General features: G+C 46.9%; 2 protein-coding genes across 6 annotated transcripts in view; both read left to right on the top strand.

Moving 5' to 3' along the window:
* PHKA1 (phosphorylase kinase regulatory subunit alpha 1) overlaps nt 1–19,024 on the top strand; it is a 234,468-nt gene extending 215,444 nt beyond the window's left edge. For 3 of the 4 annotated variants that reach the window (XM_075324056.1, XM_075324055.1, XM_075324057.1), the window contains 5 exons: nt 241–270; nt 3,446–3,619; nt 3,700–3,753; nt 14,375–14,575; nt 18,314–19,024. In XM_075324056.1, the coding sequence (XP_075180171.1) occupies nt 241–270; nt 3,446–3,619; nt 3,700–3,753; nt 14,375–14,575; nt 18,314–18,487 (633 nt within the window). In that variant the 3' untranslated portion in view covers nt 18,488–19,024. The remainder of the gene's footprint in view (nt 1–240; nt 271–3,445; nt 3,620–3,699; nt 3,754–14,374; nt 14,576–18,313) is intronic. The other variant, XM_075324058.1, reaches the window with a different exon arrangement.
* Nucleotides 19,025–32,383: 13,359 nt separating this feature from the next.
* Nucleotides 32,384–123,358, top strand: HDAC8 (histone deacetylase 8). Of its 2 annotated transcripts, XM_075324054.1 has the most exons (11): nt 32,436–32,604; nt 47,313–47,365; nt 53,156–53,286; nt 70,349–70,490; nt 71,937–72,049; nt 87,651–87,728; nt 98,200–98,308; nt 115,495–115,667; nt 116,953–117,047; nt 117,611–117,716; nt 123,141–123,358. In XM_075324054.1, exons 1-11 carry the CDS (start codon nt 32,518–32,520, stop codon nt 123,161–123,163), a joined length of 1,110 nt encoding a protein of 369 aa, XP_075180169.1. In that variant the 5' UTR covers nt 32,436–32,517; the 3' UTR covers nt 123,164–123,358. The 2 variants fall into 2 exon arrangements, with proteins under 2 accessions (XP_075180168.1, XP_075180169.1); XM_075324053.1 differs by lacking the exon at nt 47,313–47,365 and having other exon boundaries at nt 32,384–32,604.
* The last annotated feature ends 20,821 nt before the right edge of the window (nt 123,359–144,179 follow it).

The raw sequence follows: 144,179 nt of genomic DNA, 5'->3' as shown, positions 1-144,179 counted from the left end.
TTTTCCATTACTGATTTTCACTGACAAATAAAATAAAGTATAAAATGTCGCCATAATTGCTTGTGCATATCTCAATAGATTATAATTTATGAAAAAACTGATGCCTGAATGAGGCCCAAGGGTAAAATCGGGAGCTGTGTCCTAGTGGGACCTAACTGCATATCCGCTCTACTAGCTACCTGGGCTTTCATTCTGGAATTGTACATTCTGATTAATTTTATTTTTTGTTTCTCGATACAGGATATGGATTTATTTTCAGCAGTATCACTGGTAAATATCACTTTTATACATTTCCCATTGGCTATATCTGCGTAAACAACTGAAGAAAACACATTTATAAGAATGTCCCTAAAGTAGTTTTATGCTTTTGGCATTTTCATATTTTGTTTCGCGTGATGAAAATATCAGAGATATCTACAAATTGTCTCTCCAGTATAGGAGAAAAACTCTAGCACAGCGCCACCTATTGGAAGTAGTGATCCTAAAAGTCACAAGTGGATTTTTAACAATCCTTTGCAATATGACTCAGGATATATAAGCCAGATCAGAATCCCAATTTGCAGACACGGTGTTTCGGGGTGCTTGCCCCTCGTCAGTGCAAAGTATGGGGGTGTCTGATCTGGCTCATGAGAAAGCTATGTGGGGACCACGGGGGAACACTATTCTCCTTAAGGAGACTTTGCAAGCCAGTCTGGCTGCCAAGTAAGGGGACTTATAGCTGCCACGCCCCTCTAAGAAATATTCAAATTGTATCTCCAGTAAAGGAGACAAACTCTAGCACAGCGCCACCTATTGGAAGTAGTGATCCTAAAAGTCACAAGTGGATTTTTAACAATCCTTTGCAATATGACTCAGGATATATAAGCCAGATCAGAATCCCAATTTGCAGACCTGGTGTTTCGGGGTGCATGCCCCTTGTCAGTGCAAAGTATGGGGGTGTCTGATCTGGGATATATAGAAATTTAAGATACATCACTTCTAATTATTGATTAAATGCATAAATAATTAAAATATATATATTACTTTAAAGGAGTTTTTTTTCGGGCATTGTGCTTAGAAAAACAAACCGCTTTGGACAAGGAAGGGCACTAAACAGAATCTCCACCTCTGTTCCTAATGTCCGTTATTGTCTGCAGCAATGATGTCACATTAAAGTGGCAACAGAGCCGTGATTTCTGCGCTGCAGACAATAACAGACATCAGGAGCAGCGGTGTAGGCTCAGTGCTGCAGACAAGAACAGACACCGGGAGCAGTGGTGTAGTGTCAGCGCTGCAGACAAGAACAGACACCGGGAGAAGCAGTGTAGGCTCAGCTCTGCAGACAATAATAGACACCGGGAGCAGGGTTGTAGGGTCAGCGCTGCAGAGAGTAACAGACACCGGGATTAGTGGTGTTGGGTCAGCGCTGCAGGCAATAACAGACACCGGGAGCAGCAGTATAGGCTCAGTGCTAATGAGAATAACAGACACCAGGAGCAGTGGTGTAGGCTCAGCACTGCAGACAATAACAGACACTGGAAGCAGTGGTGTAGGCTCAGCGTTGCAGACAATAACAGACATCAGGAGCAGCGGTGTAGGGTCAGCACTGCAGACAATAACAGACACCGGGAGCAGTGCTGTAGGGTCAGTACTGGAAACAGTAACACACTGGGAGTGTGACTGGGAGTAGCAGTGCAGGGTCAGCACAGGAGACAGTAACAGACACCGGAAACAGCAGTGTAGGCTCAGCGCTGTAGACAATAACAGATACCAGAAGCAGAGGTGTAGACAATAACAGACACTGGGAGCAGCAGTGCAGGCTCAGTGCTGGAGACAATAACCGATACCAGAAGCAGCGGTGTAGGCTCAGTGCTGGACCCAGGGAGAGCAGGTAAAGCACATCTATTCATGGACAGTATCTTTAACCCCATAAGGATGCAGCCAATTTGCGTTAATGTGTTTTTTTAATTTTTTTTTTTTTTAATATAAAAAGAGCCATAACTTTGATTTTTAGATTCCATTTACCTACACAGAGGTTTAGTGTGGGTTGACGTAAAGGTACTTTACATGCTGCGACATCGCTAGCGATGTGAAATTATAGATCGCAAGTGCGATCTTTTGAGATCGCACATGCGTAAAATGACCTATGTGCGATCTCGAAAGATCGCACTTGCGATCTAGAATTTCACATCACTAACGAGATTGCTAGCGATGTCGCAGCATGTAAAGTACCCTTTAGTCTTCATTTTAATGAAAAAAGGGGGAAAAAATCCAATTCAGTTTTAGTATTTTGGGTTTCATTTTTAGATTTTTGTGCAGTAAAATGACCCTGCAACATTATTTCAGGTCAGTGACGCTACCGAACAGACAGTTGTTTTTGTGGGTTTTTTTGTTTTTGCGGTTTTTTTTTTCTCTTTCAGTTTTGTTTGCTTAAAAAAATGCAGAACTTTTTAAGTTACTGTTTTTATAATTTGTCTTTATCCCCATTTCTAAAACTCTTCATTTTATTTTCGTCAGTGGCTCTTTCTGAGGGTTTTTGTTTGTATTTTTGGGTTTTTTTGTGTGGTGAGCGATCATTTTTTATTCACTTAATTTTTGGGTACAGACTGCATTTTGATTTTTATTTATTACTCTTTAATGCGAGAAATGCGGAGACACAATCTGACAACTTTGTCATTTATATATTTTTTTTTTGTATCACATACACTGTACGGTTTAATAATATATTTCAGAAACTAGTCAAGGTACATATAAGTTTTATTCTAGTAAATTGTGTTAAAAAGAAATTAAATGTCCCAACAATTGGAAAAGTGTCCAAGGTTCAGTATAAAGAAAGTACATAGAATATAAAAAGGTAGCACACAAAAAACCGGGAACATAGAAAACTATAACTTTTATTCATTACATAAGATGAGGGACATAAATTAAAATAAGTTGAGTCCGCCAGTAAATGTCATTACAGTATAAATAGAGAATTTATAGTATGGTAGTATGGCTGGTTATATTTGTAGAGTAAAGCAGAAGTAAAGATATGAAACCCAAATAAAATAATAATGCTTGTGGCTTAACATCACAGGAGAATGAACATGGCAATGACTGCAGGCATCCAGCTGCCATGGCTAAACCATAAGCATGCCACAACTGCGTCGTGGTGGGGTTGATTGGCCTACAGACTAGTGCCTTGGCCGAATCGTTGTGTTTAAATGCTGCTGTAAGGGATTGACAGAAGCATTTAAGGGGTTAACAGCAAGTGGCTATTAGATGCAGATGCTGGCTATGTGGCACGACCGGCATCTGCCCTGTGTGGAGCAGGATCCGCTTCCAAGCCCACCCCACACAGCCTGTGACACACTCCATAACAGATCAGTCATGGACCATTATAGGGTTAAAGAGAACAGTGTGTGCAGATATACCTGTATCGTTAGATATCTGAAATGTATTTCTCATGTCCCATACTCTTAAACAGAAGCCTGGAGATACGCTGTCCTCCTCTGGGGATCTCTCTACGTCCACCATCTCGGACAGTGACAGCGGTTATGACAGCCGGCAAGGCCAGTGGCTCAGAAGACGACGTCTGGATGGGGCGTTGAATAGAGTTCCTATAGGATTTTATCAGAAAGTCTGGGCAATCCTACAAAAGGTGAAACTGTTTTATGAAAAAAATGGAAAAAAAAAATCTATTTCTTCTTATGTATTTATTATATTTTTTATTTTGTTTAGTGCCATGGATTGTCTATAGAGGGCTTTGTTCTGCCCTCCTCCAGCACTCGTGAGGTAAGGAATGTCCATCTTAGAGAAACACTCCAGCTATATGTTTTGTTTATGTAATGCATAATATGCTATTAAACAACAATGTAGATATATGAATTGCGAGTAGCTTTCATGTATAATGATAAACCATTCGACAGAGACTTATATTATTCAATGAAAAAAATCTATCCCTTAAAAATGGTATTAATTATTAAAATATATCCCTAAGTCGAGGCACTATATAAACCACAGTATGGGAGAGAAATGGAGGTATTAAGTATACTAGGATATGTCTAGATATCCCTGAATGGATTCCGTACTAGTGATGAGAAAGCACTACCATGGTAGGGAGCTTAGTGTTCTTAATTAGTGATGAGTGGGCACTACCATGCTCGGGTGCTCAGTCCCCGTAACTAGTGATGAACGAGCACTTCCATGCTCGGGTGCTTGTAACTAGTGGTGAGCGAGCACTACCATGGTAGGGAGCTTAGTGTTCTTAATTAGTGATGAGCGGGCACTACCGTGCTCGGTACTCATAACTAGTGATGAGGGAGCACTACCAAGCTCAGGTGCTCAGTACTCGTAACTAGTGATGAGCGGGCACTTCCATGCTCGGGTGCTTGTAACTACTGGTGAGCGAGCACTACCATGCTCGGGTGCTCAGTACTCGTAACTAGTGATGAGTGAGCACGAACATGCTTAGGTGCTTGTAACTAGTGATGAGCGGACACTACCATGCTCGGGTGCTCAGTACTCGTAACTAGTGATGAGTGAGCATGAACATGCTTAGGTGCTTGTAACTAGTGATGAGCGGACACTACCATGCTCGGGTGCTCGGTACTCGTAACTAGTGATGAGTGAGCATGAACATGCTTAGGTGCTTGTAACTAGTGATGAGCGGACACTACCATGCTCGGGTGCTCAGTACTCGTAACTAGTGATGAGTGAGCACTAACATGCTTAGGTGCTTGTAGCTAGTGATGAGCGGGCACTACCATGCTCGGGTGCTCGGTACTCGTAACTAGTGATGAGTGAGCACTAACATGCTTAGGTGCTTGTAGCTAGTGATGAGCGGGCACTACCATGCTCGGGTGCTCGGTACTCGTAACTAGTGATGAGTGAGCACTAACATGCTTAGGTGCTTGTAGCTAGTGATGAGCGGGCACTACCATGCTCGGGTGCTCGGTACTCATAATGAGCAGATGGACACTCAGATGGGCACGACTTGTGTACCGAGATGATGGAAGTCATTGGTGAACTCGAGCTTTTTTTTCTAGAAGATCTGCAAGGAGTTTGTACATTCTCCCCTTGTTTGTGTGGGTTTCCTCCTGTTTCTTCAGTTTCCTAGCACATTCCTTAGGAAGACTGAAAAATACATAAAAAAAAAAATAGAAAACAACAAAGTTTAAACTGTCCCCCTTTCTCCAATTTTAAAGTCTAGAAATAAAAGCTGAAGATTTGTGTCACTGCGTTCAAAAAATATTCATTTATTGAAAATATACATTTATTGAAAACATGCGTTGAATGACGAAAATGCCAGATTTGCAGCTTTAGTCCCCACAATTCCTCAAAAATAGCTAAAAGTTTCATATATACCCCAAAATGGTATAAAATAAAACTAACTGCTGGCAAGCAAAAAACTCCAAACCCTTACAGAGCGCATATTTTTATATATATATATATATATATATATATATATATATATATATATATATATATATATATATATATATATATATATATATATATATATATATATATATATATATATATATATATATATATATGGATGTTGTTGTGTGTAGTTACCAAGTGTTTGTGTAGGGCGCTGTACATGTTCTGGGTGTTGTCTGGGTGTGGCGGGGGGTGAGAGCGGTGTTGTATGTGTGTTGCGTTGTTTGTGGAGCGCTGTGTGTCTGTCGCATTGTGTGTGTGTGTGTTGCGCGGTTTGTGTGGGTGTGGTGTGTTTTGGGGGGAGGTATGTTTTGTGCAATGTGTGTGTTGTGCGGTATGTGCGTATATTTATGTATGCCGCGGTGTTTGGGTGTTGTGTGTGTGTGTGCAGCGTTGTCTGTGGGTGTGGGCGGTGTTTGTGGTTCCCTGTGTGTGTGTTGGGGGGAGGTGTGCACCTCCCATCGTGCTCCATCCCCCATGCTGCGCACCCCCCATCATGCCCCATCCCCTATGCTGCGCATTCCCCATCGTGCTCCATCCCCCATGCTGCGCACCCCCCATCGTGCTCCATCCCCCATGCTGCGCACTCCCCATCGTGCTCCATCCTCCATGCTGCGCACTCCCCATCGTGCTCCATCCTCCATGCTGCGCACTCCCCATCATGCTCCATCCCCCATGCTGCGCACCCCCCATCGTGCTACATCCCCCATGCTGCGCACTCCCCATCGTGCTACATCCCCCATGTTGCGCACTCCCCATCGTGCTACATCCCCCATGTTGCGCACTCCCCATCGTGCTACATCCCCCATGCTGCGCACCCCCCATCGTGCTACATCCCCCATCGTGCTACATCCCCCATCGTGCTACATCCCCCATGCTGCGCACTCCCCATCGTGCTACATCCCCCATGCTGCGCACCCGCCATCGTGCTACATCCGCCATGCTGCGCACTCCCCATCGTGCTACATCCCCCATGCTGCGCACTCCCTATCGTGCTACATCCCCCATGCTGCGCACTCCCCATCGTGCTACATCCCCAATGCTGCGCACTCCCCATCGTGCTACATCCCCCATGCTGCGCACCCCCCATCGTGCTACATCCCCCATCGTGCTACATCCCCCATCGTGCTACATCCCCAATGCTGCGCACTCCCCATCGTGCTACATCCCCCATGCTGCGCACTCCCCATCGTGCTACATCCCCCATGCTGCGCACTCCCCATCGTGCTACATCCCCCATGCTGCGCACTCCCCATCGTGCTACATCCCCCATGCTGCACACTCCCCATCGTGCTACATCCCCCATGCTGCGCACTCCCCATCGTGCTACATCCCCCATGCTGCGCACTCCCCATCGTGCTACATCCCCCATGCTGCGCACTCCCCATCGTGCTACATCCCCCATGCTGCGCACCCCCCATCGTGCTACATCCCCCATGCTGCGCACTCCCCATCGTGCTACATCCCCCATGCTGCGCACCCCCCATCGTGCTCCATCCCCCATGCTGCGCACCCCCCCATCGTGCTACATCCCCCATGCTGCGCACTCCCCATCGTGCTACATCCCCCATGCTGCGCACTCCCCATCGTGCTACATCCCCCATGCTGCGCACCCCATCGTGCTACATCCCCCATGCTGCGCACCCCCCATCGTGCTACATCCCCCATGCTATAATAGTTCTCCTATTATACTCAGAGAGGAGTATAATAGGAGGACTGTAATAGGAGGAGTAGTCCTGGGGGGAGAGGAGTATAATGCCGGCTCCATGCACATGTGTACCGGGAGCCGGTGTACACTGGTAACTATGATACACATCGGGTAACTAAGGGACCTTAGTTACCCGATGTGTATAATGGTTACCAGCGTTCACGGGCTCCGTCAAGATCCCAGCATCGCAAGGTTATGTCTGGCGCTGCTGGGATCGTGACGGAGCCGGTGTACACTGGTAACTATGATACACATCGGGTAACCAAGGGACCTTAGTTACCCGATGTGTATAATGGTTACCAGCGTTCACAGGCTCCGTCAAGATCCCAGCATCGCAAGGTTATGTCTGGCGCTGCTGGGATCGTGACGGAGCCGGTGTAGAAGCAAGCGATATCCCAGGATGTTGTGAGTGTGTGGATGTGATGTGTGAGGTGTGTGTGAGAGTGAGTGTGATCTGATGTGTGTGTGTACTCACCTGGGAGTCGGAGCTCCGTGTCAGTTGGGCCAGAGCGAGCGTGCATTGCGTGAGGGGGGCGGGGCCTGCAGAGAGCCAGGGCGAGAGGCCAATCCGTGTGGGGGGGCGGGGCCATGGCGAGCCCAGCAGCCAATCAGCTTTGTGTCACCGTAAGGACACAATTTTGGAGCATGACAGACAGACAGACAGACAGACAGACAGACAGACAGACAGACAGACAGACAGACAGACAGACAGACAGACAGACAGACAGACAGACTAAGGCAATTATATATATAGATGTGTGTATATCAGGGTGACCGCAAAAAATTGATGTCGGAATTTTGTCCGTCTGGACCCCACAAAACGATTCCCCTTTCCAGATATTGAGAGAGCCAAAATTTGGGCTCGATCAAACGACGTTAACCCGTGCCACTCATCGCTCAAAGTTTGAATAAAGCCAAATTTTTGGCCAAAAAGCTGACATATGGAGCCATAACTCCAGAACGGTAAATAATAAAAACACGCTTAATATCTCAAAAGAAAGCTAATGTTGTTCTTCAAAATTTATATTTTATACATAATTGTTATTTTAAGTCAAACTGAGTTACAACAGCTTTTAGCCCCAAGAACGTGACCTGGTACCACTAGGAGCATACTTCGTATATTTTGTTATTAAGTAATACATTTTGGGGTTTTTTTTGGTATATTTTTGAGTTTAAAGTAGAAATATAACAAAAAAACAAGTAATACTGATAAGTCTAATGACATTTTTTCTTTTAAAATATAAAAATGAGGTATATAATACATACAAAACAGACACAGAAAAGATACAGACGCAGTACCTACATGAGTTGATAATTTTACATAGTTATCTAATCTATTCTAGAGCTTTTGTTAAAGTAGTTTTTGAAACGTCAGAATATAATGCTCGGCATTTGCTTACAACTTGCAGGACATATTGCGTTTGTTCTTCATCTTTTGTCAGAAGGTCGTTAAAGTCGGTTATTAATTTAACACCACGCTCAGCCATATCATTAACTACTTTTAATGTTTTGACAATTTTCAATCCTTCTTGGAAGTCATTATTTTGAGGCCAGGTGTTTGGATTTTGTCTTGGGAAATCTGTTTTTATATTAAATCGGTCAAAGAATGTAAATGTTTCTTTGGTAAGTAAATTTACCAATCCTCCATCAACTACCTCTTTTAATTTTTCTTTCCTAAAGGCTACTTTACACACTGCGATATCGGTCCCGATATCGCTAGTGTGGGTACCCGCCCCCATGTGTTGCGCGACACGGGCAAATCGCTGCCCGTGCCGCACAACAGCCGTCACACATACATACCTGTCCGGCGACGTCGCTGTGACGGGCGAACCGCCTCCTTTCTAAGGGGGCGGTTTGTGCGGCGTCACAGCGACGTCACTGAACCGCCGCCCAATAGCAGCGGAGGGGCGGAGCTGAGCGGGACGTAACATCCCGCCCACCTCCTTCCTTCCTCATAGCGGCCGGGAGGCAGGTAAGGGGAGCTTCCTCGTTCCTGCGGCGTCACACGCAGCGATGTGTGCTGCCGCAGGAACGAGGAACAACCTCGTTACTGCTGCAGTAACGAGATTTGAGAATGGACCCCCGTGTCGCCGATTAGCGATTTTGCACGTTTTTGCAACGATGCAAAATCGCTTATCGGTGTCACACGCAACGGCATCGCTAATGCGGCCGGATGTGCGTCACGAATTCCGTGACCCCAACGACTCCGCATTAGCGATGTCGCAGCGTGTAAAGCCCGCTTTTACTTTTGGATTTACAACCCTAGCGTGCTCTGATGGTTCATCTGTGCTACTGAGCAATTTATTAGCCATTAACAACTTTTCATCGTCTGTAATGGTGGGATCAAAAAACGATAATCCCACCAACTCTGCATTCAAATACCACAAATGGTTCGAAAATTTGGTCAGGGCTATTTCTGCAATGTCGTTGTCACATTCTTTATAGTCTAACAGACTATGCAAAATACCTAAATCTTGCTTTGGCGCAAGATGAGCTTTTGGAGCATTGAACCAAGCTTTACAATAAATTATAACTAGGAAAACAGAAATGGCACGCACAGAACTTTCTTCTTCTTTAGACATCTTAAATTGACAACGAAAAATGAACATTTTTAAGCAGTAAATAGCCTTTGCCATCCACCTAGCGTGATGAATGGCTCCTGGAGTTCTAAAACCCACAACATTGCCGTCTAGTGATCCAACAAATACGAAAACCAACTGCAACAGCTCCTTGTAGTCATCTCTGGGGTGGCTCTCAGTTAATTTGGTCTCGAATTCAGCAGTAACATTTGCAATTACTTCTGGAGTTAGCTGCTTTTGTATTAGATTGTCACTGATACCCGTGTCGTATTTTCCTTTGTCTATCTTGGGCCAATATTTATTAATTTCAATAAAATATTTTCAAATATCTTTTAAAATAATACTATAATAGCTATAAAAACAATAACACACACACTTGGAAAATTAAAAAAAAAAACGTTAAAATATCTTTACTGGATAATTGTTCGATCTAACCAGCTCAAAGGCACTTTAGAAACTAAACTGAATAAATAAAAGGTCGGTTGTACGCTGAAGTAAAATCACCATCCCTAAAATAGAAATTACATGCACCCTGTGTTTAACATATAAATTTTGAAGAACAACATTAGCTTTCTTTTGAGATATTACGCGTGTTTTTATTATTTACCGTTCTGGAGTTATGGCTCCATATGTCAGCTTTTTGGCCAAAAATTTGGATTTTTTCAAACTTTGAGCAACGAGCGGCATGGGTTAACGTCGTTTGATCGAGCTCAAATTTTGGCTATCTCAATATCTGGAAAGGGGAATCATTTTGTGGGGTCCAGACGAACAAGATTCCGACACTTTTCCCCCCCCCTATGAGATCCGGTCACCCTATATATGTGTATGTATATATACACACACATATAATATATAATATAAATAAATAAATATATATATATATAATATATATATATATATATATATATATACTGGATACAGACTTATTAGGCAAATTGTATTGTAGCTGATTTTTTTTATTATTGATCAACTATGTTCTCATTCAACCTAAAAGACTCATAAATATCAAAGCTTAATATTTTTGGAAGTTGGAGTGGTTTTTTTTTAGATGTGGCTATCTTAGGAGGATATCTGTTTGTGCAGGTAACTATTGCTGTGCAGAATTATTAGGCAACTTAATAAAAACCAAATATATTCCCATCTCACTTGTTTATTTTCACCAGGCAAACCAATATAACTGCACTAAATTTAGAAATAAACATTTCTGACATGCAAAAACAAAACCCCAAAAATTAGTGACCAATATAGCCACCTTTCTTTATGATGACACTCAACAGCCTACTATCCATAGATTGTCAGTTGCTTGATCTGTTTACGACCATTGCGTGCAGCAGCCACCACAGCCTCCCAGACACTGTTCCGAGAGGTGTAGTGTTTTCCCTCCCTGTAGATCTCACATTTTATGAGGGACCACAGGTTCTCTATGGGGTTCAGATCAGGTGAACAAGGGGGCCATGTTATTATTTTTTCATCTTTTAGACCTTTACTGGCCAGCCATGCTGTGGAGTAGTTGGATGCATGTGATGGAGCATTGTCCTGCATGAAAATCATGTTTTTCTGGAACGATACAGACTTCTTCCTGTACCACTGCTTGAAGTTGTCTTCCAGAAACTGGCAGTAGGTCTGGGAGTTGAGCTTCACTCCATCTTCAACCCGAAAAGGTCCCACAAGTTCATCTTTAATGATACCAGCCGATACCAGTACCCCACCTCCACCTTGCTGGCATCTGAGTTATAGTGGAGCTCTCTACCCTTTTACTGATCCATCTGGCCCATCAAGAGTCACTCTCATTTCATCAGTCAATAAAACCTTTGAAAAATCATTCTTAAGATATTTCTTGGCCCAGTCTTGTCGTTTTATCTTATGTTTCTTGTTCAAAGGTGGTCATTTTTCAGCCTTCCTTACCTTGGCCATGTCCCTGAGTATGGCACACCTTGTGCTTTTTTTTTTCAAAAAGTTTTTTATTGATTTTTCAAATTTGGAAAAACATGACAAATATCATTGCAAAAAAAGAATATTTGTCTGACAAAATATGACATAGCTATCTTTATATGGCAAATGTCAGTTGTACCATGTTTGAAATTGTTAATAAAACGAAGTTAAAAAAAAAAAATGACATAGAGGTGGGTGATACCCCAATTTGGAGTTCCATGCTGCTGTTCGATTTAAGATAGTATACAGTAACATTAAACCAAAACAGAGGTAATGAAATATAATATAACATATGCAATACCACCTTGTGCTTTTTGATACTCCAGTAACGTTGCAGCTCTGAAATATGGCCAAACTGGTGGCAAAAGGTATTTTGGCAGCTTCACGCTTCATTTTCCTCAATTCATGGGCAGTTATTTTGCGCCTTTTTTTGCCCAAAACACTTCTTGCGACCCTGTTGGCTATTTGCCATGAAACGCTTGATTGTTCGGTGATCTTGCTTCAAACGTTTTGCAATTTCAAGACTGCTGCATCCCTCTGCAAGACATCTCACAAGTTTGGACTTTTCAGAGCCCGTCAAATCTCTCTTCTGACCCATTTTGCCAAAGGAAAGGAAATTGCCTAATAATTAAGCACACCTTATATAGGGTGTTGAAGTCATTACACCGCACCCCTCCTTATTACAGAGATGCACATCCCCTGATTTACTTAATTGGTAGTTGGCTCTCAAGCCTATACAGCTTGGAGTAGGACAACATGTATAACAAGTATTATTTGATCAAAATACTCATTTGCCTAATAATTCTGCAAACAGTGTATATATAATATTTATATTTGTTTGTTTTTGTTTCAAACTTCATAATTTTTGTCAATCCTAAAATATAAAATAAAGACCATATAAATCTTAAAGGGGATAATCATCCAAAAACCAAGAACACAACTCTCTAAAAACAAATATTCAATAATTTTAAAAATAGATATGTAGTATTAAAACCATATAGAATAATACCCATACAGTCATGTAACAGACAGATGTCATATGAAGGTGACCAAACTAAGTGAAATACTAGGTTGGATAGTGAGGGATAACATGGTGTATAAATATCGTAGTGCCACAGCTAGTACAGTAGCAATAATTACGAAGCCAGAATGTTATAGGGCATGAGCCAAATACTCCCCTAGGCTTATTCCTGCCTGACAGCGGAAGTTAATACACTTTACTGTTTTGGGTGTCCCCGCTCCGCGTCGGCTGACCCTGGTTGTTCGTATTACTATCCATTACTAATTACTAACACCAACACCTATAAAGTGAAAGCCGTCATATAGTCAGAGAATAGATAAATTGTTTAAATAGATATGGTCGTAAAACTATGTTCCCTTATCCGTATAATCACAAGACCTATATGACAAATCGGAGAAATTCCCATTTAGCTTTTCTGCTGATGTAAACAATTTTTTTACGATATCTATGGTCATATAATTATAATTCCCAGAACTGTGCAATGATGCGGCTATATAACAAGATGGAAAAAAACAGTTTACTTATCTGTTGGGGTAATCAACCATCCCAATGCGTTTTCCCCTTTGAAGTTCTCAGGGTTCATCAGGGGATGTTAGCAAGACTTGAAAATGTCATCGCATGCGCTCTAGTGTTGGTATTCCTACCGGAAGCTTAAGTTAATAATACATGAGTGCAAAAGTCAAATGATACAGCACATGTGCTCCCTACTAACCAGAATCCCACATTGTCGGTCTGCTATTTCATCCTTTTTCTCTGCTCGATTCATAAAACTGAACATGGACAAAACAGAATTCATCATCTTTCCTCCTCCTCACTCAACCCACCCACCTGACATATCCATCAATGTCAATGACTGCTCACTTTTCTCAGTCCCATGTGCTCTCTGCCAGGGAGTAACTCTAGACTCTGATCTCTCTTTCAAGCCAGACATGCAAGCCCCCTTTACCTCCTGCCGCCTCCATATCAAAAATATTTCCCGGATGCGTACATTCCTTTCCCAAGAAACTGCAAAACCCCTAGTGCATGCCCTTATCTCCCGCCTGGATTATTGCAACCTCCTGCTCTGTGGCCTCCCTTCTAACACTCTCGTACCCCTACAATGTATTCTAAACTATACTGCCCGACTAATCCACCTGTCCCCCCGCTACTCCCCGACCTCTCCTCTTTGCCAATCGCTTCACTGGCTTCCCATTGCCCAACGACTTCAGTTCAAAACCCTAACCATGCCCTACAAAGCCATCCACAGCCTGTCTCCTCCCTACATCTGTGACTTAGTCTCCCGGTACTTACCTGCACGTAACCTTCTCTACTCCCCTCTCATCTCCTCCTCCCACCATCGCATCCAAGATTTCTCCCGTGCCTCCCCCATACTCTGGAATGTTCTGCCACAACATATCAGACTCTCACCTACCTTGACAACCTTCAAAAGGAACCTGAAGACCCACCTCTTCCGACAAGCCTACAACCTGCCGTAACCCTCCCTCACCCATCCCCTGTAGACTGTGAGCCCTCGCGGGCAGGGTCCTCTATCCTCCTGTACCAGTCTGTGACTTGTATTGTTTATGATTATTGTACTTATCCCTATTATGTATACCCCTGTCACATGTACAGCACCATGGAATAAATGGCGCTATAATAATAATGTGCCAAAATGTCGCATTGACAATGTGCCGGGGTCTGTTCTGACTAAAGATATTAGAATTCTTTCTTTTTTGTTTTTTTATCATCCAGATGACCCCAGGAGAATTGAAATTTTCTGCCCATGTGGAGTCTGTTCTGAATCGTGTGCCACAGCCAGAGTATCGTCAGCTCCTTGTGGAAGCCATATTGGTGTTAACCATCCTCGCAGATGTAGAAATCAAGAGTGTGGGTGGCATCATCCATGTGGAGAGAATAGTGCACACTGCCAACGACTTGTTCTGTCAGGAGCAGGTATGGCACTTCTTTTAAGTTTGTTTTATTGCTTGATTAAAATATTACATAGTTACATAGTTACTTAGGTTGAAAAAAGACCTAGGTCCATCTAGTTCAACCTTCCTCCACCAGTTCTACATTTTGTCCCTAAGTCAATTATAACCAACAATTGTTTGTGTACTGAGGAAATCATCCAGCCCTGATATAAAAGCTGTTATAGTATCTGCCATTACTACCTCTTGTGGTAGGGCATTCCACAGTCTGACTGCTCTAACTGTAAAGAACCCTTTCTTATTTAGCTGTTCGGAATCGCTTTTCTTCCACTCGCAGTGAGTGCCCCCTGGTCCTTAGTATTGTCTTTGTAAGAAATAAGTCATGTGCCAGTCCTTTGTATTGCCCACCCATGTATTTATACATATGAGATCTCACGTCTTTTTTTAAGCTAAACATATCTAACTTTTGCAACCTGTCATCATATGGGAGGCCGCCATTCCTTGTAGTAGTCTAGTTAGCCACCTTTGAACTGACTCTAACTTCTGAATGTCCTTTTTACGTAAAATCTGGAGCCCAAAACTGGATCACATATTCTCGATGTGGCCTTACAAGTGACTTATAGCAGAGTAACAATACGGGATCACGGGATCTAATCTTTTTGTACACCCTAAAATCTTGTTTGCTTTTGCAGCTGCTGCAGGACTACATTGAGTGCTGCTGCTCGATTTCTTTTACAGAAATCCTAACTAGTATTTGTCTGAGTTAGAGGACAATTTTGCATTTTATTCAGATTGGTATTCATAGATTGTTATTGCCACAAACTATTCCAGTTTTCTTTAGTAAAAGATACAAATACAATCCACTATTTCTATGTCGTGATCTCAAGGAAATCTGATAATAATGTAGGTACAACTTTGTTTTCTAAACCTACTGATTGTAATAACACTCTGAAATTTGATAGTCCTCATGCCCCCCAGACATGTAAAGGTATTTCTAAAGGGGCAGTTTACTAGAACAGTAGGCGTATCTGTAGTTCAGATGAGGAATATCAAACACAGAAGGAGTGTCTTATTCGTCGTTTTGAATAAGGACGTTATTCTAAAAAAGGGTTAAAATAATTGAGGATGAAATAGGACAACAAAATAGAGAACAATTCATCACAGCTAAAAATAATAAATACCTATATATATATATATATATATATATATATATATATATATATATATAGATATATATATATATATATATATATATATATATATATAATATAATTTATACCATTATATAAATACCAATATTTTTCGGATTATAAGATGCACTTTTCCTCCCAAAAATTTGGGAGGAAAATGAGGGATGCGACTTAAAATCCAAATATAGCTTACTGGGAGGTGGAGAATAGCTGTCTGTGCGGGTGACCAGGTGCCTGTCGGTGTGTGCGGCCGGCTGCTTCTGTGCCTGCTACCTCTGTGCGGGTGGGTGGGGGCAGCCTGCTGGCTGCCACACTGGCTGTTGGGACTGCGGTGGCTGTTCAGCGGGTGCCCAGATTTTCTGCCTGCGGTCCAGGCTTCAAATGATGGCGCCTGGAATTAGCACATGCGCACATTGAGCTCTTGGATGAGAGCGCCATCTGTGCATGCGCCACTCCAGGTGCCATTTCTTTGAAGTCCGGCCCGCTGACAGAGCATATGAAACACCCGTCGCACCTGCCTGCTCCACCACACAACCACCGCAGCTTCCGCTGCCAGTACTGACCCGCCACCTCTGCCAATACTGACCCGCCGCAAGCACAGACCTGCCGTCACTGCCAGCACAGCCTCTGCCTCCTGTGACCCCCCCTCCGGTAAGACCACACTGGAGTATAAGACAGACCCCATTTGTTTGTTGTTTTTTTTTTGTTTTGTTTTTTTTTACCTTTTTTATCTCTAAATTTGGGGTGTGTCTTATAATCAGGTGTGTCTTATGAAACGAAAAATACAGTATATTAAAATTAAATCATGTTTTTATTTTTATCAACATATGATTGTCATTCATTACTAAATATTGGGATATTTTGAAACCTGATCAAAAAGTATGCAACCTTTTTTTAAGAGTGACCCAAATTCATATGTAAAAAAATGTAAACCCATCGCCCAGGAATTGGTTAGGGCCCATATAAAACTTCTCAGGAGATCTAAACAAACCTTTCTTAACCTTAGCAGGCATAGGACATTTCCATGCCTATGCTGTCAAAACTGTTCCCCCGAAATTAAAAGGACATGATATTAACCATCCTACTAAAGGCCATAAAATAGAACTTCATGGATACCATACCTGTAACCACCAAAACATTATATGTTAAAATGCCTGCGTGGGCTGGTTTTTATCGGTTAAACCAGTCGAATTATAAAAGACCATAAGATATGTATATATGTAAATTTAAATTTAACGATGATTAAGTATTTATACTTGTGGTACGTTGCAAGTCCATGTGCTTGAGAAATAGGATGTGTCCCCGAAATGTAGCTTGTCAGTGTATTTGGAACTTACTGTTCCGGTGATTAGAGATGAGCGAACCTCCCGTGGTTCGATGAGCAAGGGGTGTGCTTGTGAACCTTTTATAGAGCCGCACTTTGAACCTTTATCGAACGTTTCCGAACCCGATTGGATTCAATGGGAAGCCAAACATAAGGCACAGAAAACACCTTTGGGGGGTTGAAGAGCTTCCAAAACAGCAAAAATATGTTTTACAGTGTAGCGCCACTATTTTGGCATTGCTATTAGCTTCCTAGGCTATTGAGAAATATAGAGGTGAATGAGAGACAGGTGTAGGGCTGGTGCTCCCATACCCTGCCAGTATAGACAAGACACAACTTGGAGACCTACGTAGTAGTCTGGACATTCAAAATCCTTCGAGGGACAAAGCAGTACAATAACCTCAATTGCCCCCTCTACATGCTACAGTGACCGGTCTAGGCCACAGTATCCTGGCACTACCCACAAGACATAAGTTTCACCTCCATTTTGTAGTCTGGACAGTAAACATCCTTCCAGGGACACAGCGGTTACAATACCATTAATTGCCCCTCTCCCCATAGGGCGTTAAAACACCAGGGAGTTACAGTCCATGCGACACAGGTTGTGGGCCGGTATTCGATTATATTTATGGTCCTTTGGTCTGCTGTCCTGATGAAGAGGGCTGCGTCCTTCAAAACGTGTTGACCTGTGCCTACAAAGAATAAAAAGACGAATTTATAACTAGACTACGTGGTGGGAGCGCGGCATAAATCTTTCTTCAGAACACACACACTATTATTTTAGCTTTGGTTTACTCCTATAGTTGGTTATTTTGAAATGAAAACTAGTTAAAGGGAATCTCTCACCAGGTTTTTGCCACCTAATTTGAGACCAGCATAACTTAGGGGTAGAGATCCTGATTTCAGCATTATTTTATTTACCGGGCTGCTTAGTGTAGTTTTGATAAAATCCCTGTTTAATCAGCAGTAGATTATCATTACAGGACTACTTGGAGTTCTACCAGATAGTCCAGCATATTCATGAGCTCTGTAGAACTGCTAGATCTGCAGCAGAGAAAACGTTGATTTTATCAAAATGACAGCGAACAGCCCAGTAAGTGACACATCGTTGGAATCAGGGTCTCTGTCTCTACATTATCCTGCTCTCAGATGGGGGAGCAAAACCTGGTGACAGATTCTCTTTAATTGATAAAATCTAAAATTGTTCTACTTGTTATAGACTTTACATTTTTGCTCTTTTTGTTTGCAGAAAGTGCTTGGTGCGGATGATGCCATGTTGAAAGTTGATCCTGAAACTGGAATTTGTGCCTTGCTTTATGACAGTGCTCCCAGCGGACGTTTTGGCACAATGACGTACCTCTCCAAATCAGTGGCAATAACACTACAAGATTCGCTCCCACATGGGGGTTGCACCATGCAGTGACCTCACGTCGGGACATTACTGGGCGGGTGAACCTGCCGTAGACTGTGAGCGCTCCGATGCCGTGTCATGGTGATTACTTCTCGAAGAGTTACCGCACACATGACATGACAATTGTGATTTTTTTTTTTTCTTAACTTAAGAAGACGCATGTTTCTGAAGCACAAGTCCTAATAAATGTTTACAGATTATGTAAGATAGGTGTGTAGATGGCTTTTAAAATTCTAGTTTAAGCTTTGTTTAGGCTTTTTTTGTCTCACGAGGCGTAACCGAACTGGTCCAATGACCTCCAGTGACATTATGGTGTTTTTTGTTGTTCTGTTGGATAGAGTACTCCAGCAGGTCATGCCGACAATGAATCCGGACAGCAATAAGCAAACAAGTGTGACCACAGCCTTGCCAACACTGCAAATGCAGTAACATGTGCCTTTATGATTTCACTGCTTTGTGTGAAGACGTCTCCCAACAACAAAAAATAGAGGCTTAATAATAAATTACAATGTTATAAGACCCAGAATAGGTTTTGTAGGTCGTTTAAAACATTTGCATGGTACTATTTTTATTTTTTGTTTAATCATTGATATATCAAGAGATTGCAATAACATTTATTAAAATCCTTATAATCCAGCTGTGATAGGCTAGTTTCACACTTGCGTTGAACGGTATCCGTTGCATTGCGTTGTGTGACGGATGCAACGGATGTGTTGCATATAGTGGCGCAACGGATGCTGCAAAACAACGGAATCCGTTTTGATTTTTTTTTTTTTGTTACAGTTTTACCGGCGGCAGACTATTGTGAACGATCAGCTGATCGCCTCTGCAGCCGGCCGCCGGGTGATCAGCTGATCGCTCCCAGTAGCCGGCCGCCGGGTGATCAGCTGATCGCTCCCTGCAGCCGGCCGCCGGGTGATCAGCTGATCGCTCCCAGTAGCCGGCCGCCGGGTGATCAGCTGATCGCTTCCTGCAGCCGGCCGCCGGTCACTCAGCTGAGCGCTGTCACTTGTCGACGGCCGGGCGCTCAGCTGAACGTTCGGCCACCGCAAGCCAAAATAAAGTTTGTGATTTAAAAAAAAAAAAAAAGAAAAAAGAAATGAACATGCGCAGTGAAATCCAGAGGATTCCGCTGCTCAAAACAACGTTACATGCTGCGTTCCTCCCGCTGGGCGGAAGCAACGGAGCGTCGCCCAGCGGAAGCAACGCAGGTCCTTTTGGTACAATCCGTCATCCATACAGGTCTATGGGAAACGGCGGAATCCGTTAACGGATTCCGCTGTTTTCTAAAAGGGCGGATTGTAACGGAAGGAAAACGCAAGTGTGAAAGTACCCTTAGTCGCTGGAAGTGGCATCTGAACATTCTCCTACAAGTTAAAGAGCTCGTCCCATGAACAAATTACATTTCAATCAATAGATCTTGAAATAGTTTCCACATTTGGATGTGTTTAAAAAAAAAAATAATGTTCCTGTGCTGAGATAATCTTATATATGTGCCCTTGGTGTGTACTGTGTAATGGCCGTGTCTGACCGTACATGGATATGGTCTGATCACACCACATCTCCTGTGCTGAGATAATCTTATATATATCTCTGCTATTTGCTGTGTAATGGCTATGTCTGACCATACAGGAACATGGTCTGATTATACCACATCTCCTGTGCTGAGATAATCCTATATATGTGCCCCTCCTATGTGCTGTGTAATGGCTGTGTCTGACCATACAGGGACATGATCTGATTATACCACATCTCCTGTACTGAGACCTTATATATGTGTCCCCTGCTGTGTATAGTGTAATGGCTGTGTCTGACTATACAGAAACATGATCTGATCATACTAAATCTCCTGTGCTGAGATAATCCTATATATGTGCCCCTGCTATTTGCTGTGTAATGGCTGTGTCTGACCGTACAGGGACATGGTCTGATTATACCACATCTCCTGTGCTGAGATAATCGTATATATGTGCCCCTGCTATATGCTGTGTAATGGCCGTGTCTGACCATACAGGGGCATGCTCTGATTATACCACATCTCCTGTGCTGGGGAGGACACAAAAGAGAGTATATAGACATAACAGCACAAGTTCATTACTGATTCTTTCTATGAGGTAAACAATTTCTCTGCCTGTCTGTTTAAACATGTTTTACCTCACCGAAAAAATCTACTGCAATCCCAAGCTTTGCTATCTGTATACTTTCATTTACGTCCTCTCTGGTCCAGGAGCTGTGGTATGATCAGTCCATGTCCCTGTATAGTCAGACACCTCCATTACACAGTACATATCAGGGACACATATAGAACATTATCTCAGCCCAGGAACATCTTTTTTCATTGCATACAATTGTGGAAATTTTTATTCCTAGATCTACAGATTAAAATCTACCTTGTGTATTTTTCTTGTAAATAGTTGCTGAGCGTTCAGTACATTACAGGGTTTCATAAATGTTAATGATCATAATGTCTGTAAAGTCATGTGGAATTTGGCGGCGCTGCATAAGGAAAATAATAAAATGGCTTTGATAATAGATTCCCAGGTTTATTAATTAATGCATTGTTCCTATTTTTTATTTTTTTTTATCGTGCAATTAATAACATACTAACTTCATTTTCTATAATATTACCCTTGCAAATAAATGTCCTAGAGCTCTGCAGGTTTTTTGGGGGCCTAAAGTCTTTTTTTTTTTTTTAATTTTATTTTAATTTAGACTTTTAAGCAAGATCTTAATGCAGTATATTTGTATATCCTCATCATTGCACCATGGTGATAATGAGTTTGTGACTCAGTGGTTACCACTCAAGTCTTGCAGCGCAGAGATCCTTGGCTCAAATCCCACCAATGACAATATCTATTAGTAGTCTATGTTCTTCCCGGGATTGTGTAGGTTTCTTCCCGCTCTCCTACCAATAGGGAAATTGTTTTTTGAGCCACAATGGGGACAGTGATATGATCATGCCTGTAAAGCGCTGTGGAATTAATAGCGCTGTATAAGTGAGTTAAATAAAATATATTAGTTTAAAAGGAATCGATCAGCAGGTTTTTACTATTTAATGTGAAAACCGCATGATGTCAAGACAGTCCACTATTTCAATAATGTCACTTGCTCAGCAGCTTGCTGTAGTTTCAATACAATCACTTTATCAGCAGGTGATTATCAACAGAGGACTAGTTGTCACTCTAAAGATACACCTACACCAGCTAATCTGTGTAACCCCACCTGCATCACTGATTGGCAGCTTGCTGATAATGCACAGTGTACACTGCAAGTTGCAATCAGCATTCTGATCACTGCATGTACAGCAGAAAAGACAGGTATTCTATCAAAACTGCACCAAGCAGTCCAGTAAGTGATACATCTATGGAATCAGGCTCTATGACCCTACATTATACAGCTCTCAGATTCCATAGCAAAACCCTGCTGACAGATTACTTTTTGGTAGAAAGGGCTAGGGGGCTGCAAAGCAGGAGAATACTTAGTCTCGCACTGCTCCTGGGTCCACTCATTAGCTTTCATGATTATTCACTGCTTCACCCAACCAGCCTCTGTCTCTGGTTGTGGAGTGTAAAAATAAATACCGTATTTTTCGGATTATAAGACGAACCGGACCATAAGATGCACCCTGGTTTTAGAGGAGGAAAATGGGAAAATAAAATTTTTAAGCAAAAAATGTGGTCATGACACTGTTATGGGGCGAGGATCTGCTCCTGATACTGTATGGGGGTAATTTAAAAAAAAAAAAATGGTGTGCGATTCCCCCAATTTTGATAACCAGCCAAGATAGTCTCACAGCTGGGGGCTGGTATTCTCAGGCTGGGGAGACTCACATTATTGGGAGCCCCCCAACCCCAAGCCTAAAAATATCAGCCAGCAGCCGCCCAGAATTGCCGCATCCATTAGATGCGACAGTCCTGGGACTTTTCCCAGCTCATCCCGATTGCCCTAATGCAGTGGCAATCGGGGGTAATAAGGAGTTAATGACAGCAGCCCATAGCTGCCGCGAAGTCCTAGCTTAGTGATGGCAGGCGTCTGAGACACCTCCCCCGCATCACTAAGCTGTAAGTGAAAGTAAATAAAGACAAACACATAAAAATCCTTTATTTGACATAAAAGACAAAAAAATACCCTCTTTCACCACTTTATTAAACCCTAAAACACCCAGGTCCGATGTAATCCACATGATGTCCCACGACGCATCCAGCTCTGCTACATCTGACAATCACAGAGAGCAGCCATAGAACACGACCACTCTCTGTGAGGGTCAGGCCGCAAGTGAAGAGCGGAAGGATTAGCGGTGACTTCAGCTGTCACCGCACATCACCTGACATCCACTCCTGAGAATCCTCAGATAGATGAGGGGAAATGTGTCGGGTGGTCTTTTCGGGACAACTCTGTAAACTTGTTTCTTTGTTTGGGGCATTATACCCCAATATTCTCCCAATCTAATCATATTGGTTGAACTGTATCTTTATCATCTATGTTAGATTCTGCTGTTGGTTTATTGTGGATTACATAATCCTTAAGCACAGTCAATACATAACTTGGTAGGGCCTTGTCAGGGCTAAAAGGGAAAGTCGACGGTGAGCGGGGGGCACCAACTGCGCAGGCTATAGGGTGCCAACCTCCGTGGCAAGGAAGGGGCAAGGACTAAGGTCATATGAGGGACAGCCCCCTTGCATTGTTTTGTATTTTTGAATTTATTTTTGAAATAGGTGTTGGATTTTCTCCCCCTTTTAACATAATTATAAAATTATAAATTTTAGGAGTTTTTGCTTTAGTTTTTTTTTAATGATATTTGGCCACTAGATGTCCTTGGATGTTCAAATATTTATTTATTTTAAATTTTTTAGTTTTTATTGAATTATATAAAGTTTAACAGATTATATCATGTAACATAAGCCCAATGCAATCGTATGCTATATATTAAAAAGTATATAAATGCAAGAAGAAAACATTGAAGCTTATCCATATAACTTTAGACCCTCTAGCGGCTCCTGAACTACCGTAGCTGCATATCATTGTAGGAATTATAGACTTGTGAAGCTAAATGACTACAGGGCCTTAATACTTCTTTCTCTTTTATCAATTTTTTGTTTGATATCTAAGGTTAATAGTTTAAGAAAGACAGAGGACTGACACACTAGGGATAAAGAAAAGAGGCGAGGACAAAGGCCCGAATCCTACTCCACACTGATGAGGGGCAATACCCCGAAACAGCTGTCTGTGGATGGATACCTGGCCTTGGTACTTCCCTTGTCATATCTTTAAACTTGTCAAAGAGCTGGATATTGACTAAAAGCGCCACTTAATATGGTGGTTTTGTTGGTCTCCTAAAAAGAGCCACTCCTTGGCTAGGTCCTTCCCGGAGGGATATCTGGCTAGTTTCTTTGTTGAGACTCCTAACAGAGGCTCCATGGACCTTTTTGATCTGCATATTTCGAAGGGGGCAATGCACCTAGGATTTCACTGTGTTGAGCGCTCTTGGCTGCCGGCAGTGTTTTCTCTGGCTGGTCTCCCTGAGATCAGTGATTGTTTTGTCTTAATAGTTTAAGAAAGACAGAGGACTGACACACTAGGGATAAAGAAAATAGGAGAGGACAAAGGCCCAAAAATAATCCCAGGGAGCCCAGATACATTCAAAACAATCATCTGTAGCATTTAGCAGTGCCGACAAATATTCCATTCTGCAAATGTCAGAAATTCTGGTTAGTATGTCCCGATAGGGCGGGGGATTGGACATTTTTCCAATGGAGAGCAATCATGCATCTGGTTGCTGTTAGAAGATGTAGTAATAGTTTAGCTGAATTCTTCCCCAACCCTCTAGGGGTGACATTAAGAAGGTAGATTGCCGGATCCAGCCCCACCTCCACAAAAAGAACCTCTTCTATCAGCCTCTTCACTGAAGTCCAAAACTCAGACCGCCTCGGGCAGGTCCAAAATATGTGAAATTGTGACCCAACCGCCAAACCACAACACCAGCATACACTCGGGAGTTGAGGATTTAATGAGATACCAAAACATCATGATCTTCTATTGATTATATGAGGGACATATGGAGGTTTTAGCTGCTTTAACCCAAATGTATTGCCATCTCTGGGGGGGGGAAGCTCCTTCCCCAGGAAAGACTCCCACCTAGCCACACACAGTTTTTTTTAAGAGGATCGGCTTGAGTGGAATTAATTAACCTATAGATATCCGATATTAAACCGTTTCTTGACAGGCCTCTCCTACAAAGCTTTTCAAATTCAGTGGACTGAGTAACTCCCGATGAACCATAAAGCAATAGTGCAGATGTTAACCCCTTAACGACCACGGGCAGTAATATTACGTCCTAGCGGTCAGTGTTAATGCCCGCGGTCTCCTGCAAGCAGCTTGCAGTGATCAGCGCACATCTCAGCTAATTTCTACAGCTGACGTGTGCCTGCTAGACACGAGCGGAATCTCTATCCGTCCGTGCCTTTTAACACCTTAAATGGCGCTGTCAAGAAGTGAGCGCCATTTTGATCGCAATCGCACTGGAACTTTACTCACCGCCCGATACTGGAAGTCACGTAACGTGATCACGTGGATCCGGTGTTTGTCATATTAGCACAGGGTCATGTGATAACTCCTGTGCTCACATGACTAAGGTCCTATAAGAACCAGCCGAGTACTGGCTGTTATAAGAGATGAGCATTTCTCCCAATCTGATCGAGAGAAATATGAGCGATCAGACAGCTGACTAGGGGGTCTAGTAAAATGAAAAAAAAGTTTTGAAAAATTACAAAGAAATAAAACCTAAAAGTTCAAATCACCCCCCCATTCGCCCAATTGAAAATGAAAGGATTAAAAAACATACATATTTGGTATCACCGCATTCAGAAATGCCCGATCTATCAAAATATAAAATCAATTAATCTGATCGGTAAACTGCGTAGCAGCAAAACAATTCCAAAAACCAAAATTACGTTACAATAACAGGCGATTAAAACGGCTCATCTGCGCAAAAATTGTATCATTAAAACCGTCAGCTCAAGACAAAAGAAATAAGCAGTCACTGAGCCATAGATCCCAAAAAATGAGAACGCTACAGATTGTGGAAAATGGCACAAAACGTACGCCACTTTTTCCAGACAAATGATTTTTTTTAACCCCTTAGATAAAAGTAAACCTAAACATGTTTGGTGTCTATGAACCCGCACCAACCTCAGACATCACAGCAGTTTTACCATATAGTGAACACTGTGAGTAAAATATCTCAAAAACAATAGTGCAGTCGCACTTTTTTTTGCAATTGTTCCGCATTTGGAATTTGTTTGCGTTTTTCCAGTACACTTTATGGTAAAACTTGTAGTTTCATTTAAAAGTACAACTCGTTCCGCAAAAATTGAGCCCTCACATGACCATATTGACTGAACAATAAAAAAGTTAAGTCTCTTGGAAAGATAATGGCGAAAAAAAACCACGACCAGCCGATTTTGCGCTTTCCGGAAGTGGTTAAAATAAATTTAAAGTCCATAGTAGTGGCAATCTTTGGCCATGACATGTCGTCGGTTGGTCAGATAGTTATTGTCCGTAATACTAATGACAACATGTATTGCTGGCTGCAGGAGATGGTAAGGCGGTGAGCAGGAATGGACCCATTGGACCACAGGGGGATGCGGGCATATCCTTTAGTGGGAGGGGCTTGAATAAGGGTCTACCATGACAGACACCAGGTACTAGTCCCAGGGCAGTGACTGGGACTGTGGCAACTGACCCCCAGGGCAAGGACGGACACAGGTGCGGACAGTTTCTAGGACAGACAGGTGCAGTCTGGGCATCTGAGGCAGGTGGCATGGCCAGGATGGGCACGCAGTCACTAGTACAGCAGGAACAACCAGGACAGCCGAGGCAGTTCGCAAGGCCAAAATAAACAGTCATGCAGCAGGACCACTGGGACAGCTGAGGCTGAAAGCACGGCCAGGATGGATGGGCAACGGGGGTACCAACGGGACCAGGAAACAGAGAGGAATGCTATACACTGACACGGGGATGCACAGTAGACTGGGACCTCACAACTAGCTGGCTAGGGCACAAACCGCTAATGGACAAGTGGGAGAGTGCTTTAAGTACCCAGTGCCTCTCAGCTGTATGTTGAGAGGCACTTCCAGGAAAAGATGTGGTGGCTCTTTAAGAAAAGGGCAGCAGTGCTCACGCAGTTCCGGAGGACCTTTGCGAGTGCAGAGGGCATGGAAGGAGGAAGCAGAGGATGCCCACGTGGAGGACTTCGGGGATGCCAGGCAGCGTAGCTCTGACTGGCCGCAGAGGTGAGTTGGTGTCCCTGCAGGGATGGGAGCAAGCGGTGCAGGTGCGCCGGCACTTTAGTACTATCCCCCTTACATTCCCTCTTCAGCATTCCAGCAGTCCATCTCTTCTTCAGAATGATGTCCTCAGAGTTGATAGAAGAAGAGAGAGTTAGGCTATGTTCACACACTGCGTTTTTCACCTGCGTTTTTGGTCCGTTTTTGGTCCGTTTTTGCTGCAGAAATTTCTTGAGAAATTCTTGTAACCTTTCTGCAGACATTCCCCAGCAAAACCTATGGCAAAAAAAATTAGCTGTGCGCACACTGCGTTTTTTTCTTAAGAAAATTCTTTCAGTAGATTTTCTTAAGAAAAAGAATGAGCATGTCACTTCTTTTCTGCAGCTAACTGCGTTTTTTGCCATATATAATTGGCACAATAACGCAGGGAGCAACCAGCTGTAAAAACGCACCAAAAACGCACCGAAAACGCACCAAAAACGCACCGAAAACGCGGCAAAAACGCAGGTGCGTTTTTGGTGCGTTTTTTAACACAGGTGCACTCTTAAGAAATTTCTTAAGAAAAATCATTTTTCTAGTGTGAACATAGCCTTAGAAGTAGGGGTATGCTGGATCCCCTTTGTTTAGAAGACTTTCTTTGGGACACTGATACAGTAACTGGAATAGATATCACAGAGGATTCAGGGACAACTTGAGATTCCGCTTTCCCTTCGACAAAGTCAATGGTAGCTGGCAGGACCGGATAGCGAGATGGTACCTCGGATGACTGGGATGATTGGTCATTAACCAAAGACTTGGCATCTCTGCCCCTAATGAAGCACCTCACTGGATTTCCCGTTGACAACAGTCTCGTGAGCACAGCACAAAGGCAAACCTAGACGAAACAGACAAGACAAATTTGGAAGAACAGGGAAGATCTTTTCTGAATGCATATCTCCCACTCGTAGTTCCACAATCTCAAAAACAAAACCTAGGTGTTCTCACGGGAAAGTTCACAGACGACACCAACAAAGGCTTCAGAAGGCATCGGATGGGGATCTGGTAATGATCCACCACAGCTCGCTGAACAAAACTTCCAACAGAACAGGAGTCCAGATGAGCCGGCTCAGAGAACTGAACTCCTCCATACGATACAGACACAGACAAAACCAACGAAGAAAAATAACTACTTTTGTTGAGGGATACTCCTCCTACTGAGCAAAGGTCAGAGAGTTCCAGTCTCAAAGGACAGGTCTTGGATAGTTCTGCTCTGCTCCTCCACAGTAGAAGCACAACCACAAGGCTCAGCGATGTTCTCAACATTGATCACACAACTTGATATCATCCACCTGCATGGTTTCAGGAACCATCAGTCTCTGGCAGACTGGAGCCTGTCACATAGGTTTCCTTTCATAGGGAATTTCCTTGGGATTGTTCCTGAAACCTGTGATAGACCCATGTGGTTAAGGAGATAAGATCAGCCAGAGTAACTGGAATATCACCAAGAGCCAGTTCGTACTTGATTCTCCCAGATAAACCGTTCTAAAAGGTGGACACCAGTGCCTGATTATGCCATCCAAGTTCAGAAAGAGAGCAGAAATGAACTGCATATTGGCGCAACTGCAGAAGACAGGACGCAGCAGACACGGAACGACATGACTCGGCTCATGAAAAACCTTCCGGAAGGCCTGCAGAAATTTTAGCATGTCAGTGATAATTGGGTCATTTTTCTCTCACGGGATTGACCCAAGCCAGAGCTTCCCCACCGAAGTGCAATCAAGAACTCCACTTTGGACCAGTCTGAAGAAAACTGGTGGGGCAGCAGTTCAAAGTCCAGGGTGCACTGGTTGATGAAACCTCGACATTGCTTGGGGTCGCCGTAAAGTCAAAGTGGGTCAGACAGATGCGATCCGGATAAAGGCGGAACTGGAGCATTCAAGCGGACATTCACTGACCGTATATGGGACAAAATTTGATTTTGCTGTTCCTGCATCTGTGACATCTCATGGCATAGTTCTGGCAAAGGCGGAGAGCTGGAGTCAGCGGAGTCCATGGCCCGATCAAACTGTAACACTTACTGCAGGAGTTGGTAAGGTGGCGAGCAGGAGTAGACTCACGGGACCACAAAGGGGACCCGTGCTTAATTTTTAGTGTGAGGGGCTTGACTAAGCTCCTGCTGCAAGGCAGACACCAGGTACTACTACCAGGGCAGTGACCTGGACTGTGGCAGCTGACCCTCAGAGCAAAGACAGACACGTGCGGACAGACAGTCTCTAGGACAGACCGCTGGTGCAGCCAGGGTTGCTGAAGCAGGTGGCATGGCCAGAACAAGCAGGCAGTCACTTGTGCAGCAGGACCCACCAGTATAGCCGAGACAGAGCACATGGTCAGGATGGACAGACAGAGACACTAGAGCAGCAGGGACCACCGAGACAGCTGAGGCTGAAAACACAGCCAGGATAGAGAGGGACTGGGGTACCGACAGGACCGGGAAACAAGAGAGGAACACTAAACACTGAAACAGGAATGCACAGTGGACAGGGGCACCTGACAACTAGCTGGCTAAGGCACAAATCACTAACCAATCATGTTGATCAGGCATCTCCCCTAGTGGGAGAGTACGTGTAGTTTCCAGTGCCTCTCAACAAAAGGCTGAGAGGCACTTCCAGGAATTAACACACTGGTCCTTTTAGAGAAGGGCAGTCGTACACGCACACAACCTATTAGCACTCCCAGAGGCATGGACCGACCATGATGGTGAAGGAGTTGGTCTCCCTGCAGGGAGGGAAGTGGGCGGGGCAGGTGCGCCAGCACTGCACAACATTTGACCACTAGCTGTCCTTGGTTGACCAAATTTAAATTTTATAATATTAATAATTTTCGGCTGCTAGATGTTCTTGGTTGATGAGATAAATTTAAAGTTGATGATAACATTTGGCCACTAGATGTCCTCGGTTGATTAGATAACGTTAAAGGGAACCAGTCACCAGATTTGGGCCTATAAGCTGCGGCCACCACCAGTAGGCTCTTATATACAGTATTCTAACATGCTGTATATAGGAGCCCAGGCCGCTGTGTAGAACGTAAAAATCACTTTAAAATACTTAGTCGCTGCGGTGGAGTTAGGCCATATGGGCGTCTCCGGTGCTGGCGCCTCCTCTTTTCGGCCATCTGCGTCCTCCTTCTGAAGCCTGTGTGCATGACACGTCCTACATCATACACACTCGCCGGTCCCTTGCATGCGCACTACAATACTTTGATCTGCCCTGCTCAGGGCTGATCAAAGTGCGCCTGCGCAGGACCTCAATGGCAGCGAGTGTGGATAACGTAGGACATGTCATGCACCCTGGCTTCAGAATAAGGATGACAAAGATGGCCGAAAGAGGAGGTTCCGGCACCAGAGAATGAAGACGCCCATATGACCCAACTCCACCGTAGCGACCGTCTAGGTCAGTATTATAAAGTGTTTTTTATGTTCTACACAGCGGCCTGGGCTCTTATATACAGCATGTTAGAATTCTGTATATAAGAGCCCACTGGTGGTGGCCGCAGCTTATAGACCCCTGGTGACAGGTTCCTTTTAAACTCGATAATAGTAATGATAGTCTTTGGCCCCTAGATGTCCTCGGTTGATCAGACACATTTTAAATTCATAGTAGTAATGACAACATTTGGCCACTACATGTCCTCATTGGCCAGATTTAGGTAATGTCCATAATAGTAATGAAAACGTTTGGTCACTAGATGTCCTCAGATGATCAGACAAATTTAAAGTCGATAATAATGACAACATTTGGCCACAAGTTTCCTACGTTGGCCATATAAAGTTAATTGTCCATAATATTAATGACAATCTTTGGCCACTAATGTCCTCATTGATCAGGACAATAATAGTAATGATAATATGTGACCACTAGATATCTTTGGATGTCCAGATAAAATTAACGTCCTTAATAGTAATGGCAACCTTTGGCCACTAGATGTCACTTGGGTTGGCCTAATAAATTTAAAGTCAATAATTGTAATGATATTTGGCCATTGATATCCTCAGTTCGTCAGATAAATTTAAAACCGATACTAATTATAATATTTGGCCACCTAGATGTCCTCGGTTGATCAGATAAAGTTGAAGTCCTTAATAGATTATATTTGGTTACAAAACGTCCTCAGTTGATCAGGGGGGAGCGGGTGGGGCAGAGGCAACACTGGGTGTATGTGGGGGTGGAGAGAAGGGGCGCAGTGGTAGCCCTAGCGGGGCGCAGTGGCAGCCCCGTGGTGATGGGGGGGCAGTGACAGCCCCGTGGGGATGGGGGGGCAGTGGCAGCCCTGTGGAAGTGGGGTGCAGTTGCAGCCCTGTGGAGGGGGGGGGGGGGTGCAGTGGCAGCCCTGTGGAGGGGGGGTGCAGTGGCAGCCCTGTGGAGGGGGGGGGAATGCAGTGGCAGCCCTGTGGATGGGGGGGTGCAGTGGCAGCCCTGTGGAGGGGGGGTGCAGTGGCAGCCCTGTGGAGGGGGGGGATGCGGTGGCAGCCCTGTGGAGGGGGGGGAATGCAGTGGCAGCCCTGTGGATGGAGGGGTGCAGTGGCAGCCCTGTGGAGGGGGGGTGCAGTGGCAGCCCTGTGTGTGGGGGTGGGTGCAGTGGCAGCCCTGTGTGTGTGCGGGGGAGGGGTGCTGTGTCAGCCCTGATGGGATGGGCGGGCAGTGGCAACCTTGTGGGGAGGGCGCAGTGGCAAACCTGTGGAGGTGGGTGTAGTGGCAGCCCTGTGGGGAGGACTCGGTGACAGCTCTGTGGATAGGGCGCAGTGGTAGCTCTGTGGATAGGGCGCAGCGGCAGCTCTGTGGACAGGGCGCAGCGGCAGCTCTGTGGACAGGGCGCAGCGGCAGCTCTGTGGACAGGGCGCAGCGGCAGCTCTGTGGACAGGGCGCAGCGGCAGCTCTGTGGACAGGGCGCAGCGGCAGCTCTGTGGACAGGGCGCAGCGGCAGCTCTGTGGACAGGGCGCAGCGGCAGCTCTGTGGATAGGGCGCAGCGGCAGCTCTGTGGATAGGGCGCAGCGGCAGCTCTGTGGATAGGGCGCAGCGGCAGCTCTGTGGATAGGGTGCAGCGGAAGCTCTGTGGGGAGGGCGCAGCGGCAGCTCTGTGGGGAGGGTGCAGCGGAAGCTCTGTGGGGAGGGCGCAGCGGAAGCTCTGTGGGGAGGGTGCAGCGGCAGCTCTGTGGATAGGGCGCAGCGGCAGCCTTGTGGATAGGGCGCAGCGGCAGCTCTGTGGATAGGGCGCAGCGGCAGCTCTGTGGATAGGGCGCAGCGGCAGCTCTGTGGATAGGGCGCAGCGGCAGCTCTGTGGATAGGGCGCAGCGGCAGCTCTGTGGGGAGGGCGCAGCGGCAGCTCTGTGGGGAGGGCGCAGCGGCAGCTCTGTGGATAGGGCGCAGCGGCAGCCTTGTGGATAGGGCGCAGCGGCAGCTCTGTGGATAGGGCGCAGCGGCAGCTCTGTGGATAGGGCGCAGCGGCAGCTCTGTGGATAGGGCGCAGCGGCAGCTCTGTGGATAGGGCGCAGCGGCAGCTCTGTGGGGAGGGCGCAGCGGCAGCTCTGTGGGGAGGGCGCAGCGGCAGCTCTGTGGGGAGGGCGCAGCGGCAGCATTGTGGGGGACAGCCCTGCAGCCGGCCATGTGTTATCCACTGTGGAATATTAGGAGCAGGAGGCGGAACCTTTCGTCTGCTGCACTGTTGTGCGGGGAAGCGTTGGCTGAGCGCACGTCTCTAGTGCTGCGCGCCCTGTGGACGCCATGGAGGAGGCCTCCCGTCCTGTCTACATCTACAGCCCGGAGTACACGCAGCTCTGTGACACTGTGCACACCAAGGTGCCGCGCCGGGTGAGAGCGGGTGCTTTGTGGGTTATCGATCACATTTTGGAGGAAGCAATAATCCCGATCTATCAGTGACGCCAGAAGGAGCAGTGATCAGGGACGGACAGTGGGGACCTCCATAGTAATGGCCCCCAGCGGTGTGTCCTGCAGTGCGATCACCTCCGACTGGACTCATCTGCCTAGAAGTCTCCATTTCTTCTGTCTCTGGATCTCATGCTAGAAGTCATTAAAGGAAGTCCGTCTGTGTGTGTATATATATATATGTATATATGTGTGTGTGTGTGTGTGTGTATATGTGTATATATGTGTGTGTGTGTGTGTGTATATATATGTATATATGTGTGTGTGTGTGTGTGTATATATATGTATATATGTGTGTGTGTGTGTGTGTGTGTGTGTGTATATATATGTGTGTGTGTGTGTGTGTGTGTATATATATGTGTGTGTGTGTGTGTGTATATATATGTATATATGTGTGTGTGTGTGTATATATGTATATATATGTGTGTGTGTGTATGTATATATATGTGTATATATATATATATATATATACACTGAATTGTGCAAAAGTTTCAGGCTATATTCACATGCTGCATCTTTTGCTGCGTTTTTGAGGTCACAAAGATGCGCCTAAATACGTGCATTTCCTTGTCCAGCAAAGTCTGAGATTTCTGTTTTGCTGTCCACACTGGGCATCTTTTTTTTTCTTTTGCTGCGTTTTTGAAGCTGCAGCATGTCCATTATTTTTGCATCTTTTCCCTGCTTTTCGGAGGACTGGCAGATCAATCCTTTGCTGACTCTGGGTCTGCGGGGATTGATCCTTGGTATCTGGCCAGATGCAGGTTCCAATAGCAATAGTAAGGATGACAGCGTTCCTCTGGGTGCAAAAACATGCAATTCTTTATTCCATCAGTTGTGTAACAGTAACATTTCAACCTGGTGGTCTTTGGTCTTTGACAAAGACCACCAGGTCGAAACGTTGCTGTTACACAACTGATAGAATAAAGAATTGCATGTTTTCTCACCCGGAGGAACGCTGTCATCCTTAATTATTGGTATGTTATTTCAAGTGATCCCTTGATCGTGGACGTGCGCTCCTGAGGTGCAGATGGGGGCTATTGCACAGGCACATACGTTTTTTAACCAAGGTGCTGTGGACTTTTATTTTTTGGATATGCCGGTTCCAATAGCGTCAATGGGGACCAGAATCTGGCGCAACGGGGTAGGAGCAAGCGCTTATACTTACCGAATCACCGGCGCGGCTGTCACACTGCTCCCGCGGCCAGTAATTCACTTCCCGAGCCGCTCATTACCTTAATTGAATATGCACTGCTTCCTCTGCCCACCGGTGGCTGTGATTGATTGCAGTCAGACGTGCCCCCATGCTGAGGGTCAGCTGTCTGACTGCAATTAATCACAGCTGCCGGTGGGCGGGTCTATATCGTGCAGTACAATAAATACATAAAAATAAATGTTTCCCCCCCCCCCATTTTGATACCCAGCCAAGATAAAGCCTCACTGCTGGGGGCTGGTATTCCCAGGCTGGGGAGCGTCATTGGGAGCCCCCTAGCCTAAAAATATCAGCAGCCACCTGGAATTGCCGCATCCAATAGATGCGACAGTCCCGGGACTTTACCCGCCTCATCCCGATTTCCCTCAAGTGGTGGCAATAAGGAGTTAATGGCAGCCCATAGCTGCTACTAAGTCCTAGATTAGTAATGGCAGGCGACTACCTGAGACACCCCCTCATCACTAATCTGTAAGTCTGTAAGTAAAATGAAATAAACACAAACACTGATAAAATCCCTTATTTGGAATAAAAGATAAAAAAAAGCCCCCTCTTTCACCACTTTTTATTAACCCCAACACAACCCTCCAGGTCCAACGTAATCCACACGAGGTCCCACGATGCTTCCAGCACTGCTACATATCTGAAGCTCACAGCAAGCGCCATATAACAAGGCTGCCCTCTGTGAAGTTCAGGTCTCAACTGAACTGAGCCGCACACTCAGTCAGCGGTGATGTCACTCAGGTTAGCCACGGCCTCCACCTGTGACAGCAAATCACCAAGTTACGTCCCGCTGATCGCGCGGTTCACTTCAGTCACTTGGATGATTTGTTGTCACAGGTGGAGGACTCCAGCTGTGGCCGTGAGTAACCTGAGTGATGCCACCGCTTATCGTGCGTCTCACATCAGTTGCGGCGTGGCGCTCACAGGATCATAGACGCAGTGGTCGGCCAAGGAGCCTTAGTGCAGCAGATGAGACACATCATACTTCACATTGGAATTTGATGTCCAGCAGTGCCATCAGCTCAGAACTAGTACCAACCCATGGGACCCACCTACACCTATCTCTTTTTTGGAGACATGGTCAGCTTTTATGGAAATTTTGTGGCAACAAAGCTTATACGTTCAACATGGAAACAAGGCCAGGTACGAACATCTAGTAATGGCAGTGGAATTTCTGGACTGGTGAGCCCAGGCAGATTGTTGGCTGAAAGGCTGGAGAGAAGCACAATGAGTGTCTGTAGGCCGCAGTGAGCCCCGGTGGAGGGTCTTTGTGAATTTGGGGCTGCGTTTCAGCCAATACAGTTGTGGATTTGGTCAGGATTATTAGTGTCCTCAATCCTGAGAAATCCAGGCAGATAGTTATCCATCATGTATACCATCAGAGAGGGATCCCATCGGCCTTAAATTTATTCTGCAACAGGAAATGTACCCTATGTCATTAAAGAGTGGTTCACCCATATTCATTATTGGCCACCTCAATATTATATTGAGAAAGAAGGTTTCTCTCAACACTATTGTTTTGCCAATAGTGCCTGTTAGCGGTCGTATTGCGGACCGCTCTTCTCCATCGCTTGACCCCCGGGCTCCGTGACCTCGGGGATCCGGTGATGTCACGTCAACTTCCCGCTCACCTGACATCACCGCGGCCGGCGCCAGTCTTCCTGAGTGACTGACTGTGGGTGGAGTTTCACCGCTCGTCACAGCCCAGCGTGTCTCCTGCTTGTGCACTTTGCAGTGAGGGAGGAAGGAGCAGGGAGGTGCTGGGCTGTGATGAGCGGTGAAACTCCACCCACAGTCAGTCACTCAGGAAGACTGGTGTCGGCCGCGGTGATGTCAGGTGAGCGGGAAGTTGACGTGACATCACCGGATCCCCAAAGTTATGGATATATACATATTTACAGCAATATTGGAGTTTGTGTGTTCATTAATCGCAGTGCACTACCGCACCGTGTTTGTATGTGTCTGGATATTGGACACAGTGGATTCATGCACCTGTATATGGTTAGCACTAAAGTTGCGCAGACACTATTTTATTTTTTGCAACATTGTCAAGTCTGTCTGGGATTACATGAAATGACAAAATAATTTGTGCAGTCTACATCCGCAGAAGACCTGAGGGCAGTTCTCCAAAGATGTTTGGAACAACGTCCCTGCCGAGTTTCTTAATAAGCCGTGTGATGGTGTACCTAGAATAATAATGCAGCGTTCAAGGCGGGCGGGCGCACCAAATTGTGCTTTTAGATTTCTCTTTTGTAATAAGTTAATTGATAGAAATAAACTATTTAATACTTCTATTATTGAAGGTATTCTTACAGCGGTTTTTCCCGCCCTTGCCTGAACGTTTTGCATAGTACTGTGTGTGTGCGCGACTAAAGGCCGATGGGTGCCACGGTTTGTCATCCTACAAAGGTACCCGTTACACTCGGACTGTACAATTACTTTGGGCACACATTCATATTCCTTAATTACAATGCGGTGAAGCGGTGACTACATTGCAATTATTTGATACGAACGTGGTCACATTGTCGTGTCATAGCTGTGACATGACAATTGTCAGAAATCTAGCAGGTTCGAAGTAAATACTGTACTTGTAGGTATGGTCCACACAGGGTATACATACTAGAGGGTTTGGAGTGTTAAAAAGCCTACCAATAGTTAATAGATTGTATTACGAATAAGCATCAGCACCCTGCAGGAAACCACATAGCGCACACCACGTAGGGAAAGTAGATGCCCCCGCGTGTGTATGGAGAGTAGAGTGCCCCCGCGTGTGTATGGAGAGTAGAGTGCCCCCGCGTGTGTATGGAGAGTAGAGTGCCCCCGCGTGTGTATGGAGAGTAGAGTGCCCCCGCGTGTGTATGGAGAGTAGAGTGCCCCCGCGTGTGTATGGAGAGTAGAGTGCCCCCGCGTGTGTATGGAGAGTAGAGTGCCCCCGCGTGTGTATGGAGAGTAGAGTGCCCCCGCGTGTATATGGAGAGTAGAGTGCCCCCGCGTGTGTATGGAGAGTAGAGTGCCCCCGCGTGTGTATGGAGAGTAGAGTGCCCCCGCGTGTGTATGGAGAGGGCTGTGGAGTCGGTAAGCCAAACCTTCGACTCCGACTCCTCAATTTCCCTTGCTCCGACTCCGACATATATTGCTCATAGTTAAGTGAAAAATGTATTGTAGTACAATGTGAACATCAGACATTTAATAATTTTTATGATACAATAATCAAGATATTTAGATAGAACATAAAATATATTTATTGTATTCCAGGAAATATATTTTATTTTATACAACTTCAGAACACAAAAAACTGTAAGAAATTGTAAATGTTATACAATATGTAATATACAGTAGAATATATATATATATATATATATATATATATATATATATATAATATATATAATTTATTAGTTTTTTGTGTTCTAAAGTTGTATAAAATAAAATATATTTACTGGAATACAATAAATATATTTTATGTTCTATCTAAATATCTTGTTTATTGTATCATAAATGTCCTGGCGTACAGGACTCAATCTCAGAAGGATTTATGACTCATTACAAAATCTGAGAGGTCAGCTCCAGAGACTACAAGGGCACCAGGCCTCTGATCCTACATGGATATTGGGACAATAAGGCTATGTGCACACAGTGCGTTTTTCCCGCTGCATTTTTGCGCGTTTTTCGGGTGCGTTTTTGGCCTCAAAACTGCATGACTTTGCTTCCCCAGCAAAGTCTGAGTTTTCATTTTTGCTGTCCACACACAACTTTTTTTTTTTAAGGTGCGTTTTTGAGCTTAAAAAAAAAATGGACATGTCAATTCCTTCCTGCGTTTTTCTGCGTTTTCCCCCCATGCAATGCATTGGAAAAACGCAGAGATCAAAAACACAGCAAAAAATGCACCAAATCAAGCAGCATACGATGACTTAGGTCCACATAAACAGCTGCCAGAAGAATTTTATTTTCCAATAGCTGTGTCTCTCTCCGTTTTATTGAAGCAGAAATGCCATCTGCGATTAAACATCTTTGGGACAGGCAAAATAGCAAGTTCTTCCACTCCCTAATGAAAATGCCAGGAGTTAAATCCTCAGCTTGTAATTTTTTAGTCACGGTAAATGGATGATTAAGCAATTCCTTCAATTCAGCCACCTGTGTCCATTGACCTTCATTTAAGGTTATTTGAGGGTTCACCATATCTATAAGAAACAATTTTAGTTCAAGCAATCGCTCAGTCATTAAATAAGTGCTGCCTCACCGAGTGGCTTGATCAACAATTGCCCCTTTCCCAGCACGTCTCTTCAAGATGGAATCAATTTTAGGGGTTCTGGCGGCAATAACCAACTTCCTCACTTTTCCAATCAGATTTCCAGCATGTCTGCCCAGTTTCACACATTCGGCTTTTCGCCGGTTTGGCGGATGTGGCGCACGCCAGTACAGTACGATACAGTACAGTGGCAGCGCCACAACTTCTGGGTCACTTGCTCCGGTCACATGAATGCATGTGACCGTCGTTTGTCGTGCTGCCACTGTACTGTACACACTGTACTGGAGTGCACCGCATCCGCCAAACCGGCGAAAAGACGTGTGAAACCGGGGTCCCTCTTGCAGACTCTCTCATTGCCAGCTGCAGCGTGTGCACAACACAGCGCATGTGATAAATATGAAAGTGTTTTGAAGCAGCTTCAACAAGATCATCTAATCCTAAAGTATCATTTTGCTGTTCTTCTGTTGTAATATCTGTTTGTTCCTCAGTTACATGAACAGCGCTGTGGCCTTCCATCTCACACATACTAAATCCGAAATTTTCTTCATTACTCTCATTCATCAGTGAATTGTACTTCTGTTTGAAGCATTGTCCGTTACAATGGCAAGAACCTGTTCTTTTTGCGTTCCTAGTCTTGCAGAACTTTTTCCACTAAGGCCTGGAGAAACTGGCTGCTGTGATGAGCTTCAGTATCTTTTACTGCCAATGTCTAACAATTTCTTTCTTGTCACAAACATATCGAACATTGATGGTAAAATAATTCAGTGAAATGCAGTGACTCTGGCATCCCAGCAAAGGCAATGGGTGAAAAGATAGGACATTCAGACACAGCGTTTTGTGAGGATCCTCACAAAGAATGAGCAGTCAGTTTGTGGTGTTTTCTAATCTGCTTTTGCTGTTGAAAGCATTATTTATAAGCTCAGAAACCTTTCAGGTGATGCGGTTTTTTAAAAAGCTGATCTGCTTTTCCAGCTGAAAAACGTATCCTCAAAAAACGCAGCAAAAACGCTGTGTGTGAATGTAGCCTTAGATCAGGAATAGAACAGCCATTTATAGGACATTTCATAACTTTTCCAAATTCTTATGAAAAAACATTCAGCATATTCTGCATTGCACTACTGTCCCCAATTTATTATATATTGTCGGAGTCGGTGCATTTTATACCGACTCCACCAAAATGAGCTCAGACTCCGACTCCACAGCCCTGGTGCCCCCGCATGTGTATGGAGAGTAGAAACAGGAAGCAAAGTGTACCCTTGTCAATGGTGCAAAGATTAGAAAAATAGTTATACAAAAAGGCTTCTGTGCTTACTCTCCTAAAACACAGTGGATTACCAGGACCAATTAAGAGTGTGGTCAGCAAGAGGAACCAATGTATAGTAACCAATATATGTAACTGGTGCCACCAGATATATGGATATAATAGTCTTTTCTTTGTCGCTCCATTGGGAGACCCAGACAATTGAGACAATTGGTGTATAGCTTCTGCCTCCGGAGGCCACACAAAGTATTACACTTTAAAAAGTGTAACCCCTCCCCTCTGCCTATACACCCCCCCGTGCATCACGGGCTCCTCAGTTTTATGCTTTGTGTTGAAGGAGGCACACATGCACTCATGCTCCCATTTTAGTCAGCAGCAGCTGCTGATTATATCGGATGGAAGAAAAGAGGGCCCTAACAGGGCTCCCGGCATGCTCCCTTCTCACCCCACTAAGTCGGCGGTGTTGTTAAGGTTGAGGTACCCATTGCGGGTACACAGGCCGGAGCCACATGCCGTTTTCCTTCCCCATCCCTTAGGGGCTCTGGGAGAAGTGGGATCCTATCCGGTCATCCAGGCACTGGGACCGGGCTCCCTCCGCAGCCCCTGTGGGATTCTGACGGACAGGAGACTGAGTATCATCAGGGACAGGGCCCTTCATCTACAGGTACTCTGTGTCCCCTTGGGGACGGTGCATGGAGCACCTTGACCTCAGACGCTGCAGCGACTGCGGTGTCGGTATGAGACCGGGACTACCGCGCCGACCGCGCCTGCTTGCCGGCCGCGGTTTTAACTTTAGTCCCCGGCTTTTGCGGCCTAGTGCCTTAAACTCCCGCCCCCGGGCCTGCCAGTCAGGGGGAAGGGCGGGACGGTCGGTCTGACGCCGACAGTGAGGGCTGGAGCACACTTGGCTGTCCTCCGCCCCCCTCACTAATCACTCTAGGGCACCAGATTCCCGCACAGGTACTCTGTGTCCCCTTGGGGACGGTGCATGGAGCACCTTGGCCTCAGACGCTGCAGCGACTGCGGTGTTGATATGAGACCGGGACTACCGCGCCGACCGCGCCTGCTTGCCGGCTGCGGTTTTAACTTTAGTCCCCGACTTTTGCGGCCTAGTGCCTTAAACTCCCGCCCCCGGGCCTGCCAGTCAGGGGGAAGGGCGGGACGGTCGGTCTGACGCCGACAGTGAGGGCTGGAGCAGACTGGGCTGTCCTCCGCCCCCTCACTATTCACTCTGGGGCACCAGATTCCCGCACTTTTTGTAGTTACGCCCACGGCTCCCTCCTCCCCTGTGAACGCCGACAGCCATGTTTTAAGCACATTCTGCCGGCTGAGGACTTCTGGCAGCATAAGCCAGGTGGCTTCTTCCCACCGGTGCTGGGCCCCCTAGAGTGCTGAACTGTATATATATATATATATATTATATTTGTATACATTTTCTCAATTCGGCTGTACTGTTAGCTTGTGGCTATATATCCCTCAGTGATCACTCTCCTGGGAGACTACAGCATGTCGGTCACAAGGAGCAAGGGTGCCAAGACACAGGGTTATTTTGCAACCTGTACCTCTTGTGCGGCTATGCTACCTGCAGGTTCCACCTACCCTCACTGTGAGCAATGCTCGGGCCATGTGGCACTCGCTCAGCCGGAGCCTGGGGCACTGGTGGGACCCTCGGCCCAGGTAGAACCGCCGGCTTCCCCGGTCCAGGCGGCAGGGACAGAGTTTGCAGCTTTTGCTGAGAAACTCTCTGAGTCACTTTCACAATCCATGGCTCAGTCTATGGACAAATGGTCTGCTAAGATACTAGAAGCTTTGCAGCCCAAACCGGCCCTTACACAGGCCCCGGGTACTGCGGGATCGCCCCCAGGCCCCTCTCGGTCTGCGACGAAGCGTGCTCCTGGGGTGGCCTCTAGTTATTACGTGGAGGACTCCGGCACGGACCGCAGTCCCAGACCGGCTAAGCGGGCTCGCTTAGAATCTTCCCCGACTTCATCACGCTGTTCGGGGTCTCAGCTTGAGGACTCTCTAGAGGATGAGGCGGAGGTCGCAGCTCAGGGCTCTGACCCTGACGTTGCTCTCAATCTTGATACACCTGAAGGGGACGCCATAGTAAATGACCTTAAGGCGTCCATCAACCAGGTGCTAGATCTTTCTCCCCCAACTCTACCTATAGAGGAGTCGGCAGCACAGCAGGAGAAGCACCAATTTAGGTTTCCCAAACGTACTCGGAGTGTTTTCTTCGATCACTCGAACTTCAGAGATACTGTCCAGAAGCACAGGGCTTTCCCGGACAAGCGCTTTACTAAACGCCTTAATGACACACGTTACCCCTTCCCCTCTGACGTTGTTAAGGGTTGGGCTCAGTGTCCCAAGGTGGATCCTCCAGTCTCTAGACTGGCGGCTAGATCCGTAGTAGCAGTGGCTGACGGTTCAACGCTCAAGGATGCCACGGACAGGCAGATAGAGCTCCTAATGAAATCCATCTATGAAGCCATAGGCGCGTCCTTTGCCCCAGCCTTTGCAGCAGTGTGGGCACTCCAGGCTATCTCAGCTTGTCTGTCTGAGATTAATGCGGTCACCCGTACCTCTGCTCCGCAAGTAGCGTCTTTGACGTCTCAGGCGTCGGTATTTTCATCCTACGCCATGAATGCTGTCCTGGACTCGGCTAGCCGTACAGCGGTAGCATCCGCCAATTCGGTGGCAGTCCGCAGAGCCATGTGGCTACGCGAATGGAAGGCAGACTCTGCTTCCAAGAAGTTCTTGACCGCTTTGCCCTTTTCTGGCGACCGATTGTTTGGCGAACAATTGGATGAAATTATTAAGCAAATCCAAGGGAAAGGACTCGTCCTTACCCCAGCCCAAACCAAAGAGACCTCAGCAACGAAAAATTCAAGCGAGGTTTCGGTCCTTTCGGCCCTCAGCCAGGTCCCAGTCCTCATCGTCCAACAGGCCACAGAAGAGCCAGAGAAACTCTTCTGCATGGCGGTCTAAGTCACGTCCTCCAAAGACCGCCGGAGGCACCGTCTCCAAGGCGGCCTCCTCATGACTTTCGGCCTCCCCAAACCGCATCCTCGGTCGGTGGCAGGCTCTCCCGCTTTTGCGACGCCTGGTGGCCACATGTCCAAGACCGATGGGTGAGGGACATTCTGTCTCACGGTTACAGGATAGAGTTCAGCTCTCGTCCTCCGACTCGTTTTTTTCAGAACATCTCCGCCCCCCGAGCGAACCAAGGTCACGGCATCCGTGGTGGCGGTCCTACACTCTCAGAGCCACTCGGTGATCCCTTACTTAGACGATCTCCTAGTCTAGGCACCCTCCCGGGTGGCATGTCAACACAGTCTGACCGTGGCTCTGGAGACTCTCCAGAGGTTCGGGTGGATCATCAATTTCCCAAAGTTAAAAATTGACTCCGACCCAATCACTGACTTACCTCGGGATGGAGTTTCATACTCTCTCAGCGATAGTCAAGCTACCGCTGGACAAACAGCGTTCGCTGCAAACAGGGGTGCAATCTCTCCTTCGGGCCCAGTCACACCCCTTGAGGCGCCTCATGCACTTCCTGGGGAAGATGATGGCAGCAATGGAGGCAGTTCCCTTTGCGCAGTTTCATCTGCGTCCACTCCAATGGGACATTCTCCGCAAAGGGGACAAGAGGTCGACGTCCTTAGACAGGGACGTCTCTCTTTCTCTGGCAACCAAGACCTCTCTTCAGTGGTGGCTTCTTCCCACTTCCCTGTCGAAGGGAAAATCTTTCCTGCCCCCATCCTGGGCTGTGGTCACGACGGACGCGAGTCTGTCAGGGTGGGGAGCGGTTTTTCTCCACCACAAGGCTCAGGGAACCTGGTCTCCGACAGAGTCTTCCCTTCAGATCAATGTTCTGGAGATAAGGGCAGTGTATCTAGCCCTAAAAGCGTTCCACCATCTCCGCGGTTCACATCCCAGGCGTAGAAAACTGGGAAGCAGACTTTCTCAGTCGCCAGGGCATGAACGCAGGGGAATGGTCTCTTCACCCGGACGTGTTTCAAGAGATCTGTTGCCGCTGGGGAACGCCGGACGTCGATCTCATGGCGTCTCGGCACAACAACAAAGTCCCGGCATTCATGGCACGGTCTCAGGATCACAGAGCTCTGGCGGCGAACGCCTTAGTTCAGGATTGGTCGCAGTTTCGACTGCCTTATGTATTCCCTCCTCTGGCAATGCTGCCCAGAGTGTTGCGCAAGATCAGGTCCGACTGCCGCCGCGCCATCCTCGTCGCTCCAGACTGGCCGAGGAGGTCGTGGTACCCGGACCTGTGGCACCTCACGGTGGGTCAACCGTGGGCGCTCCCAGACCGACCAGACTTGCTGTCTCAAGGGCCATTTTTCCATCTGAATTCTGCGGCCCTCAACCTGACTGTGTGGCCATTGAGTCCTGGCTCCTAGCGTCCTCAGGGTTATCTCAAGAGGTCATTGCCACTATGAGACAGGCCAGGAAACCAACGTCAGCCAAGATCTATCACAGGGCTTGGAGGATCTTCTTAGCCTGGTGCTCTGATAAGGGGTTTACCCCCTGGCCGTTTGCCTTACCCACGTTTCTTTCCTTCCTTCAATCCGGAATGGACAAGGGTTTGTCTCTCGGCTCTCTCAAGGGACAAGTCTCGGCGCTTTCCGTGTTTTTCAAAAGCGTCTAGCCAGGCTTCCGCAGGTCCGCACGTTCTTGCAGGGAGCTTGCCACATAGTTCCACCTTACAAGCGTCCGCTGGAACCCTGGGATCTCAACAGGGTTCTACGGGCTCTTCAGAAACCGCCTTTTGAGCCGCTGCGGGATGTCTCTCTATCACGTCTTTCGCAGAAGGTGGCATTTCTAGTGGCAGTCACATCACTCCGAAGAGTGTCAGAGCTTGCAGCGCTGTCATGCAAAGCCCCCTTCCTGGTATTTCACCAGGATAAGGTGGTTCTGCGTCCGGTCCCGGACTTTCTCCCCAAAGTGGTGTCCCCGTTTCATCTCAATCAGGATATCTCCTTACCTTCATTTTGCCCTCATCCAATTCACCAATGTGAAAAGGATTTGCATTTGTTAGATCTAGTGAGAGCACTCCGGATCTACGTGTCTTGCACGGCGCCACTGCGCCGTTCTGATGCGCTCTTTGTCCTTGTCGCTGGCCAGCGTAAGGGGTCGCAGGCTTCCAAGTCAACCTTGGCTCGGTGGATCAAGGAACCGATTTTTGAAGCCTACCGTTCTTCCGGGCTTCCGATTCCTTCAGGGCTGAAAGCTCATTCTACCAGAGCCGTGGGTGCGTCCTGGGCATTGCGGCACCGGGCGACGGCTCAGCAGGTGTGTCAGGCAGCTACCTGGTCTAGTCTGCACACTTTCACAAAACACTATCAGGTGCATACCTATGCTTCGGCAGATGCCAGTCTAGGTAGGCTAGTCCTTCAGGCGGCGGTTGCCCACCTGTAAGAGGAGGGCCGTTGTTGGCTCTTTTTATCAGGGTATTCTTTTACCCACCCAGGGACTGCTTTTGGACGTCCCAATTGTCTGGGTCTCCCAATGGAGCGACAAAGAAGAAGGGAATTTTGTTTACTTACCGTAAATTCCTTTTCTTCTAGCTCCTATTGGGAGACCCAGCACCCGCCCCTGTTCCCTTCGGGCTGTTGTTCTTTTGTGTACACATGTTGTTCATGTTGAATTGTTCTTTTGGTTCATGGTTTTAAGTTCTCCGAACATCCTTCGGATTGAATTTACCTTAGACCAATTTATAAGTTTCCTCCTTCCTGCTTTTGCACCAAAACTGAGGAGCCCGTGATGCACGGGGGGGTGTATAGGCAGAGGGGAGGGGTTACACTTTTTAAAGTGTAATACTTTGTGTGGCCTCCGGAGGCAGAAGCTATACACCAATTGTCTCAATTGTCTGGGTCTCCCAATAGGAGCTAGAAGAAAAGGAATTTACGGTAAGTAAACAAAATTCCCTTCTTTCAAGAAGTGGCAATAAACATACAGAAACTCAAACCTATTAAAACATCTATATATATAATTGCCTTATTCTGTCTGTCTTGCTTCAAAACGACGTCATTACAGTGACAACCGTCGCCACACCGCGCGCTAAAGAGCCTGCGACCAACGGCTCCGCTAACTGAACAGCCCGAACTACGGGCCCACAGGACGACGCCCGACACTTTTCTCCGCACCCACAGAGAGCCTCGACTTCCCGGTGAGTGCTGCACCCTCGGGAGCCCACACCGGGAACCCAGCCAACACATACCCACCGCTCGCCTCCGCCCCCCACATAAGCATGCATTACCCCACTCTGCTCCACCCTCCCGCACTCCGCCCTCCGCATGTATACACTGAACACACACATACACACACACACACACGAATAGTCACCTGTCCCCAGCCACGCAGTCCCTAGCACTGACGTCCTCAGCGCCACGGCCCCGCTCGGCTCCACCCGCCCCGCACTCCGCCCCCCGCACACATTACCACACTCGGCTCCGCCCCCCGCACTCCGCCCTTCGCATGTATACACTGAACACACACACACACACGAATAGTCACCTGTCCCCAGCTATGCAGTCCCCAGCACTGACGTCCTCAGTGCCACGGCCCCGCTCGGCTCCACCCACCCCGCACTCCGCCCCCAGCACACATTACCACACTTGGCTCCGCACTCCGCCCTTCGCATGTATACACTGAACACACACACACACGAATAGTCACCTGTCCCCAGCCATGCAGTCCCTAGCACTGACGTCCTCAGCGCCATGGCCCCGCTCGGCTCCACCCTCCCCGCACTCCGACCCCCGCACACATTACCACGCTCGGCTCCACCCCCCCCCCCCCCCCGCACTCCACCCTCCGCACGTATACACTGAACACACACACCTGGATAGTCACCTGTCCCCGGCACTGATGTCTCCAGCGCCATGGCCCTGCTCGGCTCCGCCCCACCCGCAAACATGGCCCTGCTTGGCTCCACCCCCGCACACACATGGCCCCCGCCCGGCTCCGCCATCGCTGTCCCTCTGTCTGCCGCCCCCGACTCCTTTCTTCACATACAACTGGCAAAAATTATAATATTAAAATTTTCAGCAGTTGTGACACTAGCCATTACATTATTATTCAATCTACTAACCTACATACGCATTCTAGACTACCCGATACGTTAGAATCGGGCCACCTTCTAGTAAATCCATAAACATACAAATGGATGCAAATACCAGCTAAACCATATCAGAACAGAAAAGCAAGACACCGATTTACATTGTATTCTACCCAATAATGGTCCTTAACCCCTCCGATGAACAGCAGAGTAACTGTTCAGTAACAACCAGGGGGGATGAGCATGACATTGGGTGTATCTTACTGTGATCTGTTAGTGGTTTCAGCAGGCTTGAATCAGTGGGCAGATAGACAGACCACGTCCACAGGTGTGAGCTGGCGGGGAAAATGCCACAAAAGAGGGGAAGTACTGTGCAGGTCTATCCCACGTTGTGCTTAGTTTGAGCACCCCACATTGCCGCTGCTATGACGGTATTGGCGCTCACAGAAAAGCAGGCAAGCTGTGGAGACATGCTTCCCAGACGAAGAAGCCCGGAGAGCTTCAAAACACGTAGGAATGTGAACCTTCACAGCCACCGTACTCACCGTACTTTGACTTTTCTGCGGCTTCCAATTTTTTCTAATGGCATTGTGTTTTACATAGCCATCTCCTGTGACAACATGTTATTGCTGGAGGCCAGGAGACAGACCACCAGAATCCACTGCGGCAAAAGATCATAGTGGGTTTTTGTATTTTAAACTTAGTCTATATAAGTGGAAAAGATATAAAAATCAAGATTAAAATTATGTTTTGGCAAAATCCCCCAGCCCTAATGATAACTATGAGGGGGTGTGAGTTGCATTAATATTCATAGTGTGCTGTCACTTTCTCCCAGGCCAGCATGGTGCACTCCTTGATAGAAGCCTATGGACTCCTCACGGAAATGAGGTAAGGTTCAAGTCATGGGTTAGGTCTATGGGACTTGTATGTACAGTATAGGTGGCCAAATATATTAGTAAGTCAGCCAAATAACCAAAAACTGTTGTGAGCCTGTGTAATTTGCGTTACTGTTCTGCTGTAGTGGAGCTAAGGCTTGGAGAACTCCTCAGCAGGTGGCCATATTGGTGCTGTAATATTGCGGTGAAGAAATCCATTTTGAGGCTTAAGTTTAATCAATGCTTGAAGTTTTCCTGTATTCATATTCCCCCGATATGAGGCCTGTGGGCAGGGTCTTCGTTCTCTGCCTCCTTTGTTTGAATGATGGCTCTGATCTGTCAGTGACCTGCCTCCTATTATAAATCTTGCGCCGATGCATTTATTTCTGTGGTCTCCGGTAAAACAGTAGATCTCCAATAAAATGGCACTGTTGGCGCTGCATGCTTAGTTGCATTTACAAGCCATCGCTCCAAGTTCATAATTTGCGAATCTGCCACCCACCAGTCCCGGGCCTGGCTATCCACTTTAGGCCTAAGACACACGGCATGAAAATCGGAGCGAGTGCAATGCGATAAAACATCGCATTCCACTCGGACCAATATTAGCCTATGTGTCAGCGCACATGAGCGATTATTTTCTGAGCCCTAATCGGACCGAGAAAACAATCACAGCATGCTGCAGGTGTAATGCGATCCTGTTTTCTCTCGCACCCATTCAAGTGTATGGGGCGAGAGAAAGATTACACAGCATTCACATTACACCGGTGTACCGCGAGTGCAGGGCGAGAATGGCAATAGCCGGCAACGAAGGAGAGAGGGAAATAAAATCCCTCCCGCCCCTCCTCAGCGCCGGCCCGCCCCTCCTCAGCACTGGCCCTTCCCTCCTCAGCGCCGGCCCGCCCCTCCTCAGCACTGGCCCTCCCCTCCTCAGTGTCGGCCCGCCACCTGCAGCTAAGGTCCACTCGCATGATTGGACCTCAGTCACAGTGACACTCGCATGACACTCAGCTCCTGCTGTGCTCCCAGCGTGAGCCAAATGTCATGCGAGGATCGCAGTAGTGCTCAATGTGGCCCTGGCCTTACTGGACAGATTCCCACTGGGCTGCTTGGGCCGTTCATGTTAAGTCCAGCAGCCGCCAGCGCTCATCATCTGGAAGCTTCGGTAATTACCATAGTATTTAATGCACATCCAGGTGTGTGTAGTGTATATATACTGGTGTGTGTGTGTATAGTGTATAATTGATTTGTATATGTGTATGTAGGATGCAGTGTATGTGTGTGTGTATATGGTATACAGTGTACGTTATATTGCATTTTTAGTAAATAGTGTATGTTATATTGAATGAAATATAGTATATATTAATGGCCCAATTTATCAAGATTGAAATTGTTCATGCAGGTCCTGATGAGGGCTGTGCTGGAGTCAGATGCTCCTGATTAAGGAGTGTGGATGCATGGCTTGCACCTCATAACAAGTCTTACTCTAGTCCCTGCTGGAGTAAGATTTGTGTTGTAGTGAACACTACTGCTCGTCATGAACACTAAAAGTAAAACGTTAGCCTCTAGTAGCGCCAAAATGAAGCGACTTTTTAAACCTTCAAAACTCCAAAAATGGGTCCTACAAAATTGTGGATAATCTACTTTGTATCAAGCATGGGATGCTCATTCACACTCACCTGTGGCAAGTAACCACTAACTACTCTGTAGGAGCAAAGCCAAATTCTCTGTGCAGCTATGGCCTAGTTTACAGCCGGCTGTCACCATTTCTCCATTTCTCTTAGTAAGGTCGACCTCTGTGTAGTGTTAGTCTTTTCATACAGGAATGATAACACCCAGTTGTCATGTTTGCACTTACCTATAAGGACACATGGACAATAGACATACACTGTGTGCAGAATTATTAGGCAAATGAGTATTTTGATCACATGATAATTTTTATACATGTTGTCCTACTCCAAGCTGTTTAGGCTGAGAGCCAACTACCAATTAAGTAAATCAGGTGATGTGCATCTCTGTAATGAGGAGGGGTGTGGTGTAATGACATCAGCACCCTATATAAGGTGTGCTTAATTATTAGGCAACTTCCTTTCCTTTGGCAAAATGGGTCAGAAGAGAGATTTGACGGGCTCTGAAAAGTCCAAAATTGTGAGATGTCTTGCAGAGGGATGCAGCAGTCTGGAAATTGCCAAACTTTTGAAGCGTGATCACCGAACAATCAAGCGTTTTATGGCAAATATCCAACAGGGTCGCAAGAAGCGTGTTGGGCAAAAAAGGGGCAAAATAACTACCCATGAATTGAGGAACATCAAGCGTGAAGCTGCCAAGATGCCATTTTTCACCAGTTTGGCCATATTTCAGAGCTGCAACGTTACTGGAATATCAAAAGCACAATGTGTGCCATACTCAGGGACATGGCTAGAAAACAGAAGCGCTGATAGGGTCTTACCAGATAAACAATGAGGTAATATATAATATAATACACTCACCAATTGTGGTTGTGAAGGGTCACAACCACCATAGATAGCATAAGATAATGGCGGCTGCCGCGGCCCCACGTGCAAATATCTTCAAAGTAGGAGGAGAAAAAGTGGTTAATCACGTGCAATCCGCCAGAATGAGATGTAGAAATGTTGATAAATTAATAACTTTTCCTCAGGACCAGAATATCAACAGTGCATGAACAGAGAGACATGACACACTTATATACATATGGTATATAGCAAAGACCGCCTACTGACAATTTGAAAAAAATCGGCGGGTAAAGAAAAAAACACATCTGTTTACATGACAAAGCACTTCCCAGCAACATTAAAAAACTTTGTCAAATATTCATACAGTGATATATACTTCTAATTGCATCAAAATTGAGGAAAAAAGGAGTGAAAATTAAAAGAGGAAAAAAAGCAGAAAAAGGAAATATATATGTGTACATGTCCTTGAGGAGGCTAGGATGGTAGGTTATAAAGAAAGGTGGCTATATTGGTCACTATTTTTGGGGGGTTTTGTTTTTGCTTGTCAGAAATGTTTATTTCTACATTTTGTGCAGTTATATTGGTTTACCTTGGAAAATATACAAGTGAGATGGGAATATATTTGGTTTTTATTAAGTTGCCTAATAATTCTGCACAGTAATAGTTACCTGCACAAACAGATATCCTCCTAAGATAGCCAAATCTAAAAAAAAAACCCACTCCAACTTCCAAAAATATTAAGCTTTGATATGTATGAGTCTTTTGGGTTGATTGATAACATAGTTGTTGATCAAAAAAAAAATCTCCTACAATACAACTTGCCTAATAAGTCTGCATCCAGTGTATTTTAGGTAAACTATAGACTCCGAATGTGCACACTTACCTCCCAATTCAGAAGTGCTATACAACCGCTTATGGCTGCTTTTTAGTCGGTCTGGCCCTGTCACCCACTTTGTGCAGATGACCAGTGCGGGAGCAATTGCTTCTGAATAGCTTGCTTGCTAGAGAAGGCTGCTTTCACACATCAGTTTTTTGGCATCAGGCACAATCCTGCTTGTGCCTGATGAAATGGATCCGTCGCAGATTGTGTAAAAACCGATGCGACGGATCCAGCAAAAAACAGAATTGTTGTTTTTTGTTTTCTTTTTCATGCCGAGAGAGCGCGATCCCATCATCACCGCAAACACGCAGGCACTACCGCCCCCATCATCACCGCACACACACTGGCACTACAGCCCCCTTCATCACCACACACACCTGCACTACCGCCCCCATCATCACCGCACACACACTGGCACTACAGCCCCCTTCATCACCACACACATCGGCACTACCGCCCCCATCATCACCGATCACACGCAAACACTTCCACACCCATCATCACCATACACACACCGGCACTACCTGAGTGACGTCACCGCTGACAACGCGACTCACTTCAGATGCTGCGTGGAGCTGACAGAGAGCGGTTGTGTTCTGTTGCTGCTCCTTTCAGCTTCCGATGTAGCAGAGCTGAAAGCGTTGTAGTACCTGGTGTGGATTATTTCAGACCTGGAGGGGTATTTGGGGTTAATAAAGTGGTGAAAGAAGGTGTTTTTTGTCTTTTATTTTAAATAAAGGATTTTTCGGGTGTATGTGTTTATTTACTTTCACTTACAGGTTAATCATTGCGGGTGTCTCATAGACGCCTGCCATGATTAACCTAGAGCTTAGTGGCAGCTATGGGCTGCCGTTAACTCTTTATTACCCCGATTGCCACCGCACCAGGGAAATTCAGGATGAGCCGGGTAGAGTCCCGGGACTGGCGCATCTAATGGATGCGGCAATTCCGGGCGGCTGCTGGCTGATACTTTTAGGCTGGGGGGCTCTCCATAACGTGGGGCTCCCCATCCTGAGAATACCGGCCTTCAGCCATTTGGCTTTACTTTGGCTATATGAAAATTGGGGGGAAACCGCACATAGTTTTTTAAATTATTTATTTTACTGCACTATATAGACCCACCCACCGGCAGCTGTAATTGGTTGCAGTGAGATAGCTGTCACTCAGCATGGGGGCATGTCTGACTGCAACCAATCCTAGGCGCCGGTGGGCGAGAAAAGCAGCGAATAATGAGCGGCCGGCATTTTCAAGAGAGGAAAAGCCGCCAGAGCAGTGTGACAGTCATGCAGCGCCGACTGGTGATCGGTGAGTATCCGGCACAATCCGTTTTTTCGCCGGAGACAAAAAACGTTCCCTTCAACATTCCATCTGGCCGCCGGACAAGCAAATTTTGCCAGATCCGGCGAACGCTGGATGGAACGCAAGGCCTTGCGGCACAATCCTTCGCTAAAAACTCTTTGGGGGAAAAAAAATCTGTTGCCACCGGATGCGTTTTTTCATGTTTTTGCTGGATTGTGCCTGATTGCAAAAAACTGATGTGTGAAAGCAGCCGAAGGCACAGTGGGCGGCAAATGTGCAGATTGAGCACTCGGACCGATGACTTGTATATGCAACCGCGCATGTGCTGCTGAAAGCACCATTTAATTGGATACTGTTTTATCGGAAAATGCAAAAATTACCTTTAAAATCGGAGGCAGACAACGACGAAGAGACCCTGACTACAGGCCCGCCCCGATGTACAGAGATATGGCTACAGGAAAACCTCAAGCATCAAAAACCACGATGGATTTCTTCACCGCAGGCGTCATTTTGCCATGTTTGCACTTTACTTAGCAAAATCCTGCTAAAATTCTATTTAAAGGGGTATCCCAAGATCATATCCCAATATGTAGTGTGTAATAATAATAGTATTAACCTAAACCTCCAATTAGAAATGTAGTATAGTTCTCCTCATTAGCTGTGTTACTTACCTTTATGGTTACGACCACTAGCAACTACGGCCAGTTTCACACATCCGGCATTTCGCCACTTTGCCGTATCCGTCACACTCCAGTACAGTGTAATACTGTACAATGGCATCACAGCAAGCTCCGGTCACATGACAGCATGTGACCGGAGCTTGCCGCGATGCCATTGTACTGTATTGCACTGTACTGGAGTGTGACGGATCCGGCAAAGCGCCGGATGTGTGAAACTGGCCTAACTGTCACCATATGAGTAGTTGTAACCATGGATACCTAAGCTACAGTAATGCCCTGCACATGAGGTAAGTGACTTGGCTAATCAGGAGAACTATATTACATTTCTTATTGGAAGTAGTTGCTAATATTATTACATCATTTAGGATCTTGGAGAAGGGAATACCCCTTTAATATACTAATAACTATAGTCTTTGACTATAGTATACTTTTTGCTGCACTCCTTTTTAATTATCTCCCTTGTTTTTTTGAAGGGTTGTCAAACCTAAAGTTGCTACCATGGAGGAAATGGCCTCATTCCATACTGACGCCTACTTAAAGCACCTCCGCAAGGTGAGCGAAGAAGGGGACAATGATGACCCTGAAACTGTAGAGTATGGACTAGGTGAGTGGTGGAGCTGTAATGTGATCAGATGAGTGAGATGTTACAGGGACATCAAGTACACATTTTGTGTTTTTACTATTGGCATTGTGTAATGGACTGAGTCTGTGCATAAGTGCAATATTTGGTCTCGTTTAACCCCTTACGACCAAAGCCTGTTTGGACCCTCCTGACGTGTTACTTTTGGAATCCTTGACGTGTTACTTCATATGGTAATAACCAATTACAGTGATACTGAGATTTGTTTGTGACACTTTGTGTCCGGGCTCGCGTTCCTGGGGCTCGTGTGAGGTTGTGACGTCACACCAGCCTGCACCCAGTCACCGCCCGCTTCTCTCCACCGCCTTCGGAGGTATGAGTAAATAATGAAGAGAGCGGCCAGCTGCAACTCTCACTCCTTGTTGAGTACTCATACGTCCAAAGGCGGGGAAGAAAGAAGCTGGCGGTAATTGGGTTCATGTGACGTCACAACTAGAGATGAGCAAACCTAAATAGAAGGCGTAATTGGGTAATTCGTGTCTCCACCCACATGCTGGCAGCCATAAGCAGACCTCTTCTGGGAGAGGGTGAGTGGGGTTTTCCCATTTTTTTTTTTGTTTGTGTGTTCACACTGCATCTGAATCACCCTTATTTTACCACAAATGTGAGCCGATCAAACGCTGCACGCAGCTCGCACAGGGCTGAGCATCACTCATACCCAAGCACAATGCTGCTCGCTTGAATGGTTTGCACTCGTAACTCACTCGAACTCCTATAATGCCTGCCTGGATCCACAGACTCAGACTGGCTGTAATGGACAGACTAGAGAGAAGCCACTCACAAAGCAGGACCCCGAGAACCTGAAACCCTTTAACCCCTATACAGGGATTTGGAATTACACAGGGCCCCGGTGATCACTACCTGTGGAAAGCTGCAGTCCAAGAGAGTAGTAGTCAGGCAGGGTCAAAGCAGGAAATGCAAAACAGGGACAGAATCACGCAGGCAAAGACGTAATCAGAAAACAAAGCAGAGGTCAAATCCGGATCGGACAGCGAGGTACAAAAACAGCAGGCAGGAGGGTAGTCAGGAAACACGCAGAAGTCAGCACACAGGAATCACTAAACAGAACAGGGCGGGACAGGAAGCAGGAATACAGAACTATCTCTGGCAGTGGTCAGCAGACAGGAGGGGAAATGAGAAGGGTGTGGTGTCTTCCCATTGGTTGAAGCTGAATGATGGTAACTTCAGCTGGAAGACACACGCCACCTACAGTGAGCCAGAAGTACTGCAGATCCCAAGGAAACCCAGCCCAGTGGATGAGCAGAGCCTTCGCCCACCGGCGCTCCTGGCATCGACTCCTCTCCCATCACCAGCAGTATTCACGGCAGGAAACTGCGTCGCCTGGTGATTGAAGCAGAAGTCTCTGGAGTGAACTCCGGTGGGTACGTAACAACTCCGAACCCAAACTTTGATTTTTTTTTTTTTAAAGTCGATTTCCGAGCCCGAACTTGCAGAGCACCTGAGGTATTAGAAAAAAAAACAAAGAACCCCATTTTGGAAACTACACATCTCAAGGAATGACAATTTTACACCACATTTCTTTCACCAATTTCTTTACCATTGAGCTCTGTGGAAATGACAAATTTTATTTGTTATCGTAATTAGTAGATTTAGCTGAAAATGTTTAAATTTCACAATGGCTAGTGATCCTCGTAAATTATTCTATTTCTCCCATGTACAGTAATACCCTTTATATGTCCATACTCTACTATGGGAGTACACAGCAGGATTCAAGAGAATGAGTGTCATTTGGCTGTAGGTGATGGCGGGTTTGTGGTTGCCACTTGCAGATCCCCCTAAGGTGTCAAGATAGCAAAAATAGTGACCCTATTTTGCAAATTAGTCTACACTGGCATTTTCTACAAGTTAGTGATAACCAGTATGAGTTGGTTAAAGAAGGACTTGTTCATGCAGTCGTTTCCCTTGGAATGTGCACATTGTAATTTCAGACTGAAGGCAGCAAAACCATGAAGGCACACACATGGAAACTGGGACTAAAAAATATGGGGCAAACAGACCAGTATGTGTCTTATTCCGTAGCTTCCTCAAGGTACCTGCCAGCTTTACATACTGTTGGCATTATCTCAAGAAGCTGCATCATGTAGTTACCTGGAATGGCTTTCTAAGGCTATGTGTCCACGGTAGAATGTACCTGCGGATTTTTCTGCCTGAAAATCCGCAACTTTCGCAGCAAATCCGCACCTGCGGATTTGCCGCGGATTTACCGCGGATTTTGATGCGGATTTTCTTTTTTTTTTTTTTCCCCATTCAAAACCAAAAATCCGCACCAAATCTGCACCAAACAATTGACATGCTGCAGATTTTTCCGGATCAAAATCCGCGGCAAATCCGCAGCGGAAAAATCCGCAGCATGGACACAGCATTTCCAAAATGCCATTGAAATGGCTTGGAAGTGCCGCTGCTGCAGATTTTCGGGAAATCCGCGGCAAAATCCGCGCAAAATCCGCAGCGTGGGCACATAGCCTTATGGTCAGGTATGACTTGTGAGGAGTTCATTGTGGCATCATCAGCCTTTATAGAGTGTTAAAGTGTATTTCACAGAGGCAATGTTGTCACGCCTCACTGCACCCTCATCACGCAACAGCTCCTTCCATTTTGGCTTAACCTGAAGAAACTGACATAAAAATGGACAACTCCAAGTTGTGCCAAAATGTAATGATTCATCAAACGCAATTTACATACTATATCTGACCAAATTACATTGCTGAATCAGGGCTTTTCTTTCCATATGTAGCAAGAAGAGAATGGCACTTCCTATATATGCGTCTAGGAGATATTGGGGTGCACTTCAGGTTCCAAGGCCAAACAGTGAGAAGTATACAAGGCACTCCCAAGATGATTTGAAGAAATATTTATTCCTGTGCGTAACAAAAACGTTTTCGGTCCTATGTGGACCTTCCTCAGTAGCACATATGTGAGGGAAAACGCTGTGTGGGCTGTCAGACGCGGAATCCACCGCTGTATGGGGGCAGCACCCATACAGCGGTGGATTCCGCGTCTGACAGCCCACACAGCGTTTTCCCTCACATATGTGCTACTGAGGAAGGTCCACATAGGACCGAAAACGTTTTTGTTACTCACATGAATAAATATTTCTTCAAATCATCTTGGGAGTGTCTTGTATACTTCTCACTTTTTTCTTTCCATATGTGTCCGTGGTTTTGTTGCCTTTAGTCTGAATTTACAATGTTCACATTCCAATAAGAACATAGAAATCCATTGCATGAACAGGCGTGTCCAAACTTTTCAACTGCACTGTATGATCTGAACTTACAGGCACAGGTGTTAAAATCAAAATCAGTAATTATTATTATAGCGCCATTTATTCCATGGCGCTTTACATGTGAAAGGGGTACACATAATAGGGAGAAGTACAATAATCATAAACAATATAAGGCAAAGACTGCTACAGGAGGAGAGAGGACCCTGCCCGCGAGGGCTCACAGTCTACATGGGATGGGTGAGGATACAGTAGGTTTGGGTAGAGCTGGTTGTGCGGCGCTGTATCAGACTGAGGGTTACGGCAGGGTGGGTGTTCAGGTTCATTTTGATGCTTGTCAAGGTGGGCAAGAGTCTGATATGTTGTGGCAGAGCATTCCAGAGTATGGGGGAGGCATGGGAGCAATCTCGGATGCGATGGTGGGAAGAGGAGATTAGAGGGGAGCAGAGAAGGAGATCTTGTGAGGATCGAAGATTATGTGCAGGTAAGTACCGGGAGACTAGGTCACAGATGTAGGGAGGAGACAGGTTGTGGATGGCTTTGAAGGTCATGGTTAGGGTTTTGAACTGGAGTCATTGGGCAATGGGAAGCCAGTGAAGGGATTGGCAGAGAGGAGAGGTCGGGGAGTAGCAGGGGAAAGAGGTGGATTAGTCAGGTAGCATAGTTTAGAATAGATTGTAGGGGTGCAAGACTGTTAGAAGGGGTGGGTCAGAGAGCAGGAGGTTGCAATAATCCAGGCAGGAGATAATAAGGGCATGTACTAAGGGTTTTGCAGCTTCTTGGGAAAGTAATGTATGGATCAAGAAAATTTTTGGAGTTGGAGGTTGGTTTTTGAAATGTCTGAATGGTGTGTGATGGATGTAATCTCTCTGTTATTGGCAAGGTAAGATTATCCACTCCACCAAGTTTCCAATATCAGAAGAGGAGTTTGATTGAATTTAAAGAGGCTTCTCTTCTTACGGAGGGTCCCATCATTAGATGCACGGTGATCCTCGCGATATGCTACCAATGATACTTTTCTGGTAACAACCCCTTGCTGTGTGTAATCAGAAAATGATCTATTGTTTAAATCTGGTTGTTGTTTTAAATATATGTGTAAAACTTTTGTGGGCCTCGTTTGAACCAAGTTGTGCCCACTTTTCAAAATATAGGTGGAGCTGACCAGGACTAGTGTAAAAGCATCAAAAGTTAAAAAAAAATGTATTTGCACAATTACAATTTGTCAATTTTGCAACACATCAAACAACTGGGAAAAACTGCCTGATGAATGGGGCATAGCTCCGTCTGTTTCATGAAATCTGCAGGAATATTAGCATAAAGTTACTGTAAATTATGTATCAAATTGAGTTTTCAGTGAAAACTACCTATTGTTTTTATTTAATCAGATAATTTTTTATTTTTCACCAAGTATACAAAACGTGTTATATTTTCAGCAATAACGAGCAGAACTATAAACTTTCCCTCCCCAACATCCCCTCCCCCTCCCCCCTCAGCGTACATATTACCCATATCATTATCAAAGATCTTACATTTTAACCCATCAATAGCATATATTGGAATGTATAGAACTAACTATCTCTGCCCATAGTCCAACATCTCCCAACTCTAAAATGTATCCATATTGCAACCACGGATTCCACAATCTATCAAAAAGTGCAAGTTGTTTCCTTTTCCCATATATGCTTCTCTCCATTCGAACAATATGATTAACATATGTGACAAATTCCCCTCTAGTCGGAGGGCCCCCTGCATCCAGTGTTTGGCCATTACTTTCCTTGCCGCATACACCAGTCTGGCTATCACTATTTTAAAATTTATGTCTACTCTAATTTCTTCCACGTAACCTAGAAGACATACCAGGGGTTGTCTGGGAAGTTTACATCTATAAGCTCCTTCTATTCTATTAAGAACAGTTATCCAAAAGGGTGCCAACCTGGGGCACGTCCACATCATGTGGAAAATGCCGGCACCTTCTCCATTACATCTAGGACAGTCGGAGTTACTCCTCAATCCCATCTTACACATAATTAGCGGGGATCTATATGCCCTATGCACCACGTAGAGGTGGGATAATCTTGCTGGTTCACTCATTGATAATTTCGATAAGTATTCCAAAACACCATCCCATACCTCATCAGTGATCCCGTCTATCTCTGCCTCCCATTTATTCCTAGTGTTTACAGGGTGATCAAGCAAATATGTATGCAGTAGATCCCTATATATAGTAGATATGATTCCTCTTGTGGGTCCACTACTACACACATATTTCAGTACTAGGACTGCCTGTACCAGCAATGATTGCTTAACCCCCTGAGCCACCACTGCATGCGCCAACCGTTTGTACTGGTACCACCCAAGTGGGGATATCCCAAACTCATCCTGTATTTGTGTAAACGATTTCAGACGTCCCTGGCTAAGAATTTGCCCCATATACCTTTACGTGCCCATTCCTTAATTTTGCCTATCTTGTATATCTCAGAACAGTTTTCATTGTCCCACAACGGAGAGAATTCAGTTATTGCTGTAATCCCTCTTATTTGCTTGATCTTCCTCCAGATTCTATTCATCAGGCTAAGTGTGGGGCTCGTTTTTCCTATTCTCCCAAATGATCAGTCCTCCAGTCCGAACACTAATGGCTTCCGATGCAGAACATGCCCTAACAGTCTGGATGTTGGGTCTACCACCCCTGAATCTGCCCATCCCCTGAAATGTTGCCTCTGAGCTGCCAGATAATATATTCCCGGATTTGGTAGTGCTAGCCCCCCTCATCCTTCGGTCTCTGTAGCGTCTCGAGTTTAAGGCTGTGTGCGCACTAGAAATGTGAAGTTTCTCAAGAAAATTTCTTGAGAAACTTCTGCCAGTGAAAGATTTCTGGACCTGCGGAAAAAATCCGCACCAAATCCGCATGCGGTTTTGCCGCGGATTTACCGCGGATTTACCGCAGGTTTGTCCCTGCAACAAATAATAAAGATAATCGATAGACAGATAATGGATAGAGGGAAAGATGGATAGATGAATAGATAGATAGATAGAGGGATAGATAGATAGATGAATAGATAGATAGATAGAGGGATAGATAGATAGATGAATAGATAGATAGATGATAGATAGATAGAGGGATAGATGGATAGATAGATAGAGGGATAGATAGATAGAGGGATAGATAGATAGATAGATGAGAAAAACCTATATAATGTTCCACCTCCCTGCATTTTCTAAGCTGGCACCCTTTCGTGACTTTCATGTGGCACTAAAGGGTGCTTAGCCTTGCATTTAGCCATAAAATAAATAAATAATTAAAAAAAAACGACGTGAGGTCCCCCCATTTTTTGTAGCCAGCTAGGGTAAAGCAGACGGCTGCAGCCTGCAGACCACCGCTGGCAGCTTCACCTTGGCTGATAATCCAAAACAGTGGGCACCCCACGCTGTTATTTTAAATTATATAAATAATTTAAAACAAAAAACGTGCGGTCCCCCCCATATTGGATCACCAGCCAAGGTAAAGCGGACAGCTGGGGTCTGATATTCTCAGACTAGGGAGGTCCACTGTTATTGGACACTCCCCAGCCTAAAAATAGCAGGCCGCAGCCGCCCCAGAAGTGGCGCATCCATTAGACGTGCCAATCCTGGCGCTTTGCCCCAGCTCATCCCGCGCCCTGGTGCGTTGGCAAACGGGGTAATATATGGAGTTGATGCCAGATGTGTAATGTCACCTGGCATCAAGCCCTGGGGTTGGTGAGGTCAGGCGTCTATCAGATACCCGACATCACCAACCCAGTCAGTAATAATTAAAAAATAGACAACAAAAAATGTTTTATTTGAAAAAACACTCCCCACATAGCCTCTTTAACCAATTTATTGAAAAGAACAATCAATCCACGTCCGGCGTAATCCAATAAGGGGGGGGGGGGGGTCCCACGGCGATCCATACCATAGTCGCTGTCCCAGTCAATGAAGAACAGAATGTTCCCCATTGGCTGGGAGAGCTGTGGAGTGACCTGAGCTAACATCAATAGGTCAGCTCAGGTCACTGCAGGGGATGACGAGCGCTGCCATCAGGAGCATAGATGAGATCATTACCTTCTGTGATCATCTCCTGTACTGCTGACGTCAGCGCTGTCACTGACTTCTATGCCCGCCGCGTTGTCAGAAGTATCGCGAGAGCCCGTGACGTCACCGCTAGTGACAGTCTCGGGCCGCTCGCGAGACGGGCATAGACAGCAGTGACCGCGGTGACGTCAGGAGGCAGGAGATCGTCACAGCAGGTAATGATCTCACCTCCTGACAGCAGCGATCGTCATCCCCGCGGCTCCCAGCACTGCAGGGTGTCAGTGTCTGCCTGCGCTGCAGCGTGACAAGCTGCTGACACTGCGGGCAGACACTGACACCCTGCAGTGCAGTGTCAGTGTGTGCCTGTGTCAGTGTCTGCCTGCGCTGCAGCGTGACAGGCTGCTGACACTGCGGGCAGACACTGACTCACAGCAGTGCAGTGTCAGTGTGTGCCTGTGTCAGTGTCTGCCTGCGCTGCCGCGTGACAGGCTGCTGACACTGCGGGCAGACACTGACACCCTGCAGTGCAGGCAGCCGCGAGGCCGGAGCAGGACACAGACTGCACGGGCACCTGGAGGTCGCACGGAAGTGCTTCTGTGCGGCGTCCAGGGAGTGTGACGTGTGTTTACTCTGCTCCGCCTCCTCTTCCTGGCATAATGACATCGCTTCCTGCAAAACCGCAGGCAGCGATGAGCATTCCCGCAGGTAATTCGCGGCTATTCCGGTGGTATACCGCACATCATTGCTACCTGCGGAATACCCCCGGAATACCGCAGGTACCTGCGGAAATTAATGGACATGCACATTTTCTCAAGAAAGTTTCTCGAGAAAATTTACTCAAGAAATTTTCTTGAGAAAAATCCGCACAGTGCGCACAGCTATTTTTTTTTCTCATTGAATTTCATGGGAAATGTCTGCACAAAGATTGCAGACATTTCTCAAGAAATTTCCGGGGCAAATCCGCGGGTAAATCCGCAGGTAAAAAGCTCTAGTGCGCACATAGCCTAAGTCTGGCTTGTTTGTTCTTCCATGTTAGAGCACGGAACATGGAATCAATCTCCTTAAAGTGAGTCTGAGGGATCCAAACAGGAGAATTGTGCAACACAGAGTATCTTCTGCATAAGCACCATTTTAATAAGATTAATCCGTCCTATTACTGATAAATAAAGCTTATTCCAAGCAGTTATCTTACTTCGCAGTTGCTTCAGCAAAGGGACTAGATTAATAGTAATGTAATTCCCAATTGGCATGGATACCTGAATGCCCAAATATCTAAACTGGTCCACAACCCGCAGTCTGTTGACCTCATCACCCAGGATCGACCTATCCTCTCCTGTGTCCACCTGAAACAGATTCGATTTGGTCCAATTGATAGTCAGTCCAGAGATCCCCCCGTACCGCTCGATCACCTGCATGGCACAGCTCAACGATGCCCCTGGGTCTCCCAGAAACAATAGAATGTCGTCTGCATAGAGGGCTATCTTCTCTTCTAGATGGCCATATACAAATCCCTTTGTCTCTGTTCTGCTGTATAGCAGCTGCCATTGGTTCCACTGCCACAGCAGAAAGGAGAGGAGAGAGAGCGGACATCCTTGGCGAGTACCCCTTTGTAGATCCACCGTGTGTGACAACGTTCCATTAATCCTCACTTTAGCTACTGGTCTAGTATATAACAGCTGTAGCCAGGATATAAAATTAGGGCCAAATCCCATATGTCTTAGCACTCCCCACAGATATCACCATTCCACACTGTCAAATGCTTTATGAGCATCTAATGAAGCTATTACTCTCTGTCCCGGATTGTCCACCGACCGTTGCATGTTAAGGTATAATCGTCGTATATTTGTTGCCGTGGATCTATTAGACATAAAACCCGACTTATCCTGGTGGATTAGGGTAGATATCACTTCTGTTAATTGATTAGAGAGTACTTTAGCCAAAATTTTTACATCCGTCGTTAACAGTGAGATGGGCCTGTATGATTCGGGGAGTTTTGGATCCTTATCCTCTTTAGGTATTACTTTTATTATCGCCTCCCTCATAGACTCTGGCAGTGTCCCCCTCTCCCTTGCCTCCTCCAAGACACTCAGCAAATTGGATAAGAGTATTTCTTCCAGAGATTTGTATACCTCCTCCGGTAGACCATCTACCCCTGGGGCTTTTTCATTTGCCATGCCATGCAAAGCTCTGTCTATCTCCTCAAGTGTGATAGGGCCCTCTAGACTGTGTTTCTCTGCCTGTAATTTTTGGTAATGTCATTGTACCTAAGAAAGCCTCTAGGTCGCTCTGTCTCGTCTCCCCTCTAGTGGAATATAATTCCTCATAAAAGGCTGTGAACATGTCCAGAATATCTACCCCCTCCGTAACCAAATCTCCCGTTGTGGTGCGAATGCAATGCACAAAGGATGATTGTCTCTGAGTTGCCGTCACCACCGACAGAAAACTACCTATTGTACTTCAAAAAACAAGCCATCATAGGCTATGACGATGGAAAAATAAAATTATTAGGTCTTGGTAGAAGGGGAGGAAAAAATAAAAGTGCAAACATTTTTAAAATGGCCTTATTCATAAGGGGTTAAACATACATTAACCCCTTCCTGACATATCATGTACTGATATGTCAGGTCCCTGTGTATGATGCTGGTTCAGGAGCTGAGTCTGTAGCTCCTTTAGTGTTGCTGTAGGCCATAAAACGGAGGCTATAAGTGTGTTCTTTCTGCCTCCTTATTGTAAGTGTGTGCTTCCATACATTTTAACTGTATAGGAAAATTCCACAGACTGCACTTTACTATCCAGAGGATTACTGCAAAGAAACCTACCATATGGTATACGTCTCGATAGTGGATGGTTGCCTCAACCTCCTGAGCGTATGCCCTCAACAGGGGCCACAGATATAATCTGTATGCAGCCTTACACGGCCAGCATCTGCCTCTGACCCACTGTGAAGCTCTTAAATGCCACAGTCAATCTTAGATGGGGCATTTAAAGGGCTTAGTCCAGGGGATGCACCGTTCCATCACCCATTCTTGATGAAATCAGGAGTGTGTCGGGGGGGGGGGGGTTTCTTAAAGTTTTCCATGGGAGCAGATTCAAGTCTCCTAATGGGACTAAAAAAGAAAAGAAAAAAGAAGGGAATTTTGTTTACTTACCGTAAATTCCTTTTCTTCTAGCTCCAATTGGGAGACCCAGACAGTGGGTGTATAGCTACTGCCTCTGGAGGCCGCACAAAGAACTACACTTAAAAGTGTAAGGCCCCTCCCCTTCTGGCTATACACCCTCCCGTAGGAGTACAGATTCCTCAGTTTTAGTACCAAAGCAAGAAGGAGGAAAGCCAATAACAGTTTCAAAAACAAATTCAATCCGATAACTAGATCGGAGAACTTAAGAAACAACGTGAACAACATGTGCACCCGAAAGAACGAAACCCTAAAAACAGATAGGGCGGGTGCTGGGTCTCCCAATTGGAGCTAGAAGAAAAGGAATTTACGGTAAGTAAACAAAATTCCCTTCTTCTTTTTCGCTCCTAATTGGGAGACCCAGACAGTGGGACGTCCAAAAGCAGTCCCTGGGTGGGTAAAAAGATACCACATGAACGGGCTGTCATACAGCCTCTTCCTACAGGTGGGCCACCGCCGCCTGAAGGACCTGTCTACCTAGGCTGGCGTCTGCCGAAGCGTAGGTATGCACTTGATAGTGTTTGGTAAACGTGTGCAGACTCGACCAGGTAGCCGCCTGGCACACTTGCTGAGCCGTAGCCTGATGCCTCAACGCCCAGGACGCACCAACGGCTCTGGTAGAATGGGCCTTCAGTCCAGATGGAATCTGAAGCCCAGCAGAACGGTATGTGTGAAGAATTGGTTCCTTGATCCACCGCGCCAGGGTGGATTTGGAAGCTTGCGATCCCTTATGCTGACCAGCGACTAGGACAAAGAGCGCATCCGAACGGCGTAGGGGCGCCGTGCGAGAAATGTAAATCCTGAGTGCTCTCACCAGGTCCAACAGATGTAAACCCTTTTCAAATTGGTGAACTGGATGCGGACACAAAGATGGCAAAGTGATATCCTGATTGAGATGAAAGGAAGAAACCACCTTGGGAGAAAACTCTGGAATTGGACGCAGTACCACCTTGTCTTGGTGAAATACCAGGAAGGGAGATTTGCAAGATAACGCCGCCAGCTCGGACACTCTTCGAAGAGACGTGACCGCTACAAGAAAAACTACCTTTTGTGAAAGCCGAGAAAGGGGAACCTCTTTCAAAGGCTCGAAAGGCGGCTTTTGAAGAGCAAGGAGAACCTTGTTCAGATCCCAGGGTTCCAATGGCCGTCTGTAAGGAGGAACGATATGACAAACTCCTTGGAGAAACGTGCGTACTTTAGAAAGCTGTGCCAAGCGCTTCTGAAAGAATACGGATAACGCGGAGACTTGACCCTTAAGCGAGCTAAGGGACAAACCTTTTTCCAACCCAGACTGCAGGAAGGAAAGAAAAATTGGCAATGCAAATGGCCAGGGAGAAAACCCTTGAGCCAAGCACCACGCTAAGAATATCTTCCACGTCCTGTGATAGATCTTAGCTGAGGATGGTTTTCTAGCCTGTCTCATTGTGGCAACAACTCCCTGAGATAAACCTGAGGCCGCTAGGATCCAGGACTCAATGGCCACACAGTCAGGTTCAGGGCCGCAGAATTCAGATGGAAAAACGGCCCTTGAGACAGCAGATCTGGACGGTCTGGTAGTGCCCACGGTTGGCCTACCGTGAGATGCCACAGATCCGGGTACCACGACCTTCTTGGCCAATTTGGAGCGACGAGTATGGCTCGCTGGCAGTCGGACTTGATTTTCCGGAGAACTCTGGGTAACAATGCTAGAGGTGGGAACACATAGGGGAGTCGGAATTGCGACCAATCCTGAACCAAGGCGTCTGCCGCCAGCGCTCGGTGATCGTGAGACCGTGCCATGAAAACTGGGACCTTGTTGTTGTGCCGTGACGCCATCAGATCGACGTCCGGCGACCCCCAGCGGCAACAGATCTGTTGAAACACGTCCGGGTGAAGGGACCATTCTCCTGCGTCCATGCCCTGGCGACTGAGAAAGTCTGCTTCCCAGTTTTCCACGCCTGGGATGTGAACTGCAGATATGGTGGACGCTCTGCTTTCCACCCACGTCAAAATCCGCTGGACTTCTTGAAAAGCTTGGCGACTGCGTGTTCCCCCTTGGTGGTTGATGTACGCCACCGCCGTGGAATTGTCCGACTGAATCCGAATCTGCTTGCCTTCCAGCCATTGTTGGAAGGCTCGCAGGGCAAGGTAGATTGCTCTGATTTCCAGAACATTGATCTGCAAGGTGGACTCTTCCTGAGTCCACGTCCCCTGAGCCCTGTGGTGGAGAAACACCGCTCCCCACCCTGATAGGCTCGCATCTGTCGTGACCACTGCCCAGGACGGGGGAAGGAACGACTTTCCCTGTGACAATGAGTTGGGGAGAAGCCACCAACGTAGAGAATCCGTGGCAGTCTGAGAGAGGGAGACAGTCCTGTCGAGGGACGTCGATTTCCCATCCCATTGGCGTAGAATGTCCCATTGTAGAGGGCGCAGATGAAACTGCGCGAACGGGACTGCCTCCATTGCTGCTACCATCTTTCCTAGGAAATGCATGAGGCGCCTCAGTGAGTGCGACTGGCTCTGAAGGAGAGATTGCACTCCGGTCCGTAGCGAGCACTGCTTGTCCAGTGGAAGCCTCACTATCGCTGATAGAGTATGAAACTCCATGCCAAGATAAGTCAGAGATTGGGTCGGGGTTAGATGAGACTTTGGAAAGTTGATAATCCACCCGAAAGTCTGGAGAGTGTCTAGCGCCACCTTCAGACTGTGTTGGCATGCTTCTTGAGAGGATGCCTTTATAAGCAGGTCGTCTAGGTACGGGATGACCGAGTGACCCTGCGAGTGCAGAACAGCTACTACTGCTGCCATGACTTTGGTGAAGACCCGGGGGGCTGTTGCCAGACCGAAGGGTAACGCTACGAACTGTAGGTGCTCGTCGTGTATGACGAAACGTAGGAAACGCTGATGCTCTGGTGCAATCGGCACGTGGAGATACGCATCTTTGATGTCTATTGATGCTAGAAAATCTCCCTGAGACATTGAGGCTATGACGGAGCGTAGGGATTCCATCCGGAACCTCCTGACTTTTACGTGTCTGTTGAGCAACTTCAGATCCAGGACGGGACGATACGATCCGTCCTTTTTTGGGACCACAAACAGATTGGAGTAAAAACCGTGACCCTGTTCCTGAAGAGGGACGGAGGTCACCACTCCTTCCGCCTTTAGAGCGGCCACCGCCTGCAACAGAGCATCGGCTCGGTCTGGTGGTGGAGAAGTTCTGAAGAAACGAGTTGGCGGACGAGAACCGAACTCTATCCTGTACCCGTGAGATAGAATATCTCTCACCCAACGGTCTTTGACATTTGCTAGCCAAATGTCGCCAAAGTGGGACAGCCTCCCACCGACCGCGGGTGTGGGCATCGGAGACCGCAAGTCAGGAGGACGTCGTTTTGGCAACGGTTCCTCCGGCTGGTCTTTTTGGGCGTGACTGAGACCTCCAAGAATTTGAACGTCTCTGGTCCTTTTGAGTCTTTTTTGACGAGGCGAATTGGGACCTGCCCTGTCCTCGAAAGGACCGATAACCAGACTGACCCCTCCTCTGTTGGGGCTTGTTTTGTCTGTGTTGCGGTAAGGAAGAGTCCTTACCCTTGGAGTGTTTGATGATTTCATCCAAACGCTCTCCAAACAATCGGTCACGAGAAAAAGGCAAATTGGTTAAGCACTTCTTGGAATGAGAATCTGCTTTCCAATGTCTCAACCACAGAGCCCTACGCAAAACAACTGAGTTGGCTGACGCCACTGCCGTGCGGCTTGTAGCGTCAAGAACAGCATTAATCGCGTACGACGCGAATGCCGCCATTTGCGAGGTCAATGGTGCTACCTGCGGGGCAAATGCACGTGTGACAGAGTCGACTCGCGCAAGCCCGGCCGTGATAGCTTGGAGTGCCCATACGGCCGCAAAAGAAGGCGCTAATGACGCTCCAATCGCTTCATAGATGGATTTCAGCCAGAGCTCCATCTGCCTGTCAGTGGCATCTTTAAGTGCCGCTCCATCTTCAACAGCAACCAAGGATCTGGCTGCAAGCCTGGAAATTGGAGGATCCACTTTTGGACACTGGGTCCAACCCTTGACCACTTCAGAGGGAAAAGGGTAGCGTGTATCTTTAAGTCGTTTAGGAAAACGCCTTTCAGGATAAGCGTGGGGTTTCTGGATTGCGTCTCTGAAGTCAGCGTGGTCCAGAAAAGTGCTTAATGTACGCTTAGGGTATCTGAAATGGATTCTCTCGTGCTGCGAAGCTGACTCCTCTACAGGAGGAGCTGGTGGGGAAATATTCAACATCTTATTGATGTTAAATATAAGATCATTAACTATTGCGTCACCATCTGGTGTATCTAGATTGAGAGCGGTCCCAGGATCAGAATCCTGATCAGTTAAGTCCGCCTCATCACCCATAGATTCATCCCGCTGGGATCCAGACCATTGAGATGAATGTGAAGGCCCGTCATAACGAGCCCGCTTAGGCTGCCCGGGGCCATCGTCCGAGTCAGAGTCTTCACCCTGAGGTGTAGATGCCCGTCCCGGAGCTAGGAGCTGAGGGGGACCAGGGGGCAATACATGCACAGTGTCCGTGGTCTGAAGTACAGGCCTAGCTCGCAATGTGTCAAGAATTTGTGACATAGTGAGAGACATTCTGTCAGCAAAAGCTGCAAACTCAGTTCCTGTCACCTGGACAGCATTCACAGGTGGTACACCCTGGGACACGTCCAGCAGAGGTCCCGACTGTGCAAGCGCCGCAGGGGCCGAGCACTGCACACAATGGGGGTCCGTGGAGCCTGCCGGTAGAAAAGTCCCACATGCGGTGCAGGAAGCATACAATGTCTGTGCCTTGGCACCCTTGCGTTTTACGGGCGACATGCTGCTGGCTCTCTGCATGTGAGAGAGTCTATAGCCAAAGGGCGACCAGCGCTATGTAATACCAAGTATTTGTAGCAACAAAATACTAAGAATACTACGAGCACAAGAGGGGGTGAGCCCTGAGGGCTGCTTACCGCCCGCTGAACAGCGGGTAAGAGGCTGCTGAATGCCTTGTCTGGGTCTCCCCGGCTCCCCTCTGCAGCTCAGCGTGTCTGTAAGAATGGCTGCCGGCTACTGTGGAGAGGGGCGGTCCGTGGGAGTTCCCAAACAAAAGTGCGGGAACAGTGTCCCCTCTGTGCTGACTGTGAGGGCTGGAGTATGTAAAAACGACTCCAGCCCTCAGCGCTGATGCCCTGGCCAGCGTCCCGCCCCTCTCCTGACTGGCAGGTCTGTGGGCGGGAACGAACGCAAGCAGGCCGCAAAAGCCGGGGACTCGAGTTATCAGCGCGGCCGCCGTAAAAGCGCGGGCCGCGCTGAAGTCCCCGGCGCACCGCAAGTGCCAGCCGCGCCGCTGTTCGAGCGGCCGGCGCGACCGAGTTCTGGACGTGGGCAGCGTCCCGCCCCTCTCCTGACTGGCAGGTGTGGGGGCGGGAACGAAAGGAAGCAGGCCGCAAAAGCCGGGGACTGTAGTTATCAGCGCGGCCGCCGTAAAAGCGCAGGCCGCGCTGAAGTCCCCGGCGCACTACAAGTGCCAGCCGCGCCGCAGTCCCAGCGGCCGGCGCGTCCTATTCCCATAAATGTGCCTGCTTCAGCAAAGCTGAATGAGGCCATGGCACAGGCGCCGCAGCGCTGATGTCCCCCGGCGCACTACAACACCCAGCATGCTGCGGTGTGAGCGCCAGATACACGGGGACACAGAGTACCTTGAGGATGCAGGGCCATGTCCCTGATGTACTCCGCTCCATCCAGCATCTTCTCCAGGGGCTGTAGATGGAGCACGGTCTCTGTGCCTGGAGACCGGTAAATCCCACTTCACCCAGAGCCCTGTAAAAAGGGATGGGGAAGGAATCAGCATGTGGGCTCCTGCCGCCGTACCCGCAATGGGTACCTCAACCTTACAAACACCTCCGACATAAGTGGGGTGAGAAGGGAGCATGCTGGGGACACTATATGTGTCCTCTTTTCTTCCATCCGACATAGTCAGCAGCTGCTGCTGACTAAAAACAATGGAGCTATGCGTGCGTGTCTGACCTCCTTGCGCACAAAGCTAAAACTGAGGAATCTGTACTCCTACGGGAGGGTGTATAGCCAGAAGGGGAGGGGCCTTACACTTTTAAGTGTAGTTCTTTGTGCGGCCTCCAGAGGCAGTAGCTATACACCCACTGTCTGGGTCTCCCAATTAGGAGCGAAAAAGAAAAGCTGTTTTTTAAAAGAATGTGGAAATTCAAATTGCCTTTTTTCTTCCCATTTAAAAATAATTAAAAATGAATTATTAATTTTAATTAATTTAATTAACTAATTTTAATTTAAAAATTAAAAAATAACTAAAACATTCACTTTAATAATTTAGTTTAATTGCAATATTAGATGCAAACTATTAAACAGATGGGGAACTGTATTTGTACGACATTTTTGATTGTATATTATATTTTCAGCAGCCACTATTAATAATGTGTAGTGTTGTTTTTGGGTTTTTTTTGTTTTTTTTTTTTCTTCCAGTTTTTATATAACTGTAACAAAAGCTGCCATGTTAATTTGTGGTTTTGTTACTGTGACTTCCAGGCTACGACTGTCCCATCACTGAAGGCATCTATGACTATGCAGCCGCTGTCGGAGGAGCGACGCTCACAGCAGCTGAGCACCTAATGGACGGCAAAGCCCGCATTGCCATTAACTGGCCAGGGGGTTGGCATCATGCTAAGAAGTAGGCATTGTGGGAGCCCTGGGTAAATTCAACTGCAATAAATCTATTGTAATCATATAACAAGTTGGTATTTTATTAAAATTTGTGGAGATAAATGTTTTTTGCAGGTTTTTTTTACCTACTAGTTAATAGAAACTTACATTTATATCAAAACATTTTCACGTTTTTATTGTTTTGTGAGTTAAAGGGAACCGGTCACCAGTTTTTTCAGTATGAAACCAAGTGTGTCACCTTCTGCAGCTCCTGGGCTGCATTCTATGAAGGTGCACCTTGTGCCCTGACTTACCTTGCAGACCCCAAAAATAACTTTATAAAAGCTGACCGCCACGTATGCTAATGAACTGTGGGGCTCAGATGGGCGTGCTCATTTTCGGCTCCAGTCCCTCCTTGTGGCCTTCTTCGCCATCCTCCTTTCACGATTGACGTGATGATGCCGCCGTCATCATCCCACGCTGCTTGACCAAATCTCGCATCTGTGCAGTCATTCCCCCTCGCACGAGCAGGTGCGATGTTTGCGCATGCGCGAGATTATTGTCGGGTACGAGCATGACGCAGGGGACGTCATTCACATTGCCGACCATAATCTTGCTCGCGCGAGGGCGAACTGCGCCTGCGCGAGCCGGAGGAATGACTGCATAGATGCAAGATTTGGCCGAGCCGCGTGCGTGATGAGGGAGGTGTCATCACGTCAATCAAGAAAGGAGGATGGTGAACAGCGGCAGGAGGGGTACAGGAGCCGAAAAAGAGGACGCTCACCCGACTAGATCAGGTAATTAGCATACGTGGCAGTCATATTTTATAAAGTTATTTTTGTGGTCTGCAAGGGGAGTCAGGAACAAGGTGCACCTTCATAGAATGCAGCCCAGGAGCTGCAGAAGGGGACACTTTTGGTTTCATAGTGAAAAAACTGGTGACCGGTTCCCTTTAAGGAGTCAATGTTATGAAGTCTGACTGTACAATTTGCTTTTTGAAACAATGAAAGGGGTTATTGAGGACTTATTTTATTTTTGTGTATGGAGCGAAGAACTAACTGGCAGGTAGTTGCTAACTACCTGCCTGTTCTACATGGGGACGATCTGTGCCTGCTGAGACTGCGATTCTGCTTCATTTCACCTCTAGTCAACCGAGCAGCACCTGCTCTTCCGGTCTGTTCTGTTGATGGGGTGTCACTGCAGACGTCATGCTGATAGACAGCCGACTTCCCCACAGTTTGGCAGCAGGGAGCCAGCTATCAGTCAGCATTACACCAGCAGAGATTCACCGTCAACGGAGCAGAGCGGAAGAGAAGATGCTGCCCTGTCATGGTGACATCGTCTGTGACCTCTCTGTTCCGGGCAAAACAGGCAGTTGGCAACTCCCTGTCTGTTAGTTTGTAGCCCCACACCAAAAATAATAGAAATCTCAACCTCTTTAGACTTTCTTATTTACTCTCTCCTTGTTTCTCAGGGATGAAGCCTCTGGATTCTGTTATGTCAATGATGCTGTTTTAGGCATTTTGAAACTGCGGCAAAAATATGACAGAGTGCTGTACATTGATCTGGACTTACATCATGGAGACGGTAAAACGTATTACTACTCTTAGTTCTTCTAAACTGATAAATTTCCATGTTTTGATATTTTACCCTCATATCTTTACATATTCAGGCAATAATCACCCTGCTCCAACACCTGTCACTGCTGCATCTTGAGGGAATTTTTATAAGAACAGTATAAAAATAAAAAAGTCAAGTTCAAGCATAGTTAGAGACGCAAAACTTCACCTTCTATCTGTAGAGAGTTGGAAGGCCTCAATACGTGGCCTGTCCTGCTTTAATTGTCAGGTTCAACTGGCAGAAATTTATATAGGGGCCTTAAAGCACACTAATCAGCAGGATTTTCCTATATAAACTAAAGCCAGGGCTATACTGGCGCTATCAGGCTGATTCTATACATAGAAAAAAAATATTATTCAGCTCACCCGTATATGTATCCGCTCAGTTCAGGTGGGATGCAGGATGTCCACCGGACAGGCAGGTCCGTAGAGGCAATAGCAAGGAGACAGGATGGGACTCAGCACCAATTCCAGGATAGCAAAAATATAAATCCAACGAAAAATATATAAAAATGTAGAAACTTTATTCAATGATTAAAAATCCAAGAAAAACATCATCGGTTCCATGAAAAAATCATGGCTTGACGCGTTTCGGACGGTTTTCATGGAACCGATGATGTTTTTCTTGGATTTTTAATCATTGAATAAAGTTTCTACATTTTTATATATTTTTCGTTGGATTTATATTTTTGCTATCCTGGAATTGATGCTGAGTCCCATCCTGTCTCCTTGCTACTGATTCTATACATAGCTTTAGTGGTCAGCTCGGGTGTATAGTTTTTGAAATCCAAGCAAGTAATGTTTGTGAAATGTACAGCTTTTTGATTGGCAGCAGCTGAGGAGCAGATAATAGCTGAGGTGGGTTTTCATAGTGCTTTTCGCCCCCCTGCCTGTTGTTCCTCCCTTTTTTATTTATGATAATTCCATGATAGCGTTTTACTAATGGTTGTGACCAGGGCTGTGGAGTCGGTAAGCCAAACCTTCGACTCCGACTCCGACTCCTCAAATTCTCTTGCACCGACTCCGACTCCGGCTCCGACTCCGACTCCGGCTCCGACTCCGACTCCTACATATATTGCTTATAGTTAGGTGAAAAATTTATTGTAGTACATGAATATGTGTATGTGAACATCAGACATTTAATAATTTTTATGATACAATAATCAAGATATTTGGATAGAACATAAAATATATTTATTGGAATACAACTTTAGAACACAAAAAACTGTAATAAATTGTAAATATGTAATACACTATGTAATATACAGTAGATTACATATATATCTTGTGTGTGTGTATATACACTGTATATATATATATATTATATATATTACATATTTACAATTTATTAGTTTTTTTGTGTTCTAAAGTTGTATTCCAATAAATATTTTATGTTCTATCCAAATATCTTTATTATTGTATCATAAAAACAATTAAATGTCTGATGTTCACATTGTACTACAATAAATTTTTCACTTAAATATAAGCATTATACTAAATGTTATTATTTAGTAAAATATTCAGCACATTCTGCATTGCACTCCTGTCCCCAATTTATTATATATTTTAGGAGTCGGAGTCGGTGCATTTTATACCGACTCCGACTCCACCAAAATGAGCTCCGACTCCGACTCCACGACTCCGACTCCGACTCCACAGCCCTGGTTGTGACTCAGTAGCGTAGCTAGCAGGGGGGCAGAGGGGGCGGATGCCCCGGGCCCCATGCTCAGAGGGGCCCACCTGTAGCTTCTGCTTTTCTTATAAATTCGGCATTTGCTGGAGGGGGCAGGGCGTTGCGAGAGCACAGAGATCAGGTTGCAGTAAGAAAGCAGAAGAAAATGAAAGAAAAGCACTGATTGGTGAAACAGCAGGGAGCTACTGTGGGAGGCTCCGCCAATCAAAATGCAGATTTCTCTCACAGAATAGTGTGAGGACAGCACCTGTGTACAGACACTGCAGGCTGTGCTGCTGGTGAGTGGACGGGACGGCAGAGTTCATTGTTTCATGTAAGGACTGGAGAACTTCTGTCCAGTGGAAAGGGCTTCAGGGTCCTGAGAGTCAGGGATAGTGTGACCCCAACCTGTGTCTGCACCTGATGGTGGGGGGAGGGGGAGTTCACGGATGTGCAGGTGTGTCACACTGCCATGCCACACTGCTCAATTACTTCAGCCTGCCACTCTGCCCTGACACTGTACACTGCCGCCTGCTGTATACTGCTCCTGTACTGACACTGTACTGAACTGTCACCATAGGACAATGTCACCTGTCACCAGTGACCCTATGACATCCTTAAGAGTTTTTTCACTTTCTGTTAATCTTCATCCAAGAGTGCACTTCAGTATAAAAAATACAAACCGTGCTGTCCTCACCATCCCTGGGTCTAGTGGACATTCTCTGCCGCCGGTGTCTGGCATTGACCATTTCACTGACATCACGATGACCGTGCAGCAGTCATCATTGAGCTCTGCAATTCTGCCAGTGTAAACCGACCGCCCCGATCACAGCTGCTGAGCTCACTGATTGGCTGCTGCACTGTCATCGTGATGACAGTAAAATGGTCAATACCAGACTCATCAGTTGTTTCCCTGTCTATACCTCGCATGTAAATTTACCCTATCTGTGTGTTCTTAGACCTCATCATGTGGATGCTGGTCTGTATGGGGCATGGGGGGCTCTACAGCAGGGCATGCGCTGGGTGTGAAGCGCAATAAGTGGGGACAGGATTAGACATTACACAGATCCTCACTGTACAGACCCGGCTCTTGTGCTCGCTGATGTCTCTCTGGGGCCTCATTCTGATGTCTGTTTTTCTCCAATGAGTTTTATCAGTGTTTCTCACAGATAGAGCCTGTACCTACAAGAGTCTATGGGGCTGGTCACAGATAGAGCCCGTACCTATGAGAGTCTATGGGGCTGATCACAGATAGAGCCCCTACCTATGAGAGTCTATGGGGCTAATCACAGATAGAGCCTGTACCTATGAGAGTCTATGAGGCTGATCACAGATAGGGCCTGTACCTATGAGAGTCTATGGGGCTGATCACAGATAGAGCCCCTACCTATGAGAGTCTATGGTGCTGATCACAGATAGAGCCCCTACCTATGAGAGTCTATGGGGCTGATCACAGATAGAGCCCCTACCTATGAGAGTCTATGGTGCTGATCACAGATAGAGCCCCTACCTATGAGAGTCTATGGGGCTGATCACAGATAGGGCCTGTACCTATGAGAGTCTATGGGGCTGATCACAGATAGGGCCTGTACCTATGAGAGTCTATGGGGCTGATCACAGATAGGGCCTGTACCTATGAGAGTCTATGGGGCTAATCACAGATAGAGCCTGTACCTATGAGAGTCTATGGGGCTGATCACAGATAGGGCCTGTATCTATGAGAGTCTATGGGGCTGATCACAGATAGAGCCTGTACCTATGAGAGTCTATAGGGCTGATCACAGATAGAGCCTGTACCTATGAGAGTCTATGGGGCTGATCACAGATAGGGCCTGTACCTATGAGAGTCTATGGGGCTGATCACAGATAGAGCCCCTACCTATGAGAGTCTATGGTGCTGATCACAGATAGAGCCCCTACCTATGAGAGTCTATGGGGCTGATCACAGATAGAGCCCCTACCTATGAGAGTCTATGGTGCTGATCACAGATAGAGCCCCTACCTATGAGAGTCTATGGGGCTGATCACAGATAGGGCCTGTACCTATGAGAGTCTATGGGGCTGATCACAGATCGGGCCTGTACCTATGAGAGTCTATGGGGCTGATCACAGATAGGGCCTGTACCTATGAGAGTCTATGGGGCTGATCACAGATAGGGCCTGTACCTATGAGAGTCTATGGGGCTAATCACAGATAGAGCCTGTACCTATGAGAGTCTATGGGGCTGATCACAGATAGGGCCTGTACCTATGAGAGTCTATGGGGCTGATCACAGATAGAGCCTGTACCTATGAGAGTCTATGGGGCTGATCACAGATAGGGCCTGTACCTATGAGAGTCTATGGGGCTGATCACAGATAGAGCCCCTACCTATGAGAGTCTATGGTGCTGATCACAGATAGAGCCCCTACCTATGAGAGTCTATGGGGCTGATCACAGATAGAGCCCCTACCTATGAGAGTCTATGGTGCTGATCACAGATAGAGCCCCTACCTATGAGAGTCTATGGGGCTGATCACAGATAGGGCCTGTACCTATGAGAGTCTATGGGGCTGATCACAGATAGGGCCTGTACCTATGAGAGTCTATGGGGCTGATCACAGATAGGGCCTGTACCTATGAGAGTCTATGGGGCTGATCACAGATAGGGCCTGTACCTATGAGAGTCTATGGGGCTGATCACAGATAGGGCCTGTACCTATGAGAGTCTATGGGGCTAATCACAGATAGGGCCTGTACCTATGAGAGTCTATGGGGCTGATCACAGATAGGGCCTGTACCTATGAGAGTCTATGGGGCTGATCACAGATAGAGCCCCTACCTATGAGAGTCTATGGGGCTGATCACAGATAGGGCCTGTACCTATGAGAGTCTATGGGGCTGATCACAGATAGAGCCTGTACCTATGAGAGTCTATGGGGCTGATCACAGATAGGGCCTGTACCTATGAGAGTCTATGGGGCTGATCACAGATAGAGCCCCTACCTATGAGAGTCTATGGTGCTGATCACAGATAGAGCCCCTACCTATGAGAGTCTATGGGGCTGATCACAGATAGAGCCCCTACCTATGAGAGTCTATGGTGCTGATCACAGATAGAGCCCCTACCTATGAGAGTCTATGGGGCTGATCACAGATAGGGCCTGTACCTATGAGAGTCTATGGGGCTGATCACAGATAGGGCCTGTACCTATGAGAGTCTATGGGGCTGATCACAGATAGGGCCTGTACCTATGAGAGTCTATGGGGCTGATCACAGATAGGGCCTGTACCTATGAGAGTCTATGGGGCTGATCACAGATAGAGCCCCTACCTATGAGAGTCTATGGGGCTGATCACAGATAGGGCCTGTACCTATGAGATTCTATGGGGCTGATCACAGATAGAGCCTGTACCTATGAGAGTCTATGGGGCTGATCACAGATAGGGACTGTACCTATGAGAGTCTATGGGGCTGATCACAGATAGGGCCTGTACCTATGAGAGTCTATGGGGCTGATCACAGGTACGTGTATTTGTGAAGACTTAGTGGTTCACACAAAATCAAAGAGGTTTGTCAGATTTTGATCCAAATAATGTAAGTTTATGGATCCATGAAGAAATTGGAAGCGCTCAGATGCCGGCTGTCTGCTGTCCGTTTAATGAGTACATAATAGGAGAAACCTCCTTCCATTTGTTTTTTTTCTTCATTTGAGAAAAACTGATGAAACTCTGACATAACTGATAACAAAAATTGACTCTGACCGAACTGCTGACACACGGACTGTTATTTGTGTACATGAAGACTCACTGCCGTGTGAATGCGCCCTCCGTTAGGCCGGGTTCACACCAGTGTATTTTCGGCTGAGTGCTGTATGTGATAAAGCAGACCTCACACTGACCGCACACGGAGCCATGTTATTCAGTGGGGTCCTGCAGAGGAGCAATTTTTTTTCACTGACCAAATTTGCATGTAAAAAAAAAAAATCCCATCATGCACTTGTTTCTTCTGTGTGTCAGTTCAGACTCGCCCATTGAAGTCTAAGGCCGGGGTCAGACGAGCATAGAGCATGGGATGAGATCTGCTGATGGCACTTGGATCTGTTGCCATTATTCTCCTCACTCTGTTTAGAGCTGAGGAAAATCTCGCAGATCAGATCTGTAACATTGACTTCTATTTGGCCAAGTGCAATGCAAGATGTTCTCATTGCACTCGCCCGATTTACACTGTAATGTAAGCGAGCCCTAAGGCTGTGTAGACAAAGTAGAGCCCATACAGAACATCCATGTAGCATGCAATTATTTTACAGATTCACTGCAACGCTTTAAATCTTATAAATTCCAACTTCAGTGTTAGCCTTTGTGTAGAGATTTATTGTCGATAACAGCGCAGTCATCTGCTGAGGGTCCCCTATACCCATAATTAATAATTAGGGTGCGGCACCATAGTTGTAATCAGGATTACTGCTTAGGGGCCCACGCAGATTCCCCCCCCCGAGCTGAACCCCTAGCTACGCCTCTGTTGTGACTATATACCAGTGGCTGGAAGGACCTTGGGCATGACTGCCTTGGTTGGTGGGCGTGACTGCCTTGGTTGGTGGGCGTGACTGCCTTGGTTGGTGGGCGTGACTGGCTTGGTTGGTGGGCGTAACTGGCTTGGTTGGTGGGCGTGACTGGCTTGGTTGGTGGGCGTAACTGGCTTGGTTGGTGGGCGTAACTGGCTTGGTTTGTGGGCGTGACTGGCTTGGTTGGTGGGCGTGACTGGCTTGGTTGGTGGGCGTGGCTGCCCTAGTTGGTGGGCGTGACTGGCTTGGTTGGTGGGCATAACTGGCTTGGTTGGTGGGCGTAACTGGCTTGGTTGGTGGGCGTGACTGGCTTGGGTAGTGGGCCTGACTGGCTTGGGTAGTGGGCCTGACTGGCTTGGGTAGTGGGCCTGACTGGCTTGGGTAGTGGGCGTGGTGATGTTTCCTCGTATCCACTATAATGATGCAGCCCCCCATCTGGGTTTCTTACCCCCAGACCCCCGCTTCTATTATAAACAACACCATGACCACGTGAACTTAGAAAAATAATGTTGCTTCCTGGTATCTGCTATGTTGGGGGAGGCCGCGCCCCTTCTGGTCACGTGGGTATGACACAGAGGTCATTCTAGCCACTCAGATTTAACCGTTACCTTTTACTAATATCGTCACTAAGATGGCTAGAAGGAACTCTCTTGTCATCATACCCATGTGACCAGAAGAAGCGGGGCCTCCACAAACATAGCTGATACCAGAAAGCAACATTATTTTTCTAAGTCCACGTGGTCCTGGAGTTGATTATAATAGAAGTGTGGGTCTGGGGGTAAGACCCCCAGATAAGGGGGTGCAGGGGGACACAAAGCCTTCCTCTGCATCATTATAGTGGATGGGAGGAAACATCACGCCCACTAACCAAGCCAGTCACGCCCACTAATCACACCCGAGGTCCTTCAAGCCACTGGGATATAGCCACAACTATTAGTAAAACACTATAATGGAATTAGCATAAATAAAAGGGGGATTAATAACAGGTGGGGGGACGGAAATCACTATGAAAGCCCAACCCAGCTATTATCTGCTCCACAGCTGCTGCCAATCAAAAACCTGTACATTTCAGAAATTTTACTTGCATGGATTTCAGAACCTAAACATCCTAGCTGACAACTAAAGATATGTATAGAATCAGCCTGATAGTGCCAGTATAGCACTGGCTTTAGGTTATATAAGAAAATCCTTGTGATTGATGTGCTTTAAGATTACATGTTTGAGATAAAATAAGAATATGCATTTAAATTTTGCTATTATATTTCTTTAGTTAGGCAGCATGAAAATAAGAAAGTTTGCAGCTGACTTGGTTTTCAATCTGCTGTCATTTTCTTGCAATGAGAGCTTTTATCTTTCATAGTGTACAGCTGGTTTCCATTGAACTCAGCACTAGTGCTTGGCCATGTGGACAGTAGTTACATTGCAGGAGAGGAGTTCACTCCTAACACACCACTCAGCTCTCTCTCAGGCCCATTGATTTCTATACAGCAGTTAGCATCTCAGCTCCTGACGTCTCCCTCTCAGCTTCAAATGGCTTCCTGCCTCTCAACTCTTATCAGTCCTTTAGAATCACAATCCCAGCAGTTCTAATGACAGCTCTCACTTTCCTGAGCCACGTGCTTGTTCAAAGTTTAATTCTGTATTGAAATTTAAGAACACTGTAAACTCAGAACAAATACTGACCCACCATTAATGTGTAGTAGCAATAATAGTAGACTGAAGCTGCTTGTGAGAACTGTCACTCGTGGAGGAGAGCCCACCTCCAAGCAACCACGAAATAAAGAGACTGCATACCTCTGAACTATGCAAGAGAAAGCATGAGAGTACACTTTTAAGATTTAGCCTTTGCATTCTATTTGTGTCAAGTGTTTAATGTCACAATGTATGACATATATCCTTAACAGTTAAAGGGAATCTGCCACCAGGTATTTGCTGCCTAATCTGAGACCCTGATTCCTCTTGATTTTGAGCTAAACTGATTCAAAATACTGATTATGGTCAAACGTGGTTCATATTTTGCTGCAAAACCATAGCTGGTTGTTGTCGTTTTGCAACGGCCAGCAAGCTTGGGTTAGAAACCACTGCCATAGACTTCAATGGAAAGTGTTATGGTCACCACTTGGTAAGAGGTCTTGACTTTCCTACTAAACCCCCTTGGAGCTTAAGCCCCATCAGTACCACTCACCATTAGATTGCTGGGTGTTGACATTAAAGGTGGTGTTTAGTTTAGAAATACAGTACAGACCAAAAGTTTGGACACATCTTGTCATCTCTAGAACAACTGTTAAGAGGAGAGTTTGTGCAGCAGGCCTTCATGGTAAAATAGCTGCTAGGAAACCACTGCTAAGGACAGGCAACAAGCAGAAGAGACTTGTTTGGGCTAAAGAACACAAGGAATGGACATTAGACCAGTAGAAATCTGTGCTTGGGTCTGATGAGTCCAAATTTGACATCTTTGGATCCAACCACCCTGTCTTTGTAGAAAAGGTGAACGGATGGACTCTACATGGCTGGTTCCCACCGTGAAGCATGGAGGAGGAGGTGTGATGGTGTGGGGGAGCTTTGCTGGTGACACTGTTGGAGATTTATTCAAAATTGAAGGCATACTGAACCAGCATGCCTACCATAGCATCTTGCAGCGGTGTGCTATTCCATCCGGTTTCCGTTTAGTTGGACCATCATTTATTTTTCAACAGGACAATGACCCCAAACACACCTCCAGGCTGTGTAAGGGCTATTTAACTAAGAAGGATAGTGATGGGGTGCTACGCCAGATGACCTGGCCCCCACAGTCACCAGACCTGAACCTAATCGAGATGGTTTGGGGTGAGCTGGACCGCAGCGTGAAGGCAAAAGGGCCAACAAGTGCTAAGCATCTCTGGGAACTCCTTCAAGACTGTTGGAAGACCATTTCCGGTGACTACCACTGGAAGCTCATCAAGAGAATGCCAAGAGTGTGCAAAGTAGTAATGAAAGCAAAAGGTGGCTACTTTGAAGAACCTAGAATATAAGACATATTTTCAGTTGTTTCACACTTTAAGTATTTCATTCCACATGTGTTAATTCATAGTTTTGATGCCTTCAATGGGAATCTACAATTTTCAGAGTCATGAAAATAAAGAAAACTCTTTGAATGAGAAGGTATGTCCAAACGTTTGGTCTGTACTGTACCTTTCTTCGGCGCTCCATTGGGAGACCCAGACGATTGGGTGTATAGCTACTGCCTCCGGAGGCCACACAAAGCATTACACTAAAAAGTGTAAGGCCCCTCCCCTTCTGGCTATACACCCCCCGTGGGATCACGGCTGCTCAGTTTTCAAGCTTTGTGCGAAGGAGGTCAGACATCCACGCATAGCTCCACTGTTTAGTCAGCAGTAGCTGCTGACTATATCGGATGGAAGAAAAGAGGGCCCATACTAAAGGCCCCCAGCATGCTCCCTTCTCACCCCACTTTTGTCGGGTGTTTGTTAAGGTTGAGGTACCCATTGCGGGTACGGAGGCTGGAGCCCACATGCTGTTTTCCTTCCCCATCCCCCTGAAGGGCTCTGGTGAAGTGGGATCTTACCGGCCTCCAGACTCTGAGGCCGGGCTCCATCCACAGACCCGGAGATCCTGCTGGATACGGAGCTGGGTACCATCAGGGACAAGGCCCTGCAACATTCAGGTACTCTGTGTCCCCGTGCAGACAGGCACAGACACACTCCAGCGTTGCTGGGTGTTCTAGTGCGCCGGGGACAGTAGCGCTGTGCGCCTGGGTTTTACTCACTGCAGCTTAGCTGAGTGAGTTTATGTGGGGAACTACCGCGCCGGCCGCCATGGAGGCAGCGGCGCGGCTGAGACTTGTGGTGCGCCGGGGACTTCGCGCCGACCGTGCTTTTACGACGGCAGCGCTCATTACTCTAGTCCCCGGCTTCTGCGGCCTAGTCGCGTTCGTTCCCGCCCCCAGCCCTGTCAGTCAGGGCAGGGGAGAGACGCTGTACAGTAGTCAGCGCCGAGGGCTGGAGTCTTATTTACATACTCCAGCCCTCTCACTGGGCACAGTGGGACGCCAGTTCCCGCTCTTTGTCTGCAGCACGCCCACGGCCCGCCCCTCTTCACAGGACGCCGGCAGCCATTCCTGCACGCAGTCTGAGCTGGAGAACGGACATAGCCCTGGGAGACCCAGACAGGGGATTCTGGCGACCACACAACCGCTAGTAAGCGGGTGGTAAGCAGCACCTAAGTGCTGACCCCACTAGTGCCACAGTGTTGTTTTGTGTACTTTTGTTTGTACATATATATATATATTGCACTGTACGGTCGCTTCTTGGCTTATACCCCTATATTGCTCTGAGGAGACAACAGCATGTCATCCGCAAAAAGCAAGGGTGCCAAGGCACGGGCTTCATATGCTGCCTGTACCGCATGTGGGGCTGATCTACCGGCAGGTTCCACTGACCCCCATTGTGTGCAATGTTCGGTCCCTGTGCCACTTCGTCAGCCGGAGTCTATGCTAGTAGTGGCCCAGGCAGAGACGCCTGTGAACCCTGCCCCGGTGACGGGGACAGAGTTTGCAGTTTTTGCTGATAAGATGTCTGTGACTATGACAAAAATTCTAGAAACCTTGCAGTCCAGGCCGGTCACTCAGACCATGGGTACTGCTGATTCCATGTTTCCCGGTCCCCCTCAGTTGGAACTAATACGTGCTCCAAGGGGGTCCCAGACATCACAGGCTGAAGGCTCTGACTCGGACGACAGTCCCAGGCAGCCTAAGCGAGCTCGCTGGGAGAGACCCTCGGCGTCATCACGCTGGTCAGGGTCTCAGCGAGAGGATTCTCTGTATGATGAGACAGAGCTAGGTGATCAGGAGTCTAATCCTGAGACTGCTCTCAACCTGGATACCCCTGATGGTGACGCCATGGTGAATGATCTTATAGCGGCCATCAATAGACTGCTGGATATTTCTCCTCCAGCGGAGGAGGCAGCAGCACAGCAGGAGAAATTCCATTTTAGGTATCCCAAACGTAAATTGAGCTCTTTTCTGGACCACGCGGACTTCAGAGAAGCAGTCCAGAAACACCATGCTTCTCCAGATAAGCGTTTCTCCAAACGTCTTAAGGATACACGTTATCCCTTTCCCCCTGACGTGGTCAAACGCTGGACCCAGTGTCCAAAGGTGGACCCCCCAATCTCCAGGCTTGCGGCTAGATCCATAGTTGCAGTGGAAGATGGGGCTTCTCTTAAAGATGCCAATGACAGACAGATGGACCTTTGGTTGAAATCTGTCTATGAAGCTATCGGTGCGTCGTTTGCTCCAGCATTCGCAGCCGTGTGGGCACTCCAAGCTATTTCAGCTGGTCTAGCGCAGGTGGACTCAATCATACGTCCATCAGTGCGCAAGTGGCGTCCTTGACCTCGCAAATGTCTGCGTTTGCGACTTACGCTATCAATGCGGTCTTGGACTCTACCAGCCGTACGTCAATGGCGTCCGCCAACTCGGTGGTTTTACGCAGAGCCTTATGGTTAAAAGAATGGAAAGCAGATTCTGCTTCCAAAAAATGCTTAACCAGTTTGCCATTATCTCAAGACAGGCTGTTTGGTGAGCAATTGGCGGAAATCATTAAACAGTCCAAGGGTAAGGACTCTTCCTTACCCCAGCCCAGATCAAACAAACCTCAGCAGTGGAAGGGACAGTCGAGGTTTCGGTCCTTTCGAGGTTCGGGCAGGACCCAATTCTCCTCGTCCAAAAGGACTCAGAAGGAGCAGAGGAGCTCAGATTCCTGGCGGACTCACTCACGTCCAAAGAAAGCAGCCGGAGGAACCGCTTCCAAGCCGGCTGCCTCATGACTTTCGGCCTCCTCTCTCCGCATCCTCGGTCGGTGGCAGGCTCTCCCGCTTTTGCGGCATTTGGCTGCCACAGGTCAAAGACCGGTGGGTAACAGACATTTTGTCTCACGGGTACCGGATAGAGTTCGGTTCTCGTCCTCCGCCTCGGTTCTTCAGAACTTCCCCACATCCCGACCGAGCCGATGCTCTTCTGCAAGCGGTGTGCTCTCTAAGGGCAGAGGGAGTGGTAATCCCTGTTCCTCTTCTGGAAAGAGGTCAGGGTTTTTACTCCAATCTATTTGTGGTGCCAAAAAAGGACGGCTCTTTTCGTCCTGTTCTGGACCTAAAACTGCTCAACAAGCACGTGAAAACCAGGCGGTTCCGGATGGAATCCCTCCGCTCCGTCATTGCCTCGATGTCTCAAGGAGATTTCCTAGCATCAATAGACATCAAAGATGCATATCTCCACGTGCCGATTGCCCCAGAGCACCAGCGTTTTCTACGCTTCGTTATAGGAGACGAACACTTTCAGTTCATAGCCCTGCCGTTTGGTCTGGCGTCAGCCCCACGGGTTTTCACCAAGGTCATGGCAGCACTGGTAGCAGTCTTGCACTCTCAGGGGCACTCGGTGATCCCTTACTTGGACGATCTACTTGTCAAGGCACCCTCTCAAGAGGCATGCCAACACAGCCTGAACGTTGCGCTGGAGACTCTCCAGACTTTCGGGTGGATCATCAACTTTTCCAAGTCAAATCTGTCACCGACCCAATCACTAACATATCTTGGCATGGAGTTTCATACTCTCTCAGCGATAGTGAAGCTTCCGCTGGACAAACAGCGTTCACTACAGACAGGGGTGCACTTTCTCCTTCAGGGCCAGTCGCATCCCTTAAGACGCCTCATGCACTTCCTGGGGAAGATGGTGGCAGCAATGGAGGCAGTTCCGTTTGCGCAGTTTCATCTGCGCCCACTTCAATGGGACATTCTCCGCCAATGGGACGGGAAGTCGACGTCTTTGGACAGGAAAGTCTCCCTTTCCCAGACGGCCAAGGACTCTCTTCAATGGTGGCTTCTTCCCACCTCATTATCACAGGGAAGGTCCTTCCTACCCCCATCCTGGGCGGTGGTCACGACAGACGCGAGTCTGTCAGGGTGGGGAGCAGTTTTTCTCCACCACAGGGCTCAGGGTACGTGGACTCAGCAGGAGTCCACCCTTCAGATCAATGTTCTGGAAATCAGGGCAGTGTATCTTGCCCTACAAGCCTTTCAGCAGTGGCTGGAAGGAAAGCAGATCCGAATTCAGTCGGACAACTCCACAGCGGTGGCATACATCAACCACCAAGGCGGGACACGCAGTCGGCAAGCCTTCCAGGAAGTCCGGCGGATTCTGATGTGGGTGGAAGCCACGGCCTCCACCATATCCGCAGTTCACATTCCCGGCGTAGAAAACTGGGAAGCGGACTTCCTCAGTCGCCAGGGTATGGACGCAGGGGAATGGTCCCTTCACCCGGACGTGTTTCAGGAAATCTGTCGCCGCTGGGGAAGGCCGGACGTCGATCTAATGGCGTCCCGGCACAACAACAAGGTCCCAACTTTCATGGCACGGTCTCGCGATCACAGAGCTCTGGCGGCAGACGCCTTAGTGCAAGATTGGTCGCAGTTCCAACTGCCCTATGTGTTTCCCCCTCTGGCACTCTTGCCCAGAGTGCTACGCAAGATCAGGTCCGATTGCCGCCGCGCCCTGCTCGTCGCCCCAGACTGGCCGAGAAGGTCGTGGTATCCGGATCTGTGGCATCTCACGGTCGGCCAACCGTGGGCGCTTCCAGACCGGCCAGACTTACTGTCACAAGGGCCGTTTTTCCATCTGAATTCTGCGGCCCTGAACCTGACTGTGTGGCCATTGAGTCCTGGATACTAGCATCTTCAGGATTATCTCAAGGGGTCGTGGCCACCATGAGACAGGCTAGGAAGCCCACGTCTGCTAAGATCTACCACAGAACGTGGAAGATTTTCTTATCCTGGTGCTCGGCACAGGGAGTGTCCCCCTGGCCATTTGCATTGCCTACTTTTCTTTCCTTCCTGCAATCTGGTTTGGAAAAAGGCTTGTCGCTCGGCTCCCTTAAAGGGCAAGTCTCAGCGCTATCGGTATTTTTTCAAAAGCGTCTAGCACGACTTCCTCAGGTACGCACGTTCCTGCGGGGGGTTTGTCACATCGTCCCTCCGTACAAACGGCCGTTAGATCCATGGGATCTGAACAGGGTACTAGTTACTCTCCAGAAGCCGCCCTTCGAGCCTCTGAAAGATGTTTCACTTTCCCGGCTCTCACAGAAAGTGGCCTTTCTGGTAGCGGTCACGTCTCTTCGGAGGGTATCCGAGCTGGCAGCGCTGTCATCCAAAGCTCCCTTCCTGGTCTTTCACCAGGACAAGGTAGTGCTGCGCCCGATTCAGGAGTTTCTCCCTAAGGTGGTATCCTCTTTTCATCTCAATCAGGATATCTCCTTGCCTTCCTTTTGTCCTCATCCAGTTCATAGGTATGAAAAGGATTTGCATTTGTTGGATCTCGTGAGAGCACTCAGAATCTACATTTCCCGCACGGCGCCCCTGCGCCGCTCGGATGCACTCTTTGTCCTTGTCGCTGGTAAGCGCAAAGGATCGCAGGCTTCCAAATCCACCCTGGCTCGATGGATCAAGGAACCAATTCTTGAAGCCTACCGTTCTGCCGGGCTTCCGGTTCCATCAGGGCTGAAGGCCCATTCTACCAGAGCCGTGGGTGCGTCCTGGGCATTACGACACCAGGCTACGGCTCAACAGGTGTGCCAGGCAGCTACCTGGTCGAGTCTGCACACTTTCACCAAACATTATCAGGTGCATACCTACGCTTCGGCGGACGCCAGCCTAGGTAGAAGAGTCCTGCAGGCGGCAGTTGCCTCCTCGTAGGAGAGGGCTGTTTTGCAGCTCTAACATGAGGTATTACTTTACCCACCCAGGGACTGCTTTTGGACGTCCCAATCGTCTGGGTCTCCCAATGGAGCGCCGAAGAAGAAGGGAATTTTGTTACTTACCGTAAATTCCTTTTCTTCTAGCTCCAATTGGGAGACCCAGCACCCGCCCTGTTTCCTTCGGGATTTTTGGTTTTTTCGGGTACACATGTTGTTCATGTTGAACGGTTTCAGTTCTCCGATGTTACTTCGGATTGAATTTGTTTAAACCAGTTATTGGCTTTCCTCCTTCTTGCTTTAGCACTAAAACTGAGCAGCCGTGATCCCACGGGGGGTGTATAGCCAGAAGGGGAGGGGCCTTACACTTTTTAGTGTAATGCTTTGTGTGGCCTCCGGAGGCAGTAGCTATACACCCAATCGTCTGGGTCTCCCAATTGGAGCTAGAAGAAAAGGAATTTACGGTAAGTAACAAAATTCCCTTCTTTTCCGATACCCAAAAAGGGAAGTAGAGGTCCTGTTCTGCTTTAGGCAGACCCCCCAGGTATGGAATAGAGCGAGGCCACGTTATCAGTATTGCTGGTGTGTTATTGATATGCTTTCTGTTTCAGGAGTAGAAGATGCATTTAGTTTTACATCAAAGATTATGACTGTTTCTTTACATAAATTTTCTCCCGGCTTCTTTCCAGGTATGTAGATAGTTCATAGTTTTACCATTTTGCCCTTGTATTTATGTTCTTATTTTACTTTACATACATTTTACATCACACATCTGGTTCTATCTGCCAAGTTATAAATGTGTATTTAATGGAATAGTCGGGTTAAACAAGTTATCACCTATCCATTACATAGGAGGAACCCACAATGTCAGAACTCACTTTTCCAAGGCACACGTGACATTGTTATGACACACGAGCCCCGTGACCAATCAGCGCCGGCTTCCTTCTCCCCAGCTTCGGACGCTTATGTAATTAACCCCTTCACCCCTGGGCAATTTTCAATTTTTCCTCTTTGCTCCCCTTTTTCCGAGAGCCGTAACTTTATTTTTCCGTCAATCTTGCCATACGAGGGCTTGTTTTTTGCGGGACGAGCTGTACTTTTAAATAAAACCATAAGTTTTACCATGTAGTGTACTGGAAAATAGCAAAAAACAATCAAGTGCGAAAAAACTGTAGAAAAAAAAAAGTGCGATCGCACAATAGTTTTTGGAATATTTTATTCACCATGTTCACTATATGATAACACTGATGTCGGTGTGATGTCTCAGGTCGGTGTGATGTCTCAGGTCGGTGTGAGTTCATAGACACCAAACATGTATAGGTTTACTTTTATCTGAGGGGTTAAAAAAAATTCATAAACTTGTCCAAAAAAGTGGCGCACTTTTTGTCAGGGCTGTGGAGTCGGAGTCGGAGCTCAATTTGGTGGAGTCGGAGTCTATAAAATGCACCGACTCCGACTCCTAAAATATATAATAAATTGGGGACAGTAGTGCAATGCAGAATGTGCTGAATATTTTTTTTATAGGAATTTGGAAAACTTATGAAATGTCCTACAAATGGCTGTTCTATTCCTGATCTAAGGCTGCATTCACACACAGCGTTTTTGCTGCGTTTTTTTTCAGGATACGTTTTTCAGCTGCAAAAGCAGATCAGCTTTTTAAAAAACCGCATCACCTGAAAGGTTTTTGAGCTGATAATGCTTTCAATAGCAAAAGCAGATTAGAAAAAGGCCACACAAACTGACATGCTCATTCTTTGTGAGGATCCTCACAAAACGATGTGTCTGAATGTCCTATCTGGAAACCCATTGCCTTTGCTGGATGCCAGAGTCACCGCCGCAATTCACTGAATTATTTTGCCATCAATGTTCGATATGTTTGTGACAAGAAAGAAATTGTTAGTAAGACACTGGCAGTAAAAGATAGTAAAGCTCATCACATCAGCCAGTTTCTCCAGGCCTTAGTGGAAAAAGTTCTGCAAGATTAAGAACGCAAAAAAGAACAGGTTCTTGCCATTGTAACGGACAATGCTTCAAACATACTGTAAGTACAATTAAACTGAATGAGAGTAATGAACAACAGCTAGAAGAAAATGTAGGATTTAGTATGTGTGAGATGGAGCCACAGCGCTGTTCATGTAACTGAGGAACAAACCGATATTACAACAGAAGAACAGCAAATGATACTTTAGGATTAGATGATCTTGTTGAAGCTGCTTCAAAACACTTTCATATTCATCACATGCGCTGTGTTGTGCACACGCTGCAGCTGGCAATAAGAGAGTCTGCAAGAGGGACCCCGGTTTCACACATCAGTCTTTTTGGCGGATGCGGCGCACTCCAGTACAGTACAGTGGCAGCGCGACAAACGACGGTCACATGCTTTCATGTGACCGGAGCATGTGACCCGGAGGTTGTGGCGCTGGCACTGTACTGTATCGTACTGTACTGGCGTGCGCCGCATCCGCCAAACCGGCGAAAAGCCGGATGTGTGAAACTGGGCGGACATGCTGGAAATCTGATTGGAAAAGTGAGGAAGTTGGTTATTGCCGCCAGAACCCCTAAAATTGATTCCATCTTGAAGAGTCGTGCTGGGAAAGGGGCAATTGTTGATCAAGCCACTCGGTGAGGCAGCACTTATTTAATGACTGAGCGATTGCTTGAACTAAAATCGTTTTTCATAGATATGGTGAACCCTCAAGTAACCTTAAATGAAGGTCAATGGACACAGGTGGCTGAATTGAAGGAATTGCTTAATCACCCATTTACCGTGACTAAAAAAAATTACAAGCTGAGGGTTTAACTCCTGGCATTTTCATAAGGGAGTGGAAGAACTTGCTATTTTGCCTGTCCCAAAGAGGAGATTTAATCGCAGATGGCATTTCTGCTTCAATGAAACTGAGAGAGACACAGCTATTGGAAAATAAAATTCTTCTGGCAGCTGTTTGTGGACCCAAGTCATCATATACTCCTTGATGATCAACAGCTTACTAAAGGAAAAGAAGCTTTGAGTGAGGAAGCAGTTAGGATGTGTGGCTACAGGACTGCCAGGTGCAAGAGGACTTGGAGCCTGACAGTGCTACTGCTGCCATATCTTCATCCTCATCAGATGAGGAGTTTAACTTTGACAAGTATTTGGATGACATGGAGCAGCAAAGTGTTGCCGCAAGCAAAATGATTTCACTCCGTCTCCTATAGCTGCAGATTGACCAGATTTCAGTAAAATTTTCACTTGCTCTCAAAGAAATAGAAAAATTCAACCGTTCATCAAAACTGACTGTGTATGAGGCAATTCCTTTATACCCGGAAATTGTTACAGATGTTGCCCATGTGGTTACGGCTTTACCTCCAACTCAAGTTACTGTAGAAAGGTTGTTCTCTAGCCTTAACATTATTAGGTCAGATTTGAGGTAATCTGCGAAGGAGGATCTGATGGAAGCAATTCTATTTCTCACAACAAATTCATAGACTGCACAAATGTTATTTAGTATGTTTTTGTTGAAAACTGTTTTTTGCCACTTACATAGTGTATTACATAGTGTTATATATAGCACTATGCAATACACTATGTAAGTGGCAAAAAACAGTTTTCAACAAAAACATACTAAATAATATTTAGTATAATGCTTATATTTAAGTGAAAAATGTATTGTAGTACAATGTGAACATCAGACATTTCATAATTTTTATGATACAATAATCAAGATATTTGGATAGAACATAAAATATATTTATTGGAATACAACTTTAGAACACAAAAAACTAATTGTAAAAAAGCAAAGCCCAAAATGCAATAACAAGCGATCAAAACGTACCATCTGCGCAAAAATGGTACCATTGTAAACGTCAGCTCAAGACGCAAAAAATAAGCCGTCACTGAGCTATAGATCCCAAAAAATGAAAACTCTACGGGTTTCGGAAAATGGCGCAAAACGTGCGCCACTTTTATTGGACAAACTTGTGAATTTTTTTTAACCCCTTAGATACAAGTAAACCTATACATGTTTGGTGTCTGCAAACTTGCACCCAGGGCTGTGGAGTCTGAGTCGGAGCTCATTTTGGTGGAGTCGGAGGGATATCTGGCTAGTTTCTGTGCTGAGACTCCTAATAGAGGCTCCACAGACTTTTTTGATTTGCATATTTCCCAGAGGACAATGCACCTAGGATTTCACTGTTTTCTCTGGCTGGTCTCCCCGAGATCAGTGATTGTTTTGTCTACTAGGCATTGCTCCCACCTGGACAGAATCCTACTGCACACTGATGAGGGGCAATACCCCGAAACAGCTGCCTGTGGATGGATACCTGGCCTTGGTATTTCCCTTGTCAAAGAGTTGGATATTGACTAAAAGGGCCACTTCATATGGTGGTTTCCTATAAAGAGACCCTCCTTGGCTAGGTTCTTCCCGGAGGGATATCTGGCTAGTTTCTGTGTTGAGACTCCTAACAGAGGCTCCACGGACTTTTTTGATTTGTATTTCTTTATCGTTCCTATGGGAGACCCAGACCATGGGTGTATAGCTACTGCCTCCGGAGGACACACAAAGTTACTACACTCAAAACGTGTAGCTCCTCCCTCCTAGCATATACACCCCCTGCTAGCCAGTCCTAGCCAGTTTAATGCTTTGTGTTTCAGGAGGTCACACACACATGCATTCTCTGATTTTGATTTTTGATTTTTCCTTTTGGACAAAGATTTGGAAGAAAAGCGGGTCCAGTCTGGACTCCCGTCATGTCCCTTCTCACCCCACTGGGCGGTGCTGTTAAGGTTGATTTCAGGGCTGTATCCCTTTCATGCCGCGCTCCTTCACCATCCCATGCTGGGGCTCTGGCTTGAAGTGGGAGCCAACACGGTTCTCACTGCTTTGCAGGAGACCGGTCTCCATCCGCAGCCCTTTTGCAGGACCCTGCTGGACGGAGCTATCATCCCCCAGGAACCTGGCAACCTGCGTCTCAAGCTAAGTATATGAGACGTTATTACCACAGAAAGTGGTCTTTCCAGGGGTCCTTTATGTTTATTTATTGGGGGAGTGTGTTTTATGTTTGGTGTTAACATTTCCGGCCGGTTCTCCAGTTTTCACTGGAGAACCGCGCCGATGGTGCCTGCACGCCGGCCGCATGTTTTACTCTAGGCCCCGGCTTCGCCTGAGGCCTAGTTTCGGTTTCCACTGTCTCTGCATGTCAGTCTTGCAGAGAGGCAGTGTAGCTCCGCCCAGCGGCTGCGCAGCACATGGGAAGGGACACTCCTCATTGAGGAAGGATTCCCTCCCCTGGCTACCTCACTGAGGGAATCCTTTTGCCGCTCTAAGAGTAGGCCCCGCCCCCTCTCCTCGCTCCGGTCGCCATTTTCTCGGCGTTCTCTGTGCCTGCATAGGCACAGAGATTCCACAGTGTGACAAGTGGGGACCTGGGCTGAGGGACCAGGGGGCACAGACATGTCTGTTTAAACGATTGGCAGCCACAACCTCCGGTTGTGCAGCTGCTTGTTTTATCGGTTTATATATGCTGGGGGCCAGTCTTGACAGAGCCCCCACCTCTGCAGCATGTCTCACAGAGCAGGGCTGCAGGTTGTTTTTATTATGCACTGCAGGTAGTCTCGTACGGCTGTACCGAGCTCATAACCATGGTGGCCCCTCAGCTTGGAGGCAGAGCCGAATGATTGCTAATTAGTGGCCCCTCCATCTGCTCCGGTTTCGGTGGCTGACCCCTGAGGGAATCCTATTTCCAGGGGTCGGCTGTCCTGGCATCTGCTGAGCATGCAGCTCCCCTCTCAGGGCGTTTTCTGCTTCAGCTCGCTCAATAAAGCTCACAAAGGACTCTCCTTCTGGGCTCAGACCCCGTCCTCCTGACAGGGAGACGCAGGGTCCCCTGTCCTTCCCCGTCCCGCAGCTCCGATTACGAGCTGACTCACTGGACGAGGAGGATGTCTCTTCCAGGGGCTCGGACGCTACTTTATGTACATTGATCCGTCCGTACGTGACGCAGAGCCGAATGATTGGATTGCGTCCATTATACTTGTACTGGACCTCCATCCGCCCGTATCAGGGGAGTATTCCCCGCTGGCAGAAAGGCATCAGTATACCTTTAACAGGACGAGGAGTGTGTTCTTTAACCACTCCAGTTTTCAGCCTGCTGCGTCCAAGCTCACAGCCTGTCCTGCAGACCCCAAAGCGGGGTTCTGCGGCCTGTTTCCCCCTCCCATCAGAGGTGGTCAAGGAGTGTACTCATTCGCCAAACGTGGCCCCTCCAGTGTCCAGACTTTCAGCCCGGATAGTTGTATCAGTGGCTGACGGCACCTCTATAGGGCTCCCACGGTACATTAATTTTGTACTGGACCCCAATCCGCCGGAGTTACCTTACCTAGGAGAACACAGTGTGTTCCTTAACCACTCCAGTTTTCAGGCCCCTGTGACCAAGCCCAGGGTCCGCTCTGACAGTCGCTTCCCATGAAGCGTGATTCTGAGGACTGTTTCCCCTGTCCACCAATGGTGGTCAATAAGTGGGCTCAGTCACCTCAGGTGGCTCAGCCCGGACCGTTATGTCAGTGGCTGATAGCTCCTCACTTAAGGTTTTGCGGTCTGCCCGGTTGTCCTTGGGCCAAGTCGGTATTGGGGCGGCAGCAGCTTCGTTCTCCTCAGCTTTACGGCAGTGCGGTTCTTTTGTACCTTCTCTGCTTGTCTGGAGGAGATGCATTCCCTCACAGGGACTCTATGCCCAAAACGGTTGCCTGAACTTCCAGACTTCAGTCTTTTCATCCTATGCCAGGTCTGCCATGCTGGACACTGCACGGCGGTGGTCTTGGCTACTTTCCTCGCTATCCGCAGGCTCCTGTGGCTTCGGTAATGGAAAGCAGATGCCTCTATAGGGGTTCCTTGCTGGGCTCCCCTTTGGTGGGACCAGTCTCTTCGGAACCAACTGGATGAAATTCAGGAAGCTCTTGGCGGGGAGAGTTCTTCCTTGCCACAAACCTACACCAGGGAACCTGTCTAGGACAGGAATCAGTTGAGGTTTTGGTGGTTTCCGTTCCTCCATCTGATCGTCCTCTAGCTCGGCCTTGGTTCATAGAACCAAATAGCTTGAAGCTGCTTCTTCAAAAGACCGCAGGAGATGCTACCACGGAGTCAGCTTCCTCCGAGCTATCTAGCCACGCCAACCACCTCCTTGGTCGGTGGCAGGCTCTCTCCACTTGGCGACGTATGGTTCTACCACGTCTCCGTTCAGTGGGGGCGGGATCATATCTCCCATGGCTACAGGATGGATTTCTGTCCACCCGCCAAACAGATTTTTTTCTGTCACCTCCCGGCTCCAAGGCCGCCGCCTTCTCACAGGCCGTGGCATTTCTTGCAGGCCAATGGAGTAATTGTACCGGTTCTCGACTGGGAACGGTTCTGAGATTTTTGTTCAAATCTATTTCTAGTCCCCGAAGAGGGCGGTGCCTTCCGACCTAGATCTTTAGCTTTTTCAGCATGGTCAGGTGTGGCGTTTTCACATGGAGCCTCGGTCTTGTTCCGTGTGTTTTTTTCACCGGATCAATCAAGAACGCAAGGAGATTCCCTAGCAGCCATCGGCATCAGAGATGCTTTTCGGCAGGGGTCAATCGCAGTTTCACACCAGCGTTGACTACGTTTTGCCATCGGAGTGGTCCAATTCGTGGCTCTTCCCTTGGGGTTAGCCACGGCCCCTCGAGTATTCTCATTGGGGCTGCTGTGATTAAGGTCCTGCACCCCTAGGGATTGGCAGTGATCGTTTGCCCTGGACGGCCTTCTTCTCGGGGCTTCATCCAGTGCAGACTCTTAGCAGAGTACTTCGCTTACTCTCGCCACTCTAACCTATTCGGGTGGCTTGTCATTCTGTTCAAGTCCACTCTGACTTCGAACCAGAGGTTCTCAGGGACGCAATTCGAGACTCTGTCGGCTCTTGTGAAGCTGCTCTTAGTCGATCAGTAGTCCCTCCGCTGGCGGTCGACGTCGTTCTATCAGACACCAAATACAGGTGCTGGTCAGACGGTGGCGTCAATGGAAGCGATTCCTTGCCCAGTTTCTCCTGCGTCCTCTGAGACTGGATGTTTTCCGCTGTACACGCGAACTCCCTCCTTCCACGGGGTGGTGGCTTTGCCACTGACCAGGGGCTCGTTTTCAGTGGTGGTTTCGGCCACTCTGTCTCAGGGACGCTCCTTCCTGGCCCCGTCCCGGGTGATCCTCACCAGGGTGCTGGTCTTTCCGCCTTGGGAGCAGTATATCTCCACCGTGGAGCGCAGGGCGCTTGGACTCTGTCCGCATCAGCCCTCTGGATCAATAGGCTGGAAATCAGAGCTCTTTTTCTAGCTCTCTAAGCCTTCACCATCTGTTGGCGGCTAGGCACATTCGAGTCCAGTCGGAAAACGTGACAGCGTTTTCCTACATCGACTTCCAGGGCGGGACACTCAGCCGCCTGGCAATCTTGGCGCCTCAACATTCTTCAGTGGACAAGGGACTCCTAGTCCACCGTATCCGCAGCCCACATCCTAGATGTCAAAACTGCGAGGCAGACTATTTCAGCTGTCCTACCGTGGTCCACAATCCTCAGGTTTTGCGGTAGACACACTGGCTCATGTTTGATCCCAGCTTCGTCTCTACCTCTTGCCCAGAGTCCTGCGCAAGATCAGTAAAGGGGGCCGTCGGGTCATTCTCTTACTCCAGACTGACCCAGGCAGGCTTGGTACCCTGACCTGCTCCTTTTGTCCGTTAGGTTGCCATGGCATCTTCCGGTCCGTCCAGACCTTTTCTCAAAAGGTCCGTTTTTCCGTCAGAATTCTGGATTCTCAGATTGACGGCGTAGCTATTGAGTCCTGGATCTTGGCGACTTCTGGTATCCTTCCTGAAGTCATCTCCGCTATGACTCGAGCTCCAAAGTGTCCTTGGACCTTTTTAGCCTTGCCGACCCTCCTGTCCCTTCCACAGTCCGGTCTACAGCTAGGACTATCCCTCATTAAGGGACAGGTCTCGGCTCTGTCAGTATGTGCCAGCGGCGTATCGTCCGGCTGGCTCCGGTGCGCTCCTTTAAGGGCGCATCTCACATCATTCCGCCTTTCCGGCGGCCTATGGAGCCCTAGGACCTTAATCCGGTCCTCCCGGTTCCCGGAAACCCCCCTTTGCGCCTCTTAGGGAGGTTTCTTTGTTTCATATTTCACAGAAAGTAGTCTTTCTAGTGGCTATAATTTCCCGCCAGGGAGTTCTGGCGGCACTTTCTCTGAGTCACCCCCTTTTTTTGGTCTTTTGCATCAAGACAAGGTGGTCTCCGTCCGACTCCGGACTTTTTTCCCTAAGGTGGTTACAGCTTCCACTTTATCCGGGGCAATTTTCCTGCCTTCCTTTTGTCCGGCTCCTGTTCATCGCTTTGAGGAAGCGTTGCATATCCTGGATCTGGTGCGGGCGCCCCGGATCTATGTGTCTCGCACCGCCGTTATTAGGCGGTGCACCTCTCTCTAGTACTGACTGCTAGTCAGCGTAGCGGTCTCTCGGCATCTAAGCCGACCCTGGTTCGTTGGCTTAGGTCGGCCATTTCCGAGGCCTACAAGTGTACTCAAGTGCCTTCCCCGCCGGGGATTAGAGCACATTTGATCAGACCTGTCGGTGCCTTTTGGGCTTTCACGCCAGGCTACGGCTCAGTAGGTCTGTCAGACTGCAGCTCGAATTAGTCTGCATACTTTTTCGAAGCTCTATCCAAGGCATGCTCTTGCTTTGGCAGACGCGGGCTTGGGCAGACGCATCTTTCAGGCGTCTGTCGCCCATTTGTGAAGTTGGGTTTGCCTGCTTCTCAGTTGTCTGTTTATTCCCACCCATGGACTGCTTTTGAACGTCCCATGGTCTGGGTCTCCCATAGGAACGATAAAGAAAAAGAGAATTTTGTTACTTACCGTAAATTCTTTTTCTTATAGTTCCGTCATGGGAGACCCAGCACCCTCCCTATTGCCTGTTGGCAGGTTTCTTGTTCCGTGTGTCTTCACCGGCTGTTATTGTTGTAGACAGAGGTTCCGGTTCTTCCGGATTTTACTCTGTCTCTTCTTGTGGGTGGATGTCCTCCTTCAGCTTTTGCACTAAACTGGCTAGGACTGGCTAGCAGGGGGTGTATATGCTAGGAGGGAGGAGCTACACGTTTTGAGTGTAGTAACTTTGTGTGTCCTCCGGAGGCAGTAGCTATACACCCATGGTCTGGGTCTCCCATGACGGAACTATAAGAAAAAGAATTTACGGTAAGTAACAAAATTCTCTTTTTTGCGCAAAACTTGCGGCGACCAAAAAACGAAATTTTGGCGTTTGGAATTTTTTTGCCGCTACACTGTTTACTGATAACATTAATTGATTTTACAGTTTGATAGATCGGGCATTTCTGAACGCGGCGATACCAAATACGTGTATATTTTTTATTTTTTTAACCCTTTAATTTTCAATGGGGCAAAAGGGGGGTGATTTGAACTTTTAGGGGTTTTATTAAACTTTTTTTTTTTATTTTACTAGTCCCCCTAGGGGGCTATATAGATCAATAATCTGATCGCTCTGCCCTATCTGCTGATCACAGCTACACAGCTGTAAACATTAGATATGCTCACTTTCTGCTTCACTCGGCTTCGGGCCGAGTGAAACAGAAAGTGACTCATGTTACCTACAGGCGTCATCACATGACCCGTGCTACCATGGCAACCACCAAAAGTCATGTGATCAAGCACGTGACTTCCGGTTGGGGCGGCGGGCAGCGAGATGTAAGGGGGTTAAATGTTACGGGTGGAGGCGATTCCACTAGTAACATGCAGGCGCACATGTCAGCTGTTGAAAACAGCTGATATGTGCACAGATCGCCGCGACCTGCCCACGGCAGGGGGCGAGGATTTACCTCACACGATCCATGACTGATAGATCCGTCATTGGTCGTGAAGGGGTTGGGATGTTTTTTTGGAAGAATACAATGAAGTTGTGCAGATTTATTTATTGATCTTAGCAGACAGTCATTCTGAGATCCTGAAATCCGGTGTGTTCTAGAAGTTTTCCACCTAGATATGTCATACCCAGAGCTGGAGATGTGCGGTTATTGTTAATGTGAAGGTTGGCCCGGAATAGGCATGTTATAATAAGTGTGCATACTAGTCCGTTATTTGCTCTCACACAGTTTACGTTTATTCTTTTTTTTTAGGGACTGGTGATCTAAGTGACATCGGCCTAGGGAAGGGACGCTACTATAGTGTAAATGTTCCCTTAGAGGATGGAATCACGGATGACAAATATTACCAAGTCTGTGAAGGGTAAGACACAGAGGACTTTATATTATTACGAGGTGTTTTGTTTTTCTAACTTTTTTTTTTTTTTTTTTAATCTTAATGCAGCCGCAGCAATTCTGCCGGTCTTATCTGTCTTCACTTATGAATCCATATTGAAGCTCCTTGACTATTTTCCTAACCATCATTACAGGACCACGCTGCTTGATTATTTCCGCCTATGGTAGCAATTGTGTGTGTATAGAATATACTCACAGGTTTCCGTCTTCTGCCGTTTTCAGCAACTCTCCAGACTACTTCAGCATTACATGACTGCATTTTTGACCTGCCAAATCACAGAAAGTGACCTACGCTCCACAAAAGCTAGGCTATGTGTTTTAGCAAGCGATAAATGCAGTCACATGATGCCGAAGTGGACCAGAGTGCCACAGAAGATGGCGACCTGTCAATAAATTACTGTACTCCTTCCTGAAGGGACAATTTGGATATTTCCCAGAGGAGCATTACAGCTATAAGACTCCTCACTGGCAGCCAGAATTGATTTGCCCAGGTCTCTGTAAGGCCTTAGACCCCGATATAGCTTCTCATAAAACCAGATTAGACCTCATACTTTGCACTGACGAGGGGCAACCATCCCGAAACACCGTGTCTGCAAGTTGAGGTTTTGATCTGGCATAAATCGTAAATCATATGAAAAGGCTTGTTAAAGCGTCACTTTTGACTTTTAGGATTGCTACTTCCAATAGGTGGCGCTAGTGTTCGTCTCCTTCCTCCCTGAAGACACAATTTGAATATTTCCCAGAGGAGCATTGCATCTATAAGACTCCTCACTGGCAGCCAGAATTAGCTTGTCAGGTCTCCGCAAGGAGAAAAGATTTCCCCTTAGACCCCACTACAGCTTCTCATAAAGCCAGACCAGTTCCCATACTTTGCACTGATGAGGGACAATCATCCCGAAACACCGTGTCTGCAAATTGAGTTTCTGATCTGGCATAAATTTTAAGTCATATGAAAAGGCTTGTTAAAGTGCCACTATTCATTTTTAGGATTTCTACTTCCAATAGGTGGCACTAGAGTTAGTCTCCTTCCTCCCTGAAAAGACAATTTGTACTCGTTACACATACACACGTGATTGCTAACACAGGGGAAAATGAAAAAATAATCATTAGAGTGGTCCTTTAAAGAGGTTGTCCACTACTTTTACATTGATGACCTATCCTTAGGCTAGGTCATCCATGTCTCACCAGCGACATCCAGTACTTCCACCGATCAGCTGTTCCCCGTGCCATCGGCAGCAGCAGGTGGCCATAAATGTTCAGTTCTGGAGCTGCTACGTCAGTGTTTCCCAAACTCCAGTCCTCATGGCCCCCAACAAGTCATGTTTTCAGGATTTCCTTACTATTGAACAGGTGATGGAATCATTATCAAGGCATCACCTGTGCTATATTAAGGAAATCCTGAGAACATGACCTGTTGGGGTTCGTAGGGACTGGAGTTTGGGAACCACTGTGTTACGTCTTCTGATAGTGGTTACTGCCAGGTAGTGCACATCCGATGAATTTCCTGATGAAGAAGTGAGGATACATTTTGAAACTCCCAGAAATAAAGACCACGTATATTTTATCTCAGCACTTTGGACCTTCTTCATTTTACAGCAGCGCAGATGTGTTCCACATATTTTTTTGGTTCATGATTATTCTGTTGCATTTGAGTGCGTGGATTCTGCAGCAGCTTGATTATGTTTTTACTACACAATCCAACAAGGTGAGCGCATAGCTCTCATCACTTTTCATTTGTTACTTGCGTAAGACCCTATTGCCTATTGCGCTTTTTTTTTTTTTTTTAATCAGATCTTTTTTATTAAACAACTAAGAATCAATACAGAGAAAATATATTGCATCTTATATAACTAGTAAAAGCGTACATTGAAAAAACATATGTTGTCTATAAATCAGGTTCTGCCTCTGTATATAAAAATAAAAGAAAAAAGGATTCTTAGATCAGTTATATAATTTGAGCCTACATATAACATGGCTCCACAGATAAACAAAAGTTTAAATTATGCAATAATACCTCAGTCTAATAGAAAAGTCTCCTCCATCAGCCGTGTCGCTCCGCATCATATCTCCATACCCGCTTGCCTCTCTCTCCCCGTTTAGTCATCAATCGCACCCTTCCGGCCCCTCCCACAGCGCCGCTCAAAGTCCACTTCGCCACGTAAAACACTAGTTTTAACTTTTACTCTCCAAACGTTCCATTCACTGCAAGCACAACAGTAACTGGTCCAGCATTGCATCCTGCACTAGTGCCCCAGAGGGGAGACCCGGCCACTCCATCCATGGCTGCCAGATTTTGTAAAACTTTCTCAGTGTTTTTCTTTTTAAATAAACTCCCCTTTCCAATCTAATGACGTTATTTAATTTATTTTTAAGCTCTGGTAACGTTGGTGGTAGAGGATCTAACCAATGGTGTGCCAGTATCTTCCTAGCTTGATACAGGATACGGGCTATTCCCAGGGCTGTTGGAGAGTCCGGGTCTACTCCTCCCTCGCACAGACTCAACAAACATAAACGAGGCGACGGTTGTATTGTGATATGATATATTTGCTCTATGAGTCCCAGGGTTTGTTTCCAGAAATCACCAATGTGTCCACACTCCCACATAACATGCATCAAATGGGCATCATCCTGTCCACACCTAACACATTGTGCATTTGGTCTAAGTCCCATCTTGAATAATAGGCTGGGAGTTTTATATACCCTGTGGATGAGATATATTTGAGAAAGCTTTTGGCACTCAGAGACCGCCAGTTTAGGGACCTGTTCTAGAATGTCGGACCACTGGCCTTCCGTCAGGGGACCAACGTCCCGTTCCCATTTACTTTTAACAGTCAGTGGGTATGTCGCCAGATGGGCAGGTAGTAATCTTTTGTATAGTTCCTAAATAAGGCCTTTAGAGGACTCATATGTAAGCAGCATATGTAATGTTTGATTATGTGTCACTGTCACCGGATTTGTCCTCCCCTGTCTTTCTAGTGCGTGCCTCAGCTGTAAATACTGATAAAAGAAGACATGCGGAAGGTGAAACTCCGTTCTCAATTGCTCAAAACTCTTAAGAATATTATTTTGTAGTACTTGTGACACTAAATGGATCCCTTTATCTTTCCATCCTCTGAACCCCACAAATTTTTTTAATTTATGGCAAATCCGGGTTCCGCCACAGTGGCCAGAACTCCGTAGGCCCATTTATCTTCAAAAGAAACTTACCTCTGTCCCATACCCGAAATATCATAGCCAACGTGGGATATCGTGCCCCATTTATCTGTCTTTGTCTCACATCCAACTGGCAACCCGGATATTTCCATACCGATCCCTCTCTCACTATATCACCACTATTATCATACGCTCCTTCTTTGCCCCAACCCCTAAGATGTTGCATCTGGGAGGCTATACAGTATATATATGGGTTTGGTACCGCCAGTCCTCCCTCCTCCTTTCCCCGCTGTAGCACTTCCAGTCGAATCCTAGCCTGTTTTTTCTTCCAGATAAGTTCACGGAATAATGTGTTAATTTTTGCAAAAAAGTCCCTACGTATCCACACTGGAGAATTATGTATAAGATATAGTAATTGTGGCATCATTACCATTTTGATTAAGTTGGATCTACCGATATTTGATAGCGGCAAGCGACACCAGGTGTGTACCTTTGCTCTGAACCGCTGCAACAGGGGTTCCAGATTTAGGGCCTGGAAATCCTTCGTATTTGATCTAACAGTTACTCCCAGATACTTAAACTCTCGGACCACAGGAACCGGTATCTGCAAGTCCACCGGGAGAGGGTCTATCGGCATTAAAGCCGATTTGGACCAATTAATCCAAAGGCCAGACCTCCGCCCAAATTCTTGAATGATATCCATTGCCGGCAAAATCGACGAATGTACCCTGTCTAAATATAAAAGTAGGTCATTCGCATATAATGATATTTTCTGCTCCGCACCTAAATCCCGTTATCTCCCTGGACTTCCGTATTGCAACTGCCAATGGCTCTACTGCAGTAGCAAATAGCAAGGGCGAGAGCGGGCACCCATGTCTAGTACCTCTTCCAAGAGGAAAAGACTCAGAGACCCTGCCATTAGCCCTAACCTTCGCCACCGGTGAGTCATATAGCAGCTTCACTCAATTTATAAATATGTGTCCAAAACCCATTTTCCGAAGTACTGCCCACAAATACCCCCATTCTAAGCTATCGAACGCCTTAGCGGCGTCTAAGGACAAAATTGCCCTTTCCCCTGGCTTCTCAGAACTATGCTGAATCCCTAAGTATAATTTTCTAAGATTCATAGATGTGGCTCTACATGGAATAAATCCTGTTTGATCATTCTGTATAATAGATGAGATGACTCGGGACATCCTGTTGGTGAGCACCTTGGCCAGTAATTTAACATCTGTTGGTAGTAGAGAGATTGGGCGGTACGAATCCGAGATCTCTGGATCTTTTCCAGGTGTTAATATTAAGACTATTAAAGCTTCCCTCATAGAGGGCGGGAGGACCCTCTGCCTTTCAGCCTCTTCAAATACTTTAAGTAGTTTAGGTAGTAGTAAGGGTGCATAAGTTTTATAAAACTTGCCAGGCAAGCCATCCGTTCCCGGAGCTTTTTCATTTTGCGTCTGGCCAAGCGCTTCCTCCAATTCTTCCAACAGGATGTCTCGATCCCACAAATCCCTTACTTCGTCGGCCAGTGTGGGGAGAGAGAGCATCCAAATATTGCTCAATCTCAGTCTCCGTAAGGTCACAGTCTGATGTGTATAGGCGTATATAATACCTCTTTATCTCCCTCACTATATCCTCACTTTCCGTTACAAGATCACCCGACTCCGTCTTCATCCTATTTATATATGAAGATCCTTCCTGTGCCCTAATGACCGTGGCTAGTAGGTGCGCTACTCCCTCCCCCTCTATGAAATATTTCTGCTTGAGGAAGTAACGTTTATTTGCTGCCGCCGACATGAGATTTTCCCTGAGTGACGTTTGTGCCTTCTCTAGAGTGTTTTTCGTTTCCTCTGTCGGGTTGAGCACCACCGCAGCCTCCGCAACAGATACTTCCTGAATCAGACTTTGGGTGTAGCGTCTGTTTTGGTTTTTACGTATGCATATTTCTCTGATATAGATACACCTCACCACGGCTTTCATAGAGTCCCAGACTATATGTGATGGTGCGGAGCACTCATTAAGTTGGAAATATTCTAAAATAGTATCATGTAAAGATCCCCCTATAAGCTGGATCCAGAAGGGATTAAGTTTCCAGATAGGCCTAGACAGGGTGAGGGGGTTTCCCCATGAAAGTGTAACATGGAGTGGTGAGTGATCAGATACGCTTATAGGTAGATAGGCCACCGTTTGTACATATGAGGTCATAAGTGTGTTCCCAATAGCCAGGTCTATCCGTGACATAGTGTGGTGGGAGCTAGAGTAGCAGGAAAACTGTTTGGATGTGGGGTTTTGGACGCGCCAAAGGTCTACCAAACCCAGCTCTGTCAGCATTCTAGCAAATGAAGTTGAGGCTGCGTCCTCTGATATGTTCCCCGAATGTAGCTTATCTAGATAAGGATGTAAATATGTGTTTAAAATCTCCTATCAAAAGAGTCGGCGCAGGGGGAAGGAGTCTAAAACAGACAAGATTCTTTTTACTGGTTCGACTGAGTATGGTAGAGGGATGTATACTGCAACCAGAATAAATTGTATACCATACAGCATGCAAAGTAAACAAACAATTCTGCCCCCAGGGTCAACCACTGATTTGGTACATGAGAACGGGATGGATTTGTGCACCAACACACTGACACCCCGTGCATGGGTCGAGTATGTGGAATGATATTCATGTGTGATCCATCCCTTCCTCAACCAATGAACATTATCTCTTACCATGTGGGTCTCAGATAAATAGCCGGGAGAAACTTTTGCAAATGAGTAAATATAGCACACCTCTTATTCGCATCCCTGAGCCCCCTAACATTCCACGCTACAATATTAAGTGATGTCGCCATAAGAGCAGGTTAAAAAATAATAAATCGGAGCATACTCCATTCCTGGGGGAGAGAGGCAATCTCCACCAATTCCTGTTAGCATTAGCTTGAGCGACACGACTGAGGTACACCACACCCCACATATTGCAAAATACAACAGTAAAACGAAAAAACAAGGATGGAAATAGAGCCCTGCACACCAGTGTACAGCGCCCCCGCCCTCAAAAACAAGTGTAACTTGCACATTTCTCTCAGAGAGAATCAGGGCTAGAAAACGCGCCCAGAGTCCATGCAGGGAGAAGGGTCCACAGCTTTTTCCCGTAACGAGTGTCCACAGTGAACCGGTCATCTCCCGCCCTGGATCCAAAATGAAATGATCAGTAGTAATTATACCAGCATAGCATCTCAGACAAAAAGAAACAGCAGCACCTGGTGGTAGAAAGGGTGATCTTCAAGTATCCTTCCTCCTCATGGACCTCTCATTAATATCCAGCCAAGACAGCGCCGCTCCCGCCGTATCAGAAAAGTGAGTTTCTCCATTTACCGCAGTCTAGCAGGATACATCATGGAGTATGGCACTTGTAATCCGCGCAGGCGTTGTTTAATCTCAATAAATTGTGCCCTTTTACATTGTACCTCCATGGAAAAATCAGGGAAAATAAAGATCTTCCTCCCATTAATAGCAAGCTCCTTAATATCTCTGGATCTGCGCAGAATAGCATCCCTGTCTTTAAAATGCAGACGTTTGAGCAAGATAGGACGTGGGGGTGCTCCTGGCGGGGGGGGTACGTGTAGGGACCCTGTGCGCTCTCTCAATAGTAAAGAATGGAGATAAAACATCTTTGCCAAAGGTGTCCATTAGCCATTTTTCAAAAAAGCCCAGGGAGTCATTCCCTTCTGCCCTCTCCGGGACCCCCACCAGGCGCAGATTGCTTCTACTGGAGCGGTTCTCCAAATCGTCCACCTTGTTCAGCAGTGTTGTTATATTTTGCGTGGCTTTTCCCAGCTCCCGTGTCATTGGTGGCAATTTATCCTCCACTGCACTCACACGTTCTTCCAGCTCCCCCACTCTGGTAGTCACCCCCCGCAGCTGATGTTTGATACAGGCTATGTCCCGAGTGACAGTTTCCATTTGGTTTCTTAAAGTGGCCAGTGTGGTATTGCGAGTGTTAACTGCTGCCAGGATTTCTCCCAGTGTGGGTTCAGCTTCAGCAGGCTGCTCCATATCTCTCCCTCCCCCACCTTCAATCACAGGCCCCAGCCTCTGTATTTGCTGAGCTACTGAACAAACAGGGCTCAAATTACTCACTGGATCCTCCACATTATGTTCAGTGTCTCTCACAGATTTCTCACCAGAAGACAGATCAGGAACAGGAACCACTCTGGCATATCTCTCCAGTCTGCTGGCAGCCCCCACTGCTGTACTACAGGAGGGCCTGGTTTTTACTGGAGCCATCTTGGCCACTGCAGGGACACATTCCTGTGCGTCTTTATCTTTATCTTTCTTGTTGATACGGATTGGCATTCTGCTAGTATCCTCCCCTCGCCAGATGCCTGGGTGAATATTGCAGCCTTCCAGGTTAGTTATGCCTATTAACAGGGCTGGTATTCAGGATTTTGAGTGGATCCAGGCAGGAGCTCTCTTGTGCTGCTTCCTCCCTACAGGAGGTCCAGGCCACGCCCCACCCTATTGTGCTTTTTACCCACAATTTTTATTTGATCTGATCTGGACATGGCTTATACAGCAGTGGATCGCAGCATGAATTTACAGCTTCATTACAGCCTTCTCAGTAGCGTAGACAGTCATACAGAAGGTGTACATTCAAAGCTCCAGAGGAGAGGGGAAGAACAAGTAGAGCATAAATAGACTCACTGCTGTTTGGCAGGGGCTGATCACATCCTCTGATCTCAGACTGATGGGAAGATGATGTTATCAGGGGGTTTACTGCTACTAGAAGCCGGGAGCAGGACATGTCCCCTGATCTTGGACTGTAGGGGGAAGGAGATGTTGTTAGGGGACTGGCTTCCATTAGAAGCTGGGAGCAGGCCACTTGCCCTAATCTTGGACTGTAACGGAAGGAGGTGTAGTTAGGGGACTGGCTGCTATTAGAAGCCCGGGAGCAGACCACCTCCCCTGATCTTGGACTGAAGGGAAAGGAGATGTTGTTAGGGGACTAGCTGCCACTAGGAGCCAGGAGAAGGCCACCTCCCCTGATCTTGGACTGTAGGGGAAGGAGATGTTGTTAGGGGACTGGCTACTACTAGAAGCCGGGAGCAGACCACATCCCCTGATCTGTGATGTGACGTCCCAGAAGGGAGGGGGGAGCACCAGGGAGCAGCTCTAGAATCACATTGAATCACATTGAAGTTCTGGTGCAGTCAGGGTTATAATCGGCACTTTTCATGTTCTCTTTATAGTTTGATGTCATGGCAATTAGCATACTTCTTTATCTCCCAGGAGTATACCTCTAATCTAATGACATAAAAAAGTTTGTTGAAAAGCCATACAAAGAAATGAATAGTTTAGTCTCTTCAGAATAATCTATAAAGGGGTATTCTTTGACAGCAGTTTACTGAGTTTGGAGCTAAGTTTTCATATAAGAAATGTATTTAAAATGTAATTTCCATTTCAGAAGAACTTGCAGCAGAATATTTGTTTCTGCCTTTGGTTCCTCACACCTCGTCATTCTCCATAGTATCTTATAAGCACCAACTGCCATCTGTTATTTTTAATGTGTAAGGCTATGTGCGCACTAGGCCGTTTTACCCGCGGATTTACCCGCGGAAATTTCTTGAGAAAGGTTTGAAATCTTTCTGCAGGCATTCCCCAGCAAAACCTATGGGAACAAAAATTAGCTGTGCGCACACTGCGGATTTTTCTCAAGAAAAATTTCTTGAGAGAATTTTCTCAAGAAACTTTCTTGAGAAAATAAGCATGTCCATTATTTTCCGCAGGTGCCTGCGCAATACCTGCGGAATTTCACTTCATTCACTGTAATGTAATCGCGAAATTCCGGGGGTATACCGCAGGTAGCAAATGATGTGCGGTATACTCCCGGTATAGCCGCGATTTACCTGCGGTAATGCTCATCGCTCCCTGCGGTTTTGCAGGGAGGGATGTCATTATGCCAGGAAGAGGATGCGGAGCAGAGTAAACATAGACGTCACACTCCCTGGACGCCGCACAGAAGCGCTTCCGTGTGACGTCCGGCGGGTGCCCATGCAGTCTGTGTCCCGCTGCAGCCCCACTGCTGGACGCACAGCAGTGTCAGTGTCTGCCCGCAGTGTGACAGTGTCTGGCCGCAGTGTCAGCGGCTTGTCACGCTGCAGCGCAGGCAGACACTGACACTCAGCAGTGTGTGCAGCCGCGGGGATGCCGAGCGCTGCTGTCAGGAGGTGAGATGAGATCATTACCTGCTGTGACGATCTCCTGCCTCCTGACGTCACTGCTGTCTATGCCCGTCTCGCGAGCGGCCCGAGACTGCCACTAGCGGTGACGTCACGGGCTCTCGCGATACTGCTGACAACGCGGCGGGCATAGAAGGCAGTGACAGCGCTGATGGCAGGACTACAGGAGATCATCACAGCAGGTAATGATCTCATCTATCCTCCTGACAGCAGCGCTCGGCATCCCCTGCAGTGACCTGGGCTATTGATGTTAGCTCAGGTCACTGCGTTGCTCTCCCAGCCAATGGGGAACCTTCTGTTCTTCATTGAATGGGACAGTGACTATGGTATGGATCGCCGTGGGACCCCCCCTTATTGGATTACGCCGGACGTGGAATTGATTGTTCTTTTCAATAAATTGGTGAAAGAAGCTATGTGGGGAGTGTTTTTTCAAATAAAACTTTTTTTGTTGTCTATTTTTTATTTCTTACTGACTGGGTTGGTGATGTCAGGTATCTGATAGACACGTGACATTACGAACCCCAGGGCTTGATGCCAGGTGACATTACACATCTGGCATCAACCCCATATATTACCTCGTTTGCCAACGCACCAGGGCAACGGGATGAGTTGGGGCAAAGCGCCAGGATTGGCACGTCTAATGGATGCGCCACTTCTGGGACGGCTGCGGCCTGCTATTTTTAGACTGGGGAGTGTCCAATAACAGTGGACCTCCCTAGTCTGAGAATATCAGACCACAGCTGTCCGCTGGTGATCCAATTTGGGGGGACCCCATGTTTTTTGTTTTAAATTATTTATTTAATGTAAAATAACAGCGTGGGGTGCCCTCTGTTTTGGATTACCAGCAAAGGTGAAGCTGCCAACGGTGGTTTGCAGGCTGCAGCCGTCTGCTTTACCCTAGCTGGCTACAAAAGATGGGGGGACCTCACGTGTTTTTTTTTTTTTAATTATTTATTTATTTTATGGGTAAATACAAGGCTAGGCACCCTTTAGTGCCACATGAAAGTCACTAAAGGGTGCCAGGTTAGAATATGCAGGGTCTTTCTCATCTATCTATCTATCTATTATCTATCTATCTATTCATCTATCTATCCATCTTTCCCTCTATCCATTATCTGTCTATTGATTATCTATCTATTTTATTTATTGCAGTAGTTACAGCATAAAAAAAACGCAGGGACCAACCTGCGGAAAAACCGCAGCAAAAACGCATGCGTTTTTCCCGCGGATTAGGTGCGTTTTTTTAACGCAGGTGCGGTAGTCTTCAACTCCCAGAAGTTTCTCAAGAAATTTTCTTGAGAAAAATCACTTTTCTAGTGCGCGCATAGCCTAAAACGATGTACATTGAAGACATAGTGAAAGATCAGTCCTGGCAGAGAAAGAAGCAGATTTCTCTGATAAGATCTATTACAAAGCTTATTTAATCCTTGAGTTTTATAAAACTTGCCAGGCAAGCCATCCGTTCCCGGAGCTTTTTCATTTTGCGTCTGGCCAAGCGCTTCCTCCAATTCTTCCAACAGGATGTCTCGATCCCACAAATCCCTTACTTCGTCGGCCAGTGTGGGGAGAGAGAGCATCCAAATATTGCTCAATCTCAGTCTCCGTAAGGTCACAGTCTGATGTGTATAGGCGTATATAATACCTCTTTATCTCCCTCACTATATCCTCACTTTCCGTTACAAGATCACCCGACTCCGTCTTCATCCTATTTATATATGAAGATCCTTCCTGTGCCCTAATGACCGTGGCTAGTAGGTGCGCTACTCCCTCCCCCTCTATGAAATATTTCTGCTTGAGGAAGTAACGTTTATTTGCTGCCGCCGACATGAGATTTTCCCTGAGTGACGTTTGTGCCTTCTCTAGAGTGTTTTTCGTTTCCTCTGTCGGGTTGAGCACCACCGCAGCCTCCGCAACAGATACTTCCTGAATCAGACTTTGGGTGTAGCGTCTGTTTTGGTTTTTACGTATGCATATTTCTCTGATATAGATACACCTCACCACGGCTTTCATAGAGTCCCAGACTATATGTGATGGTGCGGAGCACTCATTAAGTTGGAAATATTCTAAAATAGTATCATGTAAAGATCCCCCTATAAGCTGGATCCAGAAGGGATTAAGTTTCCAGATAGGCCTAGACAGGGTGAGGGGGTTTCCCCATGAAAGTGTAACATGGAGTGGTGAGTGATCAGATACGCTTATAGGTAGATAGGCCACCGTTTGTACATATGAGGTCATAAGTGTGTTCCCAATAGCCAGGTCTATCCGTGACATAGTGTGGTGGGAGCTAGAGTAGCAGGAAAACTGTTTGGATGTGGGGTTTTGGACGCGCCAAAGGTCTACCAAACCCAGCTCTGTCAGCATTCTAGCAAATGAAGTTGAGGCTGCGTCCTCTGATATGTTCCCCGAATGTAGCTTATCTAGATAAGGATGTAAATATGTGTTTAAAATCTCCTATCAAAAGAGTCGGCGCAGGGGGAAGGAGTCTAAAACAGACAAGATTCTTTTTACTGGTTCGACTGAGTATGGTAGAGGGATGTATACTGCAACCAGAATAAATTGTATACCATACAGCATGCAAAGTAAACAAACAATTCTGCCCCCAGGGTCAACCACTGATTTGGTACATGAGAACGGGATGGATTTGTGCACCAACACACTGACACCCCGTGCATGGGTCGAGTATGTGGAATGATATTCATGTGTGATCCATCCCTTCCTCAACCAATGAACATTATCTCTTACCATGTGGGTCTCAGATAAATAGCCGGGAGAAACTTTTGCAAATGAGTAAATATAGCACACCTCTTATTCGCATCCCTGAGCCCCCTAACATTCCACGCTACAATATTAAGTGATGTCGCCATAAGAGCAGGTTAAAAAATAATAAATCGGAGCATACTCCATTCCTGGGGGAGAGAGGCAATCTCCACCAATTCCTGTTAGCATTAGCTTGAGCGACACGACTGAGGTACACCACACCCCACATATTGCAAAATACAACAGTAAAACGAAAAAACAAGGATGGAAATAGAGCCCTGCACACCAGTGTACAGCGCCCCCGCCCTCAAAAACAAGTGTAACTTGCACATTTCTCTCAGAGAGAATCAGGGCTAGAAAACGCGCCCAGAGTCCATGCAGGGAGAAGGGTCCACAGCTTTTTCCCGTAACGAGTGTCCACAGTGAACCGGTCATCTCCCGCCCTGGATCCAAAATGAAATGATCAGTAGTAATTATACCAGCATAGCATCTCAGACAAAAAGAAACAGCAGCACCTGGTGGTAGAAAGGGTGATCTTCAAGTATCCTTCCTCCTCATGGACCTCTCATTAATATCCAGCCAAGACAGCGCCGCTCCCGCCGTATCAGAAAAGTGAGTTTCTCCATTTACCGCAGTCTAGCAGGATACATCATGGAGTATGGCACTTGTAATCCGCGCAGGCGTTGTTTAATCTCAATAAATTGTGCCCTTTTACATTGTACCTCCATGGAAAAATCAGGGAAAATAAAGATCTTCCTCCCATTAATAGCAAGCTCCTTAATATCTCTGGATCTGCGCAGAATAGCATCCCTGTCTTTAAAATGCAGACGTTTGAGCAAGATAGGACGTGGGGGTGCTCCTGGCGGGGGGGGTACGTGTAGGGACCCTGTGCGCTCTCTCAATAGTAAAGAATGGAGATAAAACATCTTTGCCAAAGGTGTCCATTAGCCATTTTTCAAAAAAGCCCAGGGAGTCATTCCCTTCTGCCCTCTCCGGGACCCCCACCAGGCGCAGATTGCTTCTACTGGAGCGGTTCTCCAAATCGTCCACCTTGTTCAGCAGTGTTGTTATATTTTGCGTGGCTTTTCCCAGCTCCCGTGTCATTGGTGGCAATTTATCCTCCACTGCACTCACACGTTCTTCCAGCTCCCCCACTCTGGTAGTCACCCCCCGCAGCTGATGTTTGATACAGGCTATGTCCCGAGTGACAGTTTCCATTTGGTTTCTTAAAGTGGCCAGTGTGGTATTGCGAGTGTTAACTGCTGCCAGGATTTCTCCCAGTGTGGGTTCAGCTTCAGCAGGCTGCTCCATATCTCTCCCTCCCCCACCTTCAATCACAGGCCCCAGCCTCTGTATTTGCTGAGCTACTGAACAAACAGGGCTCAAATTACTCACTGGATCCTCCACATTATGTTCAGTGTCTCTCACAGATTTCTCACCAGAAGACAGATCAGGAACAGGAACCACTCTGGCATATCTCTCCAGTCTGCTGGCAGCCCCCACTGCTGTACTACAGGAGGGCCTGGTTTTTACTGGAGCCATCTTGGCCACTGCAGGGACACATTCCTGTGCGTCTTTATCTTTATCTTTCTTGTTGATACGGATTGGCATTCTGCTAGTATCCTCCCCTCGCCAGATGCCTGGGTGAATATTGCAGCCTTCCAGGTTAGTTATGCCTATTAACAGGGCTGGTATTCAGGATTTTGAGTGGATCCAGGCAGGAGCTCTCTTGTGCTGCTTCCTCCCTACAGGAGGTCCAGGCCACGCCCCACCCTATTGTGCTTTTTACCCACAATTTTTATTTGATCTGATCTGGACATGGCTTATACAGCAGTGGATCGCAGCATGAATTTACAGCTTCATTACAGCCTTCTCAGTAGCGTAGACAGTCATACAGAAGGTGTACATTCAAAGCTCCAGAGGAGAGGGGAAGAACAAGTAGAGCATAAATAGACTCACTGCTGTTTGGCAGGGGCTGATCACATCCTCTGATCTCAGACTGATGGGAAGATGATGTTATCAGGGGGTTTACTGCTACTAGAAGCCGGGAGCAGGACATGTCCCCTGATCTTGGACTGTAGGGGGAAGGAGATGTTGTTAGGGGACTGGCTTCCATTAGAAGCTGGGAGCAGGCCACTTGCCCTAATCTTGGACTGTAACGGAAGGAGGTGTAGTTAGGGGACTGGCTGCTATTAGAAGCCCGGGAGCAGACCACCTCCCCTGATCTTGGACTGAAGGGAAAGGAGATGTTGTTAGGGGACTAGCTGCCACTAGGAGCCAGGAGAAGGCCACCTCCCCTGATCTTGGACTGTAGGGGAAGGAGATGTTGTTAGGGGACTGGCTACTACTAGAAGCCGGGAGCAGACCACATCCCCTGATCTGTGATGTGACGTCCCAGAAGGGAGGGGGGAGCACCAGGGAGCAGCTCTAGAATCACATTGAATCACATTGAAGTTCTGGTGCAGTCAGGGTTATAATCGGCACTTTTCATGTTCTCTTTATAGTTTGATGTCATGGCAATTAGCATACTTCTTTATCTCCCAGGAGTATACCTCTAATCTAATGACATAAAAAAGTTTGTTGAAAAGCCATACAAAGAAATGAATAGTTTAGTCTCTTCAGAATAATCTATAAAGGGGTATTCTTTGACAGCAGTTTACTGAGTTTGGAGCTAAGTTTTCATATAAGAAATGTATTTAAAATGTAATTTCCATTTCAGAAGAACTTGCAGCAGAATATTTGTTTCTGCCTTTGGTTCCTCACACCTCGTCATTCTCCATAGTATCTTATAAGCACCAACTGCCATCTGTTATTTTTAATGTGTAAGGCTATGTGCGCACTAGGCCGTTTTACCCGCGGATTTACCCGCGGAAATTTCTTGAGAAAGGTTTGAAATCTTTCTGCAGGCATTCCCCAGCAAAACCTATGGGAACAAAAATTAGCTGTGCGCACACTGCGGATTTTTCTCAAGAAAAATTTCTTGAGAGAATTTTCTCAAGAAACTTTCTTGAGAAAATAAGCATGTCCATTATTTTCCGCAGGTGCCTGCGCAATACCTGCGGAATTTCACTTCATTCACTGTAATGTAATCGCGAAATTCCGGGGGTATACCGCAGGTAGCAAATGATGTGCGGTATACTCCCGGTATAGCCGCGATTTACCTGCGGTAATGCTCATCGCTCCCTGCGGTTTTGCAGGGAGGGATGTCATTATGCCAGGAAGAGGATGCGGAGCAGAGTAAACATAGACGTCACACTCCCTGGACGCCGCACAGAAGCGCTTCCGTGTGACGTCCGGCGGGTGCCCATGCAGTCTGTGTCCCGCTGCAGCCCCACTGCTGGACGCACAGCAGTGTCAGTGTCTGCCCGCAGTGTGACAGTGTCTGGCCGCAGTGTCAGCGGCTTGTCACGCTGCAGCGCAGGCAGACACTGACACTCAGCAGTGTGTGCAGCCGCGGGGATGCCGAGCGCTGCTGTCAGGAGGTGAGATGAGATCATTACCTGCTGTGACGATCTCCTGCCTCCTGACGTCACTGCTGTCTATGCCCGTCTCGCGAGCGGCCCGAGACTGCCACTAGCGGTGACGTCACGGGCTCTCGCGATACTGCTGACAACGCGGCGGGCATAGAAGGCAGTGACAGCGCTGATGGCAGGACTACAGGAGATCATCACAGCAGGTAATGATCTCATCTATCCTCCTGACAGCAGCGCTCGGCATCCCCTGCAGTGACCTGGGCTATTGATGTTAGCTCAGGTCACTGCGTTGCTCTCCCAGCCAATGGGGAACCTTCTGTTCTTCATTGAATGGGACAGTGACTATGGTATGGATCGCCGTGGGACCCCCCCTTATTGGATTACGCCGGACGTGGAATTGATTGTTCTTTTCAATAAATTGGTGAAAGAAGCTATGTGGGGAGTGTTTTTTCAAATAAAACTTTTTTTGTTGTCTATTTTTTATTTCTTACTGACTGGGTTGGTGATGTCAGGTATCTGATAGACACGTGACATTACGAACCCCAGGGCTTGATGCCAGGTGACATTACACATCTGGCATCAACCCCATATATTACCTCGTTTGCCAACGCACCAGGGCAACGGGATGAGTTGGGGCAAAGCGCCAGGATTGGCACGTCTAATGGATGCGCCACTTCTGGGACGGCTGCGGCCTGCTATTTTTAGACTGGGGAGTGTCCAATAACAGTGGACCTCCCTAGTCTGAGAATATCAGACCACAGCTGTCCGCTGGTGATCCAATTTGGGGGGACCCCATGTTTTTTGTTTTAAATTATTTATTTAATGTAAAATAACAGCGTGGGGTGCCCTCTGTTTTGGATTACCAGCAAAGGTGAAGCTGCCAACGGTGGTTTGCAGGCTGCAGCCGTCTGCTTTACCCTAGCTGGCTACAAAAGATGGGGGGACCTCACGTGTTTTTTTTTTTTTAATTATTTATTTATTTTATGGGTAAATACAAGGCTAGGCACCCTTTAGTGCCACATGAAAGTCACTAAAGGGTGCCAGGTTAGAATATGCAGGGTCTTTCTCATCTATCTATCTATCTATTATCTATCTATCTATTCATCTATCTATCCATCTTTCCCTCTATCCATTATCTGTCTATTGATTATCTATCTATTTTATTTATTGCAGTAGTTACAGCATAAAAAAAACGCAGGGACCAACCTGCGGAAAAACCGCAGCAAAAACGCATGCGTTTTTCCCGCGGATTAGGTGCGTTTTTTTAACGCAGGTGCGGTAGTCTTCAACTCCCAGAAGTTTCTCAAGAAATTTTCTTGAGAAAAATCACTTTTCTAGTGCGCGCATAGCCTAAAACGATGTACATTGAAGACATAGTGAAAGATCAGTCCTGGCAGAGAAAGAAGCAGATTTCTCTGATAAGATCTATTACAAAGCTTATTTAATCCTTGATACTATTGATGTATGAAAAAAAAAATATTAACACAATGATTACTTTATATTGCTTCTTCCCAAAAAAGTGAATTTTTGAAAGGTCGTCCTTTCTCTTGCAGTGTGCTGAAGGAAGTGTTTACAACATTCAATCCAGAAGCGGTGGTCTTGCAGTTGGGGGCTGATACAATTGCAGGAGACCCTATGTGTTCATTTAACATGACACCGGAGGGCATTGGCAAGTGCCTGAAGTACGTCTTACAGTGGCAGCTGCCGACGATGATCCTAGGGGGAGGTGAAGACATATTCTTAATGAGATTCTCACAAGTATTCTGCTCCTTTATCGGAAGGTAGCAGAAAGTAGGGAGAGAGTCCATGATGGCAGCGCAGTGTAACTTACTGTGCTTTTTTGCTGTAGTTTTGATATAAACACTGTCTTATCTGCTTTGGCACTGCCAGTCCTGTCTGCAGTACTCTTGAGCCAGGCCAGTCACCTTCCACCACTGATTGGCAGCTTTTTTGCCTGTATCATGTCACCTTTATTTTGGGGTCCTCCGATCTGCTCCATCATCCTTTCTAGCAATCCGTAGTAATAAAGAAGTATACAGTGTGTCCACCCATAAACCTGTCCACCGCCATTAACTTGAGAACAGCGGCAGCTATAGGCATAGAAGGGGTGTCTAGGTATAGTAAAGTAGCCATGCGCTACGCTATGAAACCACCTATAGCGCCACCTGGTGGAAAACAACAGAGTTAGCATTTTTATCTTGAAAACGGAATGAGATAGAGAAAAAAAGTGAATTACAAAGTTGTAGGGCATCATCAACTCAATATGAATCGACACCTTGCATACAGAAATGCTATGATTAGAACGTGTAAAACTTACAAGGCTGCGGACGTGAAGCGATACCTCATGGAGACCGTCCTACAAGTCATTGGGTATGGTGGCTGCGTGGAGTAGCCTCCACACTCACCTGACCTGACCCCATTGGACTTCTTTCTGTGAGGTCACATCAAACAGCAGGTGTATGCGACCCCTCCAGCAACATTGCAGGACCTACGACGACGTATCACAGATGCTTGTGCAAACGTATCACTCACCTACCATATTGCACAACGTGCAGCAAGATACAGTATGCTGTCCAGAGTCCAGATGTGCATTGCAGCTGACAGTGGCCACTTTGAGCATCAAAGTTAAATGAGCGCCATATGCGTGACCAGCATTCAATGTTTTGGGGGGGTCATGGGTTTCATATCCTAGCATTTCTGTATGCAAGGTGTTGATTCGTATTGAATTGATGATGCCCTACAACTTTGTAATTCACTTTTTTTCTCTATCTGGTTCCGTTTTCGAGATAAAAATGCTAACTCCGTTGTTTTCCACCAGGTGGCGCTATAGGTGGTTTCATTGCGTAGCGCATGGCTACTTTAGTTTACCTAGACACCACTTCTATGCCTATAGCTGCCGCCGTTCTCAAGTTAATGGCAGTGGACAGGATATGGGTGGACACACTGTATATGATGTGTTAGCCGACCCCTGATTGCTCCTAGTACTTGACAGTTTTTGTTCTCCATTTTAGGAGGTTACAATCTTCCCAATACTGCTCGCTGCTGGACATACCTAACTGCAGTAATTCTAGGAAGGACCTTATCTTCTGAAATCCCAGACCACGAGGTATGCCATTTTCCTAGGCCACATATCAAGCAAAAACCTGAATGATCCACATTTAATCTTGAATCACTTTAGCCCTTCTAAGCTTATGAATGCTTTTATTGTGTGAAGACACTGAAACAAAGACTCGTCTGTACTTACACCCTGCTCTCCTGGCTTGGTACTCTACCTCTTCATCATATCTGTTGGCTGCCCTTTTTGCATTGTACATTTTTTTTTTACAAGGTATTTCTTGAGCAAATTAACCTCCTGGATTCTTTTATAATTGCAAACTGGTATTAGTTTTACTTGCTACCTATTGAAAGAGGCTAAAAAAAGTCTCATTTACAACCTTAAAGAGAACCTGTCATGTCATTTTTTTTATATTACACCGTTCCTAATGTGTTTTAAATAATGCAATCACTAACATGGTATTAAAAAAAAAAAATCCATGTATTTATCTTAAAAAAAAAAAAAGATTTGATATGCTTAGGTGAATGCAGTAAATACCTCAGGTTACAGTCATAGGGGTGGAGCTTTTGCTGGGTTCAGTCACTGTCACCTAATGAACAGATTTTTTTATTTAGTTCTTCACAGAGTACGGGCCAGATTACGTACTGGAGATTACACCTAGCTGTCGGTCTGACCGGAATGATGCCCAAAAAGTACAGCAGATTTTGGCTTCAATCAAAGGTAAGATTGAGTAAAAGATATAACCCGATTGGCGGCCTTAGGTAGCGCCAAATCAATATATTAACTAGAAAACAAACATTTCAGTGGATTATTTTCACTCCTACTATCTACTGCTGTTACAGCACCCATAAAGGTTGTCACCCAACTTTCTAAAGACAATGAATGACACTTAATTCTCCACTGTCATTCACAACTCCATTTAAGGGAACAACTAAAAGAAGGGAATTCCTACAGAGTAATTTTAAAAATTAAAAAAAAAAGAAACTAAAATTTAAAATTACGGCAAGCAGCCAGTATTCTCTAGCAGCCATTTACCATATCCAATGTGCGGCTCTGCAGGTCCCTACAATATCGGATCCTCTCAGTGGAGATCTTCTATAGAAGAGAATCCTCCTGATTGCCCCGTGAAGGATGGATATGGACAGGGACAAGATGGCGGAGAGGATATTACACCTCACCCTAGAGATCCTCTTCCGGCTTACTGGAGAGGATTACACAGTAGTGAAGAAGACCTCTAGTGAGCGCTGTCAGGCCCCTGTGTCTGAGGGATGGGGAAGACCCCTGAGCCCAATCACGGGGCCTCCACCTCACCCCCCGATACATGAGGACATCAATGACCAGAAGATCCTAGAACTCACCAACAAGATGATTGAGCTGCTGACTGGAGAGGTTCCTATAAGGTGTCAGGACGTCACCGTCTATTTCTCCATGGAGGAGTGGGAGTATTTAGAAGGACACAAAGATCTGTACAAGGACATCATGATGGAGGTTCCCCAGCCCCTCACATCACCAGGTCTATCCAGTAAGAGGACAACACCAGAGAGATGTCCCCGTCCCCTTCTCCCACAGGACTGTAAACAAGAAGATCCCGATGTTCCTCAGGATCATCAGGGTGAAGATCTGACCCATATTAATATTACAGAGACATATGTGGGGGGTGATGAGCGGAGTAAAGAGGAGATTCCTACAGATAACTGCCCAGATGACTGTACCAGGCGATTAGAGGCACAGCTGACATCTTCAGTTTTTAAATCAGATGACCCTAGTATCCCACAAGATATAACTGAAGCAAATTCCACTATTCAAGATATACCATCATCCATTCACAGCAAAGATCTATCATCTGATTCTTTTAAACAAGTCTTATCTTTTGATTCATCACATACCATTAACCGAAACAAAAGAGGCATTAAAAATCAAAGTGGTCATACAGCAAAAAGGCCATTTTCAACTTCAAAATATCAAAAAATCCATAAACAGATTCACACAGGGGAGAAAAGATTTTCTTCAGACTCTGTTAGTTACCAGAGAAATTACATAGGGGAGAAGGCATATTCGTGTACAGAATGTAGTAAATGTTTTGCACATAAATCACATTTTGTTACACACAAGAGAATTCACACTGGGGAAAAACCATATTCATGTTCTGAATGTAGTAAATATTTTAAACAAAAAAAAAAAAATTTCAAATTACCCCCCTTTTGCCCCATTGAAATTTAAAGGGTTAAAAAAAAACATTCAGAAATGCCCGATCTATCAAAATATAAAATCAATTAATTTGACCGGTAAAATGCATAGCGGCCAAAAAATTCCAAACGGCAAAATTATGTTTTTGGGTCGCCACAAAATTTGAGCAAAATGCAATAACAGGCGATCAAAACATAGCGTCTGCGCAAAAATGGTACCATTAAAAATGTCAGCTCAAGATGCAAAAAAAATAAGCAGTCACTGAGCCATAGATCCCGAAAAATGAGAACGCTACGGATCACAGAAAATGGCGCAAAACGTACACCACTTTTTCGGACAAATGTCTGATTTGTTTTTTCTTTAACCCCTTAGATAAAAGTAAACCTAGTCATGTTTGGTGTCTACGAACTCTCACTGACCTGAGACATCATACACACCATCAGGTTTACCATATAGTGAACACAGTGAATAAAATATCTCAAAAACTATTGTGCAATTACACTTTGTGCCATTTTTCCGCATTTGGATTTTTTTTTGCCGTTGTCCAGTACACTATATGGTAAAAGTCATGGTTTCAATTAAAAGTACAACTCATCCCGCAAAATATAAGCCCTCATGTGACCAGATTGACTGAAAAATAAAAAAGTCTCTCGGAAGAAGAATGGCGAAAAAAGAAAACGGAAAGCGAAAAATTGGCCGGTTGTGAAGGGGTTAAATTACACTTGAAAATAGAAACTTTGTAATATATCTTTTTTAGAGAAATCGGCTCCTTTTGCCTCTTAGGCTATGTGCGCACGTTGCGTATTTGCATGCAGTTGCGCTGCGATCTGCACCGCAGCGTAACTGCATGCGTCCTGCGTCCCCAGCATAATCTATGAAGATTATGCAGGAGACGTGCGCACGTGGCGTATTAAAGCGCAGCGCTTCGGCTGCTGCCCGAAGCGCGCGCGTTCTAAGATGTGACATGTCACTTCTTTTGTGCGTATTTGTTGTAATGTCGGTCTCTCTCTGTCTGTCGATCTCTGTGTCTCCCTGTCGGTCGGTCTCTCTCTCTCTGTCGGTCTATCCCTCTCCCCCCTCTCTCATACTTACCGATCACCTGCACAGCTGTCACACTGCTCCGGCGGCTTCTCTTGCTTTTGAAAAAGCCGGCCGCCCATTATTCAATCTCGTATTCCCTGCTTCCCCCGCCCACCGGCGCCTATGATTTGTTTCAGTCAGACACGCCCCCATGCTGAGTGACAGCTGTCTCACTGCAACCAATCACAGCCGTCGGTGGGCGGGTCTATGTAGTGCAGTAAAATAAATAATTTTAAAAAAAACAGCGTGCGGTCCCCCCCCAATTTTGATACCAGCCAGGGTAAAGCCACACGGCTGAAGGCTGGTATTCTCAGGATGGGGAGCCCCATGTTATGGGGAGCCCCCCAGCCTAAAAATATCAGCCAGCAGCCGCCCGGAATTGCCGCATGGAATAGATGCGACAGTCCTGGGACTGTACCCGGCTCATCCAGAACTGCCCTGGTGCGGTGGCAATCTGGGTAATAAGGAGTTAATGGCAGCAGCCCATAGCTGCCACTAAGTCCTAGTTAATCGTTGCAGGCGTCTATGAGACACCCCCAATGATTAACCTGCTGAAATTAAATAAACACAAACACCCAAAAAATCCTTTATTTGAAATAAAACACAAAAACCACCCTCTTTTACCACTTTATTAATCCCCAAAAACCCCTCCAGGTCCGGCGTAATCCACAAGGTCCACAACGCATCCAGCTCTGCTACATGAAGCTGACCGGAGCGGCAGTACAACACCGCCGCTCCTGTCCGCTCCATGCAGAAACTGAAGTGAGTCGTGCTGTCAGCGGGGACGTCACTGAGGTAATGCCGGTGTGTTTGCGCGGTGATGATGAGGGCTGTAGTGTCGGAATGTGTGCGGGGATGTCGGGTTGTTTGCGGGGATGTCGGCGGTAATGTCAGGATGTGTGCGGTAATGTCGGGATGTGTGCGGTAATGTCGGGATGTGTGCGGTAATGTCGGGATGTGTGCGGTAATGTCGGGATGTGTGCGGTAATGTCGGGATGTGTGCGGGGATGTCGGGATGTGTGCGGGGATGTCGGGATGTGTGCGGGGATGTCGGGATGTGTGCGGGGATGTCGGGATGTGTGCGGGGATGTCGAGATGTGTGCAGGGATGTCGGCGGTAATGTCGGGATGTGTGCGGGGATGTCGGCGGTAATGTCGGGATGTGTGCGGGGATGTCGGGTTGTGTGCGGGGACATCGGCGGTAATGTTGGGATGTGTGCGGGGACGTCTCTCAGGTTACCCGCGGCCACAGGTCTCGGGTGGAGGACTCGAGCTGGCCGCGGGTAACCTGAGTGACGGCACCGGTGATCGCGTGGCTCACTGCAGTCACTCAGATTTGCAGTCACAGGCGAGTCCTTCACATGGGACCGCAAATCAAGCTGCGGCACACGGACAGAGCCGCGATCACAATGAAGTCGGGTGAAGTTTACCCGAGTTCATTCTGATCGCGCGGCTGCCTCCCGCAGCCAGCCATGTGCTCTTTTTGACATTCTGGTCCCAGTCGGCTCTGCTGCAAGTCTATGGGGATGCTGCAGAGCCGAGTGGGACCGCACTGACAAAAATGTGCGCTCTGGATGCTTTTCCCATGGCAGAGAAAGCATCCAGAACGCATGAATTCTGCAGGAATGTGCGCACGTTGCGTTCTGCCGAATGCGTCTCAGAACGCAGCTTTTCGGCTGCGTTCTGAGACGCACATGCAGTGACTATTTACGCTGCGTAATAGAACGCAACGTGCGCACATAGCCTTCGACTAATCCTTGATTCTCAAAGCTTTCAATGCTCCTGTAAAATTGGTCTTCAGTTAAGGATTGCTACTTCCAATTGGCGGCAATGGTGTTCAAGTCCATTTCTCTATGAAAGGGAAATTTGTATATGTACCACAAAAGGATAATGGGGAGGAAATGATGCCTGAATACGTAAAATGACACTGTACAGAGATGGCAGAACTATATCATGATTAATATTTGCTGAAAACAAAGAATATAGGGAACACTGGCGCTCTAGGTGTATGTATTCAGAGAAAAAAGGGCGCTGAAAGGTGGAGCTGCAGGTAGTAGGCAGGGTGCGCGTAGAACCTGTCAGAAAAAATTGGAGAAATGAATAGGTAAATACTACCGTGCTGACTTACAGAAAAATACACTCTCTAGAAAGGCAGTGCGGTAGAATTTACCTACTTGCTGAAAACAACATACCCCTTTAAGAAAAGTTAATCAGAAATCTCGTACTATTATAGTCCTTTCAGAACTCCATTTAATTCAAAACACTTTCTATAGGACAAAATAATCCAGAAGAAAAAAATGACTTCAAAAACATATCACTTTTGTTAGAATTCTTTTTTTTTTCTTTTTTTAAATAATTTTTGTTAATAATTTTGATTAAAAATATATAAAATTATGGAGCCTCCAATGTAAATTAATACACACAAAAAAAGAGGCTACTGGGAAGGTATGCAGGATAATCACCCTAAAGCAGTCCTGAAAATAGCAATACCTCAAAAGATCAGAATTAGCTGCTAGTGATCCCTATTATTACATGGGTAACCAGGGTGTCAATACAGCCATAGTACAGTGAAGGAAAAATTCATACACCAAATTACCCACCAGAGACACTGCCTGCTAATAGTCTATTTGTATCCAGTTTCCTACAATACTAATAGCAATAGTGCCACAAATAATAGGTAAATACAAACTGCATACCTTCAAGTAGCTAGATGTTGAGATATTGATATACTCTCCCAGCACGCCTCTAAAGCCCAACGCGCGTTTCGTACACGTGACTTCCTCAGGGGTTGTGTAGAAAAGTGTTGCTTCTGTTTTCATGGAATAGCATAAATATTCGCCTTCTCTTCCACGTCTCTCACTGTTTTTTTGCTTTTTAGGTAACCTAAAGCGTATGGTCTAACGTGTCCCTGAGGTTGCACATTAAAGTCTGTGGTCCAGTTTCTTGAACAATTTGCAATATTCAACTTGTGTATTCAATTCACAATGGAGAATTATGCTCTTGTCCTATATGAACATTAGTGATATATAAATATTTTTACATGCTTTCTTTTAAGGAAGATTTTTGTATTATTAATATTAAATATTGTTTACATAATGTTTGTAGTATTGCACTTTTATTACATTGTTATTGTACAGTGCAACTCTAGTTTGAAGCCATTATTATATAGTAATTATTCAGCTAAAGTCTGCTACATGGGGATTGTTTATGACCGGTCTCCAAATGTAATGGTGTTATCAGAAACGTTTGCACCACTTCCACTAACACTATGGGAGTGTTGATCTTCTATCAGTCTGTCACTAGCTGTGCTATGGAGGTTCTCTTAGATAACTACATACTTGCCAGTTGAGCTGTGGTGTGACTGAAGGTTGCCTGTGATGTTCTAAGCATTATAAAGAAATTGCTGACCAATACAATTGTGTCCCTGTATAAGGGTATGTGCAGCAAACATATCAGCGGCACTCTCCAACAGTAAAAAAAAAAAACAGCAGTCACGGTATTGGCATCGTGAATCGGGAGGAGGGAGTGATAGGTGTATTGGACAGGACAACGGCCGTTTCGCGTCAACGGTGCAAAACGTCCGTCGTCTTGTCCACTGCACCTGTCACTCCCTCTACCCTTTTAACAATGCCAGTACCGTGACTGCTGTCTTTTTACGAAGTTTCTGCTATAAAAGAAGGTTTTTACTACTGGTGAGTGTCACTGATCTGTTTGCTACACGGACATTTTTTTATAACCCCGCACCTGAGAGTTCACGGCTGACCACCACCACACACACTGGAGGCTTTAATAAAGATGGACAGAGAGTGGTAAGTGACTCCCATTTAGTATTTATTTTTTTCATATTACTGCTTATGGTATAGTTCCAGTTAAATAAATGCTAAGTCACTATATAGTTAGGAAATAAGAAACATCAGTCATATGAGAGGCAAATAACAGTAATGGCATAGACCCTGTTGGGCTAATAAGGCCGCGATATGAAGGCATTTCTCCATGTGTGTAGATAGATATACAGGAATGTGTTACTTTATCCCAGTTTCATTAAGAGAAAAAAAAACAGATATAAGAAAGGATAATTATGAGCATGTAGGTCAGAAGAGCCACGCATCCTACATAAATTGCGTTTCCCATTTAACCTCTGCTACATCCGGGCCTCTGTCTGATCTCTCCAGGATCCGGGAAACACTGACAAGGTGGACCCAGCTGGCAGCAGTGACGTCACTCAGTTCACTGGAGGTCATACTCTGGTTCCCACAGTATGACTTCTGGTGACCTGAAGCACTTTGTCTTGCCATGCTCCGCACCCCGCCAGCCACTGACAGTGCCGATCGGGGAGTGTGGGGATGTCACTATTAAAGGGCTGGCGGTGTGCGGGACTCGGCTCCACACTTTAACAGTGACCGTTTCGGCTGGAGGGAGGGGGGGGGCTGCCCCGCACACCCCAGTTGTCATCGTTAGTGTTAAAGGGTGGCGGGGCATGGCCCCACACTGTCAGAGAGCGATACTCAAGTCGTGGGAACCCGGGTATGACCTTCGGTGAACTGAGTGACATCGCAGCTGCCAGCTGGTTCCTCTTGTCAGTATTTTATTTCAAATAAAGGATTTCTTTGTCGCTCCATTGGGAGACCCAGACAATTGGGGTGTATAGCTTCTGACTCCGGAGGCCACACAAAGTATTACACTTTAAAAAGTGTAACCCCTCCCCTCTGCCTATACACCCTCCCGTGCATCACGGGCTCCTCAGTTTTATGCTTTGTGTGGAAGGAGGCACACATCCACTCATGCATTCTCATTTTAGTTATATCGGTTGGAAGAAAAGTGGGCCCCCACGGGGCCCCCGGCATGTTCCCTTCTCACCCCACTACGTCGGCGGTGCTGTTAAGGTTGAGGTACCCATTGTGGGTACAAAGGCCGGAGCCTCATGCCGTCTCCTTCACCATCCCTTAGCGGCTCTGGGAGAAGTGGGATCCTGAGCGGTCATCCATTCACTGGGACCGTGCTCCCTCCGCAGCCCCTGTGGGAATCTGTCGGACAGGAGTTGATTTATCCTCAGGGACCGGGCCCTGCATCACTAAGGTACTCTGTATCCCCATGGGGGATGTGCATGGAGCTCCTTCATCCCGGACGCTGCAGCAGCTGCTTATTTGTGACGGCCGGCGGACTTCCGCGCCGACCGCGCCTGTTTGTCGGCCGCGGTCTTAAATTTAGTCCCCGGCTTCAATTGCGGCCTAGTAGCAAAACTCCCGCCCCCGGGCCTGTCTATCAGGGGTAAGGGCGGGACTGCCGACCTGACGTCGGTTGTGAGGGCCAGAGCATCCTGTATGTTTCCTCCCCCCTCACTGATCACTGTGGGGACTCCAGATTCCCGCACTTTTCTAGCGCCGCCCATGGCCCCACTCCTCCCCAGAGAGCTCCGGCAGCCATTTTTTTGGCATTCTGCCTGTGGAGGATTTCCAGGAAAGAGCTCTGCAACGCTGGGAGACCTAAGGCAGGGAATCTGGAGGACACACACTCCGCTTTTTAGCGGTCGGTAAGCCACACCGGTCACCCGGTGCTGGTCCCCTTAGGGTGCCGGAATAGATACTATATATATATTTATATATTTCTGTTTGGTCGGGCTGTATACCCTTTCCCATATACCCTCAGTGATCACTCTCCTAGGAGACAACAGCATGTCGTCCACAAGGAGCAAGGGTGCCAAGGCACAGGGTTATTTTGCGACCTGTACCTCTTGTGCGGCTAAGTTACCTGCGGGTTCCACCTACCCTCACTGTGAGCAATGCTCAACCCCTGTTTTGCTTGCTCAGCCGGAGCCTCGGTCACTAGTGGGCCCCTCGGCTCAGGTAGAACCCCTTGCTCCCCCTGTCCAGGCGGCAGGGACAGAGTTTGCAGTTTTCGCTGAAAAACTCTCTGAGTCACTCTCACAATCCATGGCTCAGTCTATGGACAAATGGTCTGCCAAGCTGCTTGAAGCTTTGCAGTCCAGACCGGTCCTTCCACAGGCCCCGGGCCCTGTTGGATCTTCGCCTCCAGGCCCCTCTCTGTCCGCGCCGCAGCACGTTCCCAGGGGGGGCCCTAGGTCTCATGTGGAGGACTCCGGCCCGGACCACAGTCCCAGACCGGCTAAGCGGGCCCGCTGGGAATCTTCCCCGACTTCTTCACGCTGCTCGGGTTCCCAGCTTGAGGACTCTCTGGAGGACGAGGCGGACGTCGCAGCTCAGGGCTCTGACCCTGACATTGCTCTCAATCTTGATACACCTGAAGGGGACGCCATAGTAAATGACCTTATCTCGTCCATCAACCAGGTGTTAGATATATCTCCCCCGCCGCCACCTGTAGAGGAGTCGACTTCTCAGCAGGAGAAACACCAGTTTCGGTTCCCTAAACGTACACGGAGTGCGTTTTTCGATCACTCTAACTTCAGAGATGCTGTCCAGAAGCCCAGAGCGGTTCCGGACAAGCGCTTTACTAAGCGCCTTACTGACACACGTTACCCCTTCCCCTCTGACGTAGTTAAGGGTTGGGCTCAATGTCCCAAGGTGGATCCCCCAGTCTCTAGATTGGCGGCTAGATCTGTGGTATCGGTTGCAGATGGCTCATCGCTAAAGGATGCCACTGACAGGCAGATAGAGCTCCTGGTGAAATCCATCTATGAAGCCACGGGCGCGTCTTTTTCCCCGGCTTTTGCAGCTGTGTGGGCACTCCAAGCTATCTCAGCTTGTCTGGCTGAGATTACTGCGGTCACACGTAATTCTGTTCCGCAGGTTGCGTCTTTGACTTCTCAGGCGTCAGCCTTTTCTTCCTACGCCATGAACGCAGTTCTAGACTCTGCTAGCCGTACAGCGGTGGCATCCGCTAACTCTGTGGCAGTCCGCAGGGCCATGTGGCTGCGCGAATGGAAGGCAGACTCTGCTTCCAAGAGGTTCTTAACCGGTTTGCCGTTTTCTGGCGACCGCTTGTTTGGCGAACGATTGGATGAGATTATTAAGGAATCCAAGGGAAAGGACTCCTCCTTACCCCAGTCCAAACCGAAGAGACCTCAGCAACGGAAAATACAATCGAGGTTTCGGTCCTTTCGTCCCTCCGCCAAGCCCCAATCCTCTTCGTCCAGCAGGCCGGAGAAAGGCCAGAGGAACTCCTATGCGTGGCGGTCCAAGTCACGCCCCCAAAAGGCCGCAGGAGGCACTGCTTCCAAGGCGGCCTCCTCATGACTCTCGGCATCCCCGAACCGCATCCTCGGTTGGTGGCAGGCTCTCCCGCTTTTGCGACGCCTGGTGGCCACATGTTCAAGACCGATGGGTGAGAGACATTCTGTCTCACGGTTACAGGATAGAGTTCAGCTCTCGTCCCCCGACTCGTTTCTTCAGAACCTCTCCGCCCCCCGAGCGAGCCGATGCACTTTTTCAGGCGGTGAACGCTCTGAAGACAGAAGGAGTTGTGATCCCTGTTCCCCCAAGGAACATGGTCGCGGCTTTTACTCCAACTTGTTTGTGGTGCCAAAGAAGGACGGCTCGTTCTGTCCCGTTCTGGACCTCAAACTGCTCAACAGACACGTGAGCACCAGACGGTTTCGGATGGAATCTCTCCGCTCGGTCATCGCTTCGATGTCACAAGGAGACTTCCTAGCATCGATCGACATCAAGGATGCTTATCTCCATGTGCCGATCGCACCCGAACATCAACGCTTTTTGCGTTTCGCCATCGGGGACGAACACCTTCAGTTCGTGGCTTTGCCTTTCGGCCTGGCGACAGCCCCAAGGGTGTTCACCAAGGACATGGCATCTGTTGTGGCGGTCCTACACTCTCAGGGCCACTCGGTGATTCCCTACTTAGACGATCTTCTGGTCAGGGCACCCTCTCAGATGGCGTGTCAAAACAGCCTTTCCGTCGCTCTGGCGACTCTCCAGCAGTTCGGGTGGATCATCAACTTCCCAAAATCCAAGTTGACACCGACCCAATCACTGACGTACCTTGGGATGGAGTTTCATACTCAGTCAGCAGTAGTCATGCTACCGCTGGACAAACAGCTTGCTCTGCAGGCAGGGGTGCAATCTCTTCTTCGGGGTCAGTCACACCTCTTGAGGCGCCTCATGCACTTCCTGGGGAAGATGGTGGCAGCGATGGAGGCAGTGCCCTTCGCGCAATTCCATCTGCGGCCACTCCAGTGGGACATTCTCCGCAAATGGGACAGGAGGTCGACTTCCCTCGACAGGAACGTCTCTCTTTCCCTTGCAACCAAGATGTCACTTCAGTGGTGGCTCCTTCCCAACTCTCTGTCGCAGGGAAAATCCTTCCTACCCCCCACGGACGCGAGCCTGTCAGGGTGGGGGGCGGTTTTTCTCCACCACAGGGCTCAGGGAACCTGGACTCCGATAGTCATCCCTTCAGATCAATATTCTGGAGATAAGGGCAGTGTATCTAGCCCTATTGGCCTTTCATCGGTGGCTGGAGGGCAGGCAGATCCGGATCCAGTCGGACAACGCCACTGCCGTCGCATACATCAACCACCAAGGCGGCACTCGCAGTCGTCAAGCCTTCCAGGAAGTCCGACGGATTCTGCAGTGGGTGGAAGCCACAGCTTCCACCATCTCCGCAGTTCACATCCCGGGCGTAGAAAACTGGGAAGCAGATTTTCTCAGTCGACAGGGCATGGACGCGGGGGAATGGTCTCTTCACCCAGACGTGTTTCGAGAGATCTGTCGCCGCTGGGGAACGCCGGACGTCGATCTCATGGCGTCACGGCACAACAACAAAGTCCCGGCATTCATGGCCCGGTCTCAAGATCACAGAGCTCTGGCGGCGGACGCATTAGTTCAGGATTGGTCGCAGTTTCGACTGCCCTATGTATTTCCTCCTCTGGCGATGCTGCCCAGAGTGCTGCGCAAAATCAGGTCCGACTGTCGTCGCGCCATTCTCGTCGCCCCAGATTGGCCGAGGCGGTCGTGGTACCCGGATCTGTGGCATCTCACGGTGGGTCAACCGTGGGCGCTCCCAGACCGCCCAGACTTGCTGTCACAAGGGCCGTTTTTTCCATCTGAATTCTGCGGCCCTCAACCTGACTGTGTGGCCATTGAGTCCTGGCTCCTAGCGTCCTCAGGGTTATCTCAAGATGTCATTGCCACTATGAGACAGGCCAGGAAACCAACGTCCGCCAAGATCTATCACAGGTCTTGGAGGATCTTCTTATCCTGGTGCTCTGATAATGGTTTTACTCCCTGGCCCTTTGCCTTACCCAATTTTCTTTCATTCCTTCAATCCGGAATGGACAAGGGTTTGTCTCTCGGCTCTCTCAAGGGACAAGTATCGGCGCTATCCGTATTTTTTCAAAAGCGTCTAGCCAGGCTTCCGCAGGTCCGCACGTTCCTGCAGGGAGTTTGCCACATAGTCCCACCTTACAAGCGTCCGCTGGAACCCTGGGACCTTAACAGGGTGCTAACGGCTCTTCAGAAACCACCTTTCGAGCCGCTGCGGGATGTCTCTTTATCACGTCTTTCGCAGAAGGTGGCATTTCTAGTGGCAGTTACATCGCTCCGTAGAGTGTCGGAGCTGGCAGCGCTGTCATGCAAAGCCCCCTTCCTGGTTTTTCACCAGGATAAGGTGGTTCTGCGTCCGGTCCCGGAATTTCTCCCTAAGGTGGTATCCCCTTTTCATCTCAATCAGGATATCTCCTTACCTTCATTTTGCCCTCATCCAATTCACCAATGTGAAAAGGATTTGCACTCATTAGATCTGGTGAGAGCACTCCGGCTCTACGTGTCTCGCACGGTGCCCCTGCGCCGTTCAGATGCCCTCTTTGTCCTTGTCGCTGGCCAGCGTAAGGGTTCGCAGGCTTCCAAGTCAACCTTGGCTCGGTGGATCAAGGAACCGATTCTTGAAGCCTACCGTTCTTCTGGGCTTCCGCTTCCTTTGGGGCTGAAAGCCCATTCTACCAGAGCCGTGGGTGCGTCCTGGGCATTGCGGCACCGGGCTACGGCTCAGCAGGTGTGTCAGGCAGCTACCTGGTCTAGTCTGCACACTTTCACGAAACACTATCAGGTGCATACCTATGCTTCGGCAGACGCCAGTCTAGGTAGGCGAGTCCTTCAGGCGGCGGTTGCCCACCTGTAAGAGGGGGTCGTTTTCGGCTCTTTTTTTATCGAGGTATTCTTTTACCCACCCAGGGACTGCTTTTGGACGTCCCAATTGTCTGGGTCTCCCAATGGAGCGACAAAGAAGAAGGGAATTTTGTTTACTTACCGTAAATTCCTTTTCTTCTAGCTCCTATTGGGAGACCCAGCACCCGCCCCTGTTCCCTTCGGGCTGTTTGTTCTTTTGTTTGTTCTTTTGTGTACACATGTTGTTCATGTTGAATTGTTCTTTTGGTTCATGGTTTTCAGTTCTCCGAACATCCTTCGGATTGAATTTACCTTAGACCAATTTATAAGTTTCCTCCTTCCTGCTTTTGCACCAAAACTGAGGAGCCCGTGATGCACGGGAGGGTGTATAGGCAGAGGGGAGGGGTTACACTTTTTAAAGTGTAATACTTTGTGTGGCCTCCGGAGGCAGAAGCTATACACCCAATTGTCTGGGTCTCCCAATAGGAGCTAGAAGAAAAGGAATTTACGGTAAGTAAACAAAATTCCCTTCTTTTTCTGTGTTTGTGTTTATTTCTTTTTACTTAAAAAATTAGTGATGGGGGGGGGGTCTCATAGACCCCTTCTCATCACTAATTCTGGCCTTGATGACAGTTGAGCACTGTCATTAACCCCTATTACCGGATTGCCACCGCACCAGGGCAATCGGGAGGAGCCGGGTAAAGTTCATCTAATGGATGTGACAATTCCAGGGCGGCTGTAGGCTGGCATTCTTAGCCTGGGGGTCCCAATAATCAAAGGACTCCCCAGGCTGAGAATACCAGCCCCCAGCTGTTGGGCTTTATCATGGCTGGGTATCAAAATTGGGTGGGGACCGCATGACATTTTTTAAAAATTAGTTATTTAGATAATTAACAAAAAGCCGTATGCGAATCCTCTTATTTTGATACACAGCCAAGATAGGCGCATGGCTGGGGGCGGCAGCATGTAGCCTTAGGCTTTATCTGTGCTGGGTATAATAATATGAGGGTACCCTACGCCAATTGTTTTATTTATTTTTACACCGCGATACTGACCCGCAGACAGCGCCTGTGATTGGTTGCAGTCAGACGCTGTAACTCAGTGTAGGGGCGTGTCTGGCTGCAACCAGTCACAAGTGTCGGTGAGCGGGGAAAGCAGTGCATATGCAATGAAGGTAAATTATCGGCTTCGGAAGTGAATGCGCGGCCATGCGAGCAGTGTCAAGCCGACCCGGGGTCTCGGTAATTACAGCGCCCTTGCTCCCATCCCCCCTATCCCTTCCACCAAAATTTTTAATCCCCGGATTCTGGTCCCCATAGACTTAAATGGGGACCGGAACCAGAGTTTAAAAACCAGATAACACAGACCTGCTTATCCCGGTTAACTACGAGTCCGCTCATCACTAGTCATTTCTGTAGCGAGAGGGGCTTTACAATGTAAATGTCTCCAGAAGCAGAAGTTAGGTACCATGTATTGGGTACTAGGCTGGCATATTTGCAATTTTCACTCTAGAAGAGAAAAAAATAAAGTCAATCGCTCATCGGGTGATACAGTATAGCATTGAGGACGCAATAACTGTAGAAAAAAACATGGCCGCACATCCAAAAATCATACTTTGATCTAATGCCACTAGGCAAAATGTATATATCTGAACATGAGGTTCTTGGTTTAAGATTCTGATCAGACTGTATGAAGCCCACTGTCACGGTGAACCTCTGAGTGGGTCCCTAACTTATTTTAAGTCTTAAGGGTGCGGTGCCATGTGCCTGCCACGGCAAGAGTACACCAGCAGGGCATGTGACCTGGTGCCTCACAGCACCAGGCTGCAAGGCTGAGTCCCCATGGCTCCAGGCCCCACCGACACAAAGCCACCACAGCAATGGTTGCCACACAGCACCAGCACCCATGTGAAAAAAGCTGACAGACTCACCTTCCACAAGCTCACAGTGTGTGACATGAAAGCAAAAGGCAGAGGACGTTAGGGGGAGGTGAGAGGGGCTCACCTGACCAGTTTGTGCATGTCACAACCCCATTATATGCCCAAAGAGCATACAGCTGCTGCAGTCACACCCTTGGATAGAAGAAATTCTTCATCTGCAAATATATTGAGGAGGAAACGAAGATAGCCTTTTTTTTGTTGATGTACACGTATCAATGTCCAAATGTAATATGTAAAGCTGTGTGTGTGTGTGTGTGTGTGTGTGTGTGTGTGTGTGTATATGTATGTATGTGTGTGTGTATGTCCGGGATTGGCATCTGCACCGTCGCAGCTACAGCCACAAAATGTTGCACACTCACACTTCTGGACCCCGAGAGCATCATAGGCTATGTTTTGAGGGGAAATTTTAACCCCGCGCTTTACAGTTATTCACCAAAAAACCTGCCTCCATTAAAGCGAATGGAGCTGGGAGCCACAGTGCAGCCAGAACTTCAGAAGAATGCGCAGCCACGCCCTTATATGGAATGTTGGTGTGTCACAATGCAGCCAGGGAAAGAGACAGACAGGGAAAGAGGCAGACACACACAGGGTAAGAAACAGACATATACAGGGTAAGAGAAAGAGACACTATATGGAGAGAAGGTATGTACACCAGTGACTATGTAAGGGGAATATATGAAAAGCAGAAACTGCTGTGTGAATAATGACATGAAAAATCCAATAGCTACTGTATATGTAAGAATGAAAATATGAAAAATGGAATCTGCATTACTGCCATGAACATATGAATAAAGAGAAATTTAGCTATTGAATTGACCAATGCAACAGAGCCCCAACACTACGCCAAAGTAATTCTTACACGGTAAGTTTTTTAACTGCATGAGAGGACACACACTAGCTAGGGACCCCAACGTAGAGAAATACTTTGGCGTAGTGTTGGGGCTCTGTTGCATTGATCAATTCAATAGCTAAACAGCAGTTTCTGCTTTTCATATATTCCCCTTACATAGTCACTGGTGTGCATACCTTTTCTCCATATAGTGTAGATTTTTTAGGTTTTTGCACCCAGTTCAGACTCAGAATGGTGTTCTAGACGTTATTTCTTGACAGACAAAGAAAAATGTAGAAACGGGTTTCTATACCGCGCCAATGATCACAAGTCTGGATGTCAGATTAATGTGGCTTTATTGTAGCATAGGTCTACGCGTTTCAAGAGCTCTGCCCCCTTCCTCAGGACCATAGAAAAGACAACATCAAATCTCAACATCAAATTTGATGTTGTCTTTTCTATGGTCCTGAGGAAGGGGGCAGAGCTCCTGAAACGCGTAGACCTATGCTACAATAAAGCCACATTAATCTGACATCCAGACGTGATCATTGGCGCGGTATAGAAACCCGTTTCTACATTTTTCTCTGTTATCAGCCACTTGGGTTGCCGCTGCCTTGATCCATTTCTACATGCGAATATAGTGGTTGTGACTTTCACAACTACAGTTGGTGAGTATTATTGCTCCCCCCTCCTTTGCCCTGTGCCTATAAGGGTAAGACCCTATTGCGCTTTATTTTCCACAGCTTTCCTTCATATTGTTGACAGACAAAGAGACAGACTTGACAGGGAAGGAGCAGGAAAGAGAGAGACAGGTTAAGAGACAGACACAGACAGGTAAAGGACAGACAAAGACACAGACACAGGGAAACAGACAGGGAAAGAGAGGGAGAAAGACAGGTAAAGTGACAGAGGGAAAGAGACAGACAGGGAAAAAGAGGGAAAGAGACAGACAGGGAAAGAGATAGACAGACAGGGAAAGAGATTGAGACAGACGGAGACAGAGACACACAGGGAAAGAGAGAGAGAGACAGAGAGATATATACAGAGGGGGAGACAGACAGAGAATGGGAGAGAAACAGAGAGACAGTTACTATCCCGGGCAGCGGATATTGTGTGCAGAATAAAGTTTTGTTAATACATTCTATTTTGTTAACAACAGTTATTAACCCGGGCGAAGCCGGGTAGTTCAGCTAGTCTACCATAAAGAGAAGACTGCATAAAAGGGTTCACTGCATGGTGCAAGACACTAATAAGCCTCAAGAATAAGAAGACCAGATTGGACTTTGCTAAAGAAAAATCTTAAAAACCAGCACAGTTCTAGAAGAACATTCTTTGGACGGATGAAGCCAAGATCAACCGCTACCAGAATAATGGATAGGAAAAAGTGTGGCGAAGGCACAGTACAGCTCATGATCCAAAGCATACCACATCATCTGTAACACACAGCAGAGGTAAGTGTGATGGCCGGGCATGGTACAGCTCATAATCCAAAGCATACCCCATCTGTAACACATGGTGGGGGCAGTGTGATGGCTGGGCATGGTACAGCTCATGGTCCAAAGCATACCCCATCTGTAACACACGGCTGGGGCAGTATGATGGCCGGGCATGGTACAGCTCATAATCCAAAGCTACCACATCTGTAACACACGGCGGGTGCAGTATGATGGCCGGGCATGGTACAGCTCATAATTCAAAGCATACCCCATCTGTAACACACGGCTGGGGCAGTATGATGGTCGGGCATGGTACAGCTCATAATCCAAAGCTACCACATCTGTAACACACGGCGGGTGCAGTATGATGGCCGGGCATGGTACAGGTCATGATCCAAAGCATACCCCATCTGTAACACATGGTGGGGGCAGTGTGATGGCCAGTCATGGGTACAGCTCATGATCCAAAGCATACCCCATCTGTAACACACGGTGGGGGCAGTGTGATGGCTGGGCATGGTGCAGCTCATAATCCAAAGCTACCACATTTGTAACACACGGTGGGGGCAGTGTGATGGCCGGGCATGGTACAGGTCATGGTCCAAAGCATACCCCATCTGTAACATACGGTGGGGGCAGTGTGATGGCCGGGCATGGTACAGCTCATGATCCAAAGCTACCACATCTGTAACGCACGGCGGGGCAGTGTGATGGCCGGGAATGTTTGACTGCCAGTGGCTCTGGGTCCCTAGTGTTTATTGATGTGACACAGGACAGAAGCAGCCGTATGAATTCTGGGGTTTTCAGAGACATACTATATGCTCAAATGCAGCCAAACTGATGGGTCGTCGTTTCATAATACAGATGGACAATGACCCAAAACATATAAAGCCAAAGCACCCCAGGAGATTATTACAGCAAAGAAGTGAAATATTCTTGAATGGCCGAGCCATCACCTGATCTCAACCCAAGAGAGCTGCATTTCACTTGTTAAAGACTAAATTTCAGACAGAGAGGCCCAGAAACAAAAAGCAACTAAAAACCTCTGCAGTAAAGGCCAGCAGAGCATTAAAAAAAGAGGAAACACAGTGGTGATGGCCATGAGGTCAAGACTTCAGGCAGTCATTGCCAACAAAGGGTTCTCAACCAAGTATTAGAAATTAACATTTTATTTCCAAATATATATTTTGTCCAATTACTTTTGAGCCCCTGAGATGAAGGGATTGAGATTATAAAATGTTTTAGTTCCTCACATTTTATGCAATCATCTTGTTCAACTCAATGAATTACAGCTGAAATCTGAACATCACCTGCATCTGAATTATTTTGTTCAAAATCCATCGTGGTAATGTACAGAACAAAAATGTGAGAAATGTTGTCTCTGTACAAATATATATGGACCTAACAGTAACACTTGCTGACGGGTTGTGTTTTATGCCTTGGCGAAAATGAAAGTGAATATTGCTGTGAATAATGACTCGTGGTCATGTTGGTTGTCACAGGAGACTGCATCCATCTTCCAGATGCAGGATTCCCTCCTCCTTGTCCTACCAACACATCCCCACACAGGTACATACACCAGCCACAAAAACCTAGTCACCCCCCAGTACAATAGGGACACACCAGTGGGCGGGGCCAGGCAGATGGTGACGCCCACCTAGGGGTCCTGAGGTGTCAGGGGAGGGAACACGTGAGTAGAGTGGAGAAGTTGAACTGAGTAGACAGTGGAAGTGAGAGGAGTGAGGTGGTAGTTGGGGGTTGTAGCTCCCGGACTACCTGAGCTGACTAGGTGGGAGATGGCAGAGCAGGGCCACAGGTGATGGAGATGCAGTCGCGGGATACCTTAAGTGGACCGGGGCAGGGTTGTAGCTTGCCGGTGCCGACAGCGGGAATCCGGTCTGGAGGCCGTGCACAGTCAGGGTACCTGGACCCCAGGGCGAGGACAGCTGCAAGCACCTTGTCGATTAGCCAGCAGGGGACAAGATTTCAGGTCTTGTCCCACCAGCAGCCCAGATAGAGTGAAACGGAAGCCCAACGCGAGGGATAGGGCGTCTGCAAGTGCCTGCAAAAATCCCAAGGGTCAGATCTCGCGGGCCATAGCAAAGACACCGGGAGTGGACTTTTCCCGTTTAATGAGGACTAGTCAACACACGAGACACCAAATTAGAGTGCAGGAGGAAGGGCCCCTGTTCTGTTCACCGGTGTGCGGGACCCGAGCATACCCCTCCGGAGGCTACCGGTATCCGGCACTTGGTTTACTATCTGGACTCTGTGTGATTTATTCAAAAACAGTGAGTACACCGGTATCATCCGGTCTAGCCTGCAGACTGTGTCCTAGCATTCCACTCCACATACACCTGGGCCCGGGACAACACCTCCCCTACCCGTGGAGGGGATACCATCCTGCTGCCCCGCTCCATCAGCTCCAGGTGCCTCATATCAAGGCAGCGGCGGTGTCACCAAACTATCACCGCAACCCACGGATGGCGTCACTGACAAACTCTCCCCTGTAAATAACCCTTTTATTACGTTGTGGGTGACGGGCTGCTGCACGAGCCCCGGATCCGGCTGCCACTCGAGCCACAGCCACGCCCCCGGATCCGAGCGTCTCGAGTAGCTCCCCTGCCGTGGTCTGTGCCCCCGCCCGCGACAAAAAGTAGATATCACCCAGAAGATAGCAAAAGAGAGAGAGGAGAAAAAAAAGGAAAAAACGAGGCAGAGATGCATCAAGACCAGTGTTATTCATGCCGATCTTTCAGAGGAAATAGGCTGGAGTCGGAATCTCCTGAATCATAAAGAGGAATATGGTTTATTATAAATCAGGCGTGCTAGGTGAGTGGCTTGCACCTCTGTGTGCACCTCGCCATAAATCCTACTTCAGTCCTTTCTGACGTAGCGAATGGTGCTACTTGTCGTAAGTCTGACTAGCGGTGGTCATCATGCCCCTTTCCCTACTCAGCTCTGACCACTTTGTCAGAGTTGGGCAAAAATGGCGTGAGAATGCCAAAAGTCGCAAAATGTTAGCGTAGCTTTGAGTTGCACGTAAATGTTATAACGTTTCAAAGCTTTTTATGCCAGAATACTGGTGTTAAAAGCTTTGATGAATCAGGTCCTACATCTTCTAGATAAGCTTCTTGCAGGTCCAGCATTAGGACTGAGGTTGTTAGGTAAGCTATGGTGGGATGGTTATCAAGGTGGGTAAAGTATAAATCTATTTGTATATTAGTGTGGCCAAGTTCTCTTGTTCAGAAAGCTTCAAGCTTTCTCTTGGTAGCAGTTTTCAAAAAAGGAGAAATTGATATATGTCATAAAGAAGATGGATGTAGATAATCGCCAACTACACCAGAAGAGCTTTACTTTCTCTGAACAATGAGAAAGTATTAGATTTGTGCTATAAATTATTGTATTATAATTTATTGTGAATTATTTTTTAATATAATGTAGGGACTCATAAGCGTGGGGACCCTTGACGTTGGGTTACGAGCTTACGTATTTTGGCCAAAATATGGACCAATACCTCAATTTATTATCATTTTACTGTATATCATTTTTATTGCACAATTTTCCGCAGGATGCAGCCGGGCCCTCTGGGTGTCTGTCCTGTGTGTTGAGGCACTTATATAGTGCTGGGCAGCCCGCCTGATCTAATAGAAGAGCGTCATTAATAGGTTGTAATCCAGACACTGTGCATCGCACGTACCTGTGTGACTGGTGCCCTGTGTAAAACCTCATTAGTGTGCATGTTTAACCCCTTAGTGACGGAGCTAATTTTCACCTTAATGACCAGACCAAATTTTGCAATTCTGACCAGTGTCACTTCATAAGGTTATAACTCTGGAACGCTTCAACGGATCCTGGTGACTTTGAGACTGTTTTTTCGTCTCATATTGGACTTCATGTTAGTACCAAATTTAGGACAATATTTTTTGCGTTTATTTATGAAAAAAAATGAATTTTGGCAAAAATTTTGAAAATTTAGCAATTTTCAACTTTTGAATTTTTATACCGTTAAACTAGAGATTTCTGTGACACAAAATAGTTAATAAATGACATTTCCCACTTGTCTACTTTACATCAGCACAATTTTGGAAACAACATTTTTTGGGGTTAGGAAGTTAGAAGGGTTCAAAGTTTATCAGCGATTTCTCATTTTTACATCAAAATTTACAAAACCATTTTTTTAGGGACCACATCCCATTTGAAGTGACTTTGAGAGGCCTAGATGACAGAAAATACCCAAAAGTGACACCATTCTAAAAATTGCACCCCCCAAAGTACTCAAAACCACATTCAAGAAGTTTATTAACCCTTCAGGTGCTTCACATGAACAAAAGCAATGTGGAATGAAAAAAAGCAAAAATTAAATTTTACCTAAAAATGTTGCTCTAACCCAAATTTATTCACTTTTAGAAGAAATAACACAACAAAATGGACCCCAAAACTTGTTCCCCACTTTCTTATGAGCGCGCCGATACCCCACATGTGGTCAGAAAACCTCTGTTTGGACAAATGGGAGGGCTCGGAACAGAAGGAGCAATATTTGAATTTTGGAAAGCAAATTTGGCTGAAATAGATTGCGGGCACCATGTTGCCTTTACAGGTCCACTAAGGTACCTAAACAGAAGAAACCCCTCACAAGTGACGCCATTTTGGAAACTAGACCCCTCAAGGCTTCTATCTAGGGGTATAGTGAGCATTTTAGATCCACAGGTACTTCACAGATTTTGTTAACGTTACGTTGTCATATTGAAAATTTTAATAATTTTCTCAAAAATGTTGCTTTAGCATCAATTTTCTCACTTTTTCAAGAGGTAATTCCAAAAATTTGACCTCAAGGTTTGTTAACCACTTTTTTATGAGTGCGGTGATACCTCACATGTGGTCTGAAACCTTTGTTTGGACAAATGGGAGGGCTTGGAACGAAAGGAGCAATATTTGAATTTTGGAAAGGAAATTTGGCTGAAAAAGATTGCGGGCACCATGTCGCATTTGGAGGTCCCCTAAGGTACCTAAACAGCAGAAACCCCGCACAAGTGACCCCATTTTGGAAACTAGGCCCCTCAAGGAATTTATCTAAATGTTTGGTGAGTACCCTGAACCCCCAGGTGCTTCACAGAATTTTATAATGTTGAGCCATGAAAATAAAAAAATAAAATTTTACCACAAAATTGTTATTTCAACCAGGTAGCTTTTTTTTTTTCACAAGGGTAACAGGAAAAAAATCACCATGAAATTTATTGTGCAATTTCTCCTGAGTTTGGCGATACCTTATATGTGGTGGAAATCAACTGTTTGGGCGCATGACAGGGCTCAGAAGGGAAGGAGCGCCATTTGACTGCAAAATTGGCTGAAATCAATAGCGGACGCTATGTTGCATTAGGAGAGCCCCTGAGGTGTCTATACAGTGAAGCTCCCCAACATGTGGCCCCATTTTGGAAAATAGACCCCTGAAGGAATTTATCTAGATGTTTGATGAGTACCCTGAACCCTCAGGTGCTTCACAGAACTTTATAATGTTAAGCCATGAAAATAAAAAAAAATACATTTTTACCACAAAATTGTTACTTCAACCAGGTAGCTTTTTTTTTACACGTGTAAAAGGAACAAATTCAGCATAACATTTATTGTGCAATTTCTCCTGAGTATGCTGATACCTTATATGTGGTGAAAATCAACTGTTTGGGTGCACAGCAGGGCTCGGAAGGGAAGGAGCGCCATTTGACTGCACAATTGGCTGGAATCATTAGCGGACGCTATGTTGCATTTGGAAAGCCCCTAAGGTGCCTAAACAGTGAAGGTTTCCCACGAGTGACCCCATTCTGGAAACAAGACACCTCAAGGCTTTTATCTAGGTGTATATTGAGCAGTTTGAATCCAAGAGTACTTCACAGAATTTGATAAGCTTAGGTTGCATATTGAAAATTTTCATTTTTTTCACATAAATGTTGCTTTAGCATCATATTTCTTACTTTTTCAAGAGGCAACAACAAACCGTGGACCCCACAGGTTGTTATCCAATGTCTTATGAGTACAGGGATACCCCACATGTGGCCAAAAACCTCTGTTTGGATAAATGGGAGGGCTTGGAATGGAAGGAGCACCATTTGAATTCTGGAAAAGTTGAAATAAATTGCGGGCACCATGTCACATTAGCAGGGCCCCTTGGGTACCTATACAGCAGAAACCCCCCACAAGTGACCCCATTTTGGAAACTGGATTTTATTCAGGAGTATAGTAAGCATTTTGAATCCACAGGTACTTCACAAAAATGTTGCTGTAGCAACAAATTTCTCACTTTTAGGCTATGTGGCCATGATCCAGTGACACGGCGTCTAGTACACAGTGTCAGCCTTCCTACAGAGATGTGAGTGTTGTCCACGGGAGAACGCAGCTGCCCATGCCCACTATTTGGGTTCAGGCTGCTGTGGAGCTCTATGCTACCTGCAGAGAACACTCTTGTCTCCGCAGCATAAACTGACATGCTGAGGCTCGGGAAGCTGCACCACAGGTCGGTTTATGATGCGGAGAAAAGAAGCACATTGGGCATAAGATTTCTAAAAATCCTTCCACTGTGCTTCTACTGCACAACGCAGCGTTATGGATGCAGGGAAAACACTCTGCGCCCAAAACGCTGCAAACCCTGATTGTGGGCACATAGCCTAAAATGCTACAATGGATGAATGGTCACCAGTAGTTGCTTAAAGTGCCAAAGTGCAGGAAACAAGGACAAAAGGGTCCCCTCAAGGTCTGACGAAGCGTTACACCATAAACACGTGAAACGCGCGTTACCTGCTTCTGGGGGGACCCTTTTGTCCTTGTTTCCTGCACTTTGGCACTTTAAGCAACTACTGGTGATCCTCCTCTATTTCATACAGCCACTGGTATGTAACGCTGTCTGGATGTATTGATATATCTAGTGTGCTGTGTAACCTCTCCCTTGGTTTGGACACCAGCTATTGTCTCTCTGGTTTCACATGGCACAAAACTTTGTAATTTGTATTGAATGATATGTACATGTTTTGCTACTATGTCTGCCATGTGTGCTTTTGACCAATTTTGCTCTGTGCCATGGTGCCCTCTGTCTTTTTGCACCTAAACTGTATTAATTTGTGCTGCATCTAACAATAGATGTTTTATGATGCAATAAAAATTAGATATTTATCTTTTGCAATACAACCACGCTTGCTCTCCTGTTTGTTTATTATGCCTTTAGTGGTTTGCATGTATAGATAGTGATAGATGTCTATACAGGACACTCTATATATTTTATTGAACTAGATTGTTCAGTCATGTTATATTTTCCATTGAAGTTTTACACTTGTTCCTCATGGATATTCTTGTTTGTTTAATGGATGAATGGATAGATGTCAAACATATATAACGTCCCACCCCCCTGCATATTCTAAGCTGGTGCCCTTTAGTGTCTTTCATGTGGCACTAAAGGGTGCCTAGCCTTGTATTTAGCCCCCCAAAAAATGAATAATTAAAATAAACGACAAGGGGTCCCCCCTATTTTTGATAGCCAGCTCTGTTAAAGCAGACAGCTGTAGCCTGCAAACCACAGCTGACAGCTTCACCTTGGCTGGTGATCAATTTGGAGGGCTCCCCAGGCGTTTTTAAAAAAAAAAACAAACGTGGGGTCCCCCCCAAATTAGATCACCAGCCAAGGTGAAGCGGAAAGCTGGGGTCTGGTATTCTCAGGGTGGGAAGAGCCATGGTTATTGGACTCTTCCCAGCCTAAAAATAGCAGGCCGCAGCCGCCCCAGAAGTGGCGCATCCATTGGATGCGCCAATCCTGGCGCTTCGCTCCAGCTCATCCCTCGCCCTGGTGCGGTGGCAAATGGGGTAATATACGGGGTTGATACCAGCTGTAATGTCACCTGGCATCAAGCCCTGGGGTTAGTGATGTCACGGCATCTAAACAGATACCCGACATCACTAACCCAGTCAGTAATAGAAAAAAATAAAGACAAAAAAAAAATTTATTTGAAAAAAAAAACTCCCCGAAACATTCCTTTTTCACCAATTTATTGAAAATAAATACATTTCGGTCGCTGTAATCCATTTTGGAGGTCCCTCGGCGACTCTGGACCTTCTAGAATATGGGGGGCACGTTCAGGGAACGTATCCCCCATTTTCTGGAAGAGCAAGCTCTCCATGAGCAGTGTGGGTGCAGTAATCTGAGAATACTGCACTCACACTGCCCCGGTCCAACCTAGGGCAGAGTGACCTGCAGTAACCTCATTCCAGAATATGAGGGGCATGCTCACAGAACGTACCCCCCATTTTCTAGAACAGCAGGCTCTCCATGTGAGGAGTGTGGCTGCAGATTACTGCACTCACTCTCCCCCGGTCCACAGCGCAGCAGCGAGGTCAGCGTCCCTGCTTGCAAGGATCCAGCTGACAGCCGCTGTTTGCGCATGCACCGCCAGCTTTCTAGGAGGCAGAGTGATCGCGGGGACGGAGCAGCAGCTAGGTAACGGGGCTGACCAGGGGCTGACCGAGGGCTGTCACATGCGGCAGAAAGAGCAGAATGAATGCGGCCGCGCGCTGTGCGCCGCAATCTTGCATGCTCCGGAGGGGGGAAGGGGGCGGCTCTGGAGAACCGGAGGGGCTCTGGTGGACCAGAGGGCTCCGGTGGACCGGAGGAGGGGTCAGGGGGAGGACATTTCCCTCCGATCTGAAATGTTTGATCATTTCAGATCGGAGGGAAATGAATGCAGAGCCGGCGGCGGCGGCAGTTTTCTGTGCGCTTTGGCGCCATTTTGACTGCTCCGGAGGGGGGGGTAGGGGTGGGGGGGGACTCTCCGGTATTGGGGGCTTTGGGGGCACTAGGGGTTTATATTTCTTTCTCATCTGACATGTTTGATCATATTGTCTCTCCAGTAAAGGAGACAAACTCTAGCACAGCGCCACCTATTGGAAGTAGCGATCCTAAAAGTCACAAGTGGATTTTCGACAATCCTTTGCAATATGACTCAGGATATATAAGCCAGATCAGAATCCCAATTTGCATGTTTGATCATGTCAGATGAAAAAGAAATCAGTTTTACCGGCCATTTATTTTTTTTTTTCATGTGTTCGTCGGTATACGGTGTATACCGCTGATCACATGATCGGGGTCCAAAAAAAACACCCCGATTCATAATCTGGGGGGTCTCAGCTACCCCCGGTAGCTGAAACCCCCGATATTTTCGGTCGCTGGGGGGCGCTACAGGGGTTTTTCGGGCCGCCGCTTTAAAGCGGCGGAACAGAATAAGTACCCTGTTTTGCCGCCGCTTTAAGTCGTACGGCCGTCGTTATGAGGTTAATACCAGCAACCACCCCCTCCATGAGTTGGTAGGTTGACAGTGGCTGTCTCTTTGGTATTCTGCACCTGTATTATGCTCACTTTTGTCAGTGCATTTGGCTGCTTATATCTGTTTCTCCTTAAAGAATACTTGTCTTCAAGATTTTATAGTGAAAAGTAAAGTTGTTGTAGAGGCGCTGTAATACTGATTAAATCAGTGCCTTTGGTGAAGAAATCCGCTTTGTTGTTCTTCTTTAAACACCATTTGAAGTTTTCTGATATTTAGATTTCAGTGCACAGAGGCCGGACTGTACACTAGGTCTTCTCCTC

Source organism: Anomaloglossus baeobatrachus, chromosome 9, assembly GCF_048569485.1.
Source record: "Anomaloglossus baeobatrachus isolate aAnoBae1 chromosome 9, aAnoBae1.hap1, whole genome shotgun sequence".
Taxonomy (NCBI): Eukaryota; Metazoa; Chordata; class Amphibia; order Anura; family Aromobatidae; genus Anomaloglossus; species Anomaloglossus baeobatrachus.
This window is presented reverse-complemented; position numbering and strand designations above follow the sequence as displayed.

Excerpts from the sequence above, each read along its gene's own strand:
- HDAC8 (XM_075324053.1), top strand. The coding sequence starts at position 32,399 with ATGTGTTATCCACTGTGGAATATTAGGAGCAGGAGGCGGAACCTTTCG. Across the intron at positions 32,605-53,155 it reads ACACCAAGGTGCCGCGCCGG|GGTTGTCAAACCTAAAGTTG; the intron begins GTGAGAGCGGGT and ends GTTTTTTTGAAG. Across the intron at positions 115,668-116,952 it reads GACGATGATCCTAGGGGGAG|GAGGTTACAATCTTCCCAAT; the intron begins GTGAAGACATAT and ends TCTCCATTTTAG.